This window comes from Schistocerca cancellata, chromosome 2 (assembly GCF_023864275.1).
Source record: "Schistocerca cancellata isolate TAMUIC-IGC-003103 chromosome 2, iqSchCanc2.1, whole genome shotgun sequence".
In the NCBI taxonomy this organism is placed as follows: Eukaryota; Metazoa; Arthropoda; class Insecta; order Orthoptera; family Acrididae; genus Schistocerca; species Schistocerca cancellata.
The window spans coordinates 115,427,765-115,571,943 of record NC_064627.1 but is presented as its reverse complement, the minus strand read 5'-3'; positions in this window follow the sequence as shown (position 1 = coordinate 115,571,943).

Genomic DNA, 144,179 nt, shown 5'->3' with positions numbered 1-144,179 from the left:
TCTCCCAGTGCCTACTGCAACCTACATCCTTCTGAATCTGCTTAGTGTATTCATCTCTTGGTCTCCCTCTACGATTTTTACCCTCCACACTGCCCTCCAATGCTAAATTTGTGATCCCTTGATGCCTCAATACATGTCCTACCAACCGATCCCTTCTTCTAGTCAAGTTGTGCCACAAACTTCTCTTCTCCCCAATCCTATTCAATACCACCTCATTAGTTACGTGATCTACCCACCTTATATTCAGCATTCTTCTGTAGCACCACATTTCGAAAGCTTCTATTCTCTTCTTGTCCAAACTAGTTATCGTCCATGTTTCACTTCCATACATGGCTACACTCCATACAAATACTTTCAGAAACGACTTCCTGACACTTAAATCTATACTCGATGTTAACAAATTCCTCTTCTTGAGAAACGCTTTCCTTGCCATTGCCAGTCTACATTTTATATCCTCTCTACTTCGACCATCATCGGTTATTTTACTCCCTAAATAGCAAAACTCCTTTACTACTTTAAGTGTCTCATTTCCTAATCTAATTCCCTCAGCATCACCCGCCTTAATTTGACTACATTCCATTATCCTCGTTTTGCTTTTGTTGATGTTCATCTTATATCCTCCTTTCAAGACACTGTCCATTCCGTTCAACTGCTCTTCCAAGTCCTTTGCTGTCTCTGACAGAATTACAATGTCATCGGCGAACCTCAAAGTTTTTACTTCTTCTCCATGAATTTTAATACCTACTCCGAAATTTTCTTTTGTTTCCTTTACTGCTTGCTCAATATACAGATTGAATAACATCGGGGAGAGGCTACAACCCTGTCTTACTCCTTTCCCAACCACTGCTTCCCTTTCATGCCCCTCGACTCTTATAACTGCCATCTGGTTTCTGTACAAACTGTAAATAGCCTTTCGCTCCCTGTATTTTACTCCTGCCACCTTCAGAATTTGAAAGAGAGTATTCCAGTTAACATTGTCAAAAGCTTTCTCTAAGTCTACAAATGCTAGAAACGTAGGTTTGTCTTTTCTTAATCTTTCTTCTAGGATAAGTTTCCACAATATTGTCCTCAAGTACATCGCACTTATATAAACCCTCTATATACTCCTTCCACCTTTCTGCCTTCCCTTCTTTTCTTAGAACTGGGTTGCCATCTGAGCTCTTGATATTCATACAAGTGGTTCTCTTCTCTCCAAAGGTTTCTTTAATTTTCCTGTAGGCAGTATCTATCTTACCCCTAGTGAGACAAGCCACTACATCCTTACATTTGTCCTCTAGCCATCCCTGCTTAGCCATTTTGCACTTCCTGTCGATATCATTTTTGAGACGTTTTTATTCCTTTTTGCCTGCTTCATTTACTGCATTTTTATATTTTCTTCTTTCATCAATTAAATTCATTATTTCTTCTGTTACCCAAGGATTTCTATTAGCCCTCGTCTTTTTACCTAGTTGACCCTCTGCTGCCTTCACTACTTCATCCCTCAGAGCTACCCATTCTTCTTCTACTGTATTTCTTTCCCCCATTCCTGTCAATTGTTCCCTTATGCTCTCCCTGAAACTCTCTACAACCTCTGGTTCTTTCCGTTTATCCAGGTCCCATCTCCTTAAATTCCCACCTTTTTGCAGTTTCTTCAGTTTCAATCAGCAGTCCATAACCAATAGATTGTGGTCAGAATCCACATCTGCCCCAGGAAATGTCTTACAATTTTAAACCTGGTTCCTAAATCTCTGTCTTACCATTATATAATCTATCTGATACCTTTTAGTATCTCCAGGATTCTTCCAGGTATACAACCTTCTTTTATGATTCTTGAACCAAGTGTTGGCTATGATTAAGTTATGCTCTGTGCAAAATTCTACAAGGCGGCTTCCTCTTTCATTCCTTCCCCCCAATCCATATTCACCTACTATGTTTCCTTCTCTCCCTTTTCCTACTGACGAATTCCAGTCACCCATGACTATTAAATTTTCGTCTCCCTTCACTACCTGAATAATTTCTTTTATCTCGTCATACATTTCATCTATTTCTTCATCATCTGCAGAGGTAGTTGGCATATAAACTTGTACTACTGTAGTAGGCATGGGCTTTGTGTCTATCTTGGCCACAATAATGCGTTCACTATGCTGTTTGTAGTAGCTAACCCGCCCTCCTATTTTTTTATTCATTATTAAACCTACTCCTGCATTACCCCTATTTGATTTTGTATTTATAACCCTGTAATCACCTGACCAAAAGTCTTGTTCCTCCTGCCACCGAACTTCACTAATTCCCACAATATCTAACTTTAACCTATCCATTTCCCTTTTTAAATTTTCTAACCTACCTGCTCGATTAAGGGATCTGACATTCCACGCTCCGATCCGTAGAACGCCAGTTTTCTTTCTCCTGATAACGACGTCCTCCTGAGTAGTCCCCGCCCGGAGATCCGAATGGCGGACTATTTTACCTCTGGAATATTTTACCCATGAGGACGCCATCATCATTTAATCATACAGTAGAGCTGCATGTCCTCGGGAAAAATTACGGCTGTAGTTTCCCCTTGCTTTCAGCCGTTCGCAGTACCAGCACAGCAAGGCCGTTTTGGTTAATGTTACAAGGCCAGATCAGTCAATCATCCAGACTGTTGCCCCTGCAACTACTGAAAAGGCTGCTGCCCCTCTTCAGGAACCACATGTTTGTCTGGCCTCTCAACAGATACCCCTCCGTTGTGGTTGCACCTACGGTACGGCCATCTGTATCGCTGAGGCACGCAAGCCTCCCCACCAACGGCAAGGTCCATGGTTCATGGGGGGAGTCACAAACTATACTATTTCAATTAATATAGGATTTTATGTGTCTAATGATATAAACATTTTTAGCAACGTCCGAGTGCCTTTTCTTAATAGCTTCTAACTTTACCTGGCCAGTTGAGATAATTACTACAAAACACAAACGTCAAACTTTTAAAGAGCTGATTTCCTTTGTAACTGACACACTATAGACAATACGCTGAAACTCAACAATTAAAAAAAACAAACAGATAAATCAAAAATTATTCTTCTTTGAGCAATGTAGGGTCACACTGGGCTCTCATCTTGACTAAATGATGTTCAGTGGAATATTCAGCTGTACAAAGGTAAATAAAAGTCGTTCAATATTCCAAGACAAATGATGGAACGCAATTAGAAACTCTTAGCAACATTTCCAAACTGTAAAGCCTAGGTATATTCAAATGTGATGATCAGGCCAATATTATTTTTCATATTCATTCATATCTTGCTATTCATGTGAATAGATTGAAAATATCGTCGAAAATATCGTCGAATAAGGAAGATCAAAACGAGTTAGTATACATGCTAGTTTCTGTAGCATGCCAACGGTCTTTCCGCAGTGGTAACACCAGTTAAGCGCTGTTTGGCTTGGCTACCACCTGGACAGGTTGTCGTTCGTGTCCGTCCAGCATTGTTGGCTTGTCGTGGACGTCATGACCTTACGGGGCGGTACTAAGTCACGTGGAAGAAAAGCGGCAAACGTTCGAGACGTACCCTGGTCCGGACGGAGTGAGTCAGGTTAGAATCTAACTGTGAAAAACACATCACATCGTAAGTGACGGTTGGTATCTGTCAAGCGATCGTCATTTATGACGGTCAACCGCGGACGTTTTCAGGGTGCGGGCAGGAAGGGCATGTTCGCTCTGAATGCCTGCAGAGACGCCTCGTCCAGATCCTTTGTGGAGACACGACGCCTACATAGCAATCGATGGCGCTGCCTATTGCATACGCTGAGGCAGCGAGGTACACGACGAACGCGAACATTGCTCCGTTCCGTTACCGATCCCCACGTGACCGATTTCCGCGCCCACGACGCCTCGGCCTGCAGCGACCCCTCTGCCCCTCATCCGCATGAGGAAGGAGGGCAACTGAAGGTCGATTCGGCCTCAGACATGGAGAGTCGGGATGTGCCTACTGTTGATTGTGATCCCCAGGACACAGACGCGGCTTCCGCAAGCAGAAGCCGTGCACACGACGAAAGAAGAGGAGACTGCCCGCAGAAAACGCTTCGCAGGACGGTAACACGATTCATGAAGACAAGGCAATCCCTCTGCGGCCCGCGTTGTGGACCCCACCCCCACTCCAGCGCCCGCCCAAAGTCGAAGACAATTCGACGATGCTCAACCCACTGCCGAGCCGTCTTGTGAGTTTGCGGCTAAGACACCAGATGAACGTCATTCGTCGCCTACCGGACCGCATCTCCAGCTTGGTGACTGAGCGCTTGAGGTGAAGATGGAAAGAATGACGTCAGATTAGAGCCACCACCTGATCCTGCCAGCGGCCGGCGCGGCGCATCGTCGGACGGGCATCTTGTGTCCGTCGGTCACTAATATACGGTGTGTTCAAAAAGTCTCCCCGCAGTGCCGTATGATTGTTAGCCGCGAGTGCCGTATGCCGTAGTGAATATGTTTGTTGTGGTCTACAGTCCTGAGACAGGTTTTATACAGCTCTCCACGCTAATCTATCCTGTGCAAGCTCCTTCATCTCCCAGTACCTACTGCAACCTACTTCCTTCTGAATCTGCATAGTGTATTCATCTCTTGGTCTCCCTCTACGATTTTTACCCTCCACGTTGCCCTCCAATGCTAAATTTGTGATCCCTTGATACCTCAGGACATGTCCTACCAACCGATCCCTTCTTCTAGTCAAGTTGTGCCACAAATTTCTCTTCTCCCCAATCCTATTCAATACCTCCTCGTTAGTTACGTGATCTACCCACCTAATCTTCAACATTCTTCTGTGGCACGACATTTCGAAAGCTTCTATTCTCTTCTTGTTCAAATTATTTATCGTCCATGTTTCACTTCCATACATGGCTACACTCCATACAAATACTTTCAGGAACGATTTCCTGACATTTAAATCTATACTCGATGTTAACAAATTTCTCTTCTTCAGAAACGCTTTCCTTGCCATTGCCAGTCTACATTTTATATCCTCTCTACTTCGACCATCATCAGTTATTTTGCTCCCCAAATAGCAAAACGCCTTTACTACTTTAAGTGTCTCATTTCCTAATCTAATTCCCTCAGCATCGCCCGATTTAATTCGACCACATTCCATTATCCTCGTTTTGATTTTGTTGATGTTCATCTTATACCCTCCTTTCGAGACAATGTCCATTCCGTTCAACTGCTCTTCCAAGTCCTTTGCCGTCTCTGACAGAATTACAATGTCATCGGCGAACCTCAAAGTTTTTATTTCTTCTCCCTGGGTTTTAATACCTACGCCAGATTTTTCTTTTGTTTCCTTTACTGCTTGCTCAATATACAGATTGAATAACGTCGAGGAGAGGCTACAGCCCTGTCTCACTCCATTCCCAACCACTGCTTACCTTTCATGCCCCTCGACTCTTATAACTGCCATCTGGTTTCTGTACAAATTATAAATAGCCTTTCGCTCCCTGTATTTTACCCCTGCCACCTTTAAAATTTGAAAGAGAGTATTCCAGTCAACATTGTCAAAAGTTTTCTCCAAGTCTACAAATGCTAGAAACGTAGGTTTGCCTTTCCTTAATCTTTCTTCTAAGGTAAGTCGTAAGATCAGCATTGCCTCACGTGTTCCAACATTTCTACGGAATCCAAACTGATCTTCCCCAAGGTCGGCTTCTACCAGTTTTTCCATTCGTCTGTAAAGAATTCGCGTTAGTATTTTGCAGCTGTGGCTTATGAAACTGATAGTTCGGTAATTTTCACATCTGTCAACACCTGCTTTCTTTGGGATTAGAATTATTATATTCTTCTTGAAGTTTGACGGTATTTCGCCTATCTAGTACATCTTGCTCACCAGGTGGTAGAGTTTTGTCAGTACTGGCTCTCCCAAAGCCGTCAGTAGTTCTAATGGAATGTTGTCTACTCTCGGGGCCTTGTTTCGACTCAGGTCTTTCAGTGCTCTGTCACACTGTTCACGCAGTATCGTATTTCCCATTTCATCTTCATCTACATCCTCTTCCATTTCCGTAATATTGTTCTCAAGTACGTCGCCCTTGTGTAGACCCTCTATATACTCCTTCCAACTTTCTGCTTTCCCCTCTTTGCTTAGAACTGGGTTTCCATCTGAGCTCTTGATATTCATACAAGTGGCTCTCTTTTCTCCAAAGGTCTCTATAATTTTCCTGTAGGCAGTATCTATCTTACCACTAGTGAGATAAGCCTCTACATCCTTACACATGTCCTCTAGCCATGCCTTCTTAGCCATTTTGCACTTCCTGTCGATCTCATTTTTGAGACGTTTGTATTTCTTTTTGCCTGCTTCATTTACTGCATTTTTATATTTTCTCCTTTCATCAATTAAATTCAATATTTCTTCTGTTACCCAAGGATTTCTACTAGCCGTCGTCTTTTTACCTACTTGATCCTCTGCTGCCTTCACTACTTCATCCCTCAGAGCTACCCATTCTTCTTCTACTGTATTTCTTTCCCCCATTCCTGTCAATTGTTCCCTTAAGCTGTCCCTGAAACTCTGTACAACCTCTGGTTTAGTCAGTTTATCCAGGTCCCTTCTCCTTAATTTCCCACCTTTTTTCAATTTGTTCAGTCTTAATCTACAGTTCATAACCAACAGATTGTGGTCACAGTCCACATCTGCCCCTGGAAATGTCCTACAATTTAAAACCTGGTTCCTAAATCTCTGTCTTACCATTATATAATCTATCTGATACCTTTTAGTATCTCCAGGATTCTTCCATGTATACAACCTTCTTTTATGATTCTTGAACCAAGTGTTAGCTATGATTAAGTTATGCTCTGTGCAAAATTCTAACAGACGGCTTCCTCTTTCATTTCTTAGCCCCAATCCATAATCACCTACTATGTTTCCTTCTCTCCCTTTTCGTACTGTCGAATTCTAGTCACCCATGACTATTAAATTTTCGTCTCCCTTCACTACCTGAATAGTGAATATAACGAAATGAATCTCAGTGAAATACGAGTTATTAATTTATTGAATATTCATTTTCACTTACAAACTTTCACATTAAATGTTTAAAGTGTCCCCCTTGTTGTTGAGTACACAATTTAATTCGTCTAATCATGTTTTCAAACACAAGATGTAACATTTCCTCTGTAAGTGAAAGTGGATATTGCAGTTTTCAATTCATCGATGGATTTTGGACGGTTCTTATAGACAGTTGGCTTGCTGCACCCCAGAAGAAGAAGTCAGGTGGTGTTAGGTCAAACGATCGTGGAGGCCAAAGTCCCTGTGAAATTATGCAATCACCGGAAACATTAGCAAGCAGTGACATTGAATCGCGAGATGTATGCGCGGTTGCACCATCTTGTTGAAAACACCCGTTCAGTATTTCACTTAACACAAGTTCTCCTATGAGTAGGTATAGAATATCACTGCAATATCGTTGTCCGTTTATTGTTTCTTTGAAAAATATGGGAACCACAATCCGGCATCTAGAAATTGCCATCCTAACTCCTATTTTCACAGAATGAAGCGGCTTCTCATGAAAACGCAATGGATTTGCAGTACTGAACATACGAGAATTTTGCGAGTTCAGGTACCCGGATAAATGAAACCAAGCCTCATCAGTGAAAAACGTTTAATTAAGAATATCCTTTCCATTTTGTTGAACGACATTTTTGAACCATTGACAATAATGCAGTCTCTTGCAATGATCAGTATTTTTCAGTTCTTGCACGACTGTCACTTTGTATAGTAAATGTTCTAAATTTTCCTTGCAGCTGTGTGGGCCGTTCCGACACTAACATCGATTTCCTGGGCGAGTTTTCTTACTGACCTGTTCGGACTCAAGGGACATTTTGTTAACCTCAAACAAAACGCTAGGACGACCACTTCTCGTTGTATCTGTTACTGAACCCGTACTTCGAAATTTGTTAATCAAATCTCGCACAGTATGGCGTGTGGGAGTGTTGTCTCCGGGAAAACTGAATTAAATGTTTGACGAACTGAAACTGTGTATTTACCGCCAGCTTTGAGCCCTTGTTCGACTAAAAACACACGTTCTTCAATCGTTAGCATTTCAACAGTGACGTAAACGAACAAATGAATTAAACTTACACGTTCAGGTCAACACGTAACAATACACACCAACGATACTACTGACGCTGGCTGATATATGCGAAACTGTGGAATGTTGGAAGAGTCCACTTGAAGGGAAGTAACCCAGGCAGTTGAACAATCGTACAGCAAGCGCGGCTAAGAATCATACGGCACTGCGGAGATGATTTTTGAACACCCTGTATATATGCCAACGTACTATCGAAGGACCCAGGTTTATCGGACAGGTACAGTCAATATAAACGACATTAGTTCAAAAAATGGTTCAAATGGCTCTGAGCACTATGGGACAACCTCCAAGGTCATCAGTCCCCTAGAACTTAGAACTACTTAAACCTAACTAACCTAAGGTCATCACACACATCCTGTCCGAGGCAGGATTCGAACCTGCGACCTTAGCGGTCGCACGGTTCCAGACTGTAGCGCCTAGAACCGCTCGGCTACCCCGGCCAGCAAACGACATTAGTTCCACGATCAAAACCCAGCTGTTAAAGTTCACGTCTCGGACGGCGGACATTGATGTCATGCATCTTCAAGAGGTGCATCCCGCTTTGCGCCCACGACAACGTAACACTGACGGTGGTGTAGTATGACCACACTACTACGCGATGGCTTAAAAGCAGTGGACATCCAGTCTTTGCCATCAGCGTGAGACGTTGCGCTCACCATCGGTGCGGTCTGCCTTGTGAATCTGTACGCTCCATCTGGTACTGCAAAGTGTCGAGACTGTACAATGCATTACACAAGTGATTGTTTGAAGACGCTACAATACACTTAGCGGTGTGTTGGGACGTCAGTACAGTCTTGCGCCCTGAGGATCGGATCCCTCACCTTCTCCCGTGTCTGGCCCTTAACCCAACTGGCACAGGGACCATTATCCACGTCCGCAGCTTGTGGTCGTGCGGTAGCGTTCTAGCTTCCCCCGCCCGGGTTCCCGGGTTCGATCCCCGGCGGGGTCAGGGATTTTCTCTGCCTCGTGATGACTCGGTGTTGTGTGATGTCCTTAAGTTAGTTAGGTTTAAGGGGCTCCGGAAAGGCTCAAAATCATGAAAACTTCAATTTTTACTTTTTTGCGTTTTCTGAATCTGCAGACTATTACCTTTTAAAAGATATATAATTTATTCAATTCCGAAGACTACAACTATTTTTAAATTTTTTTTTGAAATGTGTTCTACATGGGCGTGACCCACTGTGGCGCTGTTAAACTGCTGTCAAATGGTGTTGTTATTAACGTCCGTGTTCATCAGGTACATTTTAATGATGTGAGATAAAGTATGTGTTGTGGCTAACCTGTGATGGTTCAATATATATCGCTGGTGTGATTGTCGATTGTTTCATGTTTATTTACTCTGTCGTTATCTCGAAAATATTCGTAATTAATTATGTTTCTTGAGTCTCTGTTTTGTTGAAGTATAATAATGAGTAAAAGTAAAGTTATTAGAAATCCTCTGAAGGCTTTTAAGAAAAGGAGAAATGTTGGAAAGCCAAAGGTATGTGTTATTACTGTAAATAATAACATTCTAACATGGTACGAGCGATGCTTGCCTTAGACAAGGAAGGCCTTCGGGCTGCAGACAGGGCTGTAAAGAGTCTAGAAATACAAGCAAAAGTAAACAGGAGGAGGAACAAGAGGAAGCTGGAGGAGGAGTTTGCAGAGGATGAAGATAATCCATCCTATGGACCTGGAATGCACTAAAAAGTTAATCCAATCTTTGTCGCTCGATTGCCAAAACTTTTATTTTCTCATACTAATTACATGTTTTCTAAGGATCTTCCAAACATATTTGTTTCAAACTCTCAGTAAATGTTACACAATACCTTCTGCATAATTTAACACAGCCTTTTTCCAAAAAACTGTATATTTTTGAATATATAAATAAAAAATTGCAAAAAAATGTTGTGAATTTTCATTACAATTGAAAAAAATCATCTTTAATAACTGAACTAAAATTTTGCAAAATCCCTGTGTTAAGTTGTAGCCCATATTCCAATAAATAATCTGTAAAAAGTTCAACTTCCTACCTCAAATACTTTGTGAGGAAAGATGTAATTTATAAGCGTTATTTTAGCATTGCAAGTATAGGGCGTTCCGGAGCCCTTTAAGTAGTTCTAAGTTCTAGGGGACTGATGACCATAGATGTTAAGTCCCATAGTGGCCAGAGCCATTTGAACTATTTTTGAACTATTATCCACGGTGAACGACGAGGATATACTACTTCACCAGCCACTCGGTCAGCTGGTTGGGCAGAATTTGAGTTTATTTAGGACTTTGGACATCGAGTGTCGGTGCCGAGCTGTGTCCCACTGCATTCGCCGACCTTCAGGCCTTCATCTGCACAGTGACCCTGACACTGAAACAGACGAGACGTACAAGACGCAGCAGAGGGCCAATTTTCGAGAAGAGGCTTCGCATCTAGCCGTCACTGATACCAGGCACAAATGTGAACGTCGATGTCATACCTATGATTCCGCGATACGGTGGTGGACATTGCACTAAACCAGCTAATCGTTGCACGCTCATGGTGTATGGACGAGACACAGAGCTTTACTATCGACTTCCGTGTTTTACTGCACGGTCTTGATGGAAATTGCGTTGCAACAACCTTCGTAAGAGCGCCAAGCGTCCGTCAACTAGAAGCAGCCACGACTCCTGCAGAGCACCGCTGCCAGATCGGAACGCACGCGGGTTCGAGCGAGTCTGCAAGATTCCATCCCAGAAGAACGTGCTTCTCATTATCGCGTCGGCAGATAACGGAGACATGGTAAGTTACGCGTCATCACGGCAGTCACTGCGGCTGACGGACAGTGTGCAGTGACACATCTGTGAAGACAGATTGTTACCGCACTCTATATCTGGCAAGTCAACTGCCTGACAATGACGTTGCCGACGTCCTGCTGGATCTGCCGCCTTCGGGTAGGGCACAAGGAAGAAATACCCACGACGTTATAAAATGGTTCAAATGGCTCTGAGCACTATGTTACTTAACCTCAGAGGTCATCAGTCCCCTAGAACTTAGAACTACTTAAACCTAACTAACCTAAGGACATCACACACATCCATGCCCGAGGCAGGATTCGGATCTGCGACCGAAGCAGTCGCGCGGCTCCGGACTGAGCGCCTAGAACCGCTACACCTCCGCGGCCGGCACGACGTTATACCGTCTGACTTTACGGAAAACATCAGCCACACAGTTCCGAAGATTGCAAGAGCCGACATGTGAGAGAATTATTGCTCCATCAGCTTAAAAAGTTACGCATCCAATCTGCTGAGAAGAATAATATGCAGAAGTATGGAACAGATAAACTGAACATGTGTTATATGACGATCTTTAGGAAAGGTGAAGGCACTAGCGAGTTTCTTATGACGTTGCGCTTGGTAGTGGAAGCAAGACTGAAGAATAGTCAAGAAACTTTCATATGATTTGTCAACTTGTACAAAGCGTTCTACAATGTCCATTGGTGCAAGATTTTCCAAATTTTGAGAAAAATAGTCCTAAAATTAAGGGAAAGACGGGTAATAAACAATGTGTGCAAGAACCAAGAGGGAACAATAAATCTGAAGGTCCAAGAACATATTGCTCGGATTTAAAAGAGTGGATCGCATGTTATGTAGTCGTTCGTCCCTACTATTCAATCTATACATCGAAGAAGTAATGCAAAAAATAATAGTTCAAGGTAAAATGGTATCAGTGATGAGATTTGCTGATGACATTGCTGTCCTCTGTGAAAGTGAAGAAGAATTACAGGATCTGTTGAATGGAATGATCACCCTTAAGCAGTTGTCGTGAAACGTTTTTGCTTAACAGCCCACTCTTTGGGGAGACACCTCTGACTGCACAGGAAAGGTGAGGGAGGGCTGTGCAGTGGCCACTCAAAGAGCAATTCAATTTCAGTGATACAAACTTACCACTTACACATTGTGAATCTACATATTATAACGTATCACGCCAAATATTTTTAAGTGAATAAGGAGAAATAAGAGGTGCAATCAAGTTCTAAGGCCTCCGATTTTTTTTCTCCGGACTGGAAAGAGATAGAAACATGGGCATTGTTTTAAAATGAGGCCGCGTTCATTGTCAATACGTCCCAGAGATGGAAGCACCGTACAGCAGATGGAACTTTACCGCCAGCGGCGAGAATGAGAACTGTTTTAAATACTTAAAATGGCGACGTTTTCCTTACTTGAACAGCGTGCAATCATTCGTTTTCTGAATTTGCGTGGTGTGAAACCAATTGAAATTCATCGACAATTGAAGGAGACATGTGGTGATGGAGTTATGGATCTGTCGAAAGTGCGTTCGTGGGTGCGACAGTTTAATGAAGGCAGAACATCGTGTCACAACAAACCGAAACAACCTCGGGCTCGCACAAGCCGGTCTGACGACATGATCGAGAGAGTGGAGAGAATTGTTTTGGGGTATCGCCGAATGACTGTTGAACAGATCGCCTCCACAGTTGGCATTTCTATGGGTTCTGTGCACACAATCCTGCATGACGACCTGAAAATGCGAAAAGTGTCATCCAGGTGGGTGCCACGAATGCTGACGGACGACCACATGGCTGCCCGTGTGGCATGTTGCCAAGCAATGTTGACGTGCTACGACAGATGAATGGGACTTCCTTTTCGTCGATTGTGACAATGGATGAGACGTGGATGCCATTTTTCAATCCAGAAACAAAGCGCCAGTCAGCTCAATGAAAGCACACAGATTCACCGCCACCAAAAAAAATTTAGGGTAACCGCCAACGCTGAAAAAACGACGGTTTCCATGTTCTGGGACAGCGAGGGCGTAATCCTTACCCATTGCGTTCCAAAGGGCACTACGGTAACAGGTGCATCCTACGAAAATGTTTTGAAGAACAAATTCCTTCCTGCACTGCAACAAAAACGTCCGGGAAGGGCTGCGCATGTGCTGTTTCACCAAGACATCGCACCCGCACATCGAGCTAACGTTACGCAACAGTTTCTTCGTGATAACAACTTTGAAGTGATTCCTCATGCTCCCTACTCACCTGACCTGGCTCCTAGTGACTTTTGGCTTTTTCCAACAATGAAAGACACTCTCCGTGGCCGCACATTCACCAGCCGTGCTGCTATTGCTTCAGCGATTTTCCAGTGGTCAAAACAGACTCCTAAAGAAGCCTTCGCCGCTGCACATGGAATCATGGCGTCAACGTTTTGAAATATGTGTACGTCTGCAGTGTGATTACGTCGAGAAGTAACGCCAGTTTCATCGATATCGGGTGAGTAGTTAATTAGAAAAAAATCGGAGGCCTTAGAACTTGAATGCACCTCGTCTATTGGAACTACATGAACTTTTCTGAAGGCTTACATAGTAACCATTTCTCCGTACTAAAGCGGGTACAGTAATTAGTGTCATCGATGCAGGACACCATGTTTCTTTTTTTGGATTTCCGGCAAATTTTCTAGTCATCTTCACGCCCTAATATCTAAAACAATATCAAGCGGTTACAGTAGACCGCGTTTTCATTGGACTTTAGTATTATGCCAAATACAACAGGACAGAGACGATTTTTAAGCAATATAATTTAATTAATCCAGAATAGTCACAAAGGTACAGAATGGCGGATGATAGCCCTGTACATAAAATGGTTCAGACGTCAATTTTTATCTGTTCCACTAAGGGTGTTTTTTTTTTTTTTTTCGAAGCACCTAACTCTTGTCTTGAGAACACCACGGACACTTTTCCTGACGACATTAGTCAAAATGAAATGAATAACAAGCAACTAGACTCGCATGCCAAAAGGCGTCTTTAAGCATTGATATGGTAAAAAATTATTATTCTTCATGCATCTGACGTAACAAGAATAAAATAAATAACTTATTTCACAAACTGAAAAATAAAAAGTTGTTTGTAGTAAAAGATAGCACAACAAGGTTCCTCTGTCAATCTCACTGACAACAATGACGATGTGTGTTAGAGCTTGTCGGACCACTTCTCGGCATGTAGCATCGCTATTCAGGGCAAAAACCACGCAATGGCGATTTTTACCACCCTGGGCACTTTACCCACCCCTTCCCCCACTAATCCTACTATCATTCGGTAACGTACATTTGTTAGTAAATTATATTAATTAATAACGGTAACTGCAATGTGGGACAAGATCACAAGTGTTTACTAAATGTTTAGAGTGTTATTTTTGCATTGGATTACAACAGCCTTAATTTGATTCCATATTATCTGCTACCAACATGTACCAAATCTAGAGCTGACCGTCTCTATAATGCTCATTTACGAATCCACGTAAATTGCGTTTGATATTTATACTATAGCAGCTGATCGGTACCAGCTGCGAATGCTCGTGAGTTGTCAGCACTGGGAAACAAGCGATAAAATATTATCCTTCTCACTTTTATTAAGCCCGCAGTGGGTGCCATATACTACTTTGCCCCTGACGTAAGCGGCTAATTTAACATACTTCACGGTGGAATTCATCACTGTCAATTAAAATTAAGCACATCTTAAAGCATCACAGCATCTGTAAGTATTTTTGTTTGTTACTGAGCAAGATAAATACATTCTTAAGAATCTCTTATCGTTCTTGGACCTGCTGTTAGTTCCTAGAAGCATTTTGTTGTAGAACACTGCTGAGGTCCACTTGATTCGGACCGCTTGCGTCCCGTGTGACAAAGTTTGATGCAGTTAAGGTACTTTGCTACGTAGGCAGCAAAATAACCTGTGACGGACGGACCAAGAACGACAATAAAAGCAGACTCCCACTGGCAAAAAGGGTCTTCCATCCCATGGGAAGTCTACTATCATTAACAAATAGGCCTTAAATTGAAGAAGAAATTTGTGAGATTCTACGTGTGGACCACAGCATTGTATGGTAGTGAAACATGGGCTGTGGGGAAACCGGAACAAAAGAGAATCGAAGCATTTGAGATGTGTTGAAAATGAGGTGAAGAATGAGAAGGTTCTACGCAGAATAGGAGAGAAAAGGAATATGTGGAAAATACTGACATGAAAAAGGGACAGGATGATAGGTCATCTGCTAAAGTGGTTGGTTGAAATGGCTCTGAGCACTATGGGACTTAACTTCTAAGGTCATCAGTCCCCTAGAACTTAGAACTACTTAAACCTAACTAACCTAAGGACATCACACACATCCATGCCCGAGGCAGGATTCGAACCTGCGACTGTAGCGGTCGCGCGGTTCCAGACTGCAGCGCCTAGAACCGCTCGGCCACCCCGGCCGGTCATCTGTTAAAATATCAGGCAATAACTTATACGGTACTATGGAGCAGTAGAGGGAAAAAACTTTAGAAAAAGCCAGAGACTGGAATACATCCAGCTGAGTACGTAGACTGCACTTGCTAATCTGAGATGAGGGGATTGGCACAGGAGAGGAGTTAATGACAGGCCACATCCAACCAGTCAGAACACTACGATTCAAAAAAAAAGTAAGTACTACGTGGTCTTACAAAAAATAAACTATTGTGGTGGAATTTTTAATGGCATTCACACACTTTCAAACTACTTACCTTACTGTAATGAGTAATATCTCAGCAGGAGAAACAGCAAGTAAAATATTTGTGTCCTTTTTTGTCGGAGTAGCTGAATCTAGTTGCTCTAAGAAATGGAAACTGATTTCATTCCGTAGAATTTGTGGAATTTGTAATTGTGTAGACAGAGCTAAAGAGGAATCATAGCTAAACTATGTACGGATGCACCCAGCACTATCCCTTCTTTTCCAGTATCTTGAAATTTATGTGGACTGAAGAGGTAGGGAATGAAGAGGTTCTCCGCAGAATGGGAGAGGAAAGGAATATGTGGAAAAAGCTAACAAGAAGAAGGGACAGGATGATAGGTCATGTGTTAGGAGGTGAGGGAATAGATTTCATGGTACTAAAGCAGCTGTAGTGGGTAAAAACTTTAGAAGAAGAAAGAGATTGGAATATATATCCAGCAAATAACTGAGGCTGTAGTCGCAAGCGCTACTATGTGATGAAGGGGCTGTTACAGGAGGGGAATTCGGGACGGCAGCCTCAAACCAGTCAGAACAGTGATGACTAAAAAGAATGTAATGAGTATTGTAATCTTAGAGCCAATGAAAAATAGTTTCGACATGTGCTCGAATCAGAACACAAACATGCAATAAATTTTAGAATGATAAGAATTTTTTTAAGAAAGCAAAAGCTCTCATGAGGGCTTAGGTATTTCACACAGAATTTCAAAGCCACTTCATCAAAGAAATAAGTAATGCAACTTCTATTTGAATTACCATCATATGGAAGACAATGGAACGATGTTAATACTAAACCGATCTTAAAGAAGTAAGTTACGTTAATCCTTAATAATCACCGACCAGTTTCACGTTTATATTGATTTAGAAAGATTTAACTAATGTGTGGTGAACCGTAAAACAGAAGAAAGGGTCCTATGTAAGTTTATAAGGGCTTGCCGAAGGAACGTACCTTGTTTCATTTCACCAAACACTTAAGAAAATATCTAGGTACCACGGTATCTCCAGCTCTGAAGTATTTTACATTTCAGTCTCATCCTCTGAGAAAAAAATGAATTTTATTGCAATGAACGTCAAATTTGCAACTTTCATCAGGCAGGGAATCATTTCAAGCAGCTTCAACAATTTGGAACTAAGGTTAGCTTCAGATTTGCTCCGTTTCTTTTATTAGTGTTCCACAGTATTTGATATTTAAAACACTTTTCTTCTTGCAGTGCGTAAGAGATGTACCATTTAAATTGATACAGTGTAAGCAATCGTTTTTGCTGGTGGTTGGACATCTGTCGCTTACGTTGAATGAAAGATAAATGAAATTGTATCAAAAATTATTGGTCGGTTTTCTGTAAATAGAACAACTTCCAACGTAGAAAACAAATTGAAATTATTTTGATTGTATTTTCTTTTCGTTTCCACGCATTAAGATTTAAACAGATAAAATACGTGTTCGTTTTTTTAATTGTGTATATTTCTGCATACATCAGAATGATTGGGGAGATTAATTAAAAGTGGTCGCAACGCCGACAGTGGCACAATTGATTTAAATTGTTTGATTACTCAGTTATTTTATATTTCACAGAAAGGCTTGACTGCATGTTCCGGGAAAACTACATTTGTCGATTAAATACTAAATACTATGTTATTTTGTAAACTTGAGACATAAAGAAAATAGAAAGTTTAAAACTAAATGCTAGCTGAAGAATCAATTTCTTTTAACAGGAGGGAATACTCTTTCTTTTCCGGATACAAATAATCTTGAACGCCGATTAAATACGATTTCTAGTATAATATACTTCGTTATATCGTACCTTCTGGTGTTCTTTTACCATGCATCAACTGGCTAAACTGGCGAAATGTACTTGTTATCCTTGTTTGTTTACACACATGTCCTAATATACTGGAGCCAACGTGGCATCGTCAAATGCTCCAGTATGTTAGGACATGTCCCCCCCGGTAGGTGAGTGGTGACGATACGCAACTCACTGCGAGTCTTTGACATGATCCAACGTGTGGCATACACCAACGTTCACATAGCGTCACGACTGCCCCATTTAGCACAGATTCTACCAATACCGAAGGGTATTGCAGTCCGCCTCATGGCTGCCTTTGGTTATTATGTTAGTACTGGGATGTTATTGAAGATCAAATATGACACGTTAACCCTCCAGTTCCGGAACGGTGGCCTCAACCTCACAAACGTGCGAAACAAAGCTTTGGCGCTTTACATGCGAGCGATGATACGAAATTGGCAACAACGGAAGTATACTATAACATCAGCGCTGATAGTACTTGTTCCGCCTTCGTACGAACCCCCGATAGCGGTGGGCAAAACTTCGTCTTCTCTTGCATACATTGCCTCATTTCTTGTTGATTATAGTTATGTTCGTCTGAAAATATCTTCGACGAGAATACCTTCGACGAGAATACCCACGACTCGGGAGATCTATAGGTGCTTGATGGATCACCATGGCCGCAACATAATGGAATTCTAATACCCAACGAGAACTTGGAACCTCATTTGGTGTGCAGTGCATACTCCATTACTGTCAACAGCAGCGAGATCGATGTGGTATATTCTTATAAACCGCAAACTTGTGACCAGTAGTCGATTACATACAATTCATATGATCGATTCTCCTCTTTGCACAAACTGTGGACTGTTAACAACGGAAGAACAAACTGTGGACTGTTAACAACGGAAGAACATGGTTTAGTGTGTGGTGCAGCGAGGGACGTCTGGATGCTGATGCGTCGAATACTGGCCTTCTTTCGGTGCACTAACTACACAGAAATCACATCGGATGTACTTTTTCTACCGGACAAGACGTTTTTTCCCAAACAAAAGACGTATGCTGTCAATTGGATCGCTGGACATGCTACGAAATATTTTTATTCGTACGATATTAAGTCAGTGATGGATTATTGGATGTATTTACAAGAGCAACACGAGCTCATACGGAGTCATGCGAAATACAGGACTTACTTTTCCAGTTTCTTAGGAAGTGTTTTTCACAACCCGCCCGACAGCTGGGTTGTCCAGAAATGAGAAGACTCCTGCAGCACAACGACTGGAGACAGTACTGCGCAGTTCAAATATATTGGCATATTGCACACTGAGAAGACAACTGGCCCATGCCTGTTGGCGCCAGTTATGACTGGATTATGTTAACGTGGAACAAAAAGAAAAGACGATTGTAAACACCGAAACCGCCTCAAATAATGGTCCTTCGAATGGTCGACGCAGGAGAAATACATGCCGTCCACCGAGGCAGATATGGCGAGGATTATATGGCTTCCTGTCAGATTTATGATGCGACACTGCTTGCTGCAGGGATTATGATGCAGATGATAACTTCATTTTCACTCACGCCCGTGACTAAGATTGTCATTTACTTTATTCATGTACAAAAAAAAGCGGGCGGCCTTTAAGTTGATTTTATGGTTTCCAAATTGTTTTTGTTGTCTCGATATTTTTCTTATCCCTAGGACATCACAACAGTACAAATAAAGATTGTTTGTTTACTCTGCCTTCCTATTAAAAAAAAGCACAATTGTACGAATAAAGAATGTTTGTTTACTCTGCCTTCTGTAGGTTCGGCACCTGCCTAGTGCAATTTTTTTTATTCTTTTTTGTACATTACATTGCTTGGAGCAAAGTACGATTTATTATTGGGAGCATCGTAAATATAAGTTTAAACCATACTGTACAGTCAATCAGGTCAAACTTTTGTCCATTCATGATAACTGTTTAAAAAAAATAAATAAATAAAGTGGTCAGCGCGACAGACTGTCAAACCTAAGGACCCAGGTTCGATTCAAGGCTCGGTCGGAAATTTTCTCCGCTCAGGGACAGGGTGTTGTATTGTCCTACTGATCATCATTTTCATCCCCATCGACGCGCAAGTTGCCGAAGTGGCGTCAGATCGAAAGACTTGCACGCGGTGAACGGTCTGTCCGACGGGAGGCCCTAGTCACACAACACACATTAGGACATGTTTTATTTTCTTTTTTTTTTGTAAAACAAATTTGAAGACTGTCATTGCTGAGCGAAACCAGTAGTCTGAGGACCTACATTTTTGTGACCACAGACGTAAAATCAAAGAAATATATTATACATTTTTGGGTCACTGTTCCATTCGCAGCATGTGAAACATCAGGTAGCAAATTATGTGATGTGTTTGCTGGAAGACTATTAGATGCAGCCGGCCGGTGAGGCCGAGCGGTTCTAGGCTCTTCAGTCTGAATCCGCGCCACCGCTATGGTCGCAGGTTCGCATCCTGCCTCGGGCATGGATGTGTGTGATGTCCTTAGTTTAGTTAGGTTTAAGTAGTTCTAAGTTCTAGGGGACTGATGACCTCAGATGTTAAGTCCCATAGTGCTCAGAGCCATTTGAATCATTTTACTAGATGCAGACAAAAACCAACGAACACTATAAAGTGGGTACATACTAAGGTAACTATTATCACAATATCTGTACCTGTACCACTAAAAAGCTGTAGGAAATACCGCTGAGAATAAAAGCACTTGTGCCCGTGGTACGTCTCTCCGTCCCCAGTCAAGTAAACCCGATTTTCGTGAATTTTTTCCGGGATAGTAAACGTCCAACACCAGAGCGGCAGCCGAGAAACTGGTGACTCGGGGGCACGGCACTTCCAGCCGCTCCTGCCTGCGAGATAAAGGCACTTGCCGCGGAGCCGTGCATTATACCGCACGGAGGTCTCTCATTCGTCTTGCTGCGACGCGACGCGATGTCTACGCCAGCAACAGCGGGCGAGTCCTCAAACGCTGAGTTACGCCAGAGCTGAACGGGCCGACCCTCCCCACTTGGCGAACTTGGGCGCCCAACACTCCCCAGTAGCTCGAGACCGGCGGCGCTGTAGAGCGCAGCACGCTCGCGTCGGCCCCTCGGGGAGGTGACGTCGGCTCTCGACAGCCACCCTACAGTGGAACGGGCCCGGAGAGGGTGCTGGCAGACCCGAAGAACTGGCGGGGGGAGGGCGCCGCGAACAATGCGAGCCACACATGGCCCACCGCTTTTCATTAACATTTCTGCAAATGAGGCCCGGTGGGTGGGGTCGCCTCGCGCGAGCTTTGTTTCTGAGGAGAGGGGGCGGGAACCTGGCGCCAACTGCCAGGCGGCGGCCGAGCTGCGGGGGAGGTGGGGGCGGCCGGCGTTGTTAGCGGCTCTCGCACTCGTTACCGCTTATCTGCTCGTTAATTCGCGTCCCCCCCTGCCGTTAAAGGCGCGGCTTTGAGGCTGCGCCTGCGACCACGCCGGTGAGGTCTGAGCGTCGAAGACAGAAGTAGTCAGCACTTGCCAGAATTGCTTGCCCTGTTTACGGGAGGGTGCCTACTTTCTGTTGGTACCAGCATGGTGCAGCTGTTACTACCAGTCCAGCAGTCGTTGAAGAAAAACATTACTTTATGGCGTTTGTGTACCCAATTTAGTCTTCATATTTCTCCCATCCTACAGCAAGTAACTGAAAGGTTGTATTAAACGTTTCCTGTGCACGTGTCGCGTTAATTCTGGAGGAGTAATACCAAACATTACACTGGCGTACTGATGAAACGTCATTGCAATCTCTTATCGCTGAGGGCACTGTTGCACCAGTTACATCTATGAGAGGCGTTCAATAGGTAACACGATACCATTTTTTCTCGGGTAATTCGATTGATAAAATGCGAAATTTGCTGTGGGAAATCGTGGAATATTCCCTCTTCAGCCTCTATAGTTTCATACAGTTCCGATAGCGAGCGGCGGTATACGTATACTTGAAAATCACGTCTGTATCGGAGCTGCACTCCAAGCAGAGATCTGTCACTGACTTTCTTTTGGCGGAAAACCAGACTATCGCAGATATTCATTGGCGCTTGTAGACCTGGCAATGAAAAAAAGCACGATGAGGCGTTGGACGAGGCGTCTGTCATCATCGCAGCAAGATCGCCCAAACTTGTCCTGTCTCCTGCGTGGCAGCCAGCCGCTCTCAGTTGTGACTCCTCCAATGTTGGAACGTGCGGACACTCTCATTCCAGATGATCACAATCGAACACCTCGCTGTTCAGCTAGACGTCTCTGTTGGTAGTGATGACACATTCGTCCACCATTTGGGGCACTCAAGACTTTATGCCCGCTGGGTACCTCGCCGCCTAACAGAAGACCATAAACAGCAACGAAGGACCATCCTCCGCATTACGAGGATGATCGTACCAATTTATTGCGGAACATCATCACAGGGACTGAAACATAGTTACGTCACTTCGGACCGGAAACAAAATTGCACTTCATGGAATGACATCTCACAACCCCACCTTTGAAGAAAAAGCTCAAAGCCGAATACTCAGCCGGTAAATTCATGGCAGCGATCTTTTTGGCATCTCAAGGCGTTATTCTGCTTGAATTCCTCCCTCATGGTGCAATGATCAGCCCTGAAGTGTACTATGATGCCCATATGAAATTTAAGAAGCGATTTCAACGTGTTCGTCGTCACAAAAATGCAAGCGAACTTCTCCTTCTCCATGGCAACACAAGACCTCACACAAGTGTGCTCACCCGAGAGGAGCCGACAAAACTTCATTGTACGAGGTGCATTCAAGTTCTAAGGCCTCCGATTTTTTTTCTAATTAACTACTCTCCCGAAATCGATGAAACTAGCGTTACTTCTCGACGTAATCGCCCTGCAGACGTACACATTTTTTTATAACGCTGACGCCATGATTCCATGGCAGCGGCGAAAGCTTCTTTAGGAGTCTGTTTTGACCACTGGAAAATAGCTGAGGCAATAGCAGCACAGCTGGTGAATGTGCGGTTACAGAGAGTGTCTTTCATTGTTGGAAAAAGCCAAAATTCACTACGAGCCAGGTCAGGTGAGTAGGGAGGATGAGGAATCACTTCAAAGTTGTTATCACGAAGAAACTGTTGCGTAACGTTAGCTCGATGTGCGGGTGGGTTGGCTTGGTGAAACAGCACGTGCGCAGCCCTTCCCGGACGTTTTTGTTGCAGTGCAGGAAGGAATTTGTTCTTCAAAACGTTTTCGTAGGATGCACCTGTTACCGTAGTGCCCTTTGGAACGCAATGGGTAAGGATTAAACCCTCGCTGTCGCAGAACATGGACACCATCATTTTTTCAGCGCTGGCAGTTACCCGAAATTTTTTTGGTGGCGGTGAATCTGTGTGCTTCCATTGAGCTGACTGGCGCTTTGTATCTGGATTGAAAAATGGCATCCACGTCTCATCCATTGTCACAACCGACGAAAAGAAAGTCCCATTCATGCTGTCGTTGCGCGTCAACATTGCTTGGCAACATGCCACACGGGCAGCCATGTGGTCGTCCGTCAGCATTCGTGGCACCCACCTGGATGACACTTTCCGCATTTTCAGGTCGTCATGCAGGATTGTGTGCACAGAACCCACAGAAATGCCAACTCTGGAGGCGATCTGTTCAACAGTCATTCGGCGATACCCCAAAACAATTCTCTCCACTTTCTCGATAATGTCGTCAGACCGGCTTGTGGGAGCCCGAGGTTGTTTCGGTTTGTTGTCACACGATGTTCTGCCTTCATTAAACTGTCGCACCCACGAACGCACTTTCGACACATCCATAACTCCATCACCACATGTCTCCTTCAACTGTCGATGAATTTCAATTGGTTTCACACCACGCAAATTCAGAAAACGAATGATTGCACGCTGTTCAAGTAAGGAAAACGTCGCCATTTTAAGTATTTAAAACAGTTGTCATTCTCGCCGCTGGCGGTAAAATTCCATCTGCCCTACGGTGCTGCCATCTCTGGAACGTATTGACAATGAACGCGGCCTCATTCTAAAACAATGCGCATGTTTCTATCTCTTTCCAGTCGGGAGAAAAAAAATCGGAGGCCTTACAACTTGAATGCACCTCGTACAGTTCTTCCTCATCCACCCTAAGCCCGGATCTCGCACCTTCCAAATGGCCCAGCGAAGGATTCGATCCGTCACAAGGAGTAAATGGGTGATTGGGAGGTTACCACACGTTCGCTCCGACATCGGCCAGTAGAGTGGTTCCAAGCAGTCTTATAGGTTCTTCCAGTAAGGTGGAGTAAGGCCGTCGCACGAAACGGAGATAATGTTCAAAGATAAGGTTATGTAGCTTATAGAGTGGGGGATAGCATGGTTTCTTGAATAAAATGAACCTGTTTTGAGAACAAAAGGGTGGCATTACTTACTGAACGCTCTCGTATATACGAAGGTGGTTTGAAAAGTTCTCGGAATCACCACGAAAGGTCAACCCTAGCGCACCGAGTTGTCCACGTGATACTCATTGGTCTGTTGCCTGTAAAAACGTGCCACGTCGGTGCTCTTGGAAGAGAGCTGTGGCGGTGACGTGGCTCTGTAGTTGTTCCTGCGTAGTAAATTGCGAAGATAGAAAAAATCAAGAGTCGAGTACTAATTAAGTACTTCGTAAAGAAAGGTATAGAAGCAAAGGACATTCTCGCCGATTTTCAGACTACACTGGGGGACTATGCCACTTCATATTCAACTGTTTCCAAATGGATAAATGAGTTTATATTTGGTCGGGAGACCTCAGATGACGATCCGCGCAGTGGTAGGATAAGATCTGTCACTACTATCTGTCACTACTCCAGATATCATTGCAAAAGTGCACAAAACGCTCATGGAGGATCGCCGATTGAAAGTGCGTGAAGCTGGCTGGAGTGGCCGAGCGGTTCTAGGCGCTTCAGTCTGGAACCGCGCGACCGCTACGGTCGCAGGTTCGAATCCTGCCTCGGGCATGGATGTGTGTGATGTCCTTAGGTTTAAGTAGTTCTAAGTTCTAGGGGACTGATGACCTTAGATATTAAGTCCGATAGTGCTCAGAGGCATTTGAACAATTTTTTGTTCATTACAAAGTATTTCTACTAATTTGTTGGTTCCCTTTTTAGGTTATGTTATTTCTTCATTGGTCTTTAGACCTTCTATGGATAATTACATAAATATTTGAATGTCACGTTCACTTCCTGTTTCTGCTGTTTCACCCGATTCTGTGTCAGTGTCTGTCTGTTTCGTGCCACGTGTATTTTTGTCGCGCTTGTGTTGCGTTTTGTAGTCTTCTTACGGATGGTCTATTTTATCTGTAAGCTTAATGAAAGTTTTGAGATGTATCCCAAGATATCTAGTTAGTTCCCTATTCGTAACTGAGATACTGTTTAGTGCTGTTACAGACTTCCTTTTAAGAGTCCCCTTTAATAACAAGTGTACTGTTTCGTTAGCTGATATAGACAGTTCATTGTTTGTACATTAGTTGTTAATACTTACAAGGAATTTTGTGGCCTTTGTTTCTAGTTCTAGTCCTGAATTTGCTGACACTACCACAGGTCGTCGGCGTATGCCATCTCTGCGTTTGCTTTGTATCATCATTGATTTTATGCAATAGAGGTTCGATGACAATGTCCCAGAATATTGACCCGCAAATGTACCTTTTCGGACGTCCTTTGCTAATCTTATTGACAACCTCCCGTTGGCCAGACTTCTACTCAACTATATTGTCATCGTGTGCAACGTTTATCTCATTATATGTCTGTCTTTTTCTCCATTTCATGTCGACAGTGCAAGTGACGCAGCGTGTCGACGACTGGATCATTCTCTCCACTGTCACAGAAAAAAAAATGTCAAATGGTTCTGAGCACAATGGGACTTAACAACTGCGGTCATCAGTCCCCTAGAACTTAGAACTACTTAAACCTAACTAACCTAAGGACATCACACAACACCCAGTCATCACGAGGCAGAGAAAATCCCTGACCGCGCCGGGAGTCGAACCCGGGAACCCGGGCGCGGGAAGCGAGAACGCTACCGCACGACCACGAGCTTCGGACACACTGTCACAGAAGCTGCGTCGACTGTTGACTTCACTGTCATTGATAATAATTCGGTGAAGGAACAAAATAAATGTAAAAGAAACTGATGTTTCTGCAGTGTTGTATGTCGTGTTGTGATGATTGCTTAATTTACATCTATATCTACATGTCTACTATAAAATTCACACCTGGCAGAATGTTCATCGAACCACTTTCAGGTTATTTCTCTACCATTCCATTCTCGACTAAGGCGCGGAAAATCACTCCGTGCGATCCCTAATTTCTCTTTTTTTAAACGATTATAGTTTTTTCCTATGTGTGTTTACGTGAACAAAATATTTTCGCATTGATTGAAATTTCGTGAAAAGAACTCGTCACAACGAAAAATGCCTTTGTTTCAATGATTGCCACCCCAGCTCGCCTGTCATATCAGAGTTACTCTCTCCCCTGTTTCGCGATAATCCAAAAAGAGCTGCCCTTCTTCGAACTTTTTCGAAGTCCTCTGTCAGTCGTATCTGAAACGGGTCCCACATCGCGCAGCAATATACCCGAAGAGGGCGAACAAGCGTAGTGTAAGCATTCTCTTTATACTCGGATCAGAATAACAAACTGATTGACATCTAGCTGTTCACATGTCTGCTAACATAGCAACAGCCAATCAGAGAGCGCGCGCGGCCGCACCTCCTTTCCGTTCACCGTTGTCAAATCTCTCTGCTACTGCAGGCAGCAGCTACTGTAGCCAGTTGCAGACGGCGCTCGAGGTCGGTAACTTAAACAATTGTGGTTGTAAAGGAACATCCTCCTCTAGCATTATTTATCCTCAACAGTAGTAGTCGATACCAATAATATTTTCGAATTTTGGACAGGTCAGTATTGTCTCGTCTGTTTTTCTGAAAAATTTCATATAGTTTTATACATAATATATATCGAACTAAAGTTTATGGAAAGAAATTAGTTTATTTTCGATGTTAAAATCAATAAGTACTAGCTCTGAATGTACAGTTAAAATTATTTTTTTTTACAAACATTTGAAATTACAAAATAACTGGCACACTTAAAATTTATATTATTAACTATGCAATCTAATATTTTTATTAGTTTATTTCTGGATTCATTTATGAAATAATAATCTAACTTGTCGAACTCTTGACATTTGTCAACCCTTTGTAAACCCTTTGGAATATTGTTATTACCGCTGAGTGAAGTAGTAGTAAGCATGGCTCTGATGTGATAGGACGTATTTATGTATTTTGGGCGAACAATGTAATTTCGGCTTTGTTGATGTCAAAATTCAAAAGGCTGTGTGATATCGTAAAAAGTGACACAATAAATTGACGTAAAAACGAAAATTCTGCAACGACATTCTTCAAAATTATTTAGATCACTTGAACCATGAGAACCTAAAATGTGAGAATTCCAGCTTCCCCTAAACTTGAAGAACGGAGTCAATGCTACAAGAAAAAATACGTAAACTAAAAAGTTTATAGTGATCTTACTCCCGTCAAATCTTAAGAAAAGATTTTGCACTTTGGAGAACAGGGTAGGAAGTGGTAGATCACATGGTCCGTTACGTTGTGTGCTTTGTTTCACTGTATGTCGCGTTTATTTTGCGCTACAGTGGAAGTGAACAAAAAGTGTAGCTGCTAAACGGAAAGCTCAGATATCTATTCATGTTTTGCGTAATCAGACACGTGAGTTTGTAAGCTCGGTGCGGGAATAATTCGAGAAAGCGAGAGACAATGGTGCTACTTTATTGCCTCTAACGAAGTTACTTGAAAGAGCTGCTGACGTCCTGAAGATACACAAAAATCCTTTTCTAAATCTACATCTTCATGGATACTCTCCTAATCATATTTAACTGCCTGGCAGAGGTTTCATCGAATCATCTTCGTAACAATTTTCTATTGTCCCTCTCTTGATCTGTGCACGGAGAGAAACGAACACCTCTGTCTTCCCGTGCGACCTCTGATTTCTCCTATTTTATTATGATAATCGTTTCTCCCTACGTAGGTCGACATCAACAAAATACCTTAACATTTGGAGGAGAAAGCTGGAGATTTAAATTTAGTAATAAGATTCTGCCGCAATGAGAAACGCATATGTTTTAATGATATCCATCCCAAATCCTGCAACATGTCCGTGATACTGAGTTGGCCACCCTTCGCTCACAGCTCCACGCTGTGTTGGCTTCTGTCACACAGCTTGAGGCTGCTGCCAATGGGCATCGCTGTGAGGGTCAGATGCGGAGATGCGAGAGACGTCGAGCATGTCACACATGTCACCCGGTCGGCCCACTGATGTGGACACCCCGCGTACTGCCTGCAATGAGATTGACCCCTCAACCATGGTCGAGTGGGGATCACTCCAAACTCTGGCAGGCAGTGAAAAACTTTCCAAGGGACCGATCTTAGGGCCTCCCAGGTTCGTTTGACAAATACACTCCTGGAAATTGAAATAAGAACACCGTGAATTCATTGTCCCAGGAAGGGGAAATTTATTCACACATTCCTGGGGTCAGATACATCACATGATCACACTGACAGAACCACAGGCACATAGACACAGGCAACAGAGCATGCACAATGTCGGCACTAGTACAGTGTATATCCACCTTTCGCAGCCATGCAGGCTGCTATTCTCCCATGGAGACGATCGTAGAGATGCTGGATGTAGTCCTGTGGAACGGCTTGCCATGCCATTTCCACCTGGCGCCCCAGTTGGACCAGCGTTCGTGCTGGACGTGCAGACCGCGTGAGACGACGCTTCATCCAGTCCCAAACATGCTCAATGGGGGACAGATCCGGAGATCTTGCTGGCCAGGGTAGTTGACTTACACCTTCTAGAGCACGTTGGGTGGCTCGGGATACATGCGGACGTGCATTGTCCTGTTGGAACAGCAAGTTCCCTTGCCGGTGTAGGAATGGTAGAACGATGGGTTCGATGACGGTTTGGATGTACCGTGCACTATTCAGTGTCCCCTCGACGATCACCAGTGGTGTACGGCCAGTGTAGGAGATCGCACCCCACACCATGATGCCGGGTGTTGGCCCTGTGTGCCTCGGTCGTATGCAGTCCTGATTGTGGCGCTCACCTGCACGGCGCCAAACACGCATACGACCATCATTGGCACCAAGGCAGAAGCGACTCTCATCGCTGAAGACGACACGTCTCCATTCGTCCCTCCATTCACGCCTGTCGCGACACCACTGGAGGCGGGCTGCACGATGTTGGGGCGTGAGCGGAAGACGGCCTAACGGTGTGCGGGACCGTAGCCCAGCTTCATGGAGACGGTTGCGAGTGGTCCTCGCCGATACCCCAGGAGCAACAGTGTCCCTAATTTGCTGGGAAGTGGCGGTGCGGTCCCCTACGGCACTGCGTAGGATCCTACGGTCTTGGCGTGCATCCGTGCGTCGCTGCGGTCCGGTCCCAGGTCGACGGGCACGTGCACCTTCCGCCGACCACTGGCGACAACATCGATGTACTGTGGAGACCTCACGTCCCACGTGTTGAGCAATTCGGCGGTACGTCCACCCGGCCTCCCGCATGCCCACTATACGCCCTCGCTCAAAGTCCGTCAACTGCACATACGGTTCACGTCCACGCTGTCGCGGCATGCTACCAGTGTTAAAGACTGCGATGGAGCTCCGTATGCCACGGCAAACTGACTGACACTGACGGCGGCGGTGCACAAATGCTGCGCAGCTAGCGCCATTCGACGGCCAACACCGCGGTTCCTGGTGTGTCCGCTGTGCCGTGCGTGTGATCATTGCTTGTACAGACCTCTCGCAGTGTCCGGAGCAAGTATGGTGGGTCTGACACACCGGTGTCAATGTGTTCTTTTTTCCATTTCCAGGAGTGTAGGTTTCGGGCGTTATATGTGGTTGACGATGTCTCCGAGCAGGATACAGTCGTCCACTCTGTTGCAGGGGAACCTTTTCGGCCTGCAAGGACTTGGGCTGGGTTTGCTAGTAGTTGGGGGCTCCAACATTAGGCGCGTAATTGGGCCCCTTGGGAACATGGCTGCCAAGGATGGGAAGGAAGCCAAAATGTGCACTCTGTGTGCATTCCGGGGGAGTCGTTTCGGATGTGGAATGGGTGCTTCCGGATGCCATGAAGGGTGCAGGGTGCCTCCAACTGCAGGTGGTGGCTCATGTCGGTACCAATGACGTGTGTCATTTTTGATCAGAGGAGATTCTCTCTGGTCTGGGGCGGCTAGCGGAAATGATAAAGACTGCCAGTCTTGCTTGCTAGATTAAGGCGGAGCTCACCATCTGCAGCATCGTCGATAGAGCTGACTGTAACCCTTTGGTGCAGAGCCGAATGGAGGGTGTGGAGGGTCTGAATCAGACGCTCACGTGGTTCTGTGATCGTGTAGACTGCAGATTTCTTGACTTGCGCCATCGGATGGTGGGCTTCCGGGTTCCACTTAATAGGTCAGAAATGCACTACACACAGGAAGCGGCTACACGGGTAGCGGGGCTGTGTGGAAGGGACTGGGCGGTTTTTTGGGTTAGAGGGTCTCAGGGAACCACAAACAGGGCGTCCGTTTAAAAGGGAACAGGTAAAACACAATAAGTTATTTGTAGAAACGATCGGTATTGTAGTTGCATATTGTCGTAGCTGTGTTGGGAAAGAACCAAAGCTCAAAGCCCTAACAGAAAGAACGGAAGCTCAAATAGTTATAGGTACAGAAAGCTGGCTAAAGCCGGAAATAAGTTCAGCCGAAATTTTTTCTGTCAATCTAAAAGGATAGATTACATACAGTTGGTGGTGAAGTATTTATTGCTGATCTTTGCCTTGTAGTGAAATTGAGGTAGATAGTTCCTGCGAAATAGTAAGGGTAGTGGTTATACTTGACAATCGGATTAAACTCTTAATTGCATCCTTTTACAAACCCTCCGATTTAGAAGATGTAGTTGCTGAAGTCTCATTTCAAATAGGTACCTCACTCACACAGTTATAGTCGTTGGTAACTTCAGTCTTCCCTCCATATGCTGGAAAAATCATTCGTTTAAAGCCGGTGGCAGGCATAAAACGTCATCTGAAATTGCACTGAATGCTTTCTCAGAAAATTAGTTCGAGAAATTAGTTCATGAGCCCACTCGAAGCGTAAATCGTTGCGAAAGTGTACTTGACCTATTAGCAACAAATAATTCTGGACAAATAGTGCGTATCGTGACGAACACAGGGATTAGCGACCACAAGGCAGTTGATGATAGGCTGAATGCTGTAACACCTACAACCATCAAAAACAAAAAAAAAAAAACGCAAAGTATATCTATAAAAAAAGCTTGTAAAACTGCTCTTATCGCCGTTTGAAGAGGCATCCTTCGCTCCTACCGATCTGGTCATGTAAGCGTAGATAAGTTGTGGAATGATATCTGAGAGACAGTATCGACAACAATTGAGAGACATATACCACATAAATTAGTAAGTAATGGTACTGATGTCTCATGGTACACAAAACGGGTCATATCGCTGTTGCACAAGCAGCGAAGAAAACATATCAAAATTAAAAGAACGCAAAATCCCCAAGACTGGCAAAGTTTTACAGAAGTTCGAAATGAGGCTCGTACTTCAATGCGAGATGCTTTTAATAATTTCCATAACGAAACTCCGTCTCGAAATCTGGCAGAAAGTGCAAAGAGATTCTGGTCATATATAAAGCACACCAGTGGCAAGACGCAATCACTGCGCAATAACAACGGTGAAGTCACTGACGAAAGTAATACTATAGCAGAGTTATTAAACACGGTCTTCCGAAACTCCTTCGCGGGCCGCTGTGGCCGAGCGGTTCTAGGCGGTTCAGTCTGGAACCACACGACCGCTACGGTTGCAGGTTCGAATCCTGCCTCGGGCATGGTTGTGTGTGATGTCCTTAGGATACTTAGGTTTAAGTAGTTCTAAGTTCTAGGGGACTGATGACCTCAGATGTTAGGTCCCATAGTGCTCAGAGCCATTTTAACCAATTTGAAACTCCTTCACCAAAGAACCTGAATTCCAATCAAGAACTACGGCCAAGGTGAGAAACATAGAAGCAGATATCCTTGGGGTCGCAATGCAGCTTAAATCAATAAAGGCAAGATTTCTGGGCCAGATTGTGTACCGCTCAGGTTCCTCTCTGAGTATGCTGATACAATAGCTACATATTTAGTAATTATATACAATCGCTCGCCCACAGAAAGATCCGTACGTAAAAACTGGAAAGTTGCTGAAGTCACACCAATACCCAAAAAGGGAAGTAGGAGTAATCCGTTGAATTACAGGCCCGTATCACTTACGTCGATTTGCAGTAGGGTTTTGGAACATATACTCCTTTCGTACATTATGAAGTGACTCGAAGAAAACGATTTATTGAAACATAGTCAGCACATATTCAGAAAATATCGTTCTTGCGAAACACAACTAGCTCTTTACGCTCATGAAGTAATGAGTGCTATCGACAGGGGATGTCAAATTGATTCCATATTTTTAGGTTTCCAGAAGGCTTTCGACACCGTTCCTCACAAGCGTCTTCTAACCAAACTGCGTGCCTATGGAATATCGTCTCAGTTGTGCGACTGGATTCGTGATTGCCTGTCAGGAAGGTCACAGTTCTTAAAAGACGGAAAGTCATTGAGTAAAACAGAAATAATATCCGGCGTTCCCCAAGGAAGTGTTATAGGCCCTCTATTGTTCCTGATTCATATTAACGATATAGTACACAGTCTTAGTAGCCGTCTTAGATTGTTTGCAGATGATGCCGCCATTTACCGTCTTGTAAAGCCATCAGATGATCAAAACGACTTGCAAAGTGATTTAGATAAGATATCTGTATGGTGAGAAAAGTGGCAATTGACCCTGAATAAAGAAAAGTGTGGAGTTATTCACATGAGTACTAAAAGAAATCAGCTAAATTTCGATTAAGCGATAAGTCACACAAATCTGAAGACTTTAAATTCAACTAAATACTTAGGGATTACAATGACAAATAACGTAAATTGGAACGATCACGTAGATAATGTTGTGGGTAGAGCAAATCAAAGACTGCGATTGATTGGCAGAACACTTAGAAGGTGCAACAGGTCTACTAAAGAGACTGCTTTCACCACGCTTATCCGCCATATTCTGGAGTACAGCTGTGCGGTGTGGGATCCGCATCAGGTAGGACTGACAGATGACATCGAAGAAGTACAAAAAAGGCTCGTTTTGTATTATCGCGTGATAGGCGGGGGGGGGGATAGTGACTTAGACATGATACTTGAATTGGAGTGGCAATTACTAAAACAAAACGTTTTTCGTTGCGACGGGATCTTCTCATGAAATTTCTATCACCAGTTTTCTCCTCTCATTGCGAAAACTTTCTGTTGGCACCCGCCTACGTAGGGAGAAATGATTATCACGATGAAATAAGAGAAATGAGGTCTTGCACAGAAAAATTAAGTTCTCGTTTTTCCCTACGCCGTTCCAGAGTGGGACGGTAGACAGACAGCTTGAAGGTGGTTCGTTGAACACTCTGACAGGCACTTTATTGTGAATAGCAGAGTAATCATGTAGATGTAGACTAGATCCGGATACGGCCGGGAGAGCGGTGTGCTGCCTCTCCGTATCCGGATCTAAGGACGCCTGTGGGCTGAAGATGACACGGCAGCCAGTCGAACTGTTCGGCCTTCATGGCATGCTTGGACGGAGTTTAGTTTTAGTAGTAGTAGTGGAAGTAGGCTGTTTAGATTTCTATGTTGGTAATGTCACGTAGCGCTCTGTATGAAAATCACTGGCTGTGCTGTGTGCAGTCTGTGGCAGGTTGACATTGTTGGAATCTTCGCTATTATAGTGTTGGGCAGTTGGATGTAAACAGTAGAGACGGGCAAAACTGTTCTTTTCAGAGATCGGATCAGAACTGTTCACTCCCTGAAATGAATTAGCTCTTTTTCATGACTCACCACTCATTTACAATAGAAAATAAATGGAAGGCACATTGTCCTTTAAACTTGGTTTATTCCAGTACTATACCTGTATTTTGATCTTATTTGATCCTATTTTGAAGTAACACAGATAATGAGTAAGAATTTTGTATTGTTTATTGAAATTTCCACGATATGACAAAGTTTTTGATTATTGATTTATTTTGCACTATCGTGGTTTTTTGGGTGATCGGAAATTGTTGTAACTTGAGATATACATTAACAATATATTTGGCTATAATGTATTAAAATTTCATTAACCTCATACAAATACATTGCAAGCCATATATTTTTAAAGTGAACGTTTCCTTCCGAAGACGCCTAAAATCGCAAAATCCGTACCAGAATAAGAAAAAAAAATATAAATTTGACTGTAAAACGAAAGTGCTGCATATAGACTTACGCAGAATAAAACAAGGAAAATATTGGTGTATCACATTTTGCGATATGTTTATCAGCTCGCTCGTAATTAAAGCGTAAATTCGAGTGTCCATAATAAAAATCTTATAGTAAGAGGAATCGTCAGGAGCCTAATCTGATCAGTTTAAACAAATAAAAATAAAATAAAAACAAATGATGTATATATAACATAATAATGTAATATACATAGCGGTATTACTACGAAGAACAATATCCTGTAGAGACGAACTCCGATGCAGAAGCACTGAGTCGAGCAGGTCGAGCCGCGAGCTGTATTACTGCGTGAGCTAAGACCGCAGAGACCAGAGTGACACCTGAGTTGCTTTGCTCAACGCTCTGGCTAGAGTCGAGAACGGTGGTGTGAGCGATGAGCGGGCGAGTTCCTAGGGTGAGGGGAGCGGTGAACTCACCCGCTCCGAGACAAATCGTCCGTTCCCTTGCGAGCAGGTTGTTGCAAGTAGTTCCTATGTTATCTGCTAGGTGGCTCTCTGTCCTGTTGCTCGCATCAACTGCCCAGAGTGCAGGACGTGCGACTGAAACGATCGCCGACAGAGTGCGATGCAAAGTTAAGCTGCGCCAGACACTGCACGCGGCAGACGACGCACAGAGATGGCACGGCATATGTGAAACACAAAATCCAATGGAGCACTGCACAATGCAGGCAGCCAAGGTAGAAGCAGGGCATAGGCCGGCGCTGGCTGTGTTGTGTGGCGTGCACTGTGCTGTGACCAGCAGAGGCGCTGCTGATATGCTCCGTGTCTCTCTCTCTCTCTCTCTCTCTCTCTCTCTCTCTCTCTGCCGTGGGAAACGTTTCGAGCTACTGTTCTTTTTTTCTGAATCACTGATTGTTCACTCCTTTGAAAGATTCAACTCTATGAATCAGTTCAAGAGCGGATCCCCCATCTCTAGTAAACAGCGCATAGCGTTTCGCAGTTGGAGGTGAGCCGCCATCAGTGGTGGATGTGGGGAGAGAGATGGCGGAGTTTTGAGAGCGGATGATCTGGACGTGTGTCCATCAGAGACAGTAAATTTGTAAGAATGGATGTCAAGAACTGATATATATATTATGACTTTCTAACACTATTGAGGTAAATAAATTGTTTATTCTCTACAAAAATCTTTCATTTGCTAACTATGCCAATCAGTAGTTGGTGCCTTCCGTAGGTAGAATCTTTTATTTAGCTGGCAATATTGGCGCTCGCTGTATTGCAGTAGTTCGAGTAACTAAGGTTTTTGTGAGGTAAGTGATTCATGAGAGGTATAGGTTATTGTTAGTCAGGGCCATTCTTTTGTAGGGATTATTGAAAGTCAGATTACGTTGCGCTAAAAATATTGTGTGTCAGTTTATTGATGATCAGAATAAGTAAAGAGAGAAATGTCTGAGCACGTTCAGTTTTGCTCAGCTGTTTGAAAATCAAATAACGTAAAGGGTTTACCAGTACAGTCATTCATAAATTTTTCTAAGGGGACATTTCACAATTAGCGACATAATGGCTGCCAGAGAGCGCGCTCTTTTCGCACGTTGCTCGTTCACTTCATCGGCAACCAGTGTGGTATGGAGCCAACTGCGAGCTGCGGTCGCTACAATTCTATTTGTGGGTAAACAGTCTGATCTGACACTCAAACGTAAGGCCATCATCAAGAAGAATTTTGCATAATGTCGGATAGTAATGTTTTATGCTACCCCGGGCTTGGTGAGGGGAAAGATTTAAGTTTTGTCAGACAAACAATGCTCGATAAGAAAAGTTAGAGTAAAACAATATTACTCCCGAAAATGTTATGTTTTTCTTTGTCGTATTTATGCTGTGTAACTGGAAACGAAGTGTGTTTTCTGTGGTCAACGGTGGTCGCGGCTGATGTATCGCTCACACCAACACAGTGAAAAAGGTGATCAAAGTTTATCGTGTCGTATCGCACGTTGCAACTCGGAGTGCTGATAGCTGCACGAACTTGTGTCGCACGATACGCGGAGAGGCAAATATTAAGTCATCCGATGTGTCTCAAAAAACATTATTTTATGAAGACATCGCAAATCTACATCGGTCACTGTAGTTAATTTCTCAGTAAAACTTTTACTTTTCGCATAAAAATTGAAAAACCATGTTTCGAGATACTCACGTTTCCTCCGTTGTGCCGTTTCTCTGATTCGATTTTGAAGAAAATGCTCTGAAGACATTGATTTTTCCGCATCTTGTAGACATACATCTCAGAGTGATAATGAACTAGTTTTCTGTTCGTTATTGCCCATGGTAATTGCGAAACTTCGAAGTAAAGTAAAACACTGCACAAATTTTTAAAGTTGGTGGCGAAGAATGTAAAAGCCGGCAAGTTTACTTTTTATGCGTTTTAAGGTCGTATATTTCTGCGTATGGAATATAGCTAATGTATAGGAAATGATTAACTATGGAAGGTGAACGACACCACTTTTCTTTCTAGAAAATACGTGAGATATATTGGAGCTTGTCCGCGACGAGGTCTGCAGCTACGCGCCCTAAGCGAGGCAGTTGCCGCCTGTTATGATCTGCTACACGGAGTGTGGATCATCCTCATGTTCCCCATTTTCGTTTGCTTTTGATACTTACCGAAACTAAAAATGAACAACTTACTCCAATGAGAGGAGGACATAGGGTTCACCTCCCACTCCTCCACCAGCTACGGCAGTTGATCTTACTTCAAATTCAGTAAAGTTCCTTCTGAAAAGTTCTCGAACTTAATCACATACTTCTCTGCGAAAATGAATAGTGGCAGATATACTATCAACACACAAAGAAGAGGGATACGGAACTATTAAGGAATGAAGAGATACGCTTGACGTTCTCTAAGGCTGTAAGTACTGCAATAAGGAATAGTTCGGTAGGCAGTCCAGTTGAAGAGAAATGGTCATCTCTAAAAAGGGCCACCACGGAAAGCAAAACAAAGGTACAAAGAAGATAACTGCGAAGAAACCATGCGTAACAGAAGAAACACTTCAGTCGATCGATGAAAGAAGAAAATAGAAAAATTTTCAGGGAAATTCAGAAATACAGAAATACAAGTCTCTGTGAAGAATGAAATAAACAGAAAGTGTGGGGAGCTAAGACGAAATTGCTGCATGAAAAATGTGAAGAAACCGAAAAAGAAATGATCATCGGAAGGACTGACCTAGCTTACAGAAAGTCAAAACAACCTACGGTGAAATTAAAAGCAAGGGTGGTAACATTAAAAGTGCAACGGGAATTCCACTGTTTGATGCAGACGAGAGAACAGATAGGTTGAAAGAGTACACTGAAAGTTTCTATATGGGGGAAGATTTGTCTGATGTGATAGAGGAGACAGGACTAGATTATGAAGAGATAGTGTATCCAGCATTAGAATCACAAATTGAAAGAGCTTTGAAAAATTTAAGATCAAATAAGGCAGAAGGGACAACATTCCATAATAATTTCTAAAACCATTGGGGGAAGTGGCAACAAAACTACTACTCACGTTGTGTCTAGAACATATGAGTCTGGCGATATGTCATCAGAATTTCGGAAATCGCACAATCAGCTTAACATCTCAAGCATCCAAGTTGCTGATAAGAATAATATACAGGTGAATGGGAAATAAAATTGAGGATGTGTTAGATGGCAATTAGTTTGGCTTCAGGAAAGGTAATGCAATTCTGATTTTACAGTAGTTAATGGATGCAAGGCTAAAGAAAAATCAAAACACATTCACAGGATTTGTCGACCACGAAAAAGCGCTCGACAGTGTCAAATGGTGGAAGAAGTTCGAAATTCTGAGTAACATAGGGATAAGCTATAAGGAGACACTGGTAATATACAACATGTACAAGATGGTTCAAATGGCTCTGAGCACTATGGGACTCAACTGCTGTGGTCATAAGTCCCCTAGAACTTAGAACTACTTAAACCTAACTAACCTAAGGACATCACACACATCCATGCCCGAGGCAGGATTCGAACCTGCGACCGTAGCGGTCGTGCGGTTCCAGACTGTAGCGCCTTTAACCGCTCGGCCACTCCGGCCGGCCATATACAAGAGCCAAAGGGAATAATAACAGTGGAACACCAAGAATGAAGTGCTCGGGTTGAAAAGGGTGTAAGACAGGAATGTAGTATTTCGCCTCCACTGCTCAATCAGTACATCGAAACACCAATCATGGGACTATAAGAAATGTTCACGAGCGGAATTAAAATTCAAGGTGAAAGGATATCAATGATAACATTCTTTGATGACATGCCTATCCTGACAAAGAATTACATGATCTGCTGAATGGAATGAACAGTTTAATGAGTACAGAATAGGGACTAAGAGTAAATCGAGGAAAGAGGAAAATAATGAGAAGTAGCACAAATGATAACAGCGAGAATCTTATCAGTAGGGCTGAAGATCAAGAATTAGATGCAGCTAAGCAATTCTGCTACCTAGGGAGTAAAATAACCAATGGCGGACGGAAGAGGGAGGACATCAAAAGCAGAGTAGGGCTGCAAAAAAGGACATTCCTGGACAAGAGAAGTGTACGAGATACTAACAGAGACCTTAAATTGAGGAAGAAATTTGTGAGAATGTACGTCTGGAGTACAGCGTTGTATGGTAGTGAAAAAAGCACCGTGGGAAAACGTGAATAGAAGAGAACCGAAGAATTTGAGATGTGGCGCTGCAGACGGATGTTGCAAATGAGGTCGACTGATAAGGTAAGGAATGATAAGGTTCAATCCAGAATCGGAGAGGAAGGAAATATGCGGAAAATACTATGACAGGCCAACTGTTAAAATATCAAGGAATAACTTCTATAGTACTAAACCGAGCTGTAGAGGGAAAAAACTTTAGAGAAAGTCAGGAACTCGAATACATCCCGCAGATAACTGTGGACGTAGGTTTCAAGTGCTACTCTGAGATGAAGAAGAGCTTGGCACAGGAGAGGAATTCGTGGCGGGCCGCATCCAACCAGTCAGAAGACTAATGACTCAAAAAAAAGTGCTATGTGGTCTTACAAAAATTTAACTTTCGAGGTGGAATTATTAAAGTAATTCACACACTTTCAACTATTTACCATATTGGAATGAGTGGCGTCTGTGCAGGAGAAGTAGCAGGTAGAATATTTGTGTCCTGATTTGTGTGAGTAGCTGATACTAGCTGCTACAAGAAGTGGAAACTGTCTGGATTCATTCAGTAGAATTCGTGGAATTAGGGTTCCTGTTGACAGATTTAACAAGAAATCGGAGCTAAACTATGTTTGATATTTACAGAACTCTACTGATGCACCCAGTGCTTTCCTTTCTTGTTTAGTTTTATGATCTTTAAATAATGCCAACGGCCTTGCCGCGGTACTAACACCGGTTATCGTCCGCTGTCGGGCTTGGCTAACATTTGGATTGAGTGACCATACTTTTTGCCGAGCGCCATATCCGCATCCAGTGACGCCTATAGGCTGAGGATGACACGACGGCCGTCGGTACCTTTGGCTCATCCGAGACGTATTCGGATGGAGTCGGAGTGACCTTTAAACAATAATAAGACGCAATAACGTCCTTCAGAACAGTTCATGATTGTAAATGATGCAGCAACGTGATTCGTGTGCATCTCATCGCGCACCGTATAATGCCAGTGGGAACACAAGGGTCGTACCGTTAAGCGTCCCGTCTTGTGACCTTTACTGCAACCTGCAGTATCGTGTATCGTATCGTCTCAGTGTGAACACATCCAAAGAAGACACAAATGTTTCTGATAATGTCAGACCATGTTACACGAGCCTTAGAAACTGGTAAGGAAGAGACGAGGATGTGATAGACATGATTGCTTAGAAGCAGTTTGGCAATGACTAGTATTGTACACTGTAGTCTACATTAACATTCACTACAGAAAACGATGCGGCTTATTACCGACATTCGATCTGTCGCTTGATGTAGTACAGCATTTTGCTGCAGAAAATCCCTGGAGACGAATTTCGGCCCAACGTGGTGACACTGAATCGAAGATAGCAGGAATACGATCAAGTTAGTGATGACTTTCGAAATACAAAATGTAAGCAGTGTACAAGAATGTGTTTTTTTGTTGTGGGGGGATTTATGTTAAGGATATTAAAGTTGATGTACGGATCAAATACAACGAAGACATATCTTAGTTTTTTTTTGTCGAAGGAGATTTTAATGTTTGACTTGTGCTGAAGCAGTCTTTTGCAGTAAGCCGCTTCATAATGCTTCAGTGTTGAAGTTGCACATGACGAAAATAAATACCCTCCACAGTCAGTTCCAAAAAGTGCTACATGACCACAAGAAGTTAATCATTCCTGTTACATGCATGGTGCAGCACAGTCCACTCGTGGTCTACATACAAGCAATTCCCACCATCTATAGTCGGTGTTTAACGAGTAGTCACTTTTCGTCAGTCACCAACCACACATCACATTGTAATGAACTGCACTATAGCATTTGAATAAGTCAGCATGCCAGTGTTACGTGTTTTCTTAATGTGGTAACAAATGCTAAAGAAAGTTGTTTCAAATTTAACTTTGGCAGAATTGATATATTATTGTTATCTTTTTACTATTATCGCATGACAGAACCATGTGAACTGTTTTAGAATACGTAACTAAGCACCTTTGTAAAGGGCAATTAGTCAGTTCAGCTATAGTATAAAGCAGACAAATTTTGTTGAAATGAAAGAAATTATATTGTATTTTAATTATACTCGTACAATCCATTTTTTATTGATTTAAAATATTTGCACTTAACGTGTTTCTGTAATTAATATACACAATTATCGTAGATTAACTTTTAAATCTAAGTAGCATAAAATCCTGCACCATATAAATTAGCTTCCAAACGCAGATCTAATAAAAGACTCATTAAAATTCTTTAGGCATATAACTAGTTGTCTAGGAGAAAGAACATTAATCTGTATTTGAAAACTCCGCTCTTTGCGTGAGATGCATTATTTTTGATCGGAAGTGACAAATAATATAGTGTCTGCATACTTTACTTCTTTCTATGCCCCGGATATTTTTCGCAGATGGTAGCGCACGCAATGTTTCTTTTTAGTAAAGCATTTTTGAATATCTCTGATACTCTAAAAGCCGGAAAGAGTGTTGAAAACAATTTATTATAAAATAAACTAACTGTGAATCAGTTAATTATATTGTTAGTAGTGTTTCAGAGTGCTTAAAGAGATGCCTGCTGGATGTTCGTATGTGTAAATCCAGTTCTAGTTACTATGCTTAAGTTAAAGAAATTACAATGAAATCCAGACCATTAGCTGCTTACAGGCATTGATAAATATCAACGGGGACAGTTGGAAATGTGTGGCCCAACCGGGACTCGAACCCGGAATCTATCCGTCTCTCTCCTTTTTTTTTTTTTTTTTTTTACGTCTATGCTCGGTATTGTTCCTTGAATTTGGTCTCGGCGGACGTCAGAGGACATCCGTTCTAGTTGATCGTTGATTCCTTCACCCAGTTTTTTTTATTTCTGAGGCCAGCCACGACTCTGACCGAACACCCTGAGCTACCGTGCCGACGTCTGAGCCATCCAGGACACAGAGGATAGAGAGACAGCAGGGACTCATCTCTGGCACGCCCCCCGTAAGACCTATAACTCCAACTTACTGTCCACACACTACATTTGTAGTGCCCCTGCCCACTATACTTACTACACGCAGTAGTCATTCTACCCATTCCCGTAAGTGTTTGAGCAATGTGAGTGTATCCGCACTGAAGAAGATCACTGGCCGGTAATCCTTACCTATATGAAGATGCTGTATGTTCTTTAGGACATGTACGAAATAATAGATACTATTGGTGATCTTGCGGCTTTCGAAAAGTGAAAGTACAATGAAATCCAGACTGTTAGCTGCTTACAGGCGTTGATACACACTGGCCATTAACATTGCTACACCAAGAAGAAATGCAGATGATAAACGGGTATTCATTGGACAAATATATTACACTAGAAATGACATGCGATTCCATTTTCACGCAGATTGGGTGGAGAGAGCCTGAGAATTCAGTACCCAGAACAACCACCTCTGGGGGTAATAACGGCCTTGATACGCCCGGGCATTAAGTCAAACACAGCTTGGATGGCGTGTACAGGTATAGCTGCCCATGCAGCTTCAACACGATACCACAGTTCATGAAGGGTAGTGACTGGCCAGTTGCTCGGCCATTATCGACCTGACGTTTTCAGTTGGTGAGAGGTCTGGAGAATGTGGTGGCCAGGGCAGCAGTCGAACATTTTCTGTATCCAGAAAGGCCCGTACAGGAGCCGCAACATGCGGTCGTACATTATCCTGCTGAAATGTAGGGTTTCGCAGGGATCGAATGAAGGGTAAATCCACGGGTCGCAACACATCTGAAATGTAACGCCCACTGTTCAAAGTGCCGTCAATGCGAACAAGAGGTGACCGAGACGTGTAACCAATGGCACACCATACCATCACGCCGGATGATACGCCAGTATGGCGATGACGAATACACGCTTCCAAAGTGCGTTCCCCACGATGTCACTAAACACGGATGCGACCATCATGATTCTGTAAACAGATCCTGGATTCATCCGAAAAAATGACGTTTTACTATTCGTGCACCCAGGTTCGTCGTTGAGTGCAACATCGCTGGCGCTCCTGTCTGTGATGCAGCGTCAAGGGTAACCGCAGCCATGGTCTCCGAGCTGATAGTCCATGCTACTGCAAGTCGTCGAACTGTTTGTGCATATGGTTGTTGTCTTGCGAACGTCCCCTTCTGTTGACTCAGGGGTCGAGACGTGGCTGCACGATTCGTTACAGCCATACGGATAAGACGCCTGTCATCTCGACTGCTAGTGATACGAGGCCGTTGGGATCCAGCACGGCGTTTCGTATTACCCTCCTGAACCCACCGATTCCATATTCTGTTAACAATCATTGGATCTCGACCAGCGTGAGCAGCAATGACGCGATACGATAAACCGCAAACGCGACAGGCTACAATCCGACCTTTATCAAAGTCGTAAACGTGATAGTACGCATTTCTCCTTTTTACACGAGGCATGACAACAACGTTTCACCAGGCAACGCCGGTCTGCTCCTGTTTGTTTATGAGAAATCGTTTGAAAACTTTCCTCATGTCAGCACGTTGTAGGTGTCGCCACCGGCGCCCACCTTGTGTGAATGCTCTGAAAAGTTAATCATTTGCATATCACAGTATCTCCTTCCTGTCGGTGAAATTTCGCACCTGTAGCACGTCATCTTCGTGGTGTAGCAATTTTAATGTCCAGTAGTGTAAATATCGTGCCGGTGACGATTTTCAACCAGAGCACATAATGTTCATAAACTCAGTCTTATACGCCATAATAATAACCACGTTCAAACACCAGTGGTGAAATACTAATTTTTGAATCTAACGCGAAGCTAAACAAATTCACATTTGTGGACTACTATTACGAGCGACATCAGAACAAAAAAAATGTCCCTGGGTGAAATTTTTCACGCACGCGACAATTGAAGGGTGGAGGAACTACATACATGCATGCTACCTTCTTTTGCGGGTGTGAACATCCACTTCATACAACTTATGAGAATGACGATGCACACGCATAAGAACAGCCACATACTAGAAAATAACTATCAGCGTTTCATAAACTCAAGAGCATGGTGAGAAAGATGTCGCCATTTATCGATGCTGTGGCGACCACCGGAGAGTAGTCATTCAACTTAAAAATTGTCACATAAATAGATTTACCTACTTTTGAGTTACAGTTGTCTCATTGCACATCTAAGGCCATGAACTGCTGTGGAAATTCCTGGCTGTTCATCTGACGTTAAAACTGATTTCTTTGTCATAGCATGAAGAAACATTACATGTAAAATTAAGATATTGCGAATTAACTGTCAAAATACAGATATGAATACCAGCTTAATTGTTAATTCAGTTGTCTCATTGTTAATTTACTGGGGCATATTTCATCACCGGCGTCATTGTTGCTGAGTAAATGATCACCTATGTGACAGCCAATAGCACAAGACAGCAAGCCTTCAGAAAGTCCGCCGCGACGCACCGGTGGCGGCTTGGCTGTCTATACGCAGCGTAGAGGCGCTATCCGCCAACGGACAAAGGGTGGGCCATCCTCCCAGGCGGCTTCAATAAACCGACATCAAAGCGGAAACTTTGCGCCGCCCTGAAGAATGGCGCCGATATTTAACAAGTTTGGCGCAAGTTGAACTGCGGACCTCGAGTTATGAAGTACTTGCTCCGGCGGGGTTGATGTGTCCGCATAAAGAGCCGGTGGGCGGCCCCCACGTGCGTGCCCGGTTCAAACGGGGCTTCGCAATCTAAAAGCGGCGCAACGGCTCGCCCTGGCCAGAGGCGGGCGCTGCAGCGCCGCCAACCTACCCCCACTCTCCACACTGGCCGCTTCTTTCCAATAGTTTTTGAGGGCTGCCGCCAACTATGCAGTGTGAAATTCCTGCCGAACACCGTGATTAACCTGAAACTTAACACCGCTGCTATGCGGCTATATCCTAACATATTAAATCACTTCCTAGGTTATTTTATTTTTACGCTTTTATAAATATTTTGCACTGTTTCAAATTACTTGAATACTATTTTCTTGTTATTATCAGGCGATAGAATTTTAATCTTTAGACTTACACATGCAATGTTACTATAAGAGATTCGTTCGTTTTCAAAGCGCCAGATGAATCGTTTATAAATTTAGTTAAAACTATCTCCCGTAGGCACATTCTTCGGGGATTTAGAACAACTTACACACCAGGACAGAGTAAAGATACAAAGATCGTTGTGGACAAACATGAACGCCTTTTCGAAGAAGATCCCTTTTCTGATGAAACAACACAAACAGGAGAAGATATTATGTCAGCCATATTAGCAACAAGAAAAGAAAAATGGTGCAGTCTTATGACAGAACTTAATATGAAACAAAATAGCAGAAAGGCATGGCAACTGTTGAAGAACCTTAATAATGACCCATCGACCGCTCCCACAGTTATTTCTGATGTAGCGCCTAATCAGATAGCGCACCAATTATTGTTGAATGGGAAAATAAAGAAAAGGTATGTAAGCCAAAGACATCAAAGATTTCCTGAAGAGAATGACTTTATTGGCACGCCTTTCTCTCTGGGAGAATTAGAAACCGCAATGCAAGCAATGAAGAATAAAAAAGCCACTGGCTTAGATGATCTAACAATGGAACAAGTTAAAATCTTTGGGCCAACGACAAAGAAGTGGATTCTGCATATGATGAACATATGTGTCTCAAGACTGCAAATACCAGAGATCTGGAGGGAAACCAAAATTGTGGCTCTGTTGAAGCCTGGAAAACAGCCCACAGAAGCAAAAAACTTCCGACCGATATCATTTCTGTGTCATCTTTATAAAGTCCCAGAAAGAATGATACTTAATCGCATCTCAGCATATATTGACCAAACACTCATACGATAACAGGCGGGAAGTCTTGTTGTGAACAGATCCTGAATTTGACACAACATATAGAAGACGGTTACGAACGCAAACAGATAACTGGCGTTGCATTCGTCGATCTCACTGCCGCCTATGACACAATCAACCATAAGTAATTATTAGGAAAGACCTATGCTGTTACGACGGGACAGAGAGGCTAGAAGGAACATAAACATAACCTGGAGAGGACAACAACTGACCAAATGCGATACCCCAAAATACCTAGTACCAAAGCTAGACCGTTCCCTCACCTTCAAAGTCCACTGCAAGGACACAAAAATGAAAGTATCTGCTAGGAACAACATCATTCGGAAACTGACAGGTAACAATTGGGGCGCACAACCCGATGTTCTTCGCACATCTGCATTGTCTTTATGCTTCTCCTTTTAGAACGAAACCAAAAACTTGAAAATTACTTGTGTAATTTCCATGTTTTGAGTGTTTATCGAGGTTTCTATGTATAATAAACAACAAAAATAAGGAATAACGTAAAATTTGCAGTCAACGGTATTTGATTTTCATAACATTAACAATATAACGTGATATTATTTTCATTTTGTGCAGTTTCTTTGCTCAAATGCCTTCTTTTCGTAAAAATAAACATCTAAATTTATTGTAATTTACTTTTGTGTGGTACTGATGCAAAATTTTACATAAAATACTGAATTGTTTCACTGAAACTGCTGAATGCAATTTTTATGCCTATGTAAAGACTGCGGTCTGTCAGACCGCACCTGGGACAGAGTTTGACAAAGAAATGACCAGGGAAGCTAAAGGAGTACCCTCCAAAGGAAAAGGTCACGAGATGTATAGTCAGACGACCTGAGACCGTAAGGAAAAGAGATCCAGATCATATTCACCACCACACCCGGTCGTTATGGTAGCGACGAGGATCGGTGCTCCAATTTAGCGTGACCCATCTTGTTGCAAGATGAAATTCTCAAAATTAGCAGTAAGTTGTAGAAACAGCCACAACTGCAATGTATCAAGGTGAGAGGTTCCTGTCACAGTCTTCTCACAGAATATAAACGGGCATACAGCATTGTCTATGACATAGCACAGAAAACACTATGCTTCGGCGAAATCGTCCATAGGTCAGAATTTCATCAGCATTTTCAGTGCCCCACACGTAATATTCTGACAATGAATCCTGAGCCGCGCGTCGCTTGCGCTCGTGCCATTCCCTATTTTACATTCTGTTTTTTTCCGCTTGGAGGCGAAATGTACATACTCAGGTTATACCTGCAAATATCTAATTGTTGCACTAGATGCAGATGGTACTGTGTGAAATGTAGCAGCCGTAACAAAATGTGTTACACAGTTTTCTGCGGTATTGAAATTGATGATTCGCGCGTACCGTTGACATTTTTGATCTGCGTACGAATCTACCCTCACTTCCTCCTCGACCGCATCCCGCGCACTTGGTCCACCTGCTCTTTACTGTTTACAGGGACAACTAGTGTCCCTAAAGTGTATATACCAACGTACAATACTCTGTTCTGAATGTATTCAGCACGGTTGTAGCAGGTAAATATCTAGCAGTAGTGTCTGAGTTGAAATCAAAACACAGAAGCTTTTCTTTTGTTCTCGGGATAATGAGACGAGAACGACCAACCAGTACCGCTTGAACTTTGGGTAAGTTGTGCTTTAACCCTATATCCATTTTGATAGTGAACACGGGTCGGTACTGAGATTTTCGGAGGTTATCAGCCTTCATTTGGTATTTGCCGTAGGTAAAAGCTGACGACATACAATTGACATACAATAAAAACCGTATATGACCTGCCGGCCCGTGTGGCCGAGCGGTTCTAGGCGCTTCAATCTGGAACAGCGCGACCGCTACGGTCGCAGGTTCGAATCCTGCCTCGGGCATGGATGGTTTAAGTAGTTCTAAGTTCTAGGGGACTGATGACCTCGGATGTTATGTCCCACAGTCCTAGAGCCATTTGAGCCATTCGTATATGACCTAATATCGAACTCAGATATTACGACTGCCTGCCTCCATTGTGACTTTATGGTGACGCATTGTTGGTGAGACGTCAGGTATGAGCGAAACCATAGCAGTGCACTTTGCGAGAAATTTAGGCTGCTAAGTTTGTCAAATAAAATCTCGGAACCGACAGTGTCAGAGGCCTTGCTGAATTCCGACAGTCGCCTCCTGTGCATCCATGGCCAGCTTCAAGTCAGGCAACCTCTTGTATTTATTAAGGCAAACATTGGACTGCGATGTTGACGGAAATCGGATTACGGTAGACCAATAAGAGCCTCTGCAGAGTTAGCGAAATTATTTGCTCCTCTTTTAGTTTGTGTCCCATGTCCGAACCAGATTACTGTTTTCATCAATTTTACGTAGGTTGGAATTTAAATAGTGGCAACAATGCTGTGGAGACACTATGCAATGGAATCTACTATTGTCGCTGATAGCACACATTGTTGACATACCTACACAACCTCCGAGCAAATGGACTCGCCGCCCGTCCCACGCCACCGGCAGTCGCTCAATTGAGGGAAACACAGTCACTTGTGAGCGAGCGGTCTAACGTAACGGTGTCACTATAACAGGAAGAACGGAGTTGAATGCGCCAGAGGTCGTACAGTACGACAGTATCATCAAAGTCTTCAAGAGGCGTTCGGGGATCGGCATTGGCGTTCACAACAGTGACACGTTGGGTAAAAGCCTTCAACGAAGGTCGGCAAACTGGCTGACATGCATCGGGCAGGTCGTCATAGCGTCTCTGAAGAAGAAGCGCATGCTGTTGCACGTTAGTGGACAGCGATACAATTCGTGAGCTCGTCCACGAAAGCGCCTTAGCGCATACGACTGTGCTTCGCATCCTGAAGGAACGCCTGGGCATGCGAAAAATTGCATCACGATGGATTCCGCATGACCTGACAGAAATGGATGCGTTACGACGCTGCTCAGACGCACATGGAGCGCTATGAGCGCGAAGGATAGGCTTTCGTTCGCCGTATCGTAACACTGGATGAGACATAGGTCACATCGTACGAGCCAAAACTGAAACGCCAATCCAACGAATGGCGTCATTATCGGTCGTCGTGAAAGTCCAAAGTCCGTCAGAGCCCCAGTATGGTGAAAGCTGTGGTGATATGTACGACCGTGATGGTGTAATCCTAACGCATTACGTTCCGCCACGGCAGACCGTCAGTGCACAGTATTATTGTTTATTTTTGGAACTTCACCTGCGACATGCTTTGCGAAAGAAGCGCCGACACTTTCTGGGCAACCCACCCATCATTTTGCACGACAATGCGCGGGCGCATACAGCGCAAGCTGTGGCTGCTCTGTTCCGTCGATGGGACGGGGAAGTCCTGTACCATCCACCATACTCCCCGGACTTGAGTCCTTGTGACTTTGATTTGATTCCGAAGATGAAGGATCCACTTCGTGTCATTCGCTTCAGAACTGTTCCAGAGCTCGGCAGGCAGTAGGCCTCTCCATTCACATCATTAGCAGAATATGATCTGCTAAGAGTGTACTACGCTTTCCACATCGCTGGCAACGGGTTCTACACAACGCCGGTGAATACTTTGAAGGACAGTAACAGGTGAAAATATGTACCTCCTTTGTAACGCTTGCGAATAAATAGATGCCACTATTTAAATTCCAGCCCTCTATTTTATTTATTTATTTATTTATTTATTTATTTAACCTGATCAGATTAGGGCCATCAGGCCCTCTCTTACATCGGACCAGTGTTTCACACATGCAGCATTTCACACATCAGAGTTACAACATGACAATAGTTTAAATAAGAAAATTAGATTACTCTAGTCACAATATGAATAAAGAATAATGACTAAGACCTAATAAAGTAAGTACTGGCAGTATTTTTACGACAGGTGCTATACATACAAATTATGATAAAAGTAATAATAGTAACAGTAAAAAAAATTAAATAATAATGATAAACATGAGAAAAATTGGCAATAGTAATGAAGATTTGTGCAGATGTACATTAATATCTTGGTGTGTAAGGTAGATGTTTACTAGTATAGCGAGTTTTTGGGGAGGGAGACTTAAGGAGGGGGAAAGAGGGAAGTAATGAGATGAAGTGCATTTGTGTACAAAGGAAAGCATTACTGTTGCTTAAGTAGATGCGTCATTAACTGTTTTTTGAAGCTGGACATGTTTTTAAGTTCTCTAACATACCGAGGGAGGTTATTCCAGAGTCGGGTTCCCGCTACTGTAAAGGACTTGGAGAAGGCGACTGAGCGATGCAGTGGAACAGAGAGGATTTTATTATGATGGGAACGTGTGTTTCTGTCATGTTGTTCAGACATAAGTGTTAAGGACGAGGAGAGATATGAGGGACAGTGTACATTTATAAGGCAGTAGATGAGACAGAGTGTATGGAAATCTCTGCGTTTGTCTGCACGCAGCCAGGACAATTTTGCATATGCTGGTGAAATGTGATCAAAAAGTCGAATGTCACAGATATATCGGACACAGGCGTTCATGACCAGTTCCAGACGTCGCGAGTTTTCCTGAGAGAGGCCTTGTAGGATAATATCGCTGTAATCAATGATTGGGAATATAAGCGTTTGTACTAATTTCTTTTTCAGATCGAAAGGGAAGAGTTTTTTATATTTTTGTAGGACATGAAGGGATGCTGATGCTTTTTTGCACACTGCAGTTACGTGCTCTGTCCAATTTAGATTTTCATCTATTATTACTCCCAAACTCTTTGCTGAGGGAGAGAACGTCTGTAGAAGGTTATTACACGAATGTTACTTATCTGGTTACGGGATACAAGGGCTAACTGAAGAATTGAAACTGGGTTTCACAATGAATGTCATACGTTCATTACATAATATACATGCGTAAGGTATTGTCAGAGCCTGCAATCTTTTTTAATTCTGATATTCATAGATTTCTTTCTGACAGCTGTTCTTGATTGTTACCTTTTTATTCTTTGTTTTTTTTTTCTTCAGATAGATTTTATGCATTCGCTTGGATAATACCGACCAAATAAACATTCGAAACATAGAAGCTCTGAATTCCATGAGCATCCCACGAAGGCAGGTTTGCCACTGCGACATTTGTTCATATGGACCTCACCCGGGAAAGGCCGAAGATACCGTTGGCAATAATTCCACCATTCATATCGCTTTTCCAAAATTTTGGCACCAGCAACAGATTATTCAAATATTTTTTTTCCATTTTTTTCTTTTTTATTTCTTTTTAATTTCATTCATCATAAATACAATTAGTAGCCGAATAAATACAACGTTATTTCAATCTATATCGGAAATATTTGTGTAAACATGGATAGATAAACGAGAAAAAAATAAAAATAATAATCACGGGCCTCAAAATTGTGAAACTGTGACACTAGCCACTGTGCCATCACTTCGATTAGACTGTTCACTCCGTAAAAAGCACACAAATTTTTTCGAACAATTTGACCATCGTTTTCTCAGATAGGGTTGAATATCTAGGAATGAGCGGAGACACGTGTTCGTTTATTTTTACCCTTCTTCCACAGAACAAAGATTCTGGGAAATAGGGGTATGGCATTCGTCGTGTTCTCCTCGTCAGTAAGAAATAGGCTGTCATTCTACGGGTTTCGTGAGACAGTCATAAGATGCGTAACTGTGTGGTCGCTGTCGAATCGTTTGCCTCGCCACCACAGAAGGCGATCGGAGAGCCGGGATGGGATGGGAGGAGCTACGTGAAACGGAGAACTCCATCCATCAATTATTGAGATAAAGAGAGCACGGGCCAGCGCGGGCAGAACTTGGCGGGCTTCCTCGCCAAGTTTTAAGTGTCTGCGGACACTCAATGGATCGAGGCGCTCACCATCCCCCGCAAGCAGACATGGGTCGTTCCTGTACTAAATCTCAACCGCAACCGAATGGCTCCTCATTTATTCCGCGGTACATCTCCTCCAATAGCCTGATTGATGCTTGAAACGCACGTTACTGTAACACAATTTCCTCATAGTTTCATTGCAACCTGGAAACTCCAAGATGCAGAATTACGGGCTGTGCAAATAAAACTTTTAAAGAAACAAATGCGATCGAAATGATGGAGTATACTCGGTGGGAAAAAATGACACCACAAAAAGTTAATGAAATTTCTTGAATACATTTGTCTCGGTAACATATTTAAGCGATTAACATTGTATTGTATGTTAACCGGGGACCTAGAAACGACGGAAAGGCTCCGTCCCCGCCGCAGCCGCAGTGGTCCACAACCCCACGACGACTATCGCAGTCCACCCCTCCGCAGCCCCACACCGAACCCAGGGTTATTGTGCGGTACGGCCCCCGTTGGACCCCCCAGGGAACGTATCACACCAGACGAGTGTATCCCCTATTTTTGCGTGGTAGTGTAATGGTGGTGTACGTGTACGTCGAGAACTTGTTTGCGCAGCAATCGCCGACATAGTGTAACTGAGGTGGAATAAGGGGAACCAGCCTGCATTCGCCGAGGCAGATGGAAAACCGCCTAAAAACCATCCACAGACTGGCCGGTTCACCGGACCTCCACACAAATCCGCCGGGAGTATTCGTGCTGGGGACCAGGCGCTCCTTCTCGCCCGGAAAGCCGTGCGTTAGAGCGCACGGCCAACCTAACATTGCATAATCACAGGTTAATGTAAGCGTGAGATAAGCCATTGCAAATGTGAAATTCTGGTACATTAATAAATGGTGGAAGCACCAGACTGTTCAATCCAAGCACGCAAACGTGCTTGCATTGTGTTGTACAGGTGCCGGATGTCAGTTTGTGGGATGGGATGCCATGCTTGTTGCACTTGGTCGGTCAATACAGGAACAGTTAATGCTGCTTGTCGATGACGTATGTGCCCTATTGTAGACAGATCTTGTGATCGAGCAGGTAAGGCAACATGTCGACACTGTGTAGAACGTTTTGGGTTACAACAGCGGTATTTGAGCGAGCGTTGTCGTGTTGGAAAACACCCCTCGGAATGGCAACACAACAGGTCGAATCACTAGATCGGCGTACAAATTTCCAGTCAAGGTGTGTGGGATAAGCACGGAAAGTCCTCTTGCTGTCATATTGCACTCCAGAAACTCCAGATGTAGACCCAGGTGAATAACAAGCACGCAGGTTGTTTGCAGGCCCTCAGCTGTACTTCTTCTGACGAACCGCTGTCACTGGCACCGAGACAGAACCAGCTTTTATCAAAAAACACAACTGGCCTCCAATCAGCTCTCGGTGGACGCAGCTGAAGTCGCAAATGGCAGCGGTTTAGGGTGGGTTACGGTGTGTCTGGCTCGGAGCTGCCCTTGAAGTAACCAGTTTGTAACAGTTAGTTGTGTCATTGTAGTGCGAACTGCTCTCATATTCCTACTACAGATGCGTTACGATGCGACAGAGCCATACGCCGAACACGATGGTAGTGCCACACGGTCGTCCAGAGCATGCACTTCTTGAGACGGTATATTATCGCGACCACTGTTGGCAGCAATCATGTGCAGTGACCACACTCCTGCCAAATCGTTCTACAGTAACGCAGAAGGAACATCCAGCTTCTCGTAGCCCTATTACACGACCTCGTTCAAATTCAGTGAGGCGCTGATATTCGAATTTTTTTACTTGTTGTCTTTCTGCTCAAAGGCTTTCTTGACTTTCATCAAACCACGTACAATCTCAATGGTAACTAACAGTCACGACCGTTATGGCGTGTATTAAAAGCAAACCTGATTTGCGATCTCATAGTGGAGCTACTACCACCATTCTTAAGCAAGTGGCAAGAAATTTCGATAGACATCTTACAGGTGTAAAAACACGTGTGTCAACTTTCGTTTATATCGCACCACTTCTTCTTCGTGTTGGGATTTTTTTCCGTCAGTGTAATTCTGCTGCGATGTCTCTGTACGTAGCGCTTTGCATCTGCGTTTAACAGACTTCTACGCCAAGTGAGGATTATTATCAGGTACTTACAGTATACCTCGGATGTGATGTTTCCAGAATCAGTGTTTTACCTCCAACAGCCTTTATCGGTCCCAGCAAACTTTGCTGTGTCCATAATGCCAATTCGTATGCACAAAACCGTTAACATAACTGTGAATGTCGCGTCATTCTACTGTGAATGATACAGCGTACATTATGAAGAAACTGGTGTAATTGACGTAAAATGACGCTAATGGCTCTCAAATCGCAATGCCCTTCAGGTAGCGTTTACAGATATTCTTCTTTGTACCCTGGTTGCCTAGTTCCGAAAAGGTAGAAGTCGTTACAAGCTGGAACAAGTGGTGTTACCTGGGGGCCATACAGAGGGCATGGCGTGACAGGCTGCCGTCAAGGGTGAAGCCACAGAGGGGGAGCAAGAACTGAGCTGAAAAACACTGGCCAGCTGCCAGTATTACTCATGCGCTGAAGGTTCGGTGCGAGCTTCATTTGTATACTGACTGTCGTCCTTTCGGAAACCGAGAAGATCGACTATTTTGCCTGTTCTTAACATTGATACTGGCAGGATATCGGTATTATCGGCAGACATGAACGTATTTTACTTTGTTTCCAGTTTTGCAACTTCACATACGTAAAGTGGATGTGTCAGCGCTGCAGTACCTACGGTAAGATCCCACGCTGGCTAGCAGAGGCGGTTGGCCATCTGGCGCTTTCAAGAGCCATTTGGATGGAGTGCCGATACAGAAATGGCTCGTGGCGTCAGCAAAGTGATACGTAGGGAAACTACGTTTTTTCTGTTGCGAATCAAGTAGTTGCTGTAAATTAATATACGCTAACAAGAGTTGCCTTTTGCCACTCAGATATTAGGAGTAGACTACGGGTCACAAATATTATCTTTCAGTAATTTTACCATGACAGGAAATGTTGATTCCGATAAAAGAAGAATAACTTTGGCATTACCGAAAACGTACGATTTTATACGAAGTATATTGATTGTATGCTCAAGTTACAGACTGTGCGTCGTAGTTGGCAGTCGTCGATAAGATGCCTTTCGCTCTAGTCATGCTGTAGGTCATCCTCTTGAAAAGGTGCGTTTACACTGCAGTTTGCGACTAAAAAGTTTGCAACTATTAGCTTCGCTCATAACAGTTTTGATTCAGACTTTTTGGATTGAAACAAAACAGTTGTAAACAAGCTATGTTAGCACTTTTGTACATTTTTAAAGTCTCAAACTTTAAGTTTCATAGGTAGTGTTCAGAGAGAATTGAAAATGTGGAGAGTAGAGGACGTAATTGTTGCTACAAGTGTTTGTTACATTTTGGCTACTCAAAGAGCACCCAGAAGATACTGGCTAAAACCGTCGCTATGAGCAGGAGCTAGGTATGTATAGTCGCAGTGCACTATTAGAATATTTAACAAGGATGATGTGTATCCGCTGTCAGGAGAACTGAGTACAGATGGGAGTTTTAAGAACTTTTTGAGAATGGCAAACAGTGACTTTGCACATTTGATGGTTCAAGTAGGAACGAAAAGTGGTAAGGTTGATACCAATTGGCGATTGGTATCAATTTGTTGAATTACAACATTGTACACTCCTGGAAATTGAAATAAGAACACCGTGAATTCATTGTCCCAGGAAGGGGAAACTTTATTGACACATTCCTGGGGTCAGATACATCATATGATCACACTGACAGAACCACAGGCACATAGACACAGGCAACAGAGCATGCACAATGTCGGCACTAGTACAGTGTATATCCACCTTTCGCAGCAATGCAGGCTGCTATTCTCCCATGGAGACGATCGTAGAGATGCTGGATGTAGTCCTGTGGAACGGCTTGCCATGCCATTTCCACCTGGCGCCTCAGTTGGACCAGCGTTCGTGCTGGACGTGCAGACCGCGTGAGACGACGCTTCATCCAGTCCCAAACATGCTCAATGGGGGACAGATCCGGAGATCTTGCTGGCCAGGGTAGTTGACTTACACCTTCTAGAGCACGTTGGGTGGCACGGGATACATGCGGACGTGCATTGCCCTGTTGGAACAGCAAGTTCCCTTGCCGGTCTAGGAATGGTAGAACGATGGGTTCGATGACGGTTTGGATGTACCGTGCACTATTCAGTGTTCCCTCGACGATCACCAGTGGTGTACGGCCAGTGTAGGAGATCGCTCCCCACACCATGATGCCGGGTGTTGGCCCTGTGTGCCTCGGTCGTATGCAGTCCTGATTGTGGCGCTCACCTGCACGGCGCCAAACACGCATACGACCATCATTGGCACCAAGGCAGAAGCGACTCTCATCGCTGAAGGCGACACGTCTCCATTCGTCCCTCCCTTCACGCCTGTCGCGACACCACTGGAGGCGGGCTGCACGATGTTGGGGCGTGAGCGGAAGACGGCCTAACGGTGTGCGGGACCGTAGCCCAGCTTCATGGAGACGGTTGCGAATGGTCCTCGCCGATACCCCAGGAGCAACAGTGTCCCTAATTTGCTGGGAAGTGGCGGTGCGGTCCCCTACAGCACTGCGTAGGATCCTACGGTCTTGGCGTGCATCCGTGCGTCGCTGCGGTCCGGTCCCAGGTCGACGGGCACGTGCACCTTCCGCCGACCACTGGCGACAACATCGATGTACTGTGGAGACCTCACGCCCCACGTGTTGAGCAATTCGGCGGTACGTCCACCCGGCCTCCCGCATGCCCACTATACGCCCTCGCTCAAAGACCGTCAACTGCATATACGGTTCACGTCCACGCTGTCGCGGCATGCTACCAGTGTTAAAGACTGCGATGGAGCTCCGTATGCCACGGCAAACTGGCTGACACTGACGGCGGCGGTGCACAAATGCTGCGCAGCTAGCGCCATTCGACGGCCAACACCGCGGTTCCTGGTGTGTCCGCTGTACCGTGCGTGTGATCATTGCATGTACAGCCCTCTCGCAGTGTCCGGAGCAAGTATGGTGGGTCTGACACACCGGTGTCAATGTGTTCTTTTTTCCATTTCCAGGAGTGTATATTGAACGTTTTGTTAGGTATCCTTAATATTTTCCTGAAGTAAAGTGTCCAGGACAGATAGTGAATTATTGTCAGTTTCATCTAGTGCACTTGAAGGAGTATGGCTACTTGAGATATCAGTCGGAATTGTCCGGAACGAGGGAAAATTTGACATTTCCAGGTTAAACAGTGCCGCATTAATCCTTCGTTTTGCTGGAGCTACTTGCTGTGCATTTGTACTTTTGTGTAGCTCAGTGGCGACGTATTCATCAAAGACATCAAACACGTCTTTTGGTTTGATGTTCTCCCCTAAATTGCTGATAACAATAAGGGCTTCTTGGGCAACGGAGTTACGCTTATAAATACTTTTGTTTGCTTGCTGTTTGGATTGACTCGTACCATGTCGCTTTGCTGTTGTGCTTGGACGACTCAATTTCCGTATTAGTAACGCTTTTGTCAGCAGAGACAGTTTAATTTCTATTGTCAACTACATTCAGGTTTATTTCATTTATCGAGCCTCCAACTCCAATATCCTGTAACTAAGACGGTTCAGTTAAAAACCGTAGGTTAACAAAGCATAGTTGGTACATTAGAAAAAGGTTTTATTTTTCTACCATCAATTAAACATATTGTAAACAGTTCCAAACAATTGTAAATAGATTTTGAAGTTACAAATAAACAGGATTTAAATGCGTACCTTTTTAGTTATTTATAGAGTTCAGTAATACCTTTTTTTCAGATAAAATCATCATAGCAAGAGTGGTTACATATATCAACTCTGTACAACCAACAATGGAACTTACCGGTAAGCATTGGTGGGTGGACGGAAAACACGTAGTCATACAAGTTCTAATAGATTCAGGGAGTGAATACTTTAATTACAAGGAATCTCTTAGCATTGTTTTATTTGCTGTTGTGGACTAACAGTACTGTTTTACGTATGTGTCTGTTGGGTGCCATGAACGGTGATCTGCTGGTGGAGTGTTTGAACATACCAACCTCAATAAACTTCTTACTGAATCCAAGTTAGGCATTCCAAATCCTACTCCGTTGCCTGGTAAATCAATGCCTGTGCTACTAGCAGATGATGCGTTTCCCTTGAGACCAAACATAATGAAACCATTGCCACAGTTACACAAAAAGAGCAGTCCCAAAAGAGTTTACAACTACCGCCATTGTCGTGGGTGGAGGGTAGTAGAAAACTTGTAGTATCGGTAGTTTACAGAGTCCTAAGAAAGCCACTTCTGTTACAGCCAGAACATTCCGAAAAAGTTGTATTGACATGCACACACTTACATAATTTTTTACCAAATAACGAGACATCTCAGAAATCTTATACTCCACCTGGATCATTTTACCGACAGCAATATTAGTACCGGGACAACGGAGGGTTGATGGAACGTCCACTGGTACACTGTTGCGATTAAAGCGGATTCCAAAGAAGCCGTCTAACCTACCAAAGGGAATTCGTGAACAATTTAAGGCTTATTTCAACAGTGCAGAAGGTGTAATCACATGGCAGAATGATCAACGAGTAGGCCTACGCTAAAGTAACTACAAGGCCATAATGCTGTGTGCCTTTTTAAATAATTTCAATAATTTAATGTGAAAGATAATAAAATAAATAATAATTTTGTTTATTTTCTTACGTCAGGAATACTATCACAAGTATTTAGGCCTGCTCTTTCACTACAACGACGAGGAGTTGTAGTATCCTTCAAAAACATCAAGTGATCGAGAGCAAACCATTTATTTTAATATGGATCAGCTCCAGATCCGCTCTTTGGCTTCCTCTCGCATAAATTGAATCGTTAAGTTACGAATCTTCTTCTTAACTTCCAGTTTTGAAGTATCCATTTCATCAGCTATTTTTTTCCAAGCATAATGTTTGTTATTCTTACCTTTATACGAACAACTAGTGGCGTCCCAAAGAGCTGGCCTTTCCCTGTACAAACCTATTAGTTCCACTACGCTGTCCTTCGACCAAACAACTTCATCACTTCCGCCTTCCATCACACCACAACACTACACACACGCAATACACACACGTGTAGATGGGAGACAGACGACTAGGCGTAGACACAGCACTAATACATGTAGACTGCAGACAGACTGACACACTAGACGGCGCGTGAATAGTTCAAACAGCTGAGTACAGCTGGAACGCAGAGCGCGAACGCGCAGCGAGGGAGAAACTTTGCAACCTTTTGGTTTTAAACAAATATCAAAGGAAGTTTCAGTAATTTACCGACAACTAATGGAAACATGAAACATGGTTTGAAATATGAGAATTTTGTTTGAAATTCGTTATGTTTGCAGCAAATGTACAAGTCGTATTTTTAAAAATTTCAAATTTTCTTCAAAAGTTGCCAACTTTTTAATTGCAAGCTGCATTGTAAACGCGCCTTAACATTAACAGTTAGCTTATAATCAGTGCAAACAAGTTCATTTTACCGCACCATAATGGCATTCCGTGTGAAAATTATGTCCACAAAAAACTTCTTCCTGCTTCATTACGTTATAATACACAGTAGGACTGTACTTTCGGAATTCGACGTGTCGGCTCACTAAGTTAGCTTAAAGACGGACTGGCTTAATTATCGCAAAATTCGGATGGGAAAACTTGGCCGGTTACACTGCACGCCCTTGTATCACCATCTACGGGCTCACCCGCTAAACCGGAAGTTTACAGCGAGTGGGTGTGTAACATAGCAAGGTATTACGAGATACATTCATTGCAGTAAAGCATGCAACCGTGTAGCCCGGTGGCGGCAGGATTGTGTCTTCGCTATGACTGACAGTGCAGCTGATGCTACTAGCCGTGAAAACGATCGCAAGTAACATCTAGTAGAAACATAAATTCATACCCAAACGAATCTAAATAAACCAAAGTAATTATCAACCGATTTTATTCAAACTTGGTGTATCATCTTGTGTTATTATGAAAAGGATCCTGTAAAATTTTCAGACCTTTATCTCCTATAGTTCCAGAGATTGAAAAAATTACTTAAAAGTCCAAAAACCGACACTTATGTTTAAAACCACAGTTAGGAACAATAGCAGTTTGCCTTTTATTATCATCTAGAGTCTAGACCATAAACAGAGTTCTCAGTGTATAAAATCACTTAACTGGAATTTGTCTTCTCAAAACTTTAATTACTCTGCTTTTCGTAGTCTAAAAATGACTCAAAATTATTATCTGTTAACTATTGTGTTGTGTGAATACATGGGAGTGAATGAGACAGTGTCTGTGGGACATACGAAAAAAACTTAATACTATTTTTATGTAAAAATACACTCCTGGAAATTGAAATAAGAACACCGTGAATTCATTGTCCCAGGAAGGGAAACTTTATTGACACATTCCTGGGGTCAGATACATCACATGATCACACTGACAGAACCACAGGCACATAGACACAGGCAACAGAGCATGCACAATGTCGGCACTAGTACAGTGTATATCCACCTTTCGCAGCAATGCGGGCTGCTATTCTCCCATGGAGACGATCGTAGAGATGCTGGATGTAGTCCTGTGGAACGGCTTGCCATGCCATTTCCACCTGGCGCCTCAGTTGGACCAGCGTTCGTGCTGGACGTGCAGACCGCGTGAGACGACGCTTCATCCAGTCCCAAACATGCTCAATGGGGGACAGATCCGGAGATCTTGCTGGCCAGGGTAGTTGACTTACACCTTCTAGAGCACGTTGGGTGGCACGGGATACATGCGGACGTGCATTGTCCTGTTGGAACAGCAAGTTCCCTTGCCGGTCTAGGAATGGTAGAACGATGGGTTCGATGACGGTTTGGATGTACCGTGCACTATTCAGTGTCCCCTCGACGAACACCAGTGGTGTATGGCCAGTGTAGGATATCGCTCCCCACACCATGACGCCGGGTGTTGGCCCTGTGTGCCTCGGTCGTATGCAGTCCTGATTGTGGCGCTCACCTGCACGGCGCCAAACACGCATACGACCATCATTGGCACCAAGGCAGAAGCGACTCTCATCGCTGAAGACGACACGTCTCCATTCGTCCCTCCATTCACGCCTGTCGCGACACCACTGGAGGCGGGCTGCACAATGTTGGGGCGTGAGCGGAAGACGGCCTAACGGTGTGCGGGACCGTAGCCCAGCTTCATGGAGACGGTTGCGAATGGTCCTCGCCTATACCCCAGGAGCAACAGTGTCCCTAATTTGCTGGGAAGTGGCGGTGCGGTCCCCTACGGCACTGCATAGGATCCTACGGTCTTGGCGTGCATCCGTGCGTCGCTGCGGTCCGGTCCCAGGTCGACGGGCACGTGCACCTTCCGCCGACCACTGGCGACAACATCGATGTACTGTGGAGACCTCACGCCCCACGTGTTGAGCAATTCGGCGGTACGTCCACCCGGCCTCCCGCATGCCCACTATACGCCCTCGCTCAAAGTCCGTCAACTGCACATACGGTTCACGTCCACGCTGTCGCGTATGCCACGGCAAACTGGCTGACACTGACGGCGGCGGTGCACAAATGCTGCGCAGCTAGCGGCATTCGACGGCCAACACCGCGGTTCCTGGTGTGTCCGCTGTGCCGTGCGTGTGATCATTGCTTGTACAGCCCTCTCGCAGTGTCCGGAGCAAGTATGGTGGGTCTGACACACCGGTGTCAATGTGTTCTTTTTTCCATTTCCAGGAGTGTAGATTAAATTTAATTGTGGGAAAATTGTGGTGCAACCATGATCCTGATGACGTATGCCAATGTGTGCAGGCTTTTGTAAACATTATATTAGAAATTGGCATTGGAATGGCGTAAATGATTTTCTGATCAGTGATTGGCTCAGGCAAGTTTTGCCGCGAGAATGATCAAGGAGTACCACTTTGATTGGTCATTCAAACCATTAGCCAATCAGAATTAAGCTGTTCCCATGCGCAGAAAGTTAGATAGGCATAGAGTGGCGTGGCATCGACAGAGTCGCTAGCCAACCTTCGTAAGTGTAACATCATGCTAAATGTCGTCGAGAAAATAACTTGTAAAATGAAGAACATTTGAGTTCATTGCTGATAGGCAGTGTCGTGAATTAGGCAGTTTAAGTTACGAACATTGTCGGGACAATTTGCTTAATTACCTGATGTGTGATGAACGTGTGATATTTCGGTCATAGTGAAATTCCGTGTTGCATATTCCGTATACTTTATGGAATACTTGGGCGAGCACTTCTAACTTTGAAGACCACTGATACGACCGAAGTTTCAACCCTCTATAGTAGTGGATCAGTAACTGTCAGATCGAACATCAATCTGGTCGGACTGGTAGATATTCTGGCTGCTCTTTTTTCGTGTGAGAACGTTTTGTACAGACTGTGAATAGGGAATAGTAGAACAATTAAAAATAGTAAATTCGGATTTGATAGCAAATTTGTGTATTTCGTTAAGAGTAAAAACCAGTTTACTAAAATTTCAGAAGGCTTACTGCAGTTAAACTGCATTTATCCACCACCCGAAATTTGTTAAAATGAACTTACAGGAACTGATTCACAACTTCGAGTTACGCGGCCTCTGTGTGGTAGGTATTAGGTCATGGTTTCATAAATGCTCACACGGCCTAGTGCCGGCCGCGGTGGCCGTGCGGTTCTAGGCGCTCCAGTCCGGAGCCGCGCTGCTGCTACGGTCGCAGGTTCGAATCCTGCCTCGGGCATGGGTGTGTGTGATGTCCTTAGGTAGTTCTAAGTTCTATGGGACTGATGACCACAGCAGCTGAGTCCCATAGTGCTCAGAGCCATTTGAACCATTTTTTGAACACGGCCTAGTGAGTATCTACTACTGCAGAGTAAAGCGACGTCGTAAGGAAGCCGTACTGAGGTAGGTGGACAACGAATGAGAGATAGTGTGTGTACAAATGAGTAACGACGACAAAACCCCACCCCGTCGTAGGTGGTTCTTATAACGAAAATTCCAAGATTTTCGGGAATGTTCTAATTTCGATAGTATAAATGTGACACAAACTCATGCAGGAGGGAGGCGACCACTATTACAATAATCTGTAGTTCTGCATTCTGACTGACTGGGTCGCAATGATAAAAAGTCAGATATCAGGCATGGAATTACTTCATTGCTGGTATGACGCGATTCGAAATTCAACCGTCATCGTGAGCAATTGCAGCACGTAGACACGGCGTTTCAATGGAACTTGAAATGTCATATCTACGTGCAGCAATTGCTCCTGGATATCTGATGATGTATACATTCCGAAACTCGTCAATGAGCAGTTACGTCTTTCCTAGCCTAAGTTTGACTCTCACCACTGCGACCCAGTGAGCATGAATGCAGAACTACTGACTGGATTAATTTCAAGTTTGACTTTGTATGTGACATAATTACAAATTAATGATTTTTGGATTTTCTTTTATCCGTACTATGAGGCCTTACTTCTTGCCAAATTTCGTCGTTGTAGATCCGCGGGAAGTACCCTACATGTATTGATGAGTGAGTTTGCGAGTATCAAAATATGTGACAAAAATGGCCGTGCATTTTGATTTCTTTTATTTAGACGCTTCAGTTTTTTACACCGTCAAGTGAGCGTACTACGTAGCATAAAAACAACTTGACCCGTTCCTAAGGAAAAGGGGCTTTAACAGTCGGACGAACAAACCTCTGAGTGATACGAAATGACACAAGAAATATTTTCTTAGTATGATGTATTTACAAATGTGCAGTTTTCCGAATTTTTCCTTTAGTTGTACTGTGAAATTTTACTTTTTGCCGAATTCTAGGCCACCGAGGTGTACCCTATAGGTTTTGATGGGAGTGTTTTCGAGCATTAAAATATGCAACATAAAAGGGGGTATTTTTTAATTACATTGACTTAGGAGCTGGGCCGGTCGCTGTGTCCGAGGGGTTCTAGGCGCTTCAGTCCAGAACCGCGCTGCTGCTACGGTCACAGGTTCGAATCCTGCCTCGGGCATGGATGTGTGTGATGACCTTAGCTTACTTAGGTTTAAGTAGTTCCAAGTTCTAGGGGACTGATGACCTCAGATGTTAAGCCCCATAGTGCTCAGAGCTATTTGAACCATTTGAACTTCGGATCTTCAATTGTTTATTACGTCAGGGGACCATAGGCGTCGATACGTGGCCTGAATCTCAACTTGATACGTCTACTCGTTCCTGAGAATAAGGGTTTTTAACAGTAGGGGAGACAGAAAGACAGACTGACATGCGCCCAAAGCGATCCATAAGGGTTCCGTTTTTACCGACTGAGATACAGAACCCTAAAAAGAAGAAAAAAGGCGGTTTAACCTGCTAGTCCGCAGCGTTACATCCGTGGTACATGGGACACGATTAGAGTTTTACGGATTATACTGAATTACTATCAATGTTGTGAGAAGCATTCCACTATGGGGAACAATTGGCAACTGTATTTTGATAAAGATTTTTTTTCACTGCCTGACAACCATCACATAATGGATTTAGAACAAGTATAAAAATGGCAACAGTTTGTTACTCAGGTTCATAAGCTGCAAATATGCCAACAATCACTTGCCATTTGTTTAAATTTATACAACATTATTTCTATCACAAGTACACATGACACTTTTGCAAGGTTACATAAAAGTAGATCTTCAATAATTACTGCGCGTCATTCTACTGCGACTTTTGCTGCTGTAATTCTGTATTATAGCTTTTGCACTGCCACTGCGAGAGGAAATCATATGCCCCAACATTTTCCCCATCCAACCAAGAAATAAATACCCAAAGATGAAAGAGGTATTTATTCATTTCGCCATACAAACGGAAGATGGTTTGTTTCTCAGTAAATGGCAGCACAGTCCGTTGCTTCTGCACCATAAAATACAGTTGATGAGAATCCAGTATTTAAAGTTAGAAAGATATACCCAGTGATCAAAGAAGCTCAACGTTGTTTCTCAGAAAGAGGAAATGATCGAATGGATCAAAACGTGAATCACTACGGGATAAATATGTCACAGGAAATGGTAGTGGGCTCTTTTCGTCCTTTTATTGAGTGTCCCTGCTTTTGTAAGAAAAATAATGCAGGCATATGTCAGCAGAAGGGCTTGGACGAACGGCGTATTCCTGTGCTGTTTCATATCCGATTCACTTTGATGTAATGAAGCACGTTATAGCAAAAATATAGGATTTCGGAAGAAGACGATGTGTTCAAATAAACTGTAAGACATCAGTACGTACCCAGTGCAAGAAATACGAGGTGCATTCAAGTTCTAAGATCTCCGATTTTTTTCCTCCGGACTGGAAAGAGATAGAAACATGCGCGTTCATTGTCAATACGTCCCAGAGATGGCAGCACCATACGGCAGATGGAATTTTACCGCCAGCGGCGAGAATGAGAACTGTCTTAAATACTTAAAATTGCGACGTTTTCCTTACTTGAACAGCGTGCAATCATTCGTTTTCTGAATTTGCGTGGTGTGAAACCAATTGAAATTCATCGACAGTTGAAGAAGACATGTGGTGATGGAGTTATGGATGTGTCGAAAGTGCATTCGTGGGTGCGACAGTTTAATGAAGACAGAACATCGTGTGACAACAAACCGAAACAACTTCGGGCTCGCACAAGCCGGTCTGACGATATGATCAAGAAAGTGGAGAGAATTGTTTTGGGGGATCGCCGAATGACTGTTGAACAGATCGTCTCCAGAGTTGGCATTTCTGTGGGTTCTGTGCACACAATCCTGCATGACGACCTGAAAATGCGAAAAGTGTCATCCAGGTGGGTGCTGCGAATGCTGACGGACCACCACACGGCTGCCCGTGTGTCATGTTGCCAAGCAATGTTGTCACGCAACGACAGCAAAAAAATGGTTCAAATGGCTCTCAGCACTATGGGACTTAACATCTTAGATCATCAGTCCCCTAGAACTGAGAACTACTTAAACCTAACTAACCTAAGGACATCACACAACACCCAGCCATCACGAGGCAGAGAAAATCCCTGACCCCGCCGGGAATCGAACCCGGGAACCCGGGCGTGGGAAGCGAGAACGCTACCGCACGACCATGAGATGCGGGCCAACGACAGCACGAATGGGACTTTCTTTTCGTCGGTTGTGACAATGGATGAGACGTGGATGCCATTTTTCAATCCAGATACAAAGCGCCAGTAAGCTCAAAGGAAGCACACATATTCACCGCCACCAAAAAAATTTCGGGCAACAGCCAGTGCCGAAAAAATGATGGTGTCCATGTTCTGGGACAGCGAGGGCGTAATCCTTACCCATTGCGTTCCAAAGGGGACTACGGTAACAGGTGCATCCTACGAAAATGTTTTGAAGAACAAATTCCTTCCTGCAGTGCAACAAAAACGTCCGGGAAGGGCTGCGCGTGTGCTGTTTCACCAAGAGAACTCACCCGCACATCGAGCTAACGTTACGCAACAGTTTCTTCGTGACAACAACTTTGAAGTGATTCCTCATGCTCCCTACTCACCTGACCTGGCTCATAGTGACTTTTGGCTTTTTCCAACAATGAAAGACACTCTCCGTGGCCGCACATTCGCCAGCCGTGCTGCTATTGCCTCAGCGATTTTCCAGTGGTCAAAACAGACTCGTAAAGAAGCCTTCGCCGCTGCCATGGAATCATGGCGTCAGCGTTGTGAAAAATGTGTACTTCTGCAGGGTGATTACGTCGAGAAGTAACGCCAGTTTCATCGATTTCGGGTGAGTAGTTAATTAGAAAAAAAAATCGGAGGCCTTAGAACGTGAATGCACCTCGTACAACGTGAGAATGTGTGTTGAATGTTTTGCCGCGTACGACGAAGTAATCTATTGTTTTTTTTATTTATCATTTATAATCATGTTTAGTTCTTCGCTCTCGGTAAAAAAAAAATGTGTACCCTTTTCATATTAATGAAAGTTTCGCGCTCAGTGGAGCTAAACATTACGTCTATGGTACGGTAAACTACGTTAAAACTAGAAAGATAAAAATGGAACTTTCACTTTCAATGCTTCTTTTCCGAAGTAACAAAAAATGTAAAAGAAACAAATGCGAAAGTAAGAAAAAATAATTTAGTCGTCAATGGTTTAGCAATGAATCGGAAGGGGTACGTGACTTATCCCAGCCCGCGTGTTCTGATCTTGCGCGTAAGAGAAGAAGCCTTTCCCTCTGCCCGCGACCTTAAACGTGCTCCGTTGTCAAAGTGCCATTTCCACAGAATCATTCAATACAAGCATCGTAATAAATAAACGACTACCACTCGTATAGCGCTAGCATAGTTTATGTGGCAACAATGCGCTTTGTTCACACAGCTGCCGCGTACGCAGTCCGCTCGTATTGAACAACGGAGCTCCTGTGGTGTTAGGGATGGGAAAAACAGACCGGCTAAAAGTGATACCGGTATTTTAGTTCTGATTAACAGTCCTTTATCGATACTTGTTTCGTCTCGGTTTTAGCAGTTTTTTTTCATTTTTTTGCGTATAACCAGGTCATAGAACCGACAGACATTTGCTGCAGCTGGAGTGCTACAATTTTTGTTTTTTTAACAAAAGCTTTTTTAAAAAAAAAGTAGTATTCGCTCGTAAAAGTTCCGTTGATTTTAAATATTGTATTATCAAAATCGGGAAAAGCGAACAATGCTACGTCGAACGTTAGAAACTAGCAACGAAAACATGACATAACAATCGAGACCCCATTGTGCGACAATAATGTTTCGTTTGCAGTTACGGTTACGTGCAACTCTCACAACTTGCGCCCACCTGGCCTGTACGTTAATTGCTCACTATCGTCCCCGAACATCGGTTGCACGATGGCACCATCCCCAGTTTGGAAACATTTTACAAAGTACAGTAGCAATGAGGTACAATGTTCCATTTGCTTTAAAAGCTTAAAAACAGAAGCAGTCCCAAGAAACTTGCTAAATCATGTAAGGAGAAAACATCCACAAGATTCATTGGGAATAGGGTAAATTTGATTGAAATACCTATATTTTTATTGACATGCTATTAACTTGGGATAATAACTAAGCCCTTAATTTAGTGGATGCTTCAGGATGAAAAATTGGTACGTTTCAAATTTGACGATGCAGGGAAGCCATCAGCGTGTGACCTTTCGCTCTCACCACTGCCGTGCGATGTCCTTCATCTTCGCCGTCTTTGCTGAAAACAATGAGGCCGAATTCTATCACAGCCTCAACCCCTGTTGATCGAGATCCAATCCTTCACCTTCATCAGAACTTTTGAATGGTTACTCTAAATCTACATTTCTTTCTGGCAATAACAGACATAAAATATCGAAAATTGGCTATTTCAGAGAACTATCATTTTAAACGGCATTAACAGTCATGTTAAACTGGAGATGTAAAAAAACTTGTATAACCGAAAACCGGTTGTTTCAGCGATAACTGCCATCGCTATGCTGCTTCACGCTACGGTGTTGTAGCGTGTCGGAGGGTGGTGAGCGGATGCTGAATCAAATATGCTGTCTGACCTAAGGCGCACTATTTCTGCAGTTTTCTGCCGACTCAGAAAAGTAGAGAGACGCTCTGGCTCCGGAAGCGTGGAAAAAAGGAAGAGGGGACAGGCCTATGTATTTTACTTGCCTCTCCAACCAGTACTTCAGCCACTCCCAGGTTTTAATTAGTATGATCGGATGTTTAGATGAAGAATTCAAGGATCAGTCTTCTGTGGGTGATCAGTAATATTACGAAAGTGGCTCGTCGTCATGCCCACAGACGACTGTACTCTTTTCAGCAAGTTGAATCCCCATGCAATCAAACATATAGTCAGCCATTAGTCACCAGTTACTCTACTCAAGCATGTGTTGTATGACCGCTGTAAGTAGGCATTACTTGTATATTAAGTATTTCGTTGTTAATTTACCTCGAATGAAACTCTGCATCTCGTCGTAAAAATGGTGCAGATGTTTGTGGTGCAAAATATAGCCAAGATATAGTTACAGAGAATAACTGATTTCAAGTTCCGGATGATCTGATGAAGATGATCATGATGATGTTTGGTTTACGGGGTTCGAGAAGAGTATTGACGTGGCTTTCCACTTAGATATTTTGAAGTTTTTTTTCAAGGTATAGATGCTTATACAAATATCTGTAAATAGTTTAATGTGTATGTATAAAAAACGAGAGCGCCAGCAGAATCTTGTTGAACGTAATTTCAGTAAAGTAAGGCTATTTAAGGCAGTTTAAGGTTGAAAAGAGACTATTAAATCTAGGTAGTTTGTAGATAAAACGATTCATCTGCAAAACGTGACTTCAACGACAATCACGCGTTTGCAGGATGGCTCGCGATTCCCTTACTTCCTGAAGCTTAAACGCCTAACGTCTTGCACAGTCAATTACAAAACTTACCACCAGTAGAGATATTTCAGGCGGCAAATACGAACCGAACTTAACTGACTGATAACCGTTTTCTCCTATCTGAATGTTCAGTACTGTGACTGACGTTAATTTTATTATTTTAATTTGGAGTAAATTCGAAAATTATAATCCAGAAAAATTGGTCTTCCCTTTGTTTTAAGACAAGGGAGAGAGAATACAACGTGGGGTGAAACGAATATTTTCGACCGATTATCAATAATAGTAAAGAAATATTCAAACAGTTAAACTCCATTCATATATCAGTGATGCGTCGGGCAGACTTCTGCTCAGCTTTACGTTTGTACCCTGCAATATATGTGGATAAACCATTTCCTGACATCACTTCAGAAGTATGAACCAAAAATTTAATTATTAAATTTCGCTATTAGTGAGACGCAATTTGTTTCCTTTTTGACGAAAGTTTTTGGCTTCTTTACATTTTCTTGAAACACATTTCAATGTTTGAATAATAAATTACTTCACGGGCCTATTAGAATGTATCCATAATGGTTCATTCCGGAAAGCAGGGCAAAAGTCTGTACAAACAGGAGCCCGGGGTTCTGACAATCAACTGTTGATAACGAACTAGCTTTTAGTTATAATCTAATTACTTACATGCTCCGTTGCCATTTTATTTTACGAAACGTCAGCTGTTAACTGGCACCAAAAAATACTGCGAAGCGCGGGGCTGTGATCACCTCGGGAGTACAAGGAATGACAGCTGTTGCTCTCTAGCGGAGCGCACCTGAACTGCAGCGGTGAGCTTCCGCTTTGCCTCGCCAGATGGCAGGAGCGTTGCTTACAGGATTCGAGCGCCAATTGCATACACTTAAATTGCGTTGGTGAAACAGTTTAGCTGTCAGCGAACTCGTCTGTCACGTTCAGCAGTTCTGTGAAAGTAGGTGTCAAGCAGCTGTATTGTATAAGTGCTGTAGTATCTGTATAAATCAAAATCGAAAGTATATAGAGAGGTTAAAGGAACCTAATGTAAAGGTTGTAAAAATTACAATACTGTGCCCATAACGTAGTAAAAAATTAAAACGGGTGAAATTTCTAGCGATTTTTATCGGGACTGTGTAGATGTTACATAGCCATTGGATTACTGTTGATCTGATAAAAAGATGGAATTTCTTTATTAAAGAAGATAATACTCTAATGAGGTATGCTACAGAAATTACTCTACTCTCTACGTTGTATCGTAAGTACAAAATGATGCTCTCAGTTATTAATTGCAATGAAATATCGTGTAACTTCGAGGTAATTTATTTCATAGGTCAACGGTGAGATGAGGAAGGCACGCAAGATTGTACAAGAAAATCCGGTTATCAAACTGAAACGTCACGGAGTAAGACCACATAACTACAGACAGAATTAATCGTCAGGATTCATGTATCTCCTTCCTAAACCGTTGTCCAAAACTGATGAAGTCTTATAGCGAAATCGGATAAACCAAATGGAAGAAAAATGTGATGGACGACTCCGACGAAAAATGAAATATAGAATTAGCTCCATACCTATTAGATCGTTAGTACGATGGGGTCATCCCACTGCGGAAGACGATTCTCGTTAACAGTTGATTATCCGGCATCGACACATGTCGCAGAGTTACTTTTTAAGCAAAGAACTGGAAATAACGAACTTGTTTGTGCACGCCTGTAAATCAAAAGCCCGCATCTCGTGGTCGTGTGGTAGCGTTCTTGCTTCCCACGCCCGGGTTCCCGGGTTCGATTCCCGGCGGGGTCAGGGATTTTCTCTGCCTCTTGATGGCTGGGTGTTGTGTGCTGTCCTTAGGTTAGTTAGGTTTAAGTAGTTCTAAGTTCTAGGGGACTGATGACCATAGATGTTAAGTCCCATAGTGCTCAGAGCCATTTGAACCATTTTTGTAAATCAAAACGTTCTTTATTAATTTTCTATTGATCGACTCTATTAATATTTTTTGACGTTCTTCTTAAAGTATGTAGATGTGTGTTGTTGCTTACTACATCAGTTCTTGGTGCTGACCTAAGCAGTTTAGGAATTCAAACACATTAACACACTCTTAGTGCTGATGTATACCCGTTGACATTGTAACCTATCGGAACTGTGAATTGCCTCACGTGTACAGAAGCAGATTTGAACTTCGAATTAGACAACTAAACTATCGTCATGTGTGGAGTAGGCAACACCTAGGCATTATATAGGTCTTTTAAATTCGCTAATGAACTGGCAATGACTCGTCTATAAAAATTTTACTGTTACTTTTAGCCTTAGATTACCTGTTTGAGAAATATTTGTATTCAGCGGAGTAAGGCGTATACAAACATTGTGTTACAATTGCACTTCTCCTTCTGTACGTTTTTACCGAACCATTAAATTCATATGTTGTTGCGATCGTCAGTGGAAGACCTGTTTGATGCAGCTCTCCATGCTACTGTATCCTGTTTAAGCCTCTTCATCTCTGAATAACGAATGCAACATACATCATTCTGAATCTCCTTACTGCACCCATCTCTTGGCCCCCTATACGATTTTATCTCCCACCCCACACTTCCCCCCAGTATTAAATTAGTGATCCTCTTGATATCTCAGAATGTGCCCTATCAACAAGTCCCTTCTTTTAGTCAGATTGAGCGCCAGATTCTGTCGTTTATCGTCCGTGGTTCACTTCTGTAAATGGGTACAGTCTTTCAGAAAAGACTTCCTAACACTTACATCTATATTCGAAATTAACAAATTTCGCTTCTTCGGAAACGCATTTCTTGCCATTTCCTGTCTGCATTTCGTATCCTCTCTACTTCGGCCATCAGCAGTTATTTTGCTGCCCAAATATTAAAACTCATCTGCTATTTTAAGCGTCTCGTTTCCTAATCTATTCCATCAGCACCATATGGTTTAATTGGACTACTTTGCATCAACCGTGTTTTGCTTTTGTTGACGTGCATCTTATTTGCTCTTTTTACGACACTGTTCATTCCGTTCAACTGCTCTTCCAAGTTCTTTGCTGTTTTTGCCAGAATTACAATGTCACTGCCAGTCCTTAAAGTTTTTGTTTCTTCTCCCTGAACTTTAATTCCTACTCCAAATTTTCTCATTGTTTCCTTTAGTGTTTGCTCAGTGTACAGACTGAATAACATTGGGGATAGGCTACAACCATCTATCATTCCCTTCTCAACCACTGTTTCCCTTTCATGTCCTTCGACTCATACAACTGCCTTCTGGTTTCTGTACAAGTTTTTCCATTTTTCTGTATAGAAAGGTTGGTAGTATTTTGAAAACGTGACTTATTAAACTACTAGTTTAGTAAAATTGACACCTGTCAGTAACTAGTATCTTCGGAACGGAAAATATTACATTCTTGTTTAAGTGTGGTAAGAGTTTTGTCAAGCCTGGCTCTCCAACGGCCATCAGTTGTTCTGACTGAATGTCGTCTAATCCGGATTGTAGTTTAGACCTAGATCTTCTTGCAGTACCATATCTCTCATCTCATCTTCATCCACGTCCTCTACCATTTCTATCATATTGCCTTCATCTCCCTTGTATAGGCACTCTATGCACTGAATTGCAGTTGTCGTTGTAGCAAACTCTATCTCAGCAATGGTGTGTATGCATGTTATACTAAATGTGAATAATCATTTATATGTTTGTGATCTATTTTTCGGCCATGTCACACAAGCGTCTCCACAGAATTAATTTACTGTCACATTTAATTCTTATGGCTGCAGTAGGACCTCATCGGCAACATTTTGCAGTTCAAACAGGAGCTGAAATGTTGTTCTCCTAGCCGTTAGCAGATGGCAGGGGCTAATTATTGTTTCTAGAAAACCGATAACAAAGCGTTTCTGTTGAAGTATGAAACACTGGGCGCTTTCTTTTGTTTATGGGCCGGCGTACTGTTGATGTTAAGGCCATTGTTGTTCGCTGGGGCTTTCTTGTCCGGAATATATAGTTTAAGCAGTGTTGTGAAATACGTAATTGACGGTCGTCAAAAATACCGTTTGAGTTATACCGTTCAACAAGAACAGATTTTCTGTCATTCTCCGGCATTTAGTGATCGTCGGTTGTTGTGAGCTAAGTTTCTTCTGTTTTTGTCATTTACATACATTTGTTTCCAAATTGTAATGTTCGAAGTATATTACAGTCTCTAATATATAGCCAGTTATTTTTGCGATAAGATGTTATGTTCACGTAATGTGGGCATTAATGTGCGCATTTTCTGTGCTCCGTTACGTGGTCGAACATACTACATAATTCCTCGATTGGTTTCGTTTGATATCGTGGTTCGAACGTTTCCAAGTTGTACTTTTTCGTAACGTGTCTATCATAGTGGCATGCAATAAAGGAGCATTCCTTGACATTTATAGTATCATTTTCGATAAAGGGTAACATTAGCATCATTTATTTTGTAATGAAATGGTTAGGCAGAGTGCAGTCGGCAGAGATCCTGCAGACCCTGTAAAATACCTGTTCTAATTCTGATTCACATACTCCTTAGCTTGTGGGTGATGCAGATGAGACAAATACTCGGATTAATCCGTGACCTAATGCCTGCTAGTGCCTTTCTGATTGCATGCAGAACGATAGTACTTCAAATCTTATATCTTAGCGTACAACTACTAATACTAGGAACTCAGTCCACATTATTAGCGCCTGTCGAGAATCAAGCTCCCATCATATGGTTGTCAAGTTAACACTTACAGGGTAGTATGTGCCTGAGGGACACGCATGCTTTTTTATCATGACAGAGTAACAATACAGTTTACGCTATAAAAGATAAAACATCACTAGCTACATAAAATTTCTTTTGGCTTGTTTTGTGAGAAACTGCAGGCTCTATCTTTAGCAGAACAACGGGAATATTGTATGAACAGTAAGTCTGTGGATTGTACTAGATCTGTATGGCTGGACTGTTCCATAAAAGTGCGGCGGTTACACTTGAAGTAACGGTTGTTTTCTGAAATACTAATGTATCTGCGGGACAAATATTTCCAATAACGCTTTTTGTTGCTTGTCTATTCGACACGAATTTCTAAAAGTGTTATTTATATTTTTGGTGAGTAGAGCTAGATGCAGCTAATTGGATTTCCTTTTAGATATCCTTTACAGTTAAAACGCCTAGCTCTTTTGTAATATATGGTAGAGGTGGGAAAATGCAACGGGTTCCATCTACATCCCGAAAATGAGGAAGAACCAAAGTATAGACAGGGAAAGATCCAAATTTTGAAGAGAAACTTGCTAGTATGTGGGGAGAAGTATATGGAGAGGAAATAGGTGTTGAGGATTTGTTTTCCGACGCTTTCAGTTGTGATCCTTTATTTTTTCCTGAAAAAGCAACCAATCGACCTTCCTCTGATGTCCAAGACTCTGTTGCAAATACTGACTTTTCCTGTACACATGACGAAGCACGGAACGATGTTTCAATTTTTATTTTATTTTTTAAATTTTTTAAAATTTTTTTCTTAGAAGCGGGAAAATGGATTGTATTGGGAATCAAAAGAGGCAACTAAAGCTAGATTGGTATTTCGTGTTAACATAATCCAGGGAATACTGGGTATAATCCAAAGATAGAAGATATTTGGTTTTGATGTTTGATGAATTCATGGAAGTATCTATGAAATAGGCAAATCTTAAGCTGCAACAATACAAAAACAGGACTGTAGTAACATCAGTAAAGGAAATACAAATCTTCCGATACGTATGGAATAGGAACAGCAAGCTTTGTAATCGCCAGAACAACAGGAATCTTGGGTACAAGTGTGTGAATAGTGCTAGAGCTGTATGTCTAAACTATTCCAGGAAAATGTTTGCTAAGTGTTTAACAGATTAATTATTTAAAATATTTGTGAATTTGAAACTTACCCCTGACATTTATCTACACAATACACGAATTTTTGTAGAATTTCTTGTATGAATATTAAGAGCTCAGATGGAAACCCAGTTCTAAGCAAAGAAGGGAAAGCAGAAAGGTGGAAGGAGTATATAGAGGGTCTATACAAGGGCAATGTACTTGAGGACAATATTATGGAAATGGAAGAGGATGTAGATGAAGATGAAATGGGAGATACGATACTGTGTGAAGAGTTTGACAGAGCACTGAAAGACCTGAGTCGAAACAAGGCCCCGGGAGTAGACAAAATTCCATTAGAACTACTGACGGCCTTGGGAGAGCCAGTCCTGACAAAACTCTACCATCTGGTGAGCAAGATGTATGAGACAGGCGAAATACCCTCAGACTTCAAAAAGAATATAATAAATCCAATACCAAAGAAATCAGGTGTTAACATATGTGAAATTTACCGACCTATCGGTTTGATAAGTCACGGCTGCCAAATGCTAACGTGAATTCTTTACAAACGAATGGAAAAACTAGTAGAAGCCGACCTAGGGGAAGATCAGTTTGGATTTCGTAGATATATTGGAACACGTGAGGCAGTACTGACCCTAGGACTTACCTTAGAAGCTACATTAAGGAAAGGCAAACCTATGTTTCTAGCATTTGTAGACTTAGAGAAAGCTTTTGACAATGTTGACTGGAACACTCTCTTTTAAATTCTAAAGGTGGCAGGGGTAAATTACAGGAAGCGAAAGGCTATTTACAATTTGTACAGAAACCAGATGGCAGTTATACGAGTCGAGGGGCATGAAAGAGAAGGAGTGGTTGGGAAAGGAGTGAGACAGGGTTGTAGCCTCTCCCCGATGTTATTCAATCTGTATATTGAGCAAGCAGTGAAGGAAACAAAAGAAAAATTCGGAGAAGGTATTAAAATCCATGGAGAAGAAATAAAAATTTTGAAGTTCGTCGATGACATTGTAATTCTGTCAGAGACAGCAAAGGAGTTGGAAGAGCAGTTGAATGGAATGGATAGTGTCTTGAAAGGAGGATAATATAAGATGAACATCAACAAAAGCAAAACGAGAATAATGGAATGCAGTCGAATTAAGTCGGGTGATGCTGAGGGTATTAGATTAGGAAATGAGACACTTAAAGTAGTAAAGAAGTTTTGCTATTTGGGGAGCAAAATAACTGATGATGGTCGAAGTAGAGAGGATATAAAATGTAGACTGGCAATGGGAAGGAAAGCGTTTCTTAAGAAGAAAAATTTGTTAACATCGAGTATAGATTTAAGTGTCAAGAAGTCGTTTCTGAAAGTTTGGACAAGAAGAGAATAGAAGGTTTCGAAATGTGATGCTACAGAAGAATGCTGAAGATTAGATGGGTAGATCACATAACTAATGAGGAGGTGTTGAATAGGATTGGGGAGAAGTGAAGTTTGTGGCACAACTTGACTAGAAGAAGGGATCGGTTGGTAGGGCATGTTCTGAGGCATCAAGGGATCACCAATTTAGTATTGGAGGGCAGCGTGGAGGGTAAAAATCGTAGAGGGAGACCAAGAGATGAATACACTAAGCGGATTCAGAAGGATGTAGGTTGCAGTAGGTACTGGAAGATGAAGAAGCTTGCACAGGATAGAGTAGCATGGAGAGCTGCATCAAACCAGTCTCAGGACTGAAGAACACAACAACGACGAGGATTAATGAAAGTAATTCATAGTGGAAATCTTACATGATGTGGATGTTTAGCGAATTATTGTTCAATTTCCTCATTGTACTAACACATACTATGAAAAAGAAAGAAACGAAAAAAAGAACGACGCACCACGAAGTAGTAATGCAAATTGGTCACAAATTGATGTTCATGCAGGTATCGGAGGAAAATGCAAAACTGTAAGCTTTGGCGGTCAGTGGATAAATGTATGACGCAGCAGCGCAGTTTCACGGAGCATTTGGTAAGGATGGTGAACAAGAGAAATGTCGATACCAGGACAAAAAGTTGTTGCGAATTTTATTCCATGTACTCAGTTTGAAAGTAACTACGATTATTCCTTGCAGAAAGGCACGCGATAAATATACGCTGATGTCAGCATCTGAGAGAGGACTTGTACTTGGGCTCAAAGAAACCGGTTGGAGTAACCGGCGAATCGCCAGACATTTGAATGGGAGCGATGCCACTCTTGGGTGCGACGTTGTTGACATGATTGGATTAACTTTGGCTGAACACAGCACGAAGAAGGAAGCGGTCGACCTGGAGAGCCGACAGAACGTGAGGGCCGAAGATTGTTGCGCCGACCACCTCTGACCTTTGTACACCAACAAGTCCGTTTGCAGTGATGTCTGACACATTCGATCTGGAATCTCTTTGACTGAAGTAAATTGTCCTCTGTGATGAGCTGAATCTAATATTTCCGACAGTTTTAAGCAGTTTCGGTTCAAAGTTCTTGTATTTATACACAAACCATAATAAAAAGTAATTGTCAACTACGACAAGTAGTACGTAATATTACACATGTGCTTCAAATTAAAGGTCGTCAGAATTAGCTAATTGCACGATTTAAATAAAGACCCTCTACAGCTGATTGCGGAGGAAGTTTTCTTTTATTAAGCGTTCTGAGGCTGTTGATCCACAGAAAAACGAAATTTTACAATCCATATTGCCACCCTTGCTTCAGGTATTCTAATATGGTCCCTCTTGAGAACCGGGGATAGTATTTGTTAAGATAATCGTTCTAACTATATTAGCATACAGCCACTAATACATGGTGATTCTAAAGTCACTGTTCATTTCATGATATAGTAAGTCTATACATTTCAGTAATACAGTAACGGAATATTTGTTTCTTGCAGGTACTACGACAGAATGCTAACCAAAGAAGAACGAATCGCTATTGTTTCTGCTCCTCTTTGTGGAATGACGTATGAACAGGTGCGGACAGACTTTGCCCGTCGATTCCGGAAAACATGCCCCACCAGGCTTGCTATCAAGACCCTCGTCTATAAATTCCAGTGTACTGGTAGTGTTGCAGATGAAGAACGTCCAGGGAGGCCGGCCATAGCGCCTAACACCGTGCAAAGTGTGCAGGATGCGATAACACGTAGCACTTCCGCATCTACCAGGAGACTTAGTAGGGAGCTTGTTATTCCTCAGACCACTGTATGGAGAGTTCTCCGTTACAAGGTGCACAAACGTGCGTACCATATCGAGGTCGTACGTAAGCTTGAAGCGGAGGACTACGCAGCCAGACAAGATATGTGTCATGACCTGCTACAACCTGTGGAAAATGATAATTTGATGCAAAGTGTCTTGTTCAGTGATGAAGCTACATTTCATACCTGTGGACATGTGAACAGACACAACTGCAGGATATGGGCAGACGAACAACCAAATGTGCTGTGGGAGTGCCAACGGGACAGAGCAAAAGTGAACGTGTGGTTAGGGATAACGAGGTCAACAATGTACGGGCCCTTCTTCTTCGCAGAACAAACCGTTACTGGAACCACATACCTAAATATGTTGGGACAGTTTTCGGAGCCCCAGTTGATATCTGATGGGATTATGGATACTGTTTTTGTTTCAACTGGATGGTGCACCACCCCATTTTGCCCTTGTCGTTCGGGATTATTTGAATCAAGCATTTCCCTGCAGATGGATTGGTCGTGTCCCTCCACGGATGTGGGCACCCCTCTCTCCTGACTTGACACGCTTAGACTCTTTTGCATGGAGGTTTATCAAGTCTAACAAGGAGACGACACGACCGTGGGGTCGGGGATTTGTCCGCAATTTTGTGTGGTGGAAGAGGACCCCTAACACCTCACGTGGTTAAAATATTAGGACGCACTACTCAGAAAATCCCGAGAAAAATCGATCCAAAGAGTCTTAGCCGCCTTATGAGTATAAAATGTTAATACACTGCCGAGCCGCCGTCTGGCCTAGAGCCGGCACGGTAGCTTAGTGTGTTCGGTCAGAGGGTCAGCAGCCCTCTGTAAAAAAACAAAAAAAAACGGAGTTAACCGATCAAAGACGAACTTAAACGGATGTCTTACGACGTCCGCCCCGAGCACATACAACGAAAAAAAAGGGGGCTCGGATTCTTACACCAGAGGTCTCGTGTTCGATTCCTCATCTGGCCCCTTTTTTTCTTCTGTTTCATTTTCTATGGTTATTCCACCAATTATTCAGAAAGTCTTTGCCTTCTTAATAAGATTAACAAAGTCGATTGCAAAACATTCGATTTTTATACATATTATAATTATACCGCAGTGGTAATTATCGTAAAAATAAACAAAGCAATAATTTTTGCGACATCTTGCGCAACATATAAAAGCGGAATTTTTTACAATCACAGGGCGTTTGCAATAAATCTGTACAAAAACATGCCCCATTAACATTTACGAAAATGTTTCGAGTTTCTGACAATTTTTGGGCAAACCAGGCATATTGAATCACGTCTCGGAATATTGGTGACGATAATTGACGGTGAATTATCGAATGAATTTTTATACAATCTTCCCGGGAATTGATTTCACGATTCTCCTGTAACAATGCGCTGCAACTTTGCAGGCAACAGAAGAAAAAAAAAGTGCCTGAAGAGGAATCGAACCCCAGACCTTTGGCGTAAGGGTCCGAGCGCTAACCATGTTGGCCAGATGGTGGCTCGACAGTGGACTGTTTTACACTTTTTGGATCGATTTTTCTCGGGATTTTCCGAGTAGTGCGTCCTAATATTTTAACCAGGTGAGGTGTTAGGGGTCCTCTTTCACCACACAAAATTGCGGACAAATCCCCGACCCCACGGTCGTGCCGTCTCCTTGTAAGGCATACCAGGCGAAGATCCGCAGCACTGAACACTTAACACAGCGGATTCGAGCCGCAGCTGCTGAGATTACACCAGATATGCTTCGGCAGGTTTTTCGGTCCTCAGTTGGAGCGCTGGGGGGTGTGCCTAAACATGCAAGGTGGTCACATTTAAATGTACTGAAATTATGTCCCATTGCAACATAAGTTGCAGTGCCATTACATATTGGTTAATAAAATTTGTTTAAGTACAAAATGTATAGTGACTTTAGAATCACCCTGTATTAAAAACATAATCCACAGCAACGCTTTTCAGTAGTCAAGCTCCCGTCATCTGGCTGCCTCAGTTAATCATACATAAAATGCACTTCAAGACGAGGACTACAAGTGCACATAATTTTATTTGCTTTCTTGGTTTGACCGTGAGTGCTTTTGAAGCGCATTTTATGTGGAATTGACTGGGGCAGCCAGCTTATGAGAACCTGACTCCAGAAACGCGTTGCTGTGGATTATTTTCTAATATTACTGGCTATATGCTAAAATATTTATAGCGATTACGTTAACAACGGCTACCTCCTGTCCTGAGCATGGACAATAAATACTAAAGTACTACATGTGAATTCTATGCCAATGGAATATCTGGCGATGAACTTTATGATCAGCAGTTGATAATAAATCTACACATTCTTTATATTATTCTGGTAGAGTATCAGACAATGATCGAAGGTCTGACAGCACAATAACATACAGGGACAACACCATTTTAATAAATTTGGAAGGGAATTGAAACGGTTCAGTTATTGTACTCAGAGCGAATCGCTAAAGCAAAATCATTCGAAATATTAATTTTGTTGCTACACCTTCCTGAACAGATCACTATTACTTTATGCATGATTTTAATTATTATGGTCGAAATATTAACCACCAAACATTCAATTAAATGAAATGGATCGTTAGTGCTTTTTTACGAAGCAAAAGTATTCGTTGAAATTTACATTTCGTAAATTGATGTAAAAAATGCATATTTCACTATTTCCAAGCACTATTAAAAATCTACTAATGTGTGAGTGTGCTGCTTTTAACAAAGAAAGTAGGTATGCCCCATAAAGGATTAACAGCTGCGAATATTCTCTTAGGGAACAGTGAATTACGATTTTATCGTCTGGACAGTGGTTCTTTTGCGACTACATAGTGCGGGGATGAGGTTTAATGGCAGGAAGAAGAGTACATTTAAGCACAAGACGCTTGTTATGAATTTCGTTTAAACTTCTATTAATATCTTTATTGCTCTCGGAAAATTGGGGAACTTCGCAGTGGCCTCAAGAGCACGAAAGAGAACCTCGAACTTCCTCAAGAGTTATCGCTCGGATAATTTCCAATAACAAAGTTCCGCATATTTCGCGGCAGCTCCATTATTAATGGCAATCAGTTAGGAAGAATAACCGGTATTTTTGGCAAGTGAAATTTTCATAGTCTCCGTGTACTGAACAACGAAAGAAAAAGAACGAAAAACAACAAATCAGTTCAGCCACAATGATACGTTGATTCCTGGCGAGTGTAAGAAATATTGAAAATGATATGTCTTAGGAGCACAGTAATGAATAGGAAAATTGTCGTTAAATACGACACTTTCCCATCGGCGGTGATGCCAATCATTCGCTTAAAACAGTAAACATACTTGCTTCTCCAGACACCGTTTCTTTGACATACTCTGTGTTTGTTTACATTTGATTTCAAATCCCATAGAAGGAAGAAGACGAAGACGAAGAAGAAGAGGAAGAAGAAGACGAGAGAGAGAGAGAGAGAGAGAGAGAGAGAGAGAGAGAGAGAGAGAGAAAGTATTCGAGATATTAGATTTCAGAAAATAGGCAGTTTCCGACAAACAGTATATACTTACAACGTTATAAACGGTCGAAGAGTACGAAATACTCGTTTAGGTTATATTCATTTCCCCTTAAAGCAGTAGACAAAGCAAAGGGAAAAGCAGACGGAATGAATAAAAAATGAAGGGAAACACTACAAAACCGCCTAAAATATTCTTACATGAAAAAGAGGCAGGTTTGAAGGACATACGAACAATATGTTACGCAATTTGTAGAAAGCGCTTAGTTCGGCCGCTATATGTACTTTTATTCTAGCGAAGTATTATTGGTCGTTTGGGGTTACGGTTCACTACAGAAACTGGGGAGTGGGTACTGTTTATTAGACTTGGTGTCCAAACCATATAGTTCGTAGGAAGGTTAACCGACTGCAGAAGCTGTTAAGTTATTAACCAGTGAAAAGAGATAAAAAAATCAGAAACAAGCATGAGTGAACGCTAATATCTTAAGGAGAAGGTATGCGCCTCAAATACTTTCATAGAGGGAGTGCGTGCTCTTCAACAGAAATTAGAGATGATGTGGGATATCTCACCAGCGACACGTAACCTGCAAATAAAGGAAGAAAAGTAAAGAGGGTGGGGGATGTTAGGGCAGTCAACCTTTAGTCAGAGAGCTACGAGTCTATTTTATCCTATGTAGCTGCGGAATTGAGGAATATACAAATACAAGTAACTTAGAAATGAAATAAACAGGAAGTGCAGGGAAGCTAAAAAAATTGTTCAAATCGCTCTGAGCACTATGGGACTTAACTTCTGAGGTCATCAGTCCCCTAGAACTTAGAATTACTTAACCTAACTAACCTAAGGTCATCACACACATCCATGCCCGAGGCAGGACTCGAACCTGCGACCGTAGCGGTTGCGCGGTTCCAGACCGTAGCGCCTAGAACTGCTCGGCCATCCCGGCCGGCAGGGAAGCTAAGGCGAAATGGAAAATGTGAAGAAACCGAAAAAGAGATGGTTATCAAAAGAAATGAGTCAGTATACAGATAAGTCAAAGTAACCTTCGTTGAAATTATAAAAGGGCGGCAACATTAAGAGTGTAATGGGAATTCCAATGTTAAATGCAGACGAGACAGCTAATAGGTGGAAAGAGTGTACACTGAAGGCCTCTTTGAGGGGGAAGAGCTGTCTGATGACTTGATGGAAGAAGAAACAGGAGTCGACGTCGAAGAGACAGGGGATCCAGTATTACAACCTGAATTTAAAAGAGCTTTGGAAGACTTAGGATCGAATACGCCAGAAGGGACAGACAACACTGCTTCAGAATATCTAAAATCATTGTGGGAAGGAGCAAGAAAACGATTATTCACATCGTTGTCTAGAACGTATGAATTTGGCGACATACCATCAGATTTTCGGAAGAACATCATCGACACGATGCCGAAGATAGCAAGAGCTTGACAATTATCCCACAATCAGCTTAACATATCATGAATCGAAGTTGCTGACAAGAGAGATATGCAGAAGAAAGGAACAGAAAAGTGAGTTTCTGATAAATGACCATCAGTTTGGGTTTAGGAAAGATAAAGGCACCAGAGAGGCAGTTACGACGTTGCGGCTGATAGTGACAGCGAGACTTAAGAACAGTCAAGACACGTTCATAAAATTTATGGACCCGGAAAAATTCTGTAAATTATAGGGATAATCTCTAGGGAAAGACGAGTAATACACTATATGTACAAGAACCAATAAGGAACAGTCTCTCGCAACTATTGTTCAATCTATATATCGAAGAAGCAATGACGGAAATAAAATCTCAAGAGTGAGATTAAAATTCAAGCTGAAAGGATATCAATGATAAGATTCGCTGATTATGTTTGTGTCCGCAGGAGGAGAATTGCTGGATCTGTTGAATAAAATGAACAATCTAATGAATACAGAATATGGGTTGAAAATAAACTGAAAAAAGACGAAAGTGATGAGGAGTATCAAAAATGAGACAGCGAGAAAATTTGAAACGGAGATCGGGAAATAGACGAAGTTAAGATGTTGTGCTACCTAGGAAGCGAAATAACCCGTGGAGGACATGAGAAGCAGACTGTCACTCTTCCTGGCGAAGTCTTTAATTTAAGGAAGATATGCCTGAGAATGTACGTTTGCAGCTCAGAATTGTGCGGTAGTCATACTTGGACTGTGGGAAAAGCTGAACAGAAGGGAATCGAAGCAGTTGAGATGTGGTGCTACAGAAGTATGTTTAAAATTAGGTGGTCTGATAGGGTGAGAAATGAGGACGTTCTCCGCAGTACCGGCGAGGAGAGGAATATATGGAAAATAGTGACACGAAGAAGGGACAGGATGAAAGGATATCTGTAAACATCAGGAAATTACCGGAACGGTTCAAATGGCTCTGAGCACTGTGGGACTTAACGTCTGAGGTCATCAGTCCCCTAGAACTTAGAACTACTTCAACCTAACTAACCTAAGGATATCACACACATCCATGTCCGAGGCAGGATTCGAACCTGCGACCGTAGCGATCGCGCGGTTCCAGACCGTAGCGCCTAGAACTGCTCGGCCACACTTACCGGAACGGTACTTGTGGGCTCTGTAGAGGGTGACAACTTTTGAGGAAGACGGAGATTGGAATACATCCAGTAAATAACTGAGCACATAGGCTGCAATTGATATTCTGAGATGAAGAAGCTTGCTGGCCGCATCAAACCAGTCACAAGACTGATGGAAAAACTTTATTAGTTAGATTAAGTGTCTTATTTCCTAACGTAATTCCGTTAGCACCACTCGATTTAATTCAGCTCTCTTCCATTGCGTACTATTTTAATTTTGATGAGTTTCATCCTATAAAGTCTCTTCAAGACACTGTACATTCTGTTCAACGGTTCTTCTAAGTTCTTTCCTGTCTGTAACTGAATTACAATGTCTCTGCCAAACATCAGGGTGTTTACGTCTTCTCTCTAAACATTAATTCCCATTCCAAATTTCTCCTTCGTTTCCCTTACTGTTGTACAGATTCAGTAACATCGGGGACAGGCTAGAAACTTGTCTCACTCCCTCCTCAACCCCAGCTTCACTTTCATCTCCTGACTGCGAACTGGTTCCTGTACAAACTTGTAAAAAAGCGTTCGGTTACTATATTTTATCCCTGCTACCTTCTGACTTTCAAAGGAAATATTCCAGTCCACCTTGTCAAAAACGTTCTCTGAATATACAAATGCTTTAAACACGGATTCACAATTCTTTAACCTGTCTTCTAAGATAAGTGGCAGCGTCAGTATTGCCTCACGTGTGTATCCTAAAGAATGTGAATAAAAACAGAGCACTAGCGCAGCTGGGCAAAATCTAGGAGGATATCCGTCGTAGCATTGTTGAAGGAACATTCCCAGTATTCCTCTGAATATTCGGGATAGCCGGATGAAAATTCGAAATCCTCTTATACGTACGCTAATTGAGTTGGTTAAACATGCGAAATGCAAACGTCGTTATGGTAGTGAGTACTTGAAAGACTGGGAATGTAATGCAGAGACTAGCTGATAAAAAAAATCTGCAGTGACAAAATGTACATTAAGTAGCGATGATTATGTTACCCATTTAAAACTTGAGCTGACACCAACAAGTGCCACGATGATATCTTAATACAGGCTGCTGAAATCTGGCATCATGGATTGCCATGCATAATATCCCAATCACAAATTAGGTATTACTGTTGCTCGTTTTCAATAAAAAGTCTACCATTCATTTGTCACAAAAAACAATTCTTACAACCTAATAATTTTGGAATACGGTAGTCTTTCGCACGTAAAATATTTTGGTATCACCGTTGTCTACAGGGTGGCGCACGAAATGTATTACCAATTGTTTCTTTCACAATTTACGACGCACATTAGATATACCGCTGGGATCTCTACAGCAGTACCAGCAGAGCTTGGAAAAACAAATGAGCTACGAAATGACGTGTAATTCACGACAATGCCGCTAGGATACTAGTAAGCAGCAAAGGCAGACAGTGGAAGACTGACGACACAGCAACGGTCGTCAATTGTGTTACTTTTTCATGAAACGAAAAGCCTGTGGTGACTCAGAGGCGTTTTTGACAACAGTTTAACACACGATGGCTTCCCTTGCAAGACGACCATCCACAGGTTGTGGCCTGTTTGTTCGCCGGAGAATATTGAAGCGGTACGAGTTTCTGTACAGAGAGGTCCCGAGAAATCGTGTAGAAATGCAACAGTGCAACTGGGAATATCAGGACGCTCCGTTCAACGCATTCTTAAAAGTGACCTCCATATATACCCATACAAGGTGACCTGTGCACAGAAGCTCACTGAAGAACACAAGCAGCAGAGACTACTGTTTACTCAGTGGGTGGAGGATAGGGAAGAAACTCTCAACAAAATTTGGTTTTCAGTCGAGGCGCATTTTCATTTCGACGCTGTGGTTAACAAACAAAATGTACGCTTTCGGGCCACTGAAAACCCACAAGTGCTTCATGAACGACAACATTATGCTCCGAGGATTACAGTGTGGGCAGCAATTTCCAGTCACGGACTTATTGGACCCTTTTTCTTTGAAGATACTGTGAACAGCGAACGTTATTTGTGCATGCTTCGCAATAGCTTCATTCCACAGCTTCTTGCTACTGCCTTGCCCTTCATCACGCAGTGGTTGATGCAAGATGGAGCAAGGCCACATACTGCAAACACTGTGTTGGAGTTTTTACACGAGCGTTTCAACATGCGGATCATTTCACTCAGGTTTCCAGGTCGCTTCAATGACGGACAAAATTGGCCCCCCAATAGTCCAGGCCTCAATCCATGTGACTTTTATATTTGGGGGTACCTAAAGAAAAAAAATTTCCCGAAATTTCCACGTGATTTAATGGAGGTCAGAAGACTTATTCTTCAATTTTGCAGTGAAATAACGGAGGACACGTGCCGTAGGGTAATCACTAACATCAGTGTTCGTTTGAAGGAAGTTAAGAAACGAAATGGTGGACATATTGGGCATGTGCTGAGTTAGAACAAATCTCCATGGACGGCTCTTCATTGTAGTATATGTTCCTTTCAGATTTCATTGACAATAAAGTTTATATTCAAAAACAAAATGGTAACACATTTCGTGCGTCACCCTGTAGATTCTTTAGCATAATCATTCGCGACAAACGTTTCAGATTACATTATTTTCGACGACTTCTACCCTCGATCATCCAAATACTTCTTTAAGAAATTCGTTTCTGTTGGGTAGTTTGTACAATTTCCTTTGACCCTTGCCATGTACTCACCGTAGAGGCCAACAGTTGAGCTTTGTTAACGGTTCAACCAAGGGTGGTGGAGTGTTGCTATTGCGACGCTCAATTCACTTCTTCAACTCGTGGTCTTCAATAATGAGGGCGTCTATGTTCTGAAAAATGGTTTCGGTAATGCGGTCTGGCGTTTCAGATCGTGTTTCGTATGCCAAAGACATTCATCTTTCCCCGAATCGCTTGTGTCACGCGCTGTCCCTTGCAACGGACATGTAGTACTCTCCGTGCACTTGGGCCTTTCTTAGATGAAATTCCATTCCCCGCACTCTTTCCTCTGTCTCTGTTTTCAGTACAGTACTGAACGCGGTGGACGGTCTACGTTTGCACCTGTTCGCTTTGTCATCACATGCGTGCGTGCGCCCATGTCCTTCTAGAGGAGAGTTTTGGTCCTCAGCGTGCTTATAGCGACCACACTTTGAGTAGGCAGTGGCACTACGATATCCCCAGCGATTTTCGTTTTACAGCCTCTGGATTATTTCTTTTTGAATGACCATAATAACATCAATTAATGATTGTAAATTTCTCAGCAATTTAAAAGTAAACATTTTGCCTTAACTATACTTCTTATTACACACATCAAAAAAAGTTTTGCATAACCTCGGTTCCGAGAGTTCCGGAACCTGTACAGGAATTGGAATAGAGATCAACATAAACATAATTTCCGCCCTTGTTATTGTTCATGAAAACCCACTTGTATTGACGCATGCCTGTATTCGTCGTGGCGTACTATCCACATCAAGGTACTGTTGGTCCAGATTGCCCCTCCCCTCAACGGCGATTCGGCGTAGATCCCTGAGTGTTTGGTGGGTCACGTCCATAAAAAGCCCTTTTCAATCTATCCCACGCATGTTCGATTGAGTTCACGTCTGCAGAACATGCGGGCCATTACAGTCGAGCTATGTCGTTATCCTGAGGGAAGGCAGGCCAGCCGGGGTGTCCAAGCGGTTCTAGGCGCTACAGTCTGGAAACGCGTGCCGCTACGTTCGGAGGCTCGACTCCGGCCTCGGGCATTGATGTGTGTGATGTCGTTATTTTAGTTAGGTTTAAGTAGTTCTAAGTTCTAGGGGACTGATGACCTCAGAAGTTAAGTCCCATAGTGCTCAGAACCATTTGAACCATATGAAGGAAGGCAGTCACAAGATGTGCACGATGTGAGGATGGCATTCACGTATCGTATAGCCGTTACGGCGTCTTCCATGAACACCATCGGCGTACGTCAGCCCCACATACTGCCACACCAAAACAGCAGGGAAGCTCCACCTTGCTGCACTCGCTGGACAGCGTGTCTAAGGCGCTCAGGTTGACTGGGTTGCCTCCAAACACGTCTTCGACGTTTGTCTGGTTGGAGGCATATGCGACACTCATCGGTGAAGAGAAGGTGATGCCAATCCTGAGCGGTCCATTCGGCATGTTGTGGGGACCATCTGTACCACGCTGCATGGTGTCGTGGTTGGAAAGGTGGACCTCGCCATGGACGTCGGGAGTGAAGTTGGGCATCATGCAACCTGCTGCGCACAGCTTGAGTCGTAACACAACGTCCTGTGGCTGCACGAAACGCATTACTCAACATGGTGGCGTTGCTGTCACCGTGGTACTGACCGTCTAGGCGTGGTTGACCTACAGGCAACTCGAGCCATGTACCTCCTTCCTGGTGGAATGACTATAATTGATGGCTGACGGACCCCTTCCGTCTAATAGGCGCTGCTCATTCATGGTTGTTTACACCTTTGGGCGGCTCTAGTGACATCTCTGAACAGTGTGTGATAAAATATCCACAGTCAGCATCTATCTTCAGGAGTTCTGGGAACTGGGATGATGCAAGACTTTTTTTGATGTATGTATATCAGTTGAGTGTTACGAAGCAAGTGTGAACGCAACCAGAGTTGATAGTGTTACTAGACCTGAATGCAATCTACATCCATAGCAACTTTATATCCGCCGACGGAAGCTTCCTTTTGTACGGTAACTGAGCGGCCTTTTCTGTTGCTAGCTACAGGCCCCAGACAAATAGCATTAGCACTCAAGCGGCCCTCATGTGCCTACAGACACTTATACATGTGTAGCCCATGGTATATTTTTGTCTTTTAACTTACGACCTAAATGATTTTATTGTTTCTCGTGCTGAATGTAAACTGAATAAAATTATAGTAAATATTAAATTCTTTCCTAGTCACAACAATCTTATGTTTAGCTACTCGTTATTAAATTCGCATTTATCCTTCAAAACATGTTTCATAATTTGTGTTTCGGTACGTTCAAAATTAATTTTAAAGATTTGTAGTGGTAGTAGAGCGGAGTTATCACATGGAATGATACACGAGAGCTAATTCCCGGAAAATATCTGCTTCAACGTTTCAAGGAAAATAAATTCGTGCTAATATTAATGTTTATGGCGTAGTTAGTACAAAATAACTGCTCGCTCGATATGGCAACCACGCGTAACACTGCAGAAAAAAGTTATCTTCACGTACAGCTGCGTACCACTTCAAAATACTATCTTACTATTATCTGCCTCATCAAAAAACTGAGATATATAGGAATAATCAAACTACATTTACGAAGTGTCAGTATCATGCTGCGGCTTGAAGTCCAAGTATCAGATGAATCAGTGGGACACCTTGCAAACAGGGGACATCACGTGACATCGGTTATCGTACCACGTAAGCATGATATTCGTAAGCAACAATTGGCGACGTTGATTTTGCCTGGAAGCTGTATTAGGTCTTACGTTCCTGTGTTACAATCCCCTGTTTAACCTCCAGACGTGTGTAGTAGGTATTGTAGAATAGCCTGCAAACGTGTTGCATGTGCCACACATTGACACCACGCTTTCGTGGATAGAATAGCTGATACAATTGCTATACTTAGCAGTCATATACAACCGCTCGCTCGTCGAAAGATCCGTACCAGGAAGTTGCACATGTCACATCAATACCCAAGAAAGTTAACAGGAGTAATCGGCTGAAATAATGACCCATATCACTAATGTCTTTTTTCAGTAGGATTTTGGAACGTACACTGTGTTCGAACATTACGAATTACCTCGAAGAAAACGATTTATTTTATTACCAAAAATCCAACATTGATTCAGAAAACATTGTTCTTGTGAAACACAACTAGCCCTTTACTCTCACGAAGTAATATGTGGTATCGACAGCAGATGACACACTATATTTTTAGACTTACAGAAGGGTTTAGACACTATTCCTCTCAAGCGAACTCTACTCAAATTGTGTGTGTGCCTCCGGAGAATCGTCTCAGTTGTGGAACTGGATTCCTCATTTCCTGTGAGGAAGGTCACCATTCGTAGTAAGTTAAGGCAAGTCATCGAGTAAAACAGAAGTAATATCTGGCGTTCCATAAAGAAGTGTTGTACGCCATCTGCTGTTCCTGATATATATAAACGATTTAGGAGGCAATATCATCAGACATCTTAGACTATTTGCTCATCCTGCTGTGAGTTACCGTCTTGTAAAGCCATCAGATGATCAAATCCAACTGAAAAATGATTTAGACCAGACCTCTATATGGTGCAAATAATGAAAAGTGCTACGTCATCAATATGAGTCATAAATAGAATCCGCTAAAATTCGGTTACACGTCAAATCACACAAATCTAAAGGCTGTAAATTCAACTGAGTGTTTAGAGATTACAAGTACGAGTACCTTAAACTGGGACGATCGCATAATGTTACAGGGAAGCCAAACCAAAGACTGTGATTTATTGGCAGTAAACTAAAAAACGCAACTGACTACTAAAGAGATTGCTTACACTACGCTTGTCTGCCCTCTTTTAGAGTATTGCTGCGCAGTGCATGATCCAAGTCAGACAGGATAGACGGAGGACATCGAAAAAGTTCAAAGGAGAACAGCTAGTTTTGTATTATTGTGAAATAAATGGGAGAGTGCCACGCATATGATACGCGAATCGGGGTGGCAGTCATTACAACAAAGGTGTTTCTCGTTGCGACAGGATCTTCTCATTAAATGTGTATCACGAACGTTCCCCTCCGAGTTAAAAAAAAATATATTTTGTTGGCGCCCACCCACGCGGAGAGAAATGATCATCATAATAAAACAAGAGAAATCGGACAGTTTTAAGCACTGGTTTTTCCCGCGGGCTGTTCGGCAGTGGAACGGTAAGAGAAATACTTCCAGGCTGATCGATGAACTCCCTGCGAGGTACTTGATTGTGAACTGCAGAGTAATCATGTGGATGTGGACAATGTGTGATTAATTTATCCAATCGAGCCGGACTCATGGAGGAAACCAAAGATCCATATTGTCTCATATTCATTCGTTCTAATGGAATAAAAGCTCATCCATGATGGATAAGGCATTCGGCGGTTATCTTGTGCTTAAAGAAGGGGGCTGATATGGTCGCACAGAGTTGGTGAATGTAAGGTGTTCGTACAAGTTTTCCGCCTGCGTGAGATACATATTCCTCTTTTATCTTGAAAAAAGTGTTAAAACACGAATATCTTTTGTAACTAGATTCAGCACATTTCTACACTTGCCCAGCTAGCTTATTTCTTAAACACTGTTTCCATACCTCCTTCTTTAGCGTCCTTTAGGCTGAAAAACTGTGGAGGCTCTTGTGGCAGCTTATTGAGGTGTTTTCTACAGCTTTGGTCTCAGGATGTCTGGCGTAGGACCCCGAGACAAAAAACTAACAGGCAAGATTTTCTTTAGCTCTGATGCACGTCGAGCTCCTTTGGTATACTCAAGCATACATGTAACACCCTCTATTTCCCATTACTTCTTGACATATCACATTCTTTTTGCAGGGACCCTCACTTCCTACGAAGGTTTGGCAAAGTAATCCAAGCTGTAACCATATACTAGTAAATTACACACCGGACTACCTGTTTACTCAAGCTCTTTTAAACAAATACAAATCCTGGACATTCTCAAGAGGAATACAGAATTAATTATGCCACCAGGCTGTCACGATAAGAGTAATGGCGAGAAGCGAAGGGGGCGACAAATCTTTTAGCTGACTCCTCATACAGAAATTATTTAACAGACGACATCATTCTTTATCCTCAGGTGGTTACATGAGCATTAGAGTAACTTAGTTTCGCCGTAGGGGCCACATATTCCTTCAGCACGTATGCACACATAGCAAATTAAAATACGAAGTGTTCTTCGGAATGAATTTCACTCTGGAGCGAAATGTGCAGTGTTCTGATACTTCCTTGCATATGAAAGCTCTGTGCCAGATCGGGACTCGAACCCGGTACCTGTACATTTTGTCATGCGCGGGTTCCCGGGTTCGATTCCCATCGGGGTCAGGGATTTTCTCTGCCTCGTGATGACTGGGTGTTGTGTGATGTCCTTAGGTTAGTTAGCTTTAAGTAGTTCTAAGTTCTAGGGGACTGATGACCATATAAGTTAAGTCCCATAGTGCTCAGAGCCATTTGAACCATTTTTGTACATTTTGTGGGCCATTGCTCGCAGATGGGGCTATCCAGGCAGGGCTCATAGTTTTAATTCCGCCAGTACCTGATCTCCTTCAAACCTCCACAGAATTTCTCCGCCATACCTTGTCGTACTCCAGGAGGAGTACTTGGTTGTCCACACTGTGACAATGAAATCGGGAGGTTCCGCCGACGACTGATATCGGCTGGCGAAAGCCGACCGTTTCAGTTTAGTACCCCGGTGCGTACGCGGTCTCACTGCAACCCATCTGATCGGCGGAAGATACGGATTTTGCACGACGGTCGCTGGTATTCACATCAATTCTTTTCTGCAATTGAATAGAGCGATGCACCCACACGCAAAATATGGATTGTGAGGAATTGAAGAAAGAGTTTGTGGCATTCTGGGGATGAGAAATATCTTAACAGGTATATATTTCGGAATCTGTGGCCTGAAATCGCTACTTTTCCGGAAACAACAAATCAAAATTCTGTTTCATACGGTGTAACACGTTTTTTTGATTTAGCCGGATGAGGAATGCCGGTTTTCTACATTTCGATACCATTTGAAAAATTTTATTCGATGTTTTTGTAACAAAAACGTTTCCATTCCATTATCATTTCAAATCTGGACCGTTATTTCGTTATTAACCATGAAACGTATGCCAACCACAGGCAAATTAAAATTGTGCTCTTGCAGTTGGCTGAGTGCATTAATTGGAAGTAGCAGATGATCTCGTCGCCAGTTCAGTCAAAAATATTGTGTTCTGTTTACAATATTACGTGATCAAACTTAGTGCGCGGGACCCCACTAAGTAGTAATAACAGACAGTACTATATGATTACGACTAGGCTCTCTTCCACTGATATGCATTTTCTGCACTTGGATTACATTTCAATGACTCCTCGAATCATTTCGAGTATGTATTAGAACGTTTCTCTCTTCATTATCCAATATTCGGGAAACGAGGCATGTTGTTCCAATAACAGGTTTGGTATTCGCCTCGGTCTTCTCGAGACAGATATGGGTCATTTCTAAGCGAAAATGCGTCTAACCCTCCAAAAACTGACGAAGGACGTCGGACGCAGTGTGACCAAACTGTCGGCCGATGTTATCTGGCGACCGCCGGATGCCATCTAATGACCGTTGATGGTGACACTTCGACCACAGCCCAAAGGACCTCATCTGACTGACGGACCACAATCAACCGTTCCACGTGACCTCACTTCAAAACAGCCTGCTGAGAGAGTTGGAGATCAATCCAAGTTATTTTCTGAAATTACGGTGTTCAGGACATTTATGCCAACACTTCTCCCCATTTTCTGGTCCTGATTATCTTTTCGACCATTTGGTTTAGAAGTAACTACCTCCAAGTTTAACGTAACAGCACTGGCGTTCTTAGCGAACATTGCTGTAGTGAGAGTCAGTGATGATGGTGAGCACAAAGAACAGTTACCTGTGCCAGCCCCGACTTTCACCCACTCTCTCTATCAACACCAATAAAAACATGACATTGCACTACCAGACATCCGAGGCGCCCATTCAGAATGGCAGCAGATCGTGAGTAACAAGAAAAAATGTTGTTGTTGTTGTAGTCTTTTATCCAAAGCCTGGTTTGATGCAACCGTCCATAGTATACTATCCAGTGCAAGCCTTTTCATCTCCTAATTTCTACTTCAATATACAAATTTCTGAATCTCCTTAATGTACTCATCTCTTGGTCTCCCTCTTCGATTTTAACCCTCCTCCCTTCCCCAAATTTCCCTCCAATACTAAATTAGCGATCCCTTGATATCGTCGAATGTGTCTTATCAACCAATCTCTTCATTTAGTCAGATTATGTCACAAATTTCTTCTCTCCTCAGTCCTCTTCAGTACCACCTCATTAGTTAAGTGACCTACCTATCTAATCTTCAGCGTTTTTCTGTGACAGCACATTTCAAAAGCTTCTAATGTCTTATTGTCTAAGCCGTTTATCGTACATGTTTCACTTCCCTACGCCGGCCGCTGTGGTCGAGCGGTTCTAGGCGCCTCAGTCCGGAACCACTCGGCTGCTACGGTCGCAGGTTCGAATCCTGCCTAGGGCATGGATGTGTGTGATGGTTAGTTTGGTCTAAGTAGTCTAGGGGACTGATGATCTCATATGGTAAGTCCTATAGTGCTTATAGCCCTTTGAACTTCCCTACGTGAGTAAACTCCATGCAAATACTTTCCGAATATGCTTCCTAACACTTACATCTATATTCGATATTAACAAATTTCTCTTCTTCAGAAATTCTTTTCTTTCCATTGTCAGTCTACAATTCATATCCTCTCTCCTCTGGCCATCATCAGTTACTTAGCTGTCCAAATAACAAAACCCCTCTACTACTTTAAGTATCTCGTTTCCTAATTTAATTCCCTCAGCATCGCCTGATTTATTAGGCTACTTTCCATTATCCTTGTTTTGCTTTTGTTGATGTTCATATTATATTTTCCTCCGTTCACTTGTCCTTCCAAGTTATTTGCTGTCTGTCACAGAGTTACCATGTCATCGGCAAACCTGAAAGTTTTTATTTCTTCTCCCTGGACTGTAAATCCTACAACAAATTTTACTTTTGTTTAATACGCTGCTTGCATAATGTACAGACTGAATAACATCGGGGATAGGCTACACCCCTGTCTCACTCCCTGCTCAAACACTGCTTCTCTTTCATACTCCTTGACTCTCATAACTGACGTCTGGTACCGTTAGAAGCCGAAAATAGCCTTTCTTTCCCTATATTTTATCCCTTCTAGCATCAGAACTACCAAGAGAGTATTATAATAAATATCTTCAAAACTTTTTTTCTAAGGCAGGTTTGCCTTCCCTAAGTCTTTCTTCTTAGAGAACTCGTAGTGTCGAGTAATTCGGTAATGTTGTTAGGTAGTTCACACGTGTCAGCATCTGCATTCTTTGGAATTTGAATTATTACAGTCTTCTTGGAAGTGTGAGGTTATTTCACCTATCTCATAAATACTGAAGAATATAAATAACCGTATTTTGTTTTCAAAATAATCATTCTCTTTTGAGGTACAAATTTTGCTTGGTGTTTCTACAGGTCTCCCAAGTACGTATCAGTACACTCACGTTGCCGAAATAGTTTTCGGTGATCGCAATCTTCGGCAAGCTGTAGCAGACGCTGATTGGTATTGTCAGACGCAGAGCTATCGACAAACTGACCAGATGTGGGCACATTAATCACAAGCGTCGACCCACAAAAGTCAGCGAGAAGCACGCTCCAACTCTCCTTGGCCTCGTGTCGATATCCAATAGCAGCCTGCAATCTTGTGTGTACGCTTCATTTTCTGAGCTCCAGTACGCAAGTTGTGACTCGTGGAGACCCTATAGATCACACCGAGAAGTGATTTTAAGGAACTTTATAAACTTTGAGACTGAGACCATTTCAATTTTAACAATTTTCAGTGATCATGTAAAGACCCAGGCTATTTATAAACTTCGTAGATTTAACAAGAATTTATCCCTTTCTTTTGCTGTAAAATGTAAGTTACGTACTGTATGTCTCAAAGTACTAAACACAGATTAATTAGTGGAAATATCTGCTTGGGTTCCTTGATACTGGTTTTGTGATGATATTGCTCTTAGTGGGGAGAGACAGTGGCAAGTGAATGCTTTGAGTAGATCCATAAAGCTGCATCCATAAAGCTGCCCGGTCGGCGCTGATGTTACGCTCTGTGGTTGCAATAAGGGTTCGAGTCCTGGTCCGGCACATAAACGTGTCGCATATACTCGTTGAGATATTGTATGCTCACTTATACGATAAAATATTCTTTCGAAGCTCTCATAGTTTTCAAGTAACCTATAGCACGACTACATTATTCCGGTTTTCATCGGTGATCGGTCATTTACTCTCCATACAGATTCAGTGACTAGAAGGACCAATTTCTAACCAGCTCTTTTTTTTTTTGAAACACTATTATTTACGGCCTCAGCTGTAGCACGTTGTAGGCGCACCAAGAGCGTTTTATCCAAATGGCACGGAACACAATATAGACAAATAAATGATTACAATTTCGAGAAATAATTTCACAAATCGAGCAAGGCAATAACACTTTGGTCCACCTCTGGACCTTGTGCAAGCAGTTATTCGGCTTGACTTCATGTGAAAGAATCGTTGAATGTCCTCCTGAGGGATGGTTAAAATGGTTCAAATGGCTCTGAGCACTATGGGACTCAACATCTGAGGTCATCAGACCTTAGACTTAGAACTACTTAAACCTAACTAACCTAAGTACATCACACACATCCATGCCCGAGGCAGGATTCGAACCTGCGGCCGTAGCAGCAGCGCGGTTCCGGACTGAAGCGCCTAGAATCGCTCGGTCACAACGGCCTGCCCTCCTGAGGGACACTGTGCCACATCAAGTCCAATTGGGGCGTTAGATCGTAAAAATCTGATAGGAGGGGCGTGCCAATAATTCTCCGAACTTTCCCATTTGGGGAGAGATCCAATCACCTTACTCGCAAAGGTACAGTTTGGCAAGCAAGAAAACAAGCAGTGCGCAGGCGAACTTATTTTGCTGGTGCACAGGAAGGGCAACAAAACTGGGCGAAGAATACCGCCGAAGTACCGCTAACCTATAAGAAAACGGCGGATGACAACCAAACGAATTCTCATATGAAAGAAGTGGGACCCCAGATCATCACTCTTGGTTACTGGGCCGCATTGTAGGCTACATGTTGGTATCCCATCACTGTCCGACGCGTCTCTAGACACGTTTTCTGCCTGTAATCTCATTGACTGGAGTAGAATTGTCTTCAGCGATGAGTCCCGCTTCGAACTATGCCCAGAGGATCAGCGAAGACGTGTCTCGAGACACCCCAGTGAGCAGTGGGGTACCAACCAGACTGTGGCCCGACATATGGCCTGACAACCAGTGGTGATGGTCTGGGATGCCATTTCTTTGAACAGGAGCCCTTTGGTTGTCATCCGAAGTGTTACGTCGACGATATTCTACGCCTTCTTTTGTTGCCCGTCATGGCAAAACCTTCTGGGCTCACGCTTCACCAAGATAATACCCTCCCACTCACAGTGAGAGTTTCTACCGCTTGTCTTCGTACTTACCAAACCCCGCCTTGGCGAGCAAGGTATCTGGATCTCTCCTCAATTGAAAATATTGGCCGCGGCCTACAACAGGCTTGGGATTTTGACGATGTAACGAGCCAACTGGACAGAATTTGGCACGATATGCATCAGGAGGACACCCAGGATTAATCAGTGCTAAGCCAAACGTGTTGTTGACTTCCTCAGTTTGTGAAGCTCTTTCTCTTGAACGCATCACCTAGGTTGTCTGAAATAGTACTCATTTGTTTGTCTATACACGTACATCCCATCTACCGATTTCCGTCCTGTTCGAATAATTCTATCGTGGTGTGTTTTTTTATTAAAGTTTACGGAAAGGTTCGTATAATTTTTGAGAAATACAGTGTATAATTACATACTGAGTGACGCACTTTCAACAGGAAGGAAAATAACTTGGGGTTAATTATCTCACTATATATAATCAAGATAGTTTCACAAACGCCCTATAATTATTCACTACCTTGTCAAGATAAAATACTGAAAAACAAAAGCTCATGTGGTGTTGATGGATTCTCTAACAGAGTTTTGAAGTGTTCTTCTAATTTAATAAGTGGAGCCCTTAGTGATATACGTAATGTTTCTCTGGTAAAGGGATTTTTTTCAGACAGATTGAAATACGCAGTTGTCAAACCTCTTTATAAGAAAGGGAACAAGAAAGATTTAAATAATTATAGACCAATCTCATTGCTGACTTCATTTTCTAAAATATTCGAAAAAGTTATGTATTCAAGAGTAGTCTCACATTTAAGTGAAAATAATTTACTCAGCATATCACAGTTCGGATTCTGGAAGGGTTACTTGACTGAGAAAGCTATCTACACATTTACCCATCAAATAGTACAAGCTTTAAATAACAAATTACCGCCTGTTGGTACTTTTTGTGATCTTTCCAAGGCATTTGACTGTGTGGATCATGTCACACTCTTAGAAAAACTCAGGTGTTATGGAATTGAAGGTTATACACACAGCTCGTTTGAATCCTACTTAACGAACAGAAAGCAAAAAGTTGTGCTGAATAACACAAATAATTTTGGGAGGGTGGTGAATTCTAGTGAATGGTGAGTTACCACGAAGGGATTCCGACGGGGCTCAATTTTGGGTCCTCTGCTGTTCCTTATTCATGTGAATGACCTCTCACATAACGTTCAGCAAGCAGAACTAGTACTTTTTGCAGATGTCGTAAGTGTTATAATAAATCCCAGTCCAGAAAAAACAGCTGATGCTATTGTTAAGGATGTCTTTCAAAGAATTATTAAGTGGTTCTCATAAAACGGACTCTCCCTTAATTTTGAAAAAAAAAAACTCAGTATATTCAGTTCTGTACAACAACCATGGAGAGCTGCATCAAACCAGTCTCAGGACTGAAGACCACAACAACAACAACAACAACAACGAATAGAGTCATACCGAAAATTGATGTAGCATATGAACAGGGCTCAGTTAACAGGATAGATTTCTCCAAATTTTTGGGTATTCACATTGATGACAACCTCATCTGGAAGATGCATATTACCGAGATTCTCAAACAATTAAGTTCACCTTCTTTCGCTCTTCGTATAATCGCTAGTCTTGGTAATAAACAGATCAGCCTCCTGACGTACTTTGCATATTTCCACTCAATAATGTGTTATTGAATAATTTTCTGGGGTAAATCACCACTTAAACATAAAGTATTGATTGCACAAAAGAGAGCAATGAGAATAATTAGTGGTGTTCACCCAAGGACGTCTTGTAGGCACCTATTCAAGTAGTTCGGTATTTTAACTGCACCATCATAGTACATAATATATTCGCTAATGAAATTCCCTATAAATAATCCATCTCAATTCGCGAAGAACAGTGATGTTCACACGTACAACACTAGAGGAAAAAATGACCTTTACTATCTGTTACTGAAGCTGTCAGTTGCTCAAAGAGGAGTACATTATTCAGCAACAAAAATCTTTGATCATTTGCCCAACAACATAAAGTTCTGACAGGTAGCTGATCAAGTTTTAAATCTAGCTTAAAATCATTTCTTTTGAACAACTCCTTCTATTCCATGGACGAGTTCCTGCTTCAGAACGAGTAAAAAAAAAAAAAAAAAAAATTGTACCTCTGAATGTAGTTGCGAGTGTCTAACTAAAAATTTCACTAATATTAATACTAGCACTATTCATGTGTGTATATATATCTTGTATTCTGACTTTTTCCACATCATATCGATAAAATAATCGTGAAAATGACTACGGAACATGACATAACTAAACTAAACTAAACTATTCCTGGCAGCTCATAAAATAGACGCTGCGTCTTAGCCCATAAAATAGTCGTCACAATAATCTATGTAACACTGATAAGAGTCTTATCCACAGAGTCGGGTAATAGCAGCAATGAAAACAATACTGCTATTTATTAGAGACGCAACAGAAAAGTGAAAAGGGTGCCGCTATTTCATTTTCACTCTCTTTGTCGTAGGTTACTCACTGCTGATCACTTACACTATCTTCTCACTGAGAAGGTCATCAAATACAGATTCCATGGCTGAGAAGAGGAGATGATTCGACCACTGCCTGGGAATGTTTCCATACTATGACCATACAGAATTGTCCCTTTCAGTACCAAAACTAACTTACGTCACAAAAAATATAATATGAAGAGACTTCAGCCCTTACTGTGAACAATATATAACCATAGACAAGAAACACGTTATAAACAAATGAAACCATAAGAAGTATCAGCTATAGCGCTAACCTCAAGGCCGGAGAAGGTGGGGAGTGTGTGCTGTTAACAACAGAGTTCTGATTGGCGTTCGGAGAGCAGTCGCTGGAATTAGCTGTTGTCGTCAACTATACAGGCGTGCTTGTCCAGGGCGATTTGAACTGGAATGACCACATAAATCTAGGCCTGGTAAATGTCGATATTACAATGTGATTCATAAGAGCATCAGAAAATGTGTATCTCACACATGCAGGGGACTGCATACAAAACTCTTGCTCAAAAAACTATAATGTTCGTCGCTTGGGTTTCAAGACAGGCAGGAGCAACAGATGGTCTTGAGAAGAGCCAAAGAAAGCTTTGACGTTCGTCACGGGTTGTCTGCAACTTCCGCGAGAGGGTCACAGGAATTCTCAGAAACACAGAGGAAGACATTACACTGATGAGCCAAAATAATTATGCCCACTTACTTAATAACTTGTTAATCCGTCTTTGAAACATCACTGATTCTGTGTATCAGGGATCCGACAGTTAGTTGGTAGGTTTGTGGCGGTACGTGTCATTAGATGTCTATGCACAAGTCATTGAATTCGCCTAAATAACGGGCCGCTGATTTGCGTACGCGGTGATGTTGCTCGATAGCGACCCAGATAGATTTCGTAGGATTTAGCTCAGGCGAACTTGTTAGCCAAGACATCAATGTGAGTTCACTATAATGCTCCTCGAATCACTGTGGCACGGTTCTGGCTTCGAAACGTGGACCATCATACAGCTGAGACATGACATCGCCGTCGGGAAAGACATCAAACGTGAAGGGATGCAGGTGGTTCTCAGCTGTCAGCGTGTCATTACTACGACAGGTCCCGTGCAAGTGCAGGGGAATGTTTCCCATAGCATAATACTGTTCCCTCCAGTCTGCGTTCGTGTCACGCTGCATACGAGATGCATTCAAGTTGTAAGGCCTCCGATTTTTTTGCTAATTAACTACTCACCCGAAATCATGAAACTGGCGTTATATCTCGACGTAATCGCCCTGCAGACGTACACATTTTTCACAACACTGACGCCATGATTCCATGGCAGCGGCGAAGGCTTCTTTAGGAGTCTGTTTTGAGTACTGGAAAATCGCTGAGGCAATAGCAGCACGGCTGGTGAATGTGCGGCCACGGAGAGTGTCTTTCATTGTTGGAAAAAGCCAAAAGTCACTAGGAGCCAGGTCAGGTGAGTTGGGAGCATGAGGAATCACTTCAAAGTTGTTATCACGAAGAAACTGTTGCGTAACGTTAGCTCGATGTGCGGGTGCGTTGTCTTGGTAAAACAGCACACGCACAGCCCTTCCCGGACGTTTTTGTTGCAGTGCAGGAAGGAATTTGTTCTTCAAAACGTTTTCGTAGGATGCACCTGTTACCGTAGTGCCCTTTGGAACGCAATGGGTAAGGATTACGCCCTCGCTGTCCCAGAACATGGACACCATCATTTTTTCAGCACTGGCGGTTACCCGAAATTTTTTTGGTGGCGGTGAATCTGTGTGCTTTCATTGAGCTGACTGGCGCTTTGTTTCTGGATTGAAAAATGGCATCCACGTCTCATCCATTGTCATAACCGACGAATAGAAAGTCCCATTCATGCTGTGGTTGCGCGTCAACATTGCTCGACAACATGCCACACGGGCAGCCATGTGGTCGTCCGTCAGCATTCGTGGCACCCACCTGGATGACACTTTTCGCATTTTCAGGTCCTCATGCAGGATTGTGTGCACAGAACCCACAGAAATGCCAACTCTGGAGGCGATCTGTTCAACAGTCATTCGGCGATCCCCCAAAACAATTCTCTCCACTTTCTCGATCATATCGTCAGACTGGCTTGTGCGAGCCCGAGGTTGTTTCGGTTTGTTGTCACACGATGTTCTGCCTTCATTGAACTGTCGCACCCACGAACGCACTTTCGACACATCCATAACTCCATCACCTCATGTCTCCTTCAACTGTCGATGAATTTCAATTGGTTTCACACTACGCAAATTCAGAAAACGAATGATTGCACGCTGTTCAAGTAAGGAAAACGTAGCCATTTTAAGTATTTAAAACAGTTCTCATTCTCGCCGCTGGCGGTAAAATTCCATCTGCCATCTCTGGGACGTATTGACAATGAACGCGGCCTCATTTTAAAACAATGCGCATGTTTCTATCTCTTTCCAGTCCGGAGAAAAAAAATCGGAGGCCTTAGAACTTGAATTCACCTCCTATTTCCAGCCGCCGTTCACCTCGATGACAGCGTTTGTGGAGACGGCCATCGACCTAGTGTAGTAAGCAAAACTGTGCTTCACGCGAAGATCCGACACGTTACCACCGATCGAGGATCGAGTCCCAATGGTCCCATGCCCACTGCTATCCTTACTGACGATGTCACTGTATCGACATGTGATCTGCTGCAGAGCTCCATCTTCAACAATGTACGATGAACGGCGTAATCCGAAACACTCGTGAGTGTACCAGCACTGTGCTCTTTCGGCGCAGCAGACAAGCATCCAAACCCCACGTCGTGGAGGTGCAACCATTTAGCGCCTAATAGCTGTTTCACTGTCCTTCTACCTCTTTCCATAGAAATGCTCACGATAGCAGCACGTGATTATGTGATCAGCTTCACCGTCTTCGAGATAATCGCTCACAGACTCTGCCTAGTAATAATCTGGGTTTGCCAAAGTAGCTTATCTCAATGGATTTCCCCAACTGTGGACTCTGTCTTTACCAGGGTGATCCCTGTCCGCGTCTGCTCCACTTACAATCTTTCGTTATCGCGTCGCGTGCCAGAAACGCTACCAGGCGGCATCCAACGTCGCGGTGGACAATGGTCATAATGTTTTGACTAATCACCGTATATCATGCTTCGGGCGCAGAAGAACGTAAACAAAGGGAGATAATGTGAGAAAGGCAATGTGGATCACATTGAGCTTTAGACACAAAAATCGAAAGCCAACGCTCCAATGCTAGAAACATTACTTCCTCCGATGTAAGTTCAGAACAGAACTCTCTCCCTCTGTAAGTAGGCTGTTTAGGTTTTTTTTATAGGTAACGCCACGTAGCGCTCTGTATGAAAACCACTGGCTGTGCTGTGTGCAGTCTGTGGCTGGTTTGCATTGTTGTTCGCTATTGTAGTGTTGGGCTGTTGGCTGTTAACAGCGCGTAGCGTTCCGCAGTAGAGTTGGGCAACACGATTCTTTTTCCCGATTCGATTCCTACAATTCAATCTCACATTGCGAATCGATTCCTACGATTCGTTCACGATTCATTCTAGTCTGCGATGGCACGATTCTTATGGAATGCAAAAAGTTCTACATCTTACTCACAGATGGCAGGACATGTCTGAAATTGTCGATGGGGTTAGAATCGAACTGTGTCATAATAATATATGCCATAAATGGTTTATTTATGAGTAAACTTGCAAATGACGTTACAAGTGTGATTCTCGATTTATACGTCACGTTTGATTTGATTGCATCTATTGTTTTATTTCAGTATGCCAGGAAAGATGAGTCGATTTGTGCGAAAGGTGGTGCAAAATTACGTGGTATGCCAGTTTGGTTTTGTGGCTTGAACGTATCTAACTACGGACGTCTGTTTTATAGTAACAAAATCTAGCAGTGAGGCAGACGTGATTTGGCTCATATCATCCTATGTTTTTCTGTGCTAAGATGTCTTTCCAAGTCCACATCACTCTTGCAATTCATAACGCAGCTGACAGCCCTTCCACAAGGCAAATTTAGCTTAACTTTCATTTCGTCTAAATACGAAGCATGGGTATTTTGCTTTTAATTTGTCTGAGAACTTGCCACTGGCACAACTATTTACATGAGAAGACGACACTGCCAAGTGTCACCTTGGTTTTCACGCGTCATATTACGGCCCACGAACTTCGTTTGTTCATTTCGAGCTTCCTTTGTTGACACGCGTCCTCCACTTGACTGCCATCTGGCGGCCGTAATCATTCGGTACGACTCGGCGTGATTCGGAAGTTGCCTTCGAAGCATAGCGTACTAAGAATCGATGAATCGTTGGAACTTGGAATCGTCACGACTCGGAAACACACAATCGTTCTTACGATTCTTTTGAACGACGATTCGTCAGTATCATGATTCGATTCTTACGATTCTTTATTTAGAGTCGTTCAAATGAACGACTCATTCACGAATCGCCACAACTCTATTGCGCAGTTGGAGGTGAGCCGCCAGCAGTGGTGGATGTGGGGAAGTAAGATGGTGGATTTTTGAGAGCGGACGATCTGGACGTGTGTCCATCAGAAACAGTACATTTGTAAGAATGGATGTCATGAACTGCTATATATATTATGACTTTTGAACACTATTAAGGTAAATACATTGTTTGTTCTCTATCAAAATCTTTCATTTGCTAACTATGCCTATCAGTAGTTAGTGCCTTCAGTAGTTTGAATCTTTTATTTAGCTCGCAGTAGTGGCGCTCGCTGTATTGCAGATTTTTGTGAGGTAAGTGATTTGTGAAACGTATAGGTTTTGTTAGTCAGGGCCATTCTTTTGTAGGGATTTTTGAAAGTCAGATTGCGTTGCGCTAAAAATATTGTGTGTCAGTTTAAACACAGTCATGTATAATTTTTCTAAGGGGACGTTTCACCTCCTCCTTCTCCGCCCCCCCTCCCCCACCACTCTCTCTCTCCTTCCTAGCGGTTATGTCGTCGTACGAGGTCAGCTGTCTTCATGATTTGACAAATTCTATTACATTTGAGATTTATGCTCGGATGCTCTTCCCGTCTCCGAAGTGGTTACATGTCCGCGAATCGCGTAAACTTAACTCTGTTCCAAGCACTATGCGACTTAACATCTGATGTCATCAGTCCTCTAGACTTAGAACTACTTAAACCTATCTAACGTAAGCACATCACACACAGCCATGCCCGAGGCAGGATTCGAACCTGCGACCGTAGCAGCAGCGCGGTTGCCGACTAAAGCGCCTAGAAGCGCTCGGCCACAACGGCCGGCAAATTATATCTGCGTGTTATTCTATTTCATTTTTCTGTATCGTATTTTCAGAAGCAAAATACTGAGGACCAGCCCAGGAATTGCCGAAGTGACCGTGAAAAACCATCTATAAAACCTCTCAGGCTGCTGTGCCCTCCATCTCAGAAGCGATGACCGGCAAGCTACACTATCTCGTCATGTATTACGCAACGACTACGAGGGCTAAGACAGAAAAAAACTGGGTGTGTAGCAGAGCTGTACCAACAACATGGCTTATTGTTTGCAGTCCTAGTACAACTTGTACAAAATGATAAGTGATTCGGTAATTCATGTACTCTCCACTAGGCATCGTGACGTGACTCGCAGAGAACTGATGTAGTGTTGTAGAGACACAAGCTACCGTCTGCTCATCTGTCAAAAAGTGTGCCAACCCTGAAAAACAATACATCTTCACTGTTCTGTGAGGACTGTGACAAGTGAATGTGCAGACACGACTACGACTACCCAGTCTGTCCGTATGAGACACGCAAGTCTTCTTCGTCTATATCTACATCGCTACTCTGCAATTCACACGTAAGCTCCTGGTAGAGCTTTCACCGAACGTTTTCAGAACATCTCTCTCCACTTTCGGATAGCACGCGGGAAAGTAAACACCTAGATCCTTTTTTTTCAGCTATGACTGATCTTATTTACGATGGTAATTTATCCCTCTTTAAGTGGGAGTCAACAAAATATTTTCGAATTTATTTAAAGTCGGTGATTGAAATTTTGTGGCGAGATCTCGCTATAATGAAGACGCCTATGTTCTATTTATAGCCACTACAAGTTGCTTATCTGTGACGTTCTTTCTTCTACAAAATGAGTCGCCCTTCTTTGGAGCCGCTCTGGGTAGCTGGGTGGTCTCAGGCGCCTTGTAACGGTTCGCCCGATTGCCCCCCGTCGACGGTTCGAGTCCTCCTTCGTGCATGGGTGTGTGTGTTGTCCTTAGCGAAAGTTAGTTTAAGTTAGAGTAAGTAGTGCTTAAGGCTAGGGACAAATGACCTCAGCAATTTGGTCCCATAGGAACTTATCACAACTTTCCAAATTTCCTTCTTTGAGCTATTTGATGTCCTCCGACAGTCCTATGTGATAACGATCCCATATCATGCCGCAGTACTCCACAAGAGGTAGGAAATGGGTAGATAGATAGTCTGTTTAGTGCATTTGTTGCGTTTTCTAGGTATTCTACCAATAACAAGCTGCCTCTGGTTCGCCATACGTAGAACACACACTATACTCTACGTGATGGTTCCAATTTTAGTTGTCTGTAAGTGTAACCCGTAAGTAGTGACACACCGACTTCTAAATTTATGTGATTTATTGCGAAACCGAAATTTAACGGATTGTAGATATCTTTTCTATATCATTTTGCAATTGGTTTTGATCTTCCGATGACTGAAGTAGACAGTAAACGGCTTGTGAGAAATGGAGTAATAAGACTTCTGGGAATGGAATCAATTTGAGATCCCCTGCTGATAATACTCAGTACTTCGTGTGAATAAAGGGCCGCTTGTGTTTCACAAGAACGATACATTTAGGAATCCGTTCTGGTTATGTGTCGATAGATCATTCTCTCCATAGTACTCGAACACATTACATGTTCAGAAATCCTACATCTTCATTTGACCTGACCGGGGAGTTCCTTGAACACAGAAACTAAATCGATAGAGAGGAATGGAGATATGGACAGTGTACATCAGTTACCTATAATTCCACTAATAGCTGTTGTAAGAGTTGGTAATAACGACTAATTGTAGTAGGGACTAATTACAGCCCATTGACAGTTCACGTGGAGAAACAGAGCTGATAGCTTATATCTAGTATTTAGCTCAAGTGATGTAACTTCTATGCCTTGAAATGACGCAATGATTGTAAATCACCAACGGTTGCCATTATTGCTCACCTATGTAACAGTCAACCGGATTGCACGACTATATTGCCTGAGTGCTGGCAAAACGTCGTAGAAATAATTCGGATTTATTTGCAAGTTAGCGCAAAGAATGACAGTTTGCCTTGGAGCAGCCGATTCATTTGTAACCGATCTCGCGCATACCCTAATTACGGAATGCATTAATACGGCACCATTAAGCGGCGCTCGAATTGCAGCCATTTGTCTTTCCGCCCGTGGCAGCCAACAGCGTATGTGCTTCATATGGTAATCAATCTGCCATTTAGCGGTTTCTAGGGACGCACTAACGAGGAACGGCGGCGAACAAGGGCCTGTCCCAAAATTTATGGCGGACCGAACGTCCGTTCTCATGAGAGGAAAGCCTCGTAGCAAGTATGAAGTTATTTAAAGGATACTGAACCTGACCGTTTTATAGTGTTGGTACAAGCGGATATTGTTAAAATTTTGCATTAGGCGAGTGTACACAGAGTTAGATGTTCGAAATATTGAAAAAAATCATTGCTGGAGCAAGAGAACGAGGGCTTCGTCGTATTTCTGATAAGAGGTGACTGTGATTTGTGAAAGGATTAGTGCAACAGAATCAATCTGTATAAAGACATGGTGCCCCTACTTAATTTAGAGTGTAGAGATTTTCGTGCAGCCCTTGATTTTGTCCTTTGAAATGTTTTACATTAATAACATGTCAAGTCGTGAAAGATAATCCTCTAAGATTTATAATCCTGTTCATTAGGTATTTTTCATAGGTTTCAAGTATGTGAAAATTGAGTGGTGTTTAACCAAAAACGCAACGGAATATGAAAATTGAGTCGGCTTTTGCAGTAACTGCAGATGCATTTTATCGATCTCGTGGTTGGCCCGTTCTAACATTACCTGGCCCCTGCAGTTCCCATTAACCAGATGTAATTTAAGCTATACATTTATTAAAGTTCGCATATAATCCTCCCTAATTTTATGACCCTCAATAAGATTTTTGTCTTTCGAATGGGGTAGAAGTTTGCCAACTGCTCGCTGAAATGTTACAAGCCCTCTGGATCCCAATGACTGCAAAAATATTTTCCAAATGGCATGTAAAACACGTGATACTCGTTTGAACGACGATGAAGAGTGTAGGATAAATCCTATTTAACTTCCCAGCTAAAATTCAATCAACATCTTCAACAGGAGGTTTCTTGTAATTTGAAACAATTAAACGTCTCAAAACTACGAATCGTACGAAAAAGAATATTCTACGTGAAAAGTTTATGTTAATAAAATGTACATCGGTCTGTGTTACAACTGGTCACCACCTAACCACACCTTCCATGTGTGCTCGGTCAGCTTTTTATTTTCAAATGGAAACGCTCCATTTTTTTGCATACTCGGATTATACGTCAAAAATATGTACAGTTTACTTAAATCATTGTTTCCTATTCGTGGTAGATGGCACTGTAATCGACAAATACACCCATGCTCATAAATTAAGGATAATGCTGATACATGGTGAAACAACGCTCTGGTGGGCGGTTTGCTGGTTTAATTCACCTCGGGATATGGCAATGCTGTGCATTTGACCTGCGGTCGTCGCACGGTGGCGCTGGCAGCAGTCCACATGCGCAGAGGTGTGTTGGTGCATGTCAGAGTACGGTGCAGCGAGTAAGTGTGCAGACGTTTTCAGACGTACTAATGGTGACTGTGTGTTGAATACGGCTCAAAGAACACATATTGATGACGTTATGACGAGTAGAATACTAGGGCGACTGGAGGCTGGTCAAACACAGCTGGTCGTAGCACGGGCCCTCCGTGTGCCACAAAGTGTGATCTCAAGATTATGGCAACGATTCCAGCAGACAGGAAACAAGTCCAGGCGCTACAGTACGCCGGCCGGAGTGGCCATGCGGTTCTAGGCGCTACAGTCTGGAACCGCGCGACCGCTCCGGTCGCAGGTTCGAATCCTGCCTCGGGCATGGATGTGTGTGATGTCCTTAGGTTAGTTAGGTTTAATTAGTTCTAAGCTCTAGGCGATTGATGACCTCAGAAGTTAAGTCGCATAGTGCTCAGAGCCATTTTTTTCGTTACAGTACGGGACGTCCACAGTGTACAACACCACAAGAAGACCGATATCTCACCATCAGTGCCCGCAGACGGCCACGGAGTACTGCCAGTAGCCTTGATCGAGACCTTACCGCAGCCACTGGAACAGTAGTCTCCAGACACACAGTCTACAGACGAGTAAACAGACATGATTATTCACCCAGAGACCTGCAAGGTGCATTCCACTGACCGTTGGTCACAGGAGGGCCCGTAAAGACAGTTGTTAAGAACAAGTACATAGTCATTGGAACAGTGGTCCCACGTTATGTTCACGAGCGAGTCCAGGTATAGTCTAAACGGTGATTCTCGCCGGGTTTTCATCTGGCGTGAACCAGGAACCATATAAATGGAATTGCCGTGTGGCTAGGGCCTCCCGTCGCGTAGACCGTTTACCTGATGCAAGCCTCTCGAGTTGACGCCACTTCGGCGACTTGCGTGTCGATGGAGATGAAATGATTATGATAAGAACAACACAACACCCAGTCCCTGGGCGGAGAAAATCTCCGACCCAGCCGCGAATTGAACCCGAACCGTTAGGTATGACATTCCGTCGCGCTGACCACTCAGCTACCAGGGGCGGACAGGAACCAGATGTTGTTGTTGTTATCGTCTTCAGTCCTGGGACTGGTTTGATGCAGCTCTCCATGCTACTCTATCCTGTGCAAGCTTCTTCATCTCCCAGTACTTACTGCAACCTACAGCCTTCTGAATCTGCTTAGTGTATTCATCTCTTGGTCTCCCTCTATGATTTTTACTGTCCACGCTGCCCTCCAGTGCTAAATTTGTGATCCCTTGATGCCTCAGAACATGTCCTACCAACCGATCTCTTCTTCTAGTCAAGTTTCGCCACAAACTCCTCTTCTCCCCAATTATATTCAGTACCTCTTCAATAGTCATGTGATCTACCCATCTAATCTTCAGCATTCTTCTGTAGCACCACATTTCGAAAGCTTCTGTTCTCTTGTCTAAACTGTTTATCGTCCATGTTTCATTTCCATAAATGGCTACACTCCATACAAATACTTTCAGAAACGACACTTAAATCTATACTCGATGTTAACAAATTTCTCTTCTTCAGAAACGCTTTCCTTGCCATTGCCAGTCTACATTTTATATCTTCTCTACTTCGAACATCATCAGTTATTTTGTTCCCCAAATAGCAACACTCATTTACTACTTTAAGTGTCTCATTTCCTAATCTAATTCCCTCAGCATCACCCGACTTAATTCGACTACATTCCTTTATCCTCCTTCCAGATTTTCACATCTGTCAACACCTGCTTTCTTTGGTATTGGAATTATTATACTCTTGTTGAAGTCTGCGGGTATTTCGCCTCTCTCATACATCTTGCTCACCAGATGATAGAATTTTGTCAGGAATGGCTCTCCCAAGGCCGTCAGTAGTTCTAATGGAATTTTGTCTACTCCCGGGGCCTTGTTTCGACTCAGGTCTTTCAGAGCTCTGTCAAACTCTTCACGCAGTATCGTATCGCCCCTTTCTTCTTCATCTAAGTCCTCTTCCATTTTCCATAATATTGTCCTCAAGTGCATCGCCCTTACATAGACCCTCTATATACACCTTCCACCTTTCTGCTTTCACTTCTTTGCTTCGAACTGGGTTTCTATCTGAGCTCTTGATATTCTTACAAGTGGTTCTCATTTCTCCAAAGGTCTCTTTAATTTTCCTGTAGGTAGTATCTATCTTACCCCTAGTGAGATAAGCCTCTACAGCCACTATACATCCCTGCTTATCCAGTATGCACTTCATGCCGATCTCATTTTTGAGATATTTGTATTCCCTTTTACCTGCTTCATTTACTGCATTTTTATATTTTCTCCTTTCATCAAATAAATTCAATGTTTCTTCTGTTACCCAAGGATTTCTACAAGCCCTCGTCTTTTTACCTACTTGATCCTCTGCTGCCTTCACTACTACATCCCTCAGAGGTACCCATTCTTCTTCTACTGTATTCCTTTCCCCCATTCGTGACAATTGTTCCCTTATGCTCTCCCTGAAACGAGTTACCAACCCCTTAATGTCCTTGAAAGGGACCTGTATCGAGGCCGTGTTTTGATGATGTGGGGTGGGATTATGATTGGTGCACCTACACCCCTGCATGTCTTTGACAGAGGAACTGTAACAGGTCAGGTGTATCGGGACGTCATTTTGCACCAGTATGTCCGCATTTACAGGGGCGCAGTGGGTCCCACCTTCCTCCTGACGGATGATAACGCTTGGCCCCACCGAGCTGCCACCGTGGAGGAGTATCTAGAAACAGGAGATATCAGGCGAATGGTCTGCCTGATCTCCAGACCCTGTCGAGCACGTCTGGGAAGCTCTCGGTCGACGTATCGCCTCACGTCTTCAAACCTCTAGGACACTCCAGGAGCTCCGAGAGGCACCCCATCAGCTGCTCGACCACCTGATCCAGAGTATGCCAACCCGTTGTGCAGCCTGTGTACGTGTGCATGGTGATCATATCCCGTATTGATGTCAGGGTACATGCGCAGGAGCGTTTTGTAGCACATGTGTTTCGGGACGGTTTTCTCAACTAATCAGCAATTCCGTGTCATGTGTGTTCCCTATAGGCCTATGCTATTAGCGCCAGTTTTGTGTAGTGCCACGTAGTCTGGCACCACATTTGCAATTATCCTTAATTTTTGAGCATGAGTGTATATCGACAAATATCACGTGTGCCTGTTGTTTCAATTAAGAACCGAAAATTTGATTCTACATTACATCTGTGATGTAAACGTAAGGCTTTTTCTTCTACCGGTTGATATTGAGGTTCAAAAGGTACTTTTCTGTTGCAAATGTGCAGTACAGATAAGCCGCTAGGCACAGACATTTCCGGCAATAAGACTACTCATATGATAACGTAACCTTCTGTTCCCTAGGGGTTGATCGTGGTGAGCCCGCAAAACCATCGAAGTTGTTGATTTCGGCCGGCCGCTCTTCGAGCCGCAACATCAGGGTGACTGATTTCGGTCTGTTTTTCAATCCCGCCGCCCTAAATCAAGGGACTGATTGATATTAAACATCCACGTCGTTGTTCGTCGACCATGCTAATGTAGTTTCTAAACAGTCACTGTAACGGCTGACCATACTGTTCTGTACAATGAACTCTGCGAAGCTATAGCAAATTTCGAACATAAATATTAACCGTTAGGAGAAAACGTTCTAAAGCCCTGATCGCATAAATATTTCTTCATTTAGAACAACCGGTTTCGACAGATTTTGCTGTCAGCTTAGTGTCTTCAAAATTTTTGTGTCAAAACGTGTTCAAGAGGTTCCAATTCACAATGAAAATGTTTTATAATAAAAAATTTTGAAGACTTGAAGATAACAGAAAACCTGTTATTGAAAATAGAGAAATATTTATGCGAGCTTGGCTTTAAAAAGTTTCTCAACAAGTAAAACAGATCACTCCCTCTCAATTCTCCACATGAGAAAGTTCGATTAACCGTAAGAATACAAAGTTTTAGAATAAAAAGATAGGTTTACGTCTTCATCGTAAATGGAATGTAGAATCAAATTCGTCGGTACTTAACAGCAAAAAACTGGCGTATTTGATATTTGTCGATTACAGGGCCATTTATCATGAATGAGAAACAATGATTTCAGTAAACAGCACGTATTTTTAAGCGTTAACTCCAAATAACCAATATGGTCCAATCTGAAAATACTGCCTCCTTCCACGCAGGAGATGTTGTTACGAGGTGGTCAGCTATAACACTGACAGATGTTCTGTTTACTGATGTTAACGCTTCACCTAAAACAGTTTTTTGCACGATGTTCGTTTTCAAGATAAGTAGTTGTTTGAAGTTAAGAGAAGTTAAGAGAAACATTCTATAGATGTGAACTGTTTCCATTCTCAGTCTCTAGTCACATGATATTTCGCCTGGTTTTCCATTACGAATTAAATTTATTGGTACTTTCTGAGTATGAGTAACTTTTTTTCCATGAACCGGAACCAGCTGACTGTAAGTTTTAGCAGCTACCTGCCACTTCTCGTGCAGAAAAGAAATCGCAGTCCGAACTTCGTTGGGATTTAGAATCGAGTGGGCCACTGGGAATACACATTTACGACACATAAAAACAGTTCGTAGAATAAACATTAATTTCATTTCCGAATAAAATCACTGTATTTGCATTAGTATTAGTAATTGCTTTCTGGAAAGCACTTGTTCATTAACTGAAGGGATGGAGTTGTTCACTGTACAGGGTGATCCATTGATTGTGACCGGGCCAAATATCTCACGAAATTAGCGTCAAACGAAAAAACTACAAAGAACGAAACTTGTCTAACTTGAAGGGGGAACCAGATGGCCCTATGGTCGGCCCACTAGATGGCGCTGCCATACGTTAAGCCGGTATCAACTGCGATTTTTTAAATATGAACCCCTATTTTTATTACATATTCGTGTAGTACGTAAAGAAATACGAAATTTATAGTTGGGCCACTTTTTTCGCTTTCTGATAGATGGCGCTGTAATAGTCACAAACGTATGGCTCACAATGTCAGGCCAACAGTTGGTAACAGGTAGGTTTTTTAAATTAAAATACAGAACGTAGGTACGATTGAATATTTTATTTCGGTTGTTCCAATTTGATACATGTACCTTTGTGAACTTATCATTTCTGAGAACGCATCCTGTTGCAGCGTAATTACCTGTAAATACCACATTAATGCAATAAATGCTCAAAATGATGTCCGTCAACCTAATGCATTTGGCAATACGAGTAACGACATTCCTCTCAACAGCGAGTATTTCCCCTTCCGTAATGTTCGCACATGCATTGACAATGCGCTGACGCATGTTGTCAGGCGTTGTCGGTGAATCACGATGGCAAATATCCTTCAACTTTCCCTACGGAAAGAAATCCGGGGACGTCAGATCCGGTAACGTGCGGGCCGTGGTATGGTGCTTCGACGATCAATCCACCTGTCATGAAATATGCTATTCAATACCGCTTCAACCGCACGCGAGCTATGTGCCGGACATCCGTCATGCTGGAAGTACAGCGCCATTCTGTCATGCAGTGAAACATCTTGTAGGAACATCTGTAGAACATTACGTAGGATATCAGCATACATTGCACCATTTAGACTGCCATCGATAAAATGGGGACCAATTATCCTTCCTCCCATAATGCCGCACCATGCATTAACCCGCCAAGGTCGCTGATGTTCCACTTGTCGCAGCCATCGTGGAATTTCCATTGCCCAATAGTGCATATTATGCCGGTTTACGTTACCGCTGTTGGTGGATGACGCTTCGTCGCTTAATAGAACGCGTGCAAAAAATCTCTCATCGTCCCGTAATTTCTCTTGTGCCCAGTTGCAGGACTGTACACGATGTTCAAAGTCGTCGCCTAACAATTCCTGGTGCATAGAAATATGGTACGGGTGCAAGCGATGTTGATGTAGCATTCTCAACACCGACGTTTTTCAGATTCCAGATTCTCGCGCAATTTGTGTGCTACTGATGTGCGAATTAGCCGCGACAGCTGCTAAAACACCTACTTGGGCATCATCATTTGTTGCAGGTCGTGATTGACGTTTCACATGTGGCTGAACACTTCCTGTTTCCTCAAATACCGTAACTATTCGGCGAACGGTCCGGAGACTTGGATGATATCGTCCAGGATACTGAGCAGCACACATGGCACACGCCCGTTGGGCATTTTGATCACAGTAGCCACACATCAACACGATATCGACCTTTTCCGCTACTGGTAAACGGTCCATTTTACCACGGGTAATGTATCACGAAGCAAATACCGTCCACACTGGCGGAATGTTACGTGATACCACGTACTTATACGTTTGTGACTATTACAGCGTCATCTATCACAAAGCGTAAAAAGTGGTCGAACTAAAACATTCATATTTCTTTACGTACTACACGAATATGTAATAAAAATCGGGGTTCCTATTTAAAAAAACGCAGTTGATATCCGTTTGACCTATGGCAGCGCCATCTAGCGGACCAACCATAGCCCCATCTGGTTTCTCCCTTCAAGCTAGACGAGTTCCGTTCTTTGTAGTTTTTTCGTTTGATGCTTATTCCGTGAGATATTTGGCCCGGTCACTATCAATAGACCACCGTGTATACTTCCTAATGGATGCAGGAAGACTTACTCAACTCTTAATGGAAAATGGGATTCATGTTAAGATTCTATGGCGTGGCATTATTTTTGTGGACGCTTTTGTACCCATGGCCAAAAAGGACACTTAGTCCGCATGCTCGTGAACGTCGAGTATAGATACAGACTCTGGATGAGAGATACTCGAGGTATCCAGCATCGCTAATGTCGGAAGGCGCTGGAAAAAGCGCACAGATTTCCATAAAACGGCTGGTTGACGCGAATACTGTTTTGTCTGAGTTTTTTGGTGGTGGGGGTGGGGCGGGGAGGGGGGAGAGGCCTCTTATATATGTGTCCAATACACACCGTACTGTCCTACGTATTACCGGCCTTGCTTTATTTCGGACATTGCCTATAGGAACGAATGGACCCATTTACCGACGACATCGGCTATGCTCAGGCGTTTGTTCTCCTCTCACTGCCCAGTTCGAGACTCTATCGTTGCCGACCACTCGGAACGGTCTTGGTGTTCAGATGTTGACTTTTCAAGCGATGGTACACATTATTTCTGTCTACAGCGCCAGACAGGAAAGTCACTGATGGAAACTTGTGTTTCTGAAAGCAGCAAACGATGACACAGCCTTGTCTTGAGGACAGTGTAAGGGCTGGCCGGTGTGGCCGAGCGGTTCTAGGCACTTCAGTCTGGATGTAAAACATTCTTGGTATTCTTGCCGCGTCAGTTCTGGATAAAATCTCGAGCTTTCGACGATTACCTCCATCGTCATCGCCAGGAGCTGACTGTCTTCACTGCTGCTGTGGTAGCCTTATTTATAGCCCGTTTACGGCTTCTGATTGGTCGGCGATTACGTACTGCAGTCGCAGACGATGTCACTGTGTGCGCCGGTGGCGCCACCGCTTCCGTTGGAACGTAAATCTTGGAAGGAACGTCTCTGCTGCTTCTTTGCATCAAGCGCTCGTTTCCATGCACACCTCAGATGGTATGGGTTCAAGTTATTTTGGCTCATTCTTATTTCAACAGCCTCCTTAATAACATAATCCCAGTACGTAGAGGCATGGGACAGAATTTTTGTTTCATCGAACAAAATTTTATGTTTGTTTGTGAGGCTGTGCTCCGGAATTGCCGGTTTCTCCAGTTCTTTATTTTTAATATGGCGTTGGTGTTCTGCACAGAGGTCGGAAACGGTCCGAATCGACTGACCTATATAAGTACTTCCACACTCACAGGGTATATTACAAACTCCAGGGACCCTGAGGCCGAGATCGTCCTTAACAGGGCGCATCATCTCCTTAATTTTCTTAGGAGGACGAAAAATCGGTCTTATAACTCGTCTATGCAGGAATCTTCCTATTTTGCTGGAAATCGCGCCACAAATAGGAAGAACCACAATCGCTGTTTCATTCTGTGAGTGTGCAGCATTTTCACGTTTCCTTTTTTTGGACAACGCTGCCTTTATATCGTGTGCACCATAGCCATTCTTTCGGAACACGTACTTCAGATGGTTAATCTCGGACCTTAAGTGGTCCTCGTCAGAAACAGTTTTTGCTCTATATACCAACATGTTCAAAGCGGCTCTCTTATGACCAGGATGATGAAACTCTGTGCGTTCAGGTATAAATCGGTATGCGTCTGCTTACGGTATGCAGACTGGCCAAGACGCCCGTCCGCCTGTCGTTGTACTAAAACGTCTAAGAAAGGCAGTCTCCCTTCCTTCTCCATCTCGACAGTGAACTGGATGTTCGAATGTATGCTCTTCATGTGTTCCATGAATTTTTCGAGAGCTTCTGCGCCGTGTGGCCAGATCATAAATGGATCGTCAACGTAACGATAAAATAAGGATGGACGGAGGGGAGCCGAATTTAATGCACGTTCTTCAACATTCTCCATAAAAAAGTTAGCCAGTGATGGAGACAACGGAGAGCCCATTGCCATACCGTCAGTCATTTCACAAAATTTGTTACCATACAAGAAGTAGGTGGTCGTCATCACGTGCCGGAAAAACTTTATAGTTTCTAGAGGAAAAAGATGCGCCAGCATTTTCAAAGTGTCCTCCAGAGGAACTTTTGTGAACAGCAATACCACTTCCAGGCTGACTAAAATGTCATTTGGACCAACTCTAATCTGTTTGATTTTCTCAAAGAACATCTGGGAGTTTTTGATGTGTTGCTCACACCGGCTGACTACAGGAGTCATCAACTTTGTTAGGTATTTGGCCAGTTTATAAGTAGGAGAACCAATTGCACTGACAATAGGTCTCATAGGAACATTATCCTTGTGGATCTTCGGTAGTCCGTACAACCTGGGTGGTCTAGGAGCTCGGACTCTGAGATTTTTTGTAACATTGTCTGGCAGCCCGGAATTCTTCAGTAACTTCATGGTTTTTCTGCTGTACGTCAAAGTTGGGTCCCGTTTAAGACATTTATACGTACTGTCCTCCAACAGTGATGTCATTTTACTGTGATATTCGGTAGTATTAAGGACCACTGTGGCATTTCCTTTGTCAGCTGGTAATATGATAAGATCTTCATCCTTCTGAAGTAAACGGAGCCCCTCCCTCTCTTCTCTACTGATATTAGACCTGGGAGGCTTAGCTGAGGCCAAAAAGCGACTGGTAACAAGTTTCACTTCGTCGGCGTCGTCTTGTGCGAGATGCAGCGCCGCCGGTTCTACTCCACTGATAAGATCCACGATGGGTATAGTACGTGGTATAGGAGCGAAATTCAAACCTTTATTAAGGACCGAGGTGGCTCCTTCGTCCAGGTTCTTGCCCGACAGGTTGACGACATTGGGTGCTGTTTCGTACGATGACTCTGATCTTTGCATAGCTGTAAGACGCTCAAATTTCATTACTTGCAGCGGAGACGTTCCTTCCAATTTCACGTTCCAACGGAAGCGGTGGCTCCACCGGCGCACACATTGACATTGTCTGCGACAGCAGTACGTAATTGCCGACCAATCAGAAGCCGTCCACGGGCTATAAATAAGGCTTACAACTTTGTAGCCATTCTTCCGCAGTAGGGAACTTAACCTGCATACCAAGCTCCGCATTTACCGAACAGTTATCCTGCCTGCCCTCACGTATGGATCTTCTGCATGGGCCACGATTAGTGTCACCAGGATGCGGACGTTGCAGCGCCTGCAGAGCAAGGTGCTGAGGTGGAGCCCGCACGTCCCGCCACTCACGAGAATTGTCACTCTCCACGAGGAAGCGGATATCGTCCCCCTAAAGACGACCATACGCAACAACGCGCGGCGGCTCTATGAGAAAGTGGAAGCCTTGCGGGACACTGTCCATGGGTTACGCCACGTTGGGACCACACTTCCACGCCGCTGGCATCGACATCCGGTTCCCCTAACCATTCTAGAGGAATCAGATTCCGACCATGGCTAACGATAGGCCTGGCACGCCCACCACGGACGCATTCTTTGGCAGGACTAGCCCCCATTCTACGTCCAATACTTTCCAACCATACCTGCCCACGTTAGGCTACATTTTTCTGCCTGACTCATGTAGTAGTGTCACCGTCAGGGGGTGGTACGGGACTACAAGTCCCACCGCCTCACCTCCAAAGTGAATTGCAGTGACGCAGTCACTGCCCTGTGGATAAATTTACTGCCTCACCAACACAGTCAGACCGCAACTGACCGGTGATGCTGTATTGTGACATATCACAAAAAAAAGCAGTGAAGACAGACGACGACGACGACGATGGAGGTAATCGTCGAAAGCTCGAGATTTTATCCAGATCTGACGCGGCAAGAATAAAGAGAATGTTTTACATATAAGTGCCATCGTGAGAAACTTCGTTCCCACTTCAGGCTGGAACCGCGCGACCACTAGGGTCGCAGGTTCGAATCCTGCCTCAGGCATGGATGTGTGTGATGGTTAGTTAGGTTTAAGTAGTTCTAAGTTCTAGGGTACTGATGACCTCAGATGTTAAGTCCCTTAGTGCTCAGAGCCATTTGAACCATCTTTTGATAGTTTAAGAATGTTATTTAATTCTGAAAATGTCTGATTTTGTACAGAAAGTAGGGAGCTGGAAATGGAATCATAAACCAGAATGAACCTTCATGCTGCAGCGGGGTGTGTGCTGGTGTGAAACATACTGGCAGATTAAAAATGTGCGCCAGGCCAGGACTCGAGCTCGGAATCTTTACCTTTCATCTTCAAAATTTCACGCAAGTTCCCTCGAATATCTTGGGGGAATGGGACGCTGAGATAAAGGAGGTTTGGAAGGGAGGGCAGAAGTGCTGGTGCAAGAAGCTATATGGGTGGGTGGTGAGTCGTGTATGAGTAGTTCATTCGGTAGAGTTTTGCCTGAGAAAAGCAACGGTTCCAAGTACGATTGGTTGTCGGCCACACTGTTTTATTCTGTCAGAAAGTAAGCGTCAGATATGTCCTTAAACCGAATAGTATATCCCTATGCAATACACCACGTTTTAAGAATAGAAATGTTCAGCTAATCCTCATATCTCTCGTGGTTTTTTAAAATATTATTTTGATGTTTTACTTCTGATGCGAAGTTTTAGATCACCATATCCTCGTATTTTTAAGTTACTTTTCAACTGCTTGACAGTGCAATGTAAAAATTTTAGCGAAGGACTCTATCGTCCTAAGTTTGCTTGACGATTGCTTTCCGCTCTACACTTATATGTATGCTTTTCTTTAATGGCAAATTAATTTGCCGAAACTAGTCAAAAAGTAAATGTAATAAAAATTTGATCAACTGTCGACTATTTCTATTCTTAAAACGTTCTTCTCAGCTGCTGATTGACAGCCATGAATATCATCTTCAATATTACACTATATTTAAATGCTCCAAAACATTAAGCACGACAAAATGCACACAGATACCCACTTTTTATATACGCCCCCTATTGCATGACTTAGTCGAAGATGTGTCTGGTGCCTCTTTCTTATTTCATAGTCAGTATTAACCCTCTGTGTGACTCCTGGCTTACGAAATATGAACGGGCTCAGCATGCAGGTAGAGGGAAGCAGCGATTGGTGCGATGGAGCGAGGGGTTGTAAGAGGAGCTAATGGAGTTCTGAGGGAGTAGTGCAGATGAGATGCACGTGGCATCGCGGGGAGCGCTGCGCTCCGGTAACTGGATTCGGTGTTTTTGAGACGCAGCGCCGCGTAATAAATTGCGTTTGGTCTGGGACCAGAGACAGCTTCATGCGAGCGTGTATTTCTGTGCGAGATTCGGTAGCGAGAGCTCGCTTCGGGCTATCGAACTCCAAATTAATATCGAGTAATACAAGGAGGAGCTCACGCAGTTCTGAGACGAGAGGATTCGACTGCGTCATGCTGCTACCCATCCCGCTGTAGGAAAGCACGGAGGAAGCGCTGCTAACCGTAAACCTGCACTGGTACACAGGAAGAATAATCGACAAACTATAGTTTTGTTTTTGGCTCAATAGATGGAGAAAAACGTCTTATCAAGAAACTGAGAGAAATTATTCCTGCCCACCTGTTCTCGGCGTCACCATATTGTTCGGGCGACCCTCCACTTTAACAGCTGTTCCTTTCGAATGTGGAATATTTAAAAGACGTACCTTCTGTGAGTCGTTTGCATTAGTTGGAAGGTTTTCCAACTCGTCATTTACATGGCACTAGTAAAATTAGAGCGACAAAAGAATTTCGCAGCTTACTATAAGTGTTAGCTCATTTCTGTAATGAAATTTAGTTCGCGACAGCGTTGAGCTCCAGGCTAGCACTTTATAAATAAAGGAAGAATGATACGGTACAGAAAATATAAGGTCGCAAAGGAATGTTATAGACCTTGTAAAATATTGCGCCAAGTAAGGGTGATATACATGCAAAATTATTGCGTATGCTTCATAAACGGCATTTTTCATGAATACTGTATTAGCATGATAATCAAGATCCGCTCATAGCGGAAACGTGAGAGTGAATAACTAGTTGGGCTCTTAGTTACACAGGCATATATCCTAAGTGTTTTTTTTGTGATATGTTATAATACAGCATCAACGGTCTTTTGCGGACTAACTGTGTTGATGAGGCAGTAAATTTATCCACATGGCAGTGACACTGCAATACACTTTGGAGGTGTAGCGGTGGGATTGCCCGTACCACCCTCCGACGGTGGCAGTATATCAGTGAATTTAACCCAGCGTCGGCGGTTGGGTTGGGAGGGTGTTGGCCGGGGGGTTGGTCCTGCCAGGTGTTGCACCGATGGTGTGCGTGCCGGGCATATCGTTGGCCATGATCGGAGTCCGACTCCTCTAGGATTGTTGGGGGAAACGGATGTCAATGGCTCTTGAGCACTATGGGACTTGATTGCTGAGGTCATCAGTTCCCTAGGACTTAGAACTACTTAATCCTAACTAACCTAAGGACATCACACACATCCATGCCTGAGGCAGGATTCGAACCTGCGACCGTTGCGGTTTCGCGGTTCCAGACTGTAGCGCCTAGAACCTCTCGGCCACTCCGGCCGGCTAAACGGATGTCGATGCCGGCAGAATGGGGATACGGTTCCAGCGTGGCGTAGCCCATGGACAGTATAACGCAGAGCATGCATTTTCTCTTACAGCCGACTCGCATTTGTAGTGGATGGAAATTCTTGTCAATGGCGTACGTTCTTTTAATTTTTATTTTAGTGGTATGTTACAATACAGCATCACCTGTCTGTGTTGGTGAGGCAGTAAATTTATCCACAGGGCAGTGACTGCGTTTCTGCAATTCATTTTGGAGGCGTGGCTTTTGGTCCCTTACCACCCTCTGACGGTGACATTACTACAGGGCTCCAGGAGAAGAATTTTTTTTTGTGTGATATGTTACAATACAGCATCACCGGTCTATTGCGGTCTAACTGTGTTGGTGAGGCAGTAAAATTATCCACAGGGCAGTGACTGCGTCACTGCAATTCACTTTGGAGGTGTGGCGATGGGACTTGTAGTCCCGTACCACCCTCTGACGGTGACAGTACTACATGAGTCAGGCAGAAAAATTTAGCCTAACGTGGGAAGGTATGATTGGAAAGTATTGGACGTAGAATGGCGGCTAGTCCTGCCAAATGATGCGTCCGTGGTGGGCGTCCCAGACCTATCGCTAGCCATGGTCGGAATCCGATTCCTCTAGGATGGTTAGGGGAACCGGATGTCGATGCCAGCGGCGTGGAAGTGTGGTCCCAACGTGGCGTAACCCATGGACAGTGTCCCGCAAGGCTTCCACTTTCTCATAGAGCCGCCGCGCGTTGTTGCGTATGGTCGTCTTTAGGGGGACGATATCAGCTTCCTCGTGGAGAGTGACAATTCTCGTGAGTGGCGGGGCGTGCAGACTCCACCTGAGCACCTTGTTCTGTAGGCGCTGCAATGTCCGCATCCTGGTGACACTAACCGTGGCCCATGCAGCAGATCCATACGTGAGGGCAGGCAGGATAACTGTTCGGTAAATGCGGAGCTTGGTATGCAGGTTAAGTTCCCTACTGCGAAAGAGCGGGTACAAAGCCCTGGTTAGCTTTTGCCCCTTGTTGGTGACATACTCCGCATGACAGTGGAAGAGCAACTTGTGGTCCATCTGGACCCCGAGATAGGTGGTTGTCGGGGACCAGGGCACCTGCACACCTGCAATCGAGATATTGCGGCGGAGGACTGGGCGCCGTTTCGTGAAGTAAACTGCCGTAGTTTTGGCGGCATTGAGAGCTATTTTGTTTGTCCGGCACCAGGTGATAGTGGCGTCCACCTGTCGCTGGAGGCGGGCGACGACGGCGTCAGTAATGCGGCCAGTGGTGTATAGTGCTGTGTCGTCAGCGTATTGTGCAAGGTGGCACTCGGGGATGACCGTCATATCATTGACATAGATATTAAAAAGGATGGGAGATAGCACCGATCCTTGCGGAGTGCCTGCCGACAATTGGCGAATGCCAGAACGCATTCGCCGTTGAGCCACTAGGAAAGTCCTGCCACGGAGGAAGTCATCAACGATCTTGACATAAATATCCAGTATAGGGGTCTGTGTCAGCATCTTGTGTACGAGGCTGTCTTGCCAGATTTTGTCGTAGGCGTTTAGCAAGTCCAGAAAAACGGCAGCTGTCGACTTGGCAGTGTTGAAGCCTTTGCTGATATGTTCAGTGATCCGTAGGACCTGAAGTTAAGCAGAGAGGTGCGAAGTGAATCCAAACTGTTCAGAACGGATCGTCCCAGCTGCTGCAAGAGGTTGGGAAAGTCGGTGAAGGATCACAGATTCAAGGACCTTCGCCATAGTGTTTAGGAGGCTGATGGGCCTGTTGTTGGTAGGGACTGTAGGGTCCTTGAACCTCTTGGGGATCGCAATTAGCTTGGCTTGTTTCCACTGAGGGGGGAAAAGGCCAGATGTGAGACAACAGTTTAAAATCTTGGTGAACAAGATGAGTGGTGTGCGGGGAAGGTGGCAAAGATGTTCATTTAAAATTCCGTCTAATCCAGGGGCCGGCCGGCCACGTTTCCGTCGAAGGATGCGCTGAATTTCTGCCATGGACGTAAGACGGGGAGCAGACTGGGGTGGGCGGTTGCGGAAAGCAGCAACAGCTGTCAGGACTTCATGTTCTTCCTGTAGTTCGTTCAGAGAAAGGTCCTGGACCAGAGGGCGGTTTTGGGCCTCGAACGCATCTGCCAGCGTTTTCACAATTTGCAGGGTATCGTAAGACAAGCCCGCTGGCTTAGAACGACGCAGGGTGCGATTGAAAGCCCAGTCACATTTTTGGTGGAGTAGGAAAGTGGACATCCTGTCCTCCCACTGTTCAGACCTCCATTCGGCGAGCCGGTGGCTGAATTCGCGTTGGAGGCGTCTCATTTGGCGTTTGTCCTGAGGGTCACGAAACTGCTTCCACCTCCGGCGGTAGCGGTTCTTCTGCACCTTCAGCTCTCGTAACAGAGCGGGCAAGTCGTCCAGGGGTGTTAAATTTCGGGGTGCAGTGGAGGTGGAGAGTTTCACTGCTTTCTGTATTTTGGCAGTAAGGTAGTCCACAGCACGGACTATATTGGCCGGTGTTGTCAAATTGAGGTCGTGTCCAGTGGTGTTATTTAGTACCCTGGCAAACTTGTCCCAATTGGTGAGGGTCGCAGTGGAACGAACATCAAATGAAAGGGCAGCATTGGTGAGGTGCAAGAGTACTGGCTCATGGTCAGAGGCCAGTTCGTGGAGAACTTCCAGTGAAAACTGAGCGGTGATGTTTTTGAAGATGGCCACATCCAGAACGTCTGGCTGGCAGTTAGTACGGACTGGGATATGGGTAGGTTCGTGGGGGCCATAGACTGATAGTGCTAAAGTATCCTCCAGATCAAGGAGGAGCCGGCCTTTGGGGTTAGACACGCGAGAATGCCAAGCTGGGTGCTTGGCATTGAGATCTGCCCCAATGATGAGCCTGTCGAAGGATGACAATGTGCGGAGGTCTGCTTCCAGCAGCGGCTTGTTTGGGCTCAGATACGCTGCTGCAAAGGTAATGGCACCAAGGCGTGTGGAGATGGTAACTGCTGTGGCCTCTATGTGTTCCATTGGCTGGAGGGGCTCTTGGGTATGGGCAAGAGCTTTGTTGAGGAATACAGCTGTGCCTCCACCACGGCGGTCGTGGCGGTCAGAGCGGTAACATACCATGTTGCGAAGGCGGAAATCGTCTGCCGGTTTCAGGTGTGTTTCTGTGACCAGTAAAACATCCACACGATAGTCATGGAGGAAGGTGTTCAATTCCGTCTTCATACGTTTTGTGCCATTGGCATTAAAAATGCAAATGACAAGATCCCGAGGGGGTGTGGAGGTCCATTCGCCATTACAACAATATTTGACTAAGCCCTTCCACTAGGGCGATTACCTTGGAGAGCCCGTCCTCCGACTGACGGATTTTTTGTGCAGTGTCACGAATAACAGCCCGGATGTGGGGTTTCGTGAAGAAGGAGATGACCTGGAGGAATTAGCGCATGTCCGCCCGAAAAGACGCATCAGTCTCCACCACTGGGGGAGGGTCCCGGGTGGTCTGCTTGCCCCTACGGCGCGCAGGTGCAGGTGTAGTAGTAGGCAGAGTGGGGGTAGGGGCCGAGGGCTGAGATAGAGCCACAGATGGACTGGAGGGAGCTGCAGCTGGCTCCTGTAGTTGGTGAGTAGTGGGAGCTGTCACGGAAGACAGACAATGAGGAGGAGACCGGGCAGGAAGTGGCACAGGAGCCACCGAGCCATCTGGTGCCTGAGTGGCTGGTACCAGAGTGGCTGCTGAGTACAGTGCACTAGGCTGACCCCGCAAAACAGGATATTTGGTCATGTCCCGTAGCGGTGGGGGAGTTCGATTTGTTCTCGGTTTCTTTTTGGGCGGACGAGAAGACTTTAGTGCCTTCTGGTAAACAGGGCACCCCCTCCAGGATGCCATGTGGTGGGGATCGTGCGTCGTTCCCAAACATCTGGCACAGGTAGGTTTCTCCAAAGCAGGGAGTGTGCAGTTCTCCACTAAATGTGGGCCAGCACACTTAACACACCGCAACGGCAGGGAGCAGTAATTCCCAGTATGTCGTAAACGTTGGCATTTGCGACAGATGGCTGGCCCGTTGTGGCCCTCGTACGATTCAATCCGGACTTTCGTGTATAGAAGATACCGGATTTGGTAAATCCGCTCTATGTCCTCCCTCCGGGAAAGGGGGACGACGTGGGTAGGGCAGGGGATCAATGCCCTGGTCTCAGGATTCCTCTTGCTATACTGGTGGACCAAAGGACCTTCGAAATCGAGTCGAAGCAGTTCCTCCTTGACCTCCTTGATCACGATTTTGGTGCGGCGATTACCCGACGTCTGGTGGGTAAAGTAAGGCATCGCCTTTGATTTTACGAATTCGAGAATGGTAAGATAGTCGTCCCTTCTGTCAAGCAGGTATTTCACATGATCTTTTTGGTAAACAGCTCTCAATTGGCCGACAATGAGCCGCTGGAGCTCAGTGTTCAGTTTCGTATAATTAGTGACATTATGTACCACAATTGGGGGTATCTTCTCTTTCTTCAGAGGGGTTGACGGGATCTCTTGAGAAGGATGGTCGGGAGCATGAGCCATTTCCTCATCCACAGGACCATCCGGTGCGGCGTCCCCCGGCAGGGGGGTATCGGAACACGATCCGCTGCCACCACAGCCCGCGTGGGCGGAGGGGCGTCTGGAGCGACGGCCAGAGGACTTTCCGACTGGGTCAGGGTGACCAGAAGACTCGCCACGGTGGCGGGACGGCGTAGAGCGAGGTGCAGGTACAGCCGGGTGGTGGTCAGACAGAGCCGATGTGTTCGCCGCCTCACTACGAGAGAGGTCAATTACTAGGCGGTCAGGTGAATCGTCGGACGACGACGCGGATGAACGGACCCTGACACGCGACGGAGGACAGTCTTCATGATGAACGGTTTCAGTGCCGGTGGTATCAACCGGCGATTTGTGGCGGTTGGCGAGATTCAAGCGATCCTTCGCCCGTTGTGAAGTGGGCGGAGCATTGTGCGCGACGGGAGGCCGGGACGAGCGGCGTATCCGACGCGGTTCTCCCCGAAGGGTCGGAGGGTCGCGAAGACTGCTCCGCGAGCCTCTCCATAGTGGACTCGGGTCCGCCTGACATGGCCAGCGGCCCGGCACGAGAGGACTACGCACACCAAAAATCTCCCAGCTATCCTGGGGTAATAACTACTACGACACCAACGCCGAAATATCTATATACCAACGCTGTTACGCGGTGTAAAACTGTAACGATACGACACGGTAACGCACTCGTATTAAGTAACACTCTCAGGGATACAACCTGAACGGTTTCAGTGCCGGTGGTATCAACCGGCGATTTGTGGCGGTTGGCGAGATTCAAGCGATCCTTCGCCCGTTGTGAAGTGGGCGGAGCATTGTGCGCGACGGGAGGCCGGGACGAGCGGCGTATCCGACGCGGTTCTCCCCGAAGGGTCGGAGGGTCGCGAAGACTGCTCCGCGAGCCTCTCCATAGTGGACTCGGGTCCGCCTGACATGGCCAGCGGCCCGGCACGAGAGGACTACGCACACCAAAAATCTCCCAGCTATCCTGGGGTAATAACTACTACGACACCAACGCCGAAATATCTATATACCAACGCTGTTACGCGGTGTAAAACTGTAACGATACGACACGGTAACGCACTCGTATTAAGTAACACTCTCAGGGATCCAACCTGAACGGTTTCAGTGCCGGTGGTATCAAGCGGCGATTTGTGGCGGTTGGCGAGATTCAAGCGATCCTTCGCCCGTTGTGAAGTGGGCGGAGCATTGTGCGCGACGGGAGGCCGGGACGAGCGGCGTATCCGACGCGGTTCTCCCCGAAGGGTCGGAGGGTCGCGAAGACTGCTCCGCGAGCCTCTCCATAGTGGACTCGGGTCCGCCTGACATGGCCAGCGGCCCGGCACGAGAGGACTACGCACACCAAAAATCTCCCAGCTATCCTGGGGTAATAACTACTACGACACCAACGCCGAAATATCTATATACCAACGCTGTTACGCGGTGTAAAACTGTAACGATACGACACGGTAACGCACTCGTATTAAGTAACACTCTCAGGGATCCAACCTGAACGGTTTCAGTGCCGGTGGTATCAACCGGCGATTTGTGGCGGTTGGCGAGATTCAAGCGATCCTTCGCCCGTTGTGAAGTGGGCGGAGCATTGTGCGCGACGGGAGGCCGGGACGAGCGGCGTATCCGACGCGGTTCTCCCCGAAGGGTCGGAGGGTCGCGAAGACTGCTCCGCGAGCCTCTCCATAGTGGACTCGGGTCCGCCTGACATGGCCAGCGGCCCGGCACGAGAGGACTACGCACACCAAAAATCTCCCAGCTATCCTGGGGTAATAACTACTACGACACCAACGCCGAAATATCTATATACCAACGCTGTTACGCGGTGTAAAACTGTAATGATACGACACGGTAACGCACTCGTATTAAGTAACACTCTCAGGGATCCAACCTAAACGGTTTCAGTGCCGGTGGTATCAACCGGCGATTTGTGGCGGTTGGCGAGATTCAAGCGATCCTTCGCCCGTTGTGAAGTGGGCGGAGCATTGTGCGCGACGGGAGGCCGGGACGAGCGGCGTATCCGACGCCGTTCTCCCCAAAGGGTCGGAGGGTCGCGAAGACTGCTCCGCGAGCCTCTCCATAGTGGACTCGGGTCCGCCTGACATGGCCAGCGGCCCGGCACGAGAGGACTACGCACACCAAAAATCTCCCAGCTATCCTGGGGTAATAACTACTACGACACCAACGCCGAAATATCTATATACCAACGCTGTTATGCGGTGTAAAACTGTAACAATACGACACGGTAACGCACTCGTATTAAGTAACACTCTCAGGGATCCAACCTGAACGGTTTCAGTGCCGGTGGTATCAACCGGCGATTTGTGGCGGTTGGCGAGATTCAAGCGATCCTTCGCCCGTTGTGAAGTGGGCGGAGCATTGTGCGCGACGGGAGGCCGGGACGAGCGGCGTATCCGACGCGGTTCTCCCCGAAGGGTCGGAGGGTCGCGAAGACTGCTCCGCGAGCCTCTCCATAGTGGACTCGGGTCCGCCTGACATGGCCAGCGGCCCGGCACGAGAGGACTACGCACACCAAAAATCTCCCAGCTATCCTGGGGTAATAACTACTACGACACCAACGCCGAAATATCTATATACCAACGCTGTTACGCGGTGTAAAACTGTAACGATACGACACGGTAACGCACTCGTATTAAGTAACACTCTCAGGGATACAACCTGAACGGTTTCAGTGCCGGTGGTATCAACCGGCGATTTGTGGCGGTTGGCGAGATTCAAGCGATCCTTCGCCCGTTGTGAAGTGGGCGGAGCATTGTGCGCGACGGGAGGCCGGGACGAGCGGCGTATCCGACGCCGTTCTCCCCGAAGGGTCGGAGGGTCGCGAAGACTGCTCCGCGAGCCTCTCCATAGTGGACTCGGGTCCGCCTGACATGGCCAGCGGCCCGGCACGAGAGGACTACGCACACCAAAAATCTCCCAGCTATCCTGGGGTAATAACTACTACGACACCAACGCCGAAATATCTATATACCAACGCTGTTACGCGGTGTAAAACTGTAACGATACGACACGGTAACGCACTCGTATTAAGTAACACTCTCAGGGATCCAACCTGAACGGTTTCAGTGCCGGTGGTATCAAGCGGCGATTTGTGGCGGTTGGCGAGATTCAAGCGATCCTTCGCCCGTTGTGAAGTGGGCGGAGCATTGTGCGCGACGGGAGGCCGGGACGAGCGGCGTATCCGACGCGGTTCTCCCCGAAGGGTCGGAGGGTCGCGAAGACTGCTCCGCGAGCCTCTCCATAGTGGACTCGGGTCCGCCTGACATGGCCAGCGGCCCGGCACGAGAGGACTACGCACACCAAAAATCTCCCAGCTATCCTGGGGTAATAACTACTACGACACCAACGCCGAAATATCTATATACCAACGCTGTTACGCGGTGTAAAACTGTAACGATACGACACGGTAACGCACTCGTATTAAGTAACACTCTCAGGGATCCAACCTGAACGGTTTCAGTGCCGGTGGTATCAACCGGCGATTTGTGGCGGTTGGCGAGATTCAAGCGATCCTTCGCCCGTTGTGAAGTGGGCGGAGCATTGTGCGCGACGGGAGGCCGGGACGAGCGGCGTATCCGACGCGGTTCTCCCCGAAGGGTCGGAGGGTCGCGAAGACTGCTCCGCGAGCCTCTCCATAGTGGACTCGGGTCCGCCTGACATGGCCAGCGGCCCGGCACGAGAGGACTACGCACACCAAAAATCTCCCAGCTATCCTGGGGTAATAACTACTACGACACCAACGCCGAAATATCTATATACCAACGCTGTTACGCGGTGTAAAACTGTAATGATACGACACGGTAACGCACTCGTATTAAGTAACACTCTCAGGGATCCAACCTAAACGGTTTCAGTGCCGGTGGTATCAACCGGCGATTTGTGGCGGTTGGCGAGATTCAAGCGATCCTTCGCCCGTTGTGAAGTGGGCGGAGCATTGTGCGCGACGGGAGGCCGGGACGAGCGGCGTATCCGACGCCGTTCTCCCCAAAGGGTCGGAGGGTCGCGAAGACTGCTCCGCGAGCCTCTCCATAGTGGACTCGGGTCCGCCTGACATGGCCAGCGGCCCGGCACGAGAGGACTACGCACACCAAAAATCTCCCAGCTATCCTGGGGTAATAACTACTACGACACCAACGCCGAAATATCTATATACCAACGCTGTTATGCGGTGTAAAACTGTAACAATACGACACGGTAACGCACTCGTATTAAGTAACACTCTCAGGGATCCAACCTGAACGGTTTCAGTGCCGGTGGTATCAACCGGCGATTTGTGGCGGTTGGCGAGATTCAAGCGATCCTTCGCCCGTTGTGAAGTGGGCGGAGCATTGTGCGCGACGGGAGGCCGGGATGAGCGGCGTATCCGACGCGGTTCTCCCCGAAGGGTCGGAGGGTCGCGAAGACTGCTCCGCGAGCCTCTCCATAGTGGACTCGGGTCCGCCTGACATGGCCAGCGGCCCGGCACGAGAGGACTACGCACACCAAAAATCTCCCAGCTATCCTGGGGTAATAACTACTACGACACCAACGCCGAAATATCTATATACCAACGCTGTTACGCGGTGTAAAACTGTAACGATACGACACGGTAACGCACTCGTATTAAGTAACACTCTCAGGGATCCAACCTGAACGGTTTCAGTGCCGGTGGTATCAACCGGCGATTTGTGGCGGTTGGCGAGATTCAAGCGATCCTTCGCCCGTTGTGAAGTGGGCGGAGCATTGTGCGCGACGGGAGGCCGGGACGAGCGGCGTATCCGACGCGGTTCTCCCCGAAGGGTCGGAGGGTCGTGAAGACTGCTCCGCGAGCCTCTCCATAGTGGACTCGGGTCCGCCTGACATGGCCAGCGGCCCGGCACGAGAGGACTACGCACATCAAAAATCTCCCAGCTATCCTGGGGTAATAACTACTACGACACCAACGCCGAAATATCTATATACCAACGCTGTTACGCGGTGTAAAACTGTAACGATACGACACGGTAACGCACTCGTATTAAGTAACACTCTCAGGGATCCAACCTGAACGGTTTCAGTGCCGGTGGTATCAACCGGCGATTTGTGGCGGTTGGCGAGATTCAAGCAATCCTTCGCCCGTTGTGAAGTGGGCGGAGCATTGTGCGCGACGGGTGGCCGGGACGAGCGGCGTATCCGACGCAGTTCTCCCCGAAGGGTCGGAGGGTCGCGAAGACTGCTCCGCGAGCCTCTCCATAGTGGACTCGGGTCCGCCTGACATGGCCAGCGGCCCGGCACGAGAGGACTACGCACACCAAAAATCTCCCAGCTATCCTGGGGTAATAACTACTACGACACCAACGCCGAAATATCTATATACCAACGCTGTTACGCGGTGTAAAACTGTAACGATACGACACGGTAACGCACTCGTATTAAGTAACACTCTCAGGGATCCAACCTGAACGGTTTCAGTGCCGGTGGTATCAACCGGCGATTTGTGGCGGTTGGCGAGATTCAAGCGATCCTTCGCCCGTTGTGAAGTGGGCGGAGCATTGTGCGCGACGGGAGGCCGGGACGAGCGGCGTATCCGACGCGGTTCTCCCCGAAGGGTCGGAGGGTCGCGAAGACTGCTCCGCGAGCCTCTCCATAGTGGACTCGGGTCCGCCTGACATGGCCAGCGGCCCGGCACGAGAGGACTACGCACACCAAAAATCTCCCAGCTATCCTGGGGTAATAACTACTACGACACCAACGCCGAAATATCTATATACCAACGCTGTTACGCGGTGTAAAACTGTAACGATACGACACGGTAACGCACTCGTATTAAGTAACACTCTCAGGGATCCAACCTGAACGGTTTCAGTGCCAGTGGTATCAAGCGGCGATTTGTGGCGGTTGGCGAGATTCAAGCGATCCTTCGCCCGTTGTGAAGTGGGCGGAGCATTGTGCGCGACGGGAGGCCGGGACGAGCGGCGTATCCGACGCGGTTCTCCCCGAAGGGTCGGAGGGTCGCGAAGACTGCTCCGCGAGCCTCTCCATAGTGGACTCGGGTCCGCCTGACATGGCCAGCGGCCCGGCACGAGAGGACTACGCACACCAAAAATCTCCCAGCTATCCTGGGGTAATAACTACTACGACACCAACGCCGAAATATCTATATACCAACGCTGTTACGCGGTGTAAAACTGTAACGATACGACACGGTAATGCACTCGTATTAAGTAACACTCTCAGGGATCCAACCTGAACGGTTTCAGTGCCGGTGGTATCAACCGGCGATTTGTGGCGGTTGGCGAGATTCAAGCGATCCTTCGCCCGTTGTGAAGTGGGCGGAGCATTGTGCGCGACGGGAGGCCGGGACGAGTGGCGTATCCGACGCGGTTCTCCCCGAAGGGTCGGAGGGTCGCGAAGACTGCTCCGCGAGCCTCTCCATAGTGGACTCGGGTCCGCCTGACATGGCCAGCGGCCCGGCACGAGAGGACTACGCACACCAAAAATCTCCCAGCTATCCTGGGGTAATAACTACTACGACACCAACGCCGAAATATCTATATACCAACGCTGTTACGCGGTGTAAAACTGTAACGATACGACACGGTAACGCACTCGTATTAAGTAACACTCTCAGGGATCCAACCTGAACGGTTTCAGTGCCGGTGGTATCAAGCGGCGAATTGTGGCGGTTGGCGAGATTCAAGCGATCCTTCGCCCGTTGTGAAGTGGGCGGAGCATTGTGCGCGACGGGAGGCCGGGACGAGCGGCGTATCCGACGCGGTTCTCCCCGAAGGGTCGGAGGGTCGCGAAGACTGCTCCGCGAGCCTCTCCATAGTGGACTCGGGTCCGCCTGACATGGCCAGCGGCCCGGCACGAGAGGACTACGCACACCAAAAATCTCCCAGCTATCCTGGGGTAATAACTACTACGACACCAACGCCGAAATATCTATATACCAACGCTGTTACGCGGTGTAAAACTGTAACGATACGACACGGTAACGCACTCGTATTAAGTAACACTCTCAGGGATCCAACCTGAACGGTTTCAGTGCCGGTGGTATCAACCGGCGATTTGTGGCGGTTGGCGAGATTCAAGCGATCCTTCGCCCGTTGTGAAGTGGGCGGAGCATTGTGCGCGACGGGAGGCCGGGACGAGCGGCGTATCCGACGCGGTTCTCCCCGAAGGGTCGGAGGGTCGCGAAGACTGCTCCGCGAGCCTCTCCATAGTGGACTCGGGTCCGCCTGACATGGCCAGCGGCCCGGCACGAGAGGACTACGCACACCAAAAATCTCCCAGCTATCCTGGGGTAATAACTACTACGACACCAACGCCGAAATATCTATATACCAACGCTGTTATGCGGTGTAAAACTGTAACGATACGACACGGTAACGCACTCGTATTAAGTAACACTCTCAGGGATCCAACCTGAACGGTTTCAGTGCCGGTGGTATCAACCGGCGATTTGTGGCGGTTGGCGAGATTCAAGCGATCCTTCGCCCGTTGTGAAGTGGGCGGAGCATTGTGCGCGACGGGAGGCCGGGACGAGCGGCGTATCCGACGCGGTTCTCCCCGAAGGGTCGGAGGGTCGCGAAGACTGCTCCGCGAGCCTCTCCATAGTGGACTCGGGTCCGCCTGACATGGCCAGCGGCCCGGCACGAGAGGACTACGCACACCAAAAATCTCCCAGCTATCCTGGGGTAATAACTACTACGACACCAACGCCGAAATATCTATATACCAACGCTGTTACGCGGTGTAAAACTGTAATGATACGACACGGTAACGCACTCGTATTAAGTAACACTCTCAGGGATCCAACCTAAACGGTTTCAGTGCCGGTGGTATCAACCGGCGATTTATGGCGGTTGGCGAGATTCAAGCGATCCTTCGCCCGTTGTGAAGTGGGCGGAGCATTGTGCGCGACGGGAGGCCGGGACGAGCGGCGTATCCGACGCCGTTCTCCCCAAAGGGTCGGAGGGTCGCGAAGACTGCTCCGCGAGCCTCTCCATAGTGGACTCGGGTCCGCCTGACATGGCCAGCGGCCCGGCACGAGAGGACTACGCACACCAAAAATCTCCCAGCTATCCTGGGGTAATAACTACTACGACACCAACGCCGAAATATCTATATACCAACGCTGTTACGCGGTGTAAAACTGTAACAATACGACACGGTAACGCACTCGTATTAAGTAACACTCTCAGGGATCCAACCTGAACGGTTTCAGTGCCGGTGGTATCAAGCGGCGATTTGTGGCGGTTGGCGAGATTCAAGCGATCCTTCGCCCGTTGTGAAGTGGGCGGAGCATTGTGCGCGACGGGAGGCCGGGACGAGCGGCGTATCCGACGCGGTTCTCCCCGAAGGGTCGGAGGGTCGCGAAGACTGCTCCGCGAGCCTCTCCATAGTGGACTCGGGTCCGCCTGACATGGCCAGCGGCCCGGCACGAGAGGACTACGCACACCAAAAATCTCCCAGCTATCCTGGGGTAATAACTACTACGACACCAACGCCGAAATATCTATATACCAACGCTGTTACGCGGTGTAAAACTGTAACGATACGACACGGTAACGCACTCGTATTAAGTAACACTCTCAGGGATCCAACCTGAACGGTTTCAGTGCCGGTGGTATCAAGCGGCGATATGTGGCGGTTGGCGAGATTCAAGCGATCCTTCGCCCGTTGTGAAGTGGGCGGAGCATTGTGCGCGACGGGAGGCCGGGACGAGCGGCGTATCCGACGCGGTTCTCCCCGAAGGGTCGGAGGGTCGCGAAGACTGCTCCGCGAGCCTCTCCATAGTGGACTCGGGTCCGCCTGACATGGCCAGCGGCCCGGCACGAGAGGACTACGCACACCAAAAATCTCCCAGCTATCCTGGGGTAATAACTACTACGACACCAACGCCGAAATATCTATATACCAACGCTGTTACGCGGTGTAAAACTGTAACGATACGACACGGTAACGCACTCGTATTAAGTAACACTCTCAGGGATCCAACCTGAACGGTTTCAGTGCCGGTGGTATCAACCGGCGATTTGTGGCGGTTGGCGAGATTCAAGCGATCCTTCGCCCGTTGTGAAGTGGGCGGAGCATTGTGCGCGACGGGAGGCCGGGACGAGCGGCGTATCCGACGCGGTTCTCCCCGAAGGGTCGGAGGGTCGTGAAGACTGCTCCGCGAGCCTCTCCATAGTGGACTCGGGTCCGCCTGACATGGCCAGCGGCCCGGCACGAGAGGACTACGCACATCAAAAATCTCCCAGCTATCCTGGGGTAATAACTACTACGACACCAACGCCGAAATATCTATATACCAACGCTGTTACGCGGTGTAAAACTGTAACGATACGACACGGTAACGCACTCGTATTAAGTAACACTCTCAGGGATCCAACCTGAACGGTTTCAGTGCCGGTGGTATCAACCGGCGATTTGTGGCGGTTGGCGAGATTCAAGCGATCCTTCGCCCGTTGTGAAGTGGGCGGAGCATTGTGCGCGACGGGTGGCCGGGACGAGCGGCGTATCCGACGCAGTTCTCCCCGAAGGGTCGGAGGGTCGCGAAGACTGCTCCGCGAGCCTCTCCATAGTGGACTCGGGTCCACCTGACATGGCCAGCGGCCCGGCACGAGAGGACTACGCACACCAAAAATCTCCCAGCTATCCTGGGGTAATAACTACTACGACACCAACGCCGAAATATCTATATACCAACGCTGTTACGCGGTGTAAAACTGTAACGATACGACACGGTAACGCACTCGTATTAAGTAACACTCTCAGGGATCCAACCTGAACGGTTTCAGTGCCGGTGGTATCAACCGGCGATTTGTGGCGGTTGGCGAGATTCAAGCGATCCTTCGCCCGTTGTGAAGTGGGCGGAGCATTGTGCGCGACGGGAGGCCGGGACGAGCGGCGTATCCGACGCGGTTCTCCCCGAAGGGTCGGAGGGTCGCGAAGACTGCTCCGCGAGCCTCTCCATAGTGGACTCGGGTCCGCCTGACATGGCCAGCGGCCCGGCACGAGAGGACTACGCACACCAAAAATCTCCCAGCTATCCTGGGGTAATAACTACTACGACACCAACGCCGAAATATCTATATACCAACGCTGTTACGCGGTGTAAAACTGTAACGATACGACACGGTAACGCACTCGTATTAAGTAACACTCTCAGGGATCCAACCTGAACGGTTTCAGTGCCGGTGGTATCAACCGGCGATTTGTGGCGGTTGGCGAGATTCAAGCGATCCTTCGCCCGTTGTGAAGTGGGCGGAGCATTGTGCGCGACGGGAGGCCGGGACGAGCGGCGTATCCGACGCGGTTCTCCCCGAAGGGTCGGAGGGTCGCGAAGACTGCTCCGCGAGCCTCTCCATAGTGGACTCGGGTCCGCCTGACATGGCCAGCGGCCCGGCACGAGAGGACTACGCACACCAAAAATCTCCCAGCTATCCTGGGGTAATAACTACTACGACACCAACGCCGAAATATCTATATACCAACGCTGTTACGCGGTGTAAAACTGTAACGATACGACACGGTAATGCACTCGTATTAAGTAACACTCTCAGGGATCCAACCTGAACGGTTTCAGTGCCGGTGGTATCAACCGGCGATTTGTGGCGGTTGGCGAGATTCAAGCGATCCTTCGCCCGTTGTGAAGTGGGCGGAGCATTGTGCGCGACGGGAGGCCGGGACGAGCGGCGTATCCGACGCGGTTCTCCCCGAAGGGTCGGAGGGTCGCGAAGACTGCTCCGCGAGCCTCTCCATAGTGGACTCGGGTCCGCCTGACATGGCCAGCGGCCCGGCACGAGAGGACTACGCACACCAAAAATCTCCCAGCTATCCTGGGGTAATAACTACTACGACACCAACGCCGAAATATCTATATACCAACGCTGTTACGCGGTGTAAAACTGTAACGATACGACACGGTAACGCACTCGTATTAAGTAACACTCTCAGGGATCCAACCTGAACGGTTTCAGTGCCGGTGGTATCAAGCGGCGATTTGTGGCGGTTGGCGAGATTCAAGCGATCCTTCGCCCGTTGTGAAGTGGGCGGAGCATTGTGCGCGACGGGAGGCCGGGACGAGCGGCGTATCCGACGCGGTTCTCCCCGAAGGGTCGGAGGGTCGCGAAGACTGCTCCGCGAGCCTCTCCATAGTGGACTCGGGTCCGCCTGACATGGCCAGCGGCCCGGCACGAGAGGACTACGCACACCAAAAATCTCCCAGCTATCCTGGGGTAATAACTACTACGACACCAACGCCGAAATATCTATATACCAACGCTGTTACGCGGTGTAAAACTGTAACGATACGACACGGTAACGCACTCGTATTAAGTAACACTCTCAGGGATCCAACCTGAACGGTTTCAGTGCCGGTGGTATCAACCGGCGATTTGTGGCGGTTGGCGAGATTCAAGCGATCCTTCGCCCGTTGTGAAGTGGGCGGAGCATTGTGCGCGACGGGAGGCCGGGACGAGCGGCGTATCCGACGCGGTTCTCCCCGAAGGGTCGGAGGGTCGCGAAGACTGCTCCGCGAGCCTCTCCATAGTGGACTCGGGTCCGCCTGACATGGCCAGCGGCCCGGCACGAGAGGACTACGCACACCAAAAATCTCCCAGCTATCCTGGGGTAATAACTACTACGACACCAACGCCGAAATATCTATATACCAACGCTGTTACGCGGTGTAAAACTGTAACGATACGACACGGTAACGCACTCGTATTAAGTAACACTCTCAGGGATCCAACCTGAACGGTTTCAGTGCCGGTGGTATCAACCGGCGATTTGTGGCGGTTGGCGAGATTCAAGCGATCCTTCGCCCGTTGTGAAGTGGGCGGAGCATTGTGCGCGACGGGAGGCCGGGACGAGCGGCGTATCCGACGCGGTTCTCCCCGAAGGGTCGGAGGGTCGCGAAGACTGCTCCGCGAGCCTCTCCATAGTGGACTCGGGTCCGCCTGACATGGCCAGCGGCCCGGCACGAGAGGACTACGCACACCAAAAATCTCCCAGCTATCCTGGGGTAATAACTACTACGACACCAACGCCGAAATATCTATATACCAACGCTGTTACGCGGTGTAAAACTGTAACGATACGACACGGTAACGCACTCGTATTAAGTAACACTCTCAGGGATCCAACCTGAACGGTTTCAGTGCCGGTGGTATCAACCGGCGATTTGTGGCGGTTGGCGAGATTCAAGCGATCCTTCGCCCGTTGTGAAGTGGGCGGAGCATTGTGCGCGACGGGAGGCCGGGACGAGCGGCGTATCCGACGCGGTTCTCCCCGAAGGGTCGGAGGGTCGCGAAGACTGCTCCGCGAGCCTCTCCATAGTGGACTCGGGTCCGCCTGACATGGCCAGCGGCCCGGCACGAGAGGACTACGCACACCAAAAATCTCCCAGCTATCCTGGGGTAATAACTACTACGACACCAACGCCGAAATATCTATATACCAACGCTGTTACGCGGTGTAAAACTGTAACGTTACGACACGGTGACGCACTTGTATTAAGTAACACTCTCAGGGATCCAACCTGAAGCAGGAGAAGAAGTTGCAATAAGATAGTATTTGAAGCGTCTTCAGGCGCAACCGACTGCGAGAAAGCAGCATTATCGCTGACGCACTCTCAGTTCCTTGAACTAAGAGAGCTTTGGTTCGATGTTAACCATTGTGAAAAGATACAGTCTAGCTTTTGATCTTAATGAGTATGGACGAACGTATTACGGCTTAAGAGAGAAGTAATTGTTACGATACCGCCATCTTTAACTGAAAGGCATTTTCTGGTTTTGTGCGAGGGTTTTGTGCGAGAATAATAAACCAATAAACCAGTTTTTCGCTGCATAAACAAGGTGTGTACTGCGTAAATTATTATCCATATTATGGTTTCAAATTTTCAAATATTTGTGCTTGCCTACGAGACATTTCTTTGGACTGTGGAAGCTCGAACCTGCAAACTCTATATCGTTCTTAATTTAAAGACATTTAAACAAATCCAGTACGACGGACAGGCTTCCATAGAAAGAAGAATTGGACCATAGTTAACGTAGACTAAGATTTCTATATATTCAGGAGGTAGATCGACGACCGTCAGAGCATCGGGTACAGCTTACAGCCAATGTGCAGCAGCAGATCTCTAGTCTATCATGTACAATACCCTGAATATATACTTCGTCTAGTGAGATCTGTTTGGTTATTTATTTCAAAGACTTGAACTCGTTTCTTAGAGAGACTCAATACTAAAGAACTAATGCCTTGAATCAGTAGTAGTAGTAATAATAATTAAATCAAAGCTGTAATTAAATGAATAATAATAATTATTATAGTAATAATAGAAGCAGTTCATCAAAAAAATGGCTCTGAGCACTATGTGACCTAACATCTATGGTCATCAGTCCCCGAGAACTTAGAACTACTTAAACCTAACTAACCTAAGGACAGCACGCAACACCCAGCCATTACGAGGCAGAGAAAATCCCTGACCCCGCCGGGAATCGAACCCGGGAACCCGGGCGTGGGAAGCGAGAACGCTACCGTACGACCACGAGATGCGGGCAAAGCAGTTCATCGAGGACACATTTTGTCTCAGAACGGAAATTTTCAACACAGATCTCCATGCAATAACTGGGTTCAGGGTGAAACAATCACTCCTCTCATGAATCGTTACATCTCAGTAAAATTAGAACAATTTACCTTTCACGTGAGTGGGAGTTACAAGCTATGACACAAAACCTAAGAGCTAGCTGTCGCCATCAACCAATGAACAAAATATCAAAAACACACTTAAGTTGGATGAAACTGCTGAAGTACTATCATTCAAGTATTTAAACAGTTCTAACATTACTCAAAGCGGGTTTTGTAGTGTAAAGGAAACATTTAAGAATGTATTGCTCTTCGCTCCACTTCGAAACTCTTCATGATTAAAAAACTAGCTGATGAATTCACTAATATAAAACGTGTTTGTATTCTGACATTTGATAAGGAAGACATGGAAAATAGGAAAAAATCACATCCCACACCGAAGCAGAGAGTAATAATAATATCTGAGGCAGCGACGAGAAAACGTAACATTCTACCTGAACAAACTTTAGATCTTCAAACGACGTACTGGAACCCGCAGTGGACTGTCAAAGTATGTGAAGCGCAAATATTGATAGATTAACTGAGATTACAAGCGAGTGAAAAATGGGAAAAGGTATGCAATGTCACTAAGCTTTCATTAATGAGCAAGTATCGTCAGCAAAATCGGAAATATAGATGGAAATTCTATGAATATAAAATCCGTATGCTACTGAAATAGTGAGCGCCTGCATGCTGTAAACATTAATTCTTAAGTCGATAATAAAGAACAGTCATATAGAAAATATGTAACACTCATAGGAGTTTGTGTTGAACTTACGATAAGCAAATATTACGTATTTGGTGACAGTTTTATTTCGCCATCCTGTCGGGAAGATGCTTTACGTTAACCCCATTTATTCATCGTTAAAAGTAGCTACTTGTAATCAGCAACAAAATGCAACTTTCTTATGAGTAGGAATGTTATAGCTCCGATATAATTAAAAAGAGAAGAATACTCATTGGTGAGATTTCTCTATAGAAACAGGATTTTTTTGGGGGTCCTTCAGGACGTCTCCTGTGCCAACCTCTTCATCCAAGAGAAGCACTTGTAACGTTGTCAGTTATATTCCAGTCTCTGTCGTTGCCTGCACGACTGTACTGTCCTCTACGACGTATTCCAGCGATAAATGCCATCTTTTGCAGCTAGTCTACTTTTTGTTCTGTCCTTCCATCGTCCGACACGCGTTATTTTGCTTCCATGCAAGCATTAATCCTTAATTTCGCCTACAACGTGGTCCTCCACTTCGATGTTTATTTATAATCTCATTTTCGCTACTCCGCATGAGTTCCCTACTTTTTCGGTTTACTTCCAATTTATACTTCAGTTTACTTTACATTTGTACTCTGTGCTCATTGAACTGTTCATTCCATTCAACAAGTGCTGTAATCCTTCGTCAAATTTAACTGAGGATGACTACGTCATCAGAGAGTCTGGTCACTAACATATTGTACCGAATTTTCATTCAACAACTAAATTTTTCTTCGGGTTACGTCACAGATTTTTCGAGGAACATGTTGAATAGTAGCAGAGAAAACCCTCGGCTCTGCTTTACGCACTATTTTAATCTAAGCACTTCTCCCAGTCATATTGCTCCCTCTTGTTTCATCTACGTACTGTAAATTACTCGTCTTCCCTACAACTTATATGTATTTTTCCGAGAATTTCAAACATCTTTCACCGGTTTACATTGTCGAGCAGTTTTTTCTAGATCGACACATCCTATGAATGTGTCCTAATTTTTCATGTCTTGTATTCACTGTTACGCTTAATGCTAGAACTGACTGCCTGGGCCGTTTACCCTTACCAAAGACAAACTAATCATCATCTTACAGGTTCTCAATTTTCTTCGCTATTGCTGGTGGTGGTGGTAAATTCCTATGGTACCAAACTGCTGGGGTCATCAGTCCCTAGGCTTACACAGTAGTTAATCTAACTTAAACTAACTTACGCTAATGACAACACACATCGAACCTCCGACGGGGGGAACCACGCGAAACGTGACAAGGCGCCTGCGACCACACGGCTACCCCCGCGCGGCCTTTTCTATTTCTATATTATACTTTTTGTCAGTAACTTGAAAGTATGAGCTGTTATGCTGATTATTCGAGAGTTCTAGCGTTTTTCTGTCCTTGCTGTCTCCAGGACTGTGTGGATGATATTCTTCCCAAAGTCCGACGGTTTGTCGCCAGTCTGATGAACTCTACACACGAAGTTGAATGATCATTTGGTCGCCACCAGTGAACTTAGATATTCCGAAGGGGTCTCCTCTACGCTTTTTGCATTCTTTGTTCGTGTGTCTTTCAAACGTCGGTCAAACTCTGTCTTTAATACTCGATTCCCTATGTTTTCAAAATCGACACCCGTTTATTCTAGCATCGCTTCATTGCCCCTCCTCGTGGGAGACCTGAATGTACTGTTTACGCATACCCGCTCTGCATTCATCAATGTAATTCCTGTTGCAGCCTTAATGTAGATGTGTTTGCTTTTTACACTGAAGAGCCTAAGGAACTGGTACCCCTGCGTAATATCATGCAGGGCCCCAGCAAGCTCGCAGAACTGCCGCATCACGACGTGGTATGGACTCGACTAATGTCTGAAGTAGAGCTGGATGGAACTGACAGCATGAATCCTGCGGAGCTGTCCATAAATTCGTAAGATTGCGAGGGGTTGGAGATCTCTTCTGAACAGCACGTTGCAAGACATCCTAGATACACTCAGCAGTGTTCATGTCTGGGGAGTTCGGTGGCAAGTGGAAGTGTTGAAACTCAGACGACTGTTCCTGGAGCCACCTTGTAGCAGTTCTAGACGTGGGGGGGGGGGTCACATTGTCCTGTTGGGATTGCCAAAGTCCGTCGGAATGAGCAATGGACATGGATTGATGCAGGTGATCAGACAGGATGCTTAGGCACGTGTCACTCGTCAGAGTCGTATCTAGACGTATCAGGGGTCCCCTATCACTCCAACTACACACGCCCCACAGCATCACAGAGCCTCCACCAGCTTGAAAAGTCTTCTGCTGACATGCAGGGTCCATGGATTCATAAGCTTGTCTCCATACCCATAAACGGCCATACACTCGATACAATTTGAAACGAGACTCGTCCGACCAGGCAACATGTTTCCAGCCATCAACAGTCCAATGTCGGTGTTGACGCGCCCAGGCGAGGTGTAATGCTTTGTGTCGTGCACTCATCAAGCATACACGAGTGGGCCTTCGGCTCCGAAAGCCCATGTCGATGATGTTCCGTTGAATGGTTCGCACGCTGACACTTGTTAATGGCCCATCATTGAAATCTGCAGCAGTCTGCGGAAGCGTTGCATCTCTATCACATTGAACGCTTCTCTTCAGTCGTCGTTGGTCCCGTTCTTGCAGGATCCTTTTCCGGCCGCAGCTATGTCGGAGATTTGATGTTTTACTGGATTTCTGATATTCTACATCTACATCTACATCTACATTTATACTCCGCAAGCCACCCAACGGTGTGTGGCGGAGGGCACTTTACGTGCCACTGTCATTACCTCCCTTTCCTGTTCCAGTCGCGTATGGTTCGCGGGAAGAAGGACTACTCTGAAAACCTCTGTGCGCGCTCTAATCTCTCTAATTTTACATTTGTGATCTCCTCGGGAGGTATAAGTAGGGGGAAGCAATATATTCGATACCTCATCCAGAAACGCACCCTCTCGAAACCTGGCGAGCAAGCTACACCGCGATGCAGAGCGCCTCTCTTGCAGAGTCTGCCACTTGAGTTTGTTAAACATCTCCGTAACGCTATCACGGTTACCAAATAACCATGCGACGAAACGCGCCGCTCTTCTTTGGATCTTCTCTATCTCCTCCGTCAACCCGTTCTGGTACGGATCCCACACTGATGAGCAATACTCAAGTATAGTTCGAACGAGTGTTTTGTAAGCCATCCCCTTTGTTGATGGACTACATTTTCTAAGGACTCTCCCAAAGAATCTCAACCTGGTACCCGCCTTACCAACAATTAATTTTATATGATCATTCCACTTCAAATCGTTCCGCACGCATACTCCCAGATATTTTACAGAAGTAACTGCTACCAGTGTTTGTTCCGCTATCATATAATCATACAATAAAGGATCCTTCTTTCTATGTATTCGCAATACATTACGTTTGTCTATGTTAAGGGTCAGTTGCCACTCCCTGCACCAAGTGCCTATCCGCTGCAGATCTTCCTGCATTTCGTTACAATTTTCTAATGCTGCAACTTATCTGTATACTACAGCATCATCCGCGAAAAGCCGCATGGAACTTCCGACACTATCTACTAGATCATTTACACTCCTGGAAATGGAAAAAAGAACACGTTGACACCGGTGTGTCAGACCCACCATACTTGCTCCGGACACTGCGAGAGGGCTGTACAAGCAATGATCACACGCACGGCACAGCGGACACACCAGGAACCGCGGTGTTGGCCGTCGAATGGCGCTAGCTGCGCAGCATTTGTGCACCGCCGCCGTCAGTGTCAGCCAGTTTGCCGTGGCATACGGAGCTCCATCGCAGTCTTTAACACTGGTAGCATGCCGCGACAGCGTGGACGTGAACCGTATGTGCAGTTGACGGACTTTGAGCGAGGGCGTATAGTGGGCATGCGGGAGGCCGGGTGGACGTACCGCCGAATTGCTCAACACGTGGGGCGTGAGGTCTCCACAGTACATCGATGTTGTCGCCAGTGGTCGGCGGAAGGTGCACGTGCCCGTCGACCTGGGACCGGACCGCAGCGACGCACGGATGCACGCCAAGACCGTAGGATCCTACGCAGTGCCGTAGGGGACCGCACCGCCACTTCCCAGCAAATTAGGGACACTGTTGCTCCTGGGGTATCGGCGAGGACCATTCGCAACCGTCTCCATGAAGCTGGGCTACGGTCCCGCACACCGTTAGGCCGTCTTCCGCTCACGCCCCAACATCGTGCAGCCCGCCTCCAGTGGTGTCGCGACAGGCGTGAATGGAGGGACGAATGGAGACGTGTCGTCTTCAGCGATGAGAGTCGCT